The sequence below is a fragment of the Callithrix jacchus genome, chromosome X (assembly GCF_049354715.1).
Source record: "Callithrix jacchus isolate 240 chromosome X, calJac240_pri, whole genome shotgun sequence".
NCBI classification, from domain to species: domain Eukaryota; kingdom Metazoa; phylum Chordata; class Mammalia; order Primates; family Cebidae; genus Callithrix; species Callithrix jacchus.
The window spans coordinates 115,970,221-116,092,116 of NC_133524.1; the positions used below are offsets into that span (position 1 = coordinate 115,970,221).

The 121,896-nt window shown below is 42.2% G+C and overlaps 2 protein-coding genes, 1 long non-coding RNA gene and 1 pseudogene across 3 annotated transcripts; 3 read left to right on the forward strand and 1 right to left on the reverse strand.

Moving 5' to 3' along the window:
• The first annotated feature begins 54,959 nt into the window (after window positions 1-54,959).
• RHOXF1 (Rhox homeobox family member 1) lies at window positions 54,960-63,889 on the forward strand. Its single transcript, XM_078362139.1, has 3 exons — window positions 54,960-55,447; window positions 59,129-59,174; window positions 63,656-63,889. Exons 1-3 carry the CDS (start codon window positions 55,011-55,013, stop codon window positions 63,776-63,778), a joined length of 606 nt encoding a protein of 201 aa, XP_078218265.1. The 5' UTR covers window positions 54,960-55,010; the 3' UTR covers window positions 63,779-63,889.
• A 22,883-nt stretch (window positions 63,890-86,772) lies between these two features.
• LOC100414510 (transcriptional adapter 2-beta pseudogene) lies at window positions 86,773-88,039 on the forward strand (annotated as a pseudogene).
• An 18,735-nt stretch (window positions 88,040-106,774) lies between these two features.
• Window positions 106,775-112,536, forward strand: RHOXF2B (Rhox homeobox family member 2B). The gene is made up of 4 exons (XM_008989841.5): window positions 106,775-106,939; window positions 107,118-107,511; window positions 108,131-108,176; window positions 112,024-112,536. Exons 1-4 carry the CDS (start codon window positions 106,861-106,863, stop codon window positions 112,348-112,350), a joined length of 846 nt encoding a protein of 281 aa, XP_008988089.3. The 5' UTR covers window positions 106,775-106,860; the 3' UTR covers window positions 112,351-112,536.
• A 2,611-nt stretch (window positions 112,537-115,147) lies between these two features.
• LOC118150511 (uncharacterized) lies at window positions 115,148-119,816 on the reverse strand. Its single transcript, XR_004738610.3, has 2 exons — window positions 119,634-119,816; window positions 115,148-116,262 (listed from the first exon to the last, which is right to left on the reverse strand). It is a non-coding gene; the product is annotated as an uncharacterized LOC118150511 (long non-coding RNA).
• Window positions 119,817-121,896: the final 2,080 nt, after the last annotated feature.

Here is a 121,896-nt window from a genome sequence, read left to right on the forward strand (position 1 = left end):
TAATGAGACATTTCCATAAGCTGGGGTTTTCTTATCCCATTTTTCACCCCCTAAAATTCAGAACTCACTTTGCAAACATAGAAAAGGCAACGAAAACAGGCCAACTGGAGAATGTGTAGGACAAAGGTATTCAAGGACTGAAGCAGGTGTCAGAGTGGCTACTCTGATCAGTTGCTTTCATCAGGCTTACTGGCTTCCACTTTGGCTTCACTCACATCCATGCATATTGAAACTCCTTTCGGAGGCAGAAAACAACCAAAGGTCAGTTTCTGGAATTGCAGATAAAATAGAAGTCATCCTATGACATTTCGTGCCATTTGAAAATTTCTATCCTCCTAACTGCTCCAGCACATTTTTCTGTGATACCTAACCCCAGGCTTGCTTTAGCTCCTGGAGCTCATTCAACACCCAGGCCGAGGTCGCCAATATCTTCGTGTCCGGACCTGGGCTGGGAGCGTGGTAGATGAAGCTGTCGTCTCTGCGGAATCTGCGCTGGGGTCCTCTGGCTCCTGGTCCGAGTTCGGGCGGGTGGTCTTCGGGTCTGACGCCTGCAGGTGGCAGGGAGCTGGCTGCTGCTCTGGTCACCTCTGGTTGGGGTGTGTGTGTGAGTGTGTTGGAATTTGCTGGCACACCCTGGCAGGCGGGCCGTGGTCCTAAAGTCAGGGGAGCGCCCCTTGCCCTGGGGTGTGGAGGGGGTGGGCCTGTGTGGAAAATCCTTGCTTCATTTTGCAGCTTTGTTGAACACTTCGACTCCCATTGGGGTAACTGCTGGGAGAAAGCGCTGAGCTGCCTTATGCCTGCTGATTTGGGGCGAGGGGAAGGGCGGAGGAGCGATACCTAATGTAGCCCAGAGCCCTTGGGCCTGGTGGTGTGCACCTGTAATCCAAGCTACTCTGGGAGGCTGAGGCGGGAGGATCGCTTGACCCCAGGAGTTTCAGACCAGCCTAAGCAGCAAGATACCCATCACTAAAAAAAATAAAAATAGCTGGACCTCATGCCACATGTCTGTAGTCCAAGCTACTCAGGAGGCTGAAGAGGGAGGATCCCCGGAACCCAGGCGTTCCAGGCTGCAGTGAGCTATTGTTATACGAGAGGAAGTTCAGGCTCTTGGTGTTCTGAAAATTGGACAAAATGCATAAACAAATCAAGGAAAGAATGCAGCAACAAAAGCAGAGATTTAGGGAAAACTAAAGTACACTCCACAGGGTGGGAACTGCTGGAGCAGCTGCTCAAAGGCCCTGATACAGAATCTTCACGGGTCCTAATATTCCCTCAACGTTTTCCATTGGCAACTTGCTGTTCACCTTATGTAAATGAAGTGGTGGCCCACAATCAGGCTGAAGTGAAGTTATAATAATGGTCACACTCCTATGCAAACATCTCATTGGTTGCTGAAAGCAACCACTCAGAGGCTAAAGTGAAGTTGCAAAGTTGCACTTCTATGCAAAGGAAGACTTGGCCTGCAATCAGTCTGATTGGTTGCGTACAGCAAGCAATCAGAGGCTGGAGTGAAGTTAGCAAGTTACCCTCCTATGCAAACGTCTGATTTGTTGCAAAAAACAACCAATCAGAGGTACTTTCAGTTTCCCATCTGTCCCACGGAAGGGTGAGGGCTTGCAAAGGGAGTAGCCATTGGTCATTTTGTTACTTCTGCATAACAAATCTCCGATCTGAGTCCATTACGGCTTTCCTTTCAATTAGTTCCAGGAAGTCAGTGTGAAACGCCTTAGGTTCCTTGCCTCCAGGCCCTATTCTTCTGCCTCATTATGATCACACCACTGCACTCCAGCCTGAACCACAGACTGAAACCCTAGCTGTAAAACAAAACAAAAGAAAAAAATAAGAATTGTGCCTTCCAATGAGTTGGTTTCCTGAAGACTGATTATTTACCCAGTTTTTTACCTTCATAACCTCCATTGTCATCAGACCCATTCAATAAATTAAACCATTTTCATAAGATGTAAAAGCACCCTGAACCCCACTCACTTTGCCCACTCTGCCCAACAGGTAAGTCTCTCTTGTCTCCTGTTTCTGGAGGGTAAATAGGAAACCATCTACAGGATGGTTGGTTGGCCAATTCACTCTGAAAAAGCTGTCAAGATATTTCTCCTCCTCAGGCTGCTTATTGCAGGGTTCTGCAGACCTCACCCTTCTCGTGGCCAGACACCCTGTGATGAATTTTGGCCTGGAATCAGTTATTATGTGAGAGACCTACAATAGTTTTAATCACGGTGTGCATTAGCCCAGCTAGGACATCTGTCAGAATTGAAGACCTGTGGTGTCTCACAGCTGAGATTTCCATGACTAGCCTCAGTGCTTTCTAAGCTTCAGTAGTCATTTCTGTCCCCCTTTGGTGAGTGTCACCATGGTTAATGTCAGGGACAGGCTGTGGGTGTGAAATTCCTTGACAGCTTTTTCAGAGTGAATTGGTCAACTAACCATCCTGTAGCTGGTTTTCTGTCTACCCTCCAGGAGAGACTATCTGTCGGGTGTGTGTGTGTGTGTGTGTGTGTGATGTATGAAAGTATGAATGTGTCCGTGCGAGGTGGCTCACGCCTATAATTCCAGCACTTTGGGAGGCCGAGCTGGCAGATGACAAGGTCAGGAGTTCGAGACTAGCCTGACCAACATGGTGAACCCCCATCTGTACTAAAAATACAAAAATTAGCCAGGCGTGGTGGCGTGTGCCTGTAATCCAAGGTACTTGGAAGGTTGAGGCAGGAGAATCTCTTGAACCCGGGAGGTAGACGTCTCCTCCTCAGGTTGCTTATTGCAGGCTTCTGCAGACCTCACCCTTCTGGTGGCCAGACACCCTGTGATGAATTTTGGCCTGAGATCAGTTATTATGTGAGAGACCTACAATGGTTTTAATTAGGTGTGCATTAGCCCAGCTAGGACACCTGTCAGAATTGGAGTCGTATGGTGTCTCACAGCTGAGATTTCCATGACTTGCTTCAGTGCCTTCAAAGCTTCGGTAGTCATTTCTGTGTTCCTTTGGTGAGTGTTACCCATTGGGGTATCAGTCAAGGTAGTATTTACTTAAAAATTTTAGTTACATTGATTCACTTCTTGCAAATGTTAAGTACGTCATTGAGTGTCAGCCAGGTAAATATAGGCCCAAATGATGGGTTTGATGTCCTAGATTTATGAAGGCAGGGACCCTGGAGCCAGACTGCTGGCATCTGCATTATGGCATTGCTTGCCATATGCTAGCTAGCTAACCTGGTGAGTTGCTTTTTCTCCTATGCGTCAAATTTCTTATCTGTAAAATGGAGTAATAACAATACCTACCTCATGGAACTGCTGTGGAGATTAATTTAAATGATATTAATGTAGCTCACACTTATGTGATTCTTACTGTGTTCTAGGCAATGATGTAAGTGATTTGTTTATATTAACATATTTAATCCTCATAACAATGCTGTAGACATGGATGTGCTATTATTGTCATTTTACAGGTGGTGTTATTGAGTAACAGAGATATTAACTTGCTTGTCAAAGTCACTCACTTGGAAAATGTCCAGAGCTGGGATTTGAACCCATTCTCTGAGCACTGTCCCTGACATACAAGACATGCTCAGTAACCTTTGCTATTATGCTATAATTAGTGTTCTTTTGTAATTAGTAATCTAGACATAAACAGAAATAAATGTATCATTCAGCTACAAATTTTCCTCACTTGCTTGAATGCTGAATTAGTGCCATAGATATCTAGTGGTACCTCCATTGTTAGTAACCAAGGGATAAATAATGATACCTAGAATAGCAAGTTTAAACGAGAATGCTTAAAAAAGTGGTTGAATTCAGGAAGTTAACCATATAGTTAACTGCTTTAACAGAGGTACTAGTTAAATAGCAACAACTATAGCTACTAATTTCAAAAGAATATTATAGCATATAGCATGACAGCAAACATCCTCTGTGTCACAGATAGCACTCAGAATAGGTTCAAATCCCAGCTCTGGACTTTTCCCAAGTGGGTGACATTGAGCAGGTCACTTAACATCTCTGTGGCTCAATAACACCCACTTGTAAAAAGTCAATAATAAATAAAGCCAGAGAGTGAACACCTTCTTCCTATAACCAACTTCTTATTTCTTGTTAGCATAATGAGTTAGTTCTATATAACCAGGGATACATAGGTAACTACTGAACTGGCTATAACTAGAATAACTCAAAGAAGACTGGAACCTGGGAAGCAATCCTCGACAAGTCAAATTCTTATCTTTTCCCGTTATCTTTGTAGTATACATATCTAGTGGTACATAGGTCGTGAGTAAATTTGAATCATGTAGAAGTAATTAGAAAAAAGATTTGAAGGCATGATTCTGAAAGATCATGATTTACCACTCTAACTTCTGATTCCCTGTTGTAATAATGAGATAATACCATAGAGAGCTGGTGATACGTATTTAACTAGGTTACTACAGGTGACTAAAGATAATTAGAATTTTCGTTTGAAGCCAAAATTGAAATGCACAGTCTTAATTTTTTTCATTTTTGGAGATGAGGTTTCAGTATGTTGCCCAAGCAATTCTCCTGCCTCAGCCTCATGAATGCAAAGCTTATAGCTTGCAGTGAACCCTGAGAATGAAGTACTCAGACAATCCCAGCTGAACGAGGCTGGGGGTAGCTCTTCTGAGAGAGTCCGCCCCATCATCTGTCCACCAAGTATTTATTGCCAGAGACAGTGGCTCATGCCTGTAATCCCAGCACTTTGGGAGGCCAAGGCGGGTGGATCACGAGATCAGGCATTTGAGACCAGCCTGACCAACATGGTGACACCCCGTCTCTACTAAAAATACAAAAAATTAACCAGGTATGGTAGTGCCTGCCTGTAATCCCAGCTACCCGGGAGGCTGAGGCAGGAGACTTGCTTGAACCTGGGAGGCGGAGGTTGTGGTGAGCAGCTGAGATAAGCCATTGCACTCCAGCCTGGGCAACAAGAGCGAAACTCCGTCTCAAAAAAAAAAAAAAAAAGAAAAGAAAAGAAAGAAAGGGCTTGTTAAACCACAAACATCCACTAGTTGGCCATTTGAGGTCAGTCACTGAGGCACCTGTGACCTTGTGCAACAATCGAACCGCATTTTCAGGAGGCTGTTTTCAGCATTCCTTATCACACCACACACTCCACTCCCTGTTCCGTTCGTCAAGGAGTTTCATTCTCATGCACAAATAACATACAAACAGTGCCTCAGTATTTTTCCACGCCCCGACCTCAAATGCCTTGTACATAAGCTTGAATATGTTGCTGTGCACCCCCACATCTCCCCCTTCTTTAATTCTTACACCATGCTGGTCATCCAATGCAAGGTAAGTTTCTATCGTTCTTCCTTGGTCATAGATGCGTTGGGTGGCAGCACAGAACCATCTGCAGATGCCTAGCAAACAGATACAAAAAAGAATAAGTATAGTGTCCATCACCCAAATGCATATGTTTAACCCAGACAACCAAATATTTGGGTTAAACCATTGAAAGCCTTCTTGTAATTGCTGAAGGGTACTGGTTTGTAATTGCTGCGACCATTCTTCAACTTGTTTCTTTAATTTACACTCAAGAGTGGAAATTTGAGAAGACAAATGGCCATGATAAGCCCCTTGCAGATGTGTTTCTCTGACAAAATCTATTCACACAGCCTTGGTGGTGAATCACATGATATATAATGTAACCCAAGAATTTCAAGAACAGGTAAATAATGATAAAACTATTCTGTCTCACCTGGAGGCTCTTGAAGCTGCTGTTGAAGGGCTGGGGGATCAGCAGCAGGCATTCATTACCCGTTAAAATTTACATTGTGATTGGCAATATAATACTATCTGTATCACACCCATGCCATACGATAGCTCCCAATATGCTTGGGAGTGAAAGCACATCTGCAAGGTCAGGCGCTTGTGTAGCTTCATGAGCGACCTCACTAAGATTAGTGGTAACAGCAGAAATAAAGCTCAAATTTGCAAGCTTAGCATCCCTTTTGGGCTCATAGTAAAGATACTCCTGAGGAATGAGAGTAACACATTTATTATGTGCTGTGGTGGAAAAACAAAGAGGAGGATTACTAGACAATAAAGTCAAGGAGTCCTTAAGTTTAATTCATCCCAAATTTTCAGTTAAGAGGTAAGACAGGAGCATCTATTGACCTCCTGTCCGAGAAGTATCATTAGATGACAAAGGCAGGTCAGCATCCCACCATATAATGACATTAAGAACAGGGGACTCAGAACATGACTCCAATAAACATGTCCTTGAGCTGATCCCACTTGGCAAAGGACAAGAATTATCAGCCACCCTAACATCTATATCTGTCTTACTGTCTCTAACGTTTCCCCAATTACCGCTAGATACATAAGAAACCGATTCTCTGCAGTTTTGGGGGCTTCCACGGCTGCAAGCCGGATAGTTGCTTGTTGATCCAATTTCTTTAGCTGTCCTCAAGTAATGTCAGATGCCTTCTGAATCATCACTGTCATTGCTGGTCGATTCTCCAATGACAGGTCCTGTTCTCAAGGAAATAGCCCCATATTCCCCCTTTTTTGTTTATTAAGATATATTTTAAGAGTTTGTTGAGCTTGTTTACTAAGGGCCTAACTGGTTGAGTTACAAGGGATGCTAGTTTTATGTTGTATGTGCCAAAGTTGCAATGCATATGCAAATCGAGAACTAAGATAGCAAGGGCCATCATCAGTTTTTATAGTTTGTGGAAGGCCTAAAGTCATAATAGATTCAAACACATGAGCAATTGCATCTTTTTAGTTTTTTCCCCATCTGGGGAGTAACGTGTATCAGGCCCACATAAGTGTCCATGGTAACATGGAGATATTTAAAATGTTCAAAAGGTGGATACTGAATGACATTAGTTATTAGATTTACCCCCCGTGGGGTCCCTCATTAATGACACACATTGGACTAAAGTGCCAGGTAACAGTACATATCACTCCCTTATCCTCCCACTGTGTATAAGTTATAAAAATTCTAACCCTTACTGTGTACCTGCCCAAACACAATTATGGCTACATCATGGTAAAGGAAATGCCTTAGCAATCTTAGTTGTAGGTAGCCTCAAACCAGGCAATGCAATCAATGCCAGTTTCCCAAACATTCCTTCCTGTGCTTAAGAACAAAGCCAGAAAAGTAATGGATTCCACTTTAGCTGGGAAGTCCTGTCACAGGGACCAGACCCATAGCCTCCAGTTAGGCAATTATAATATCTTAGACTGGAGCCCCCACAGCCATTTACAGGGTGATCGTACTAATGTCCGCATCTACTGTGGCATCAATGACAGTTTCGTAGCCACAGCCCATTCTCCTAAAATTTGGGCCGATAGGGGGATGGGATAGTCCAGACCCCAAGTAGAATCCATGCCACCCCAAGACACTCTATGGCACCTGGGACATCTTAGCTCCCCCCTTAACACCTGGCATGGGACATACCATAATTCCAGTCACGATTATACTATGACCTTTTTTCATAATCACACTGATCAGTGCCTGATTTGCACTACCCATTCATATATTTTCCTTATGGGAACTGATATTTCTATTACACCCCAAAACTCCACGTTTGTGACCTGAGTGCAGGGACAGGCTTGGTTTGCCTCTTGTATCTCTAATTACAATATATCTAATTTAAATATTACTAGCATCATGGTATTGAAGAGACAATCTGAGGCTTTCCTACCAGTCAATTTAACACATGATTGGCAAGGTTCCTCTGCCCTTGCCACCTTAGAACGTGACCTGTCCCAGGTCAGACACAAAAGATTCATAGTTACACTTATAGACTTTATAGTCTCAGCCATAGTCATCCTAGCAACTGCTAGCATTGCTGTAGCATCTATTGCTGAATCAGTGCAAACAGCTCCTTTTGTAGATAATTTGGTCAGAAATGGTCTAATGAACTTCTCTTACAGCAGGGTGTGGATCAAAAAATTCTTGCACATCTGCAAGCCCTCAAGGCTGCTTTGGAATATTTAGAGGAACAACAAGATGCACTGGCATTCCAAAAGCAGTTAAACTGTGACTGGGAGCATAAGCATATTTGTATCATCTCTCTACCTTGGAATCAATCAATACATAGTTGGGATAAGGTGAAACAACACCTCTGGGGAACTTTCCATGATCATTTAACAACAGACGTAAAACAACTTAAAACTAAAATTCTAGAATCCTTAAATGCTGTAGATCTACATGCCCAACAAACAGCCTTATGGAAGGGTGTGCAAGAACATCTCTCCTGGATTGACCGCTACTCCTGGGGGTTGCTACTTGATTGGAAAAGGATGTTGCTGATTATACTTATGTTTGTCTTATGTTATTTACTAATTCTAAGATGCAAAGACAGAATACAAGCAGTGACCACCACGCCTAACAGACCTGTTGCTGCACACATCTGTGCTATTCAATCAACAAAACCTGATGCAGAAAACAGAAGGGCGAGATGTAGGAGGTCAGTCAGGGTGGTGGGAAAAATTATAAAATAGACAGAAATCTTGGAAGGCTGGAAGATTTTTGCAAAAGCCTCAGAATAGGATTTGGCTGAAGGCAGCCAGATTTTCTTATCTGGTGCCTGAAAGCTTAGATTAGGTACAAAGGAATGTAAGGGAGTTTATATAAAGAGCTTGTTTACTCATGTGGTCCTAAGACCGACCTTTGAACATCCACAGGTGCATGACTGCTCTCTACCCAGGGAGTCAACAATGTTATTACCCACAAATGGTGTTTGCTTTAGGCCTCAGAATCTGGCCTTTACATTATCCACAAGTGTGTTGATTCAAAGCCTCTGTCATTAAAACTATATTGAATCAATGCCTGGAGTGCCAGCTGGTCAGGGTTGTGGGTACTGACTTTTTATAGCACCCTCCTTGGTGTCTGTAAGCTGCCCGGACCCCCAGCCTACTGTTTTACTGGATATCTGTGTCTGAATGTATTTGTTCATCCGTCACTGGGTCAGGGTCTGCCAGTCTGACCTGGCAGCAAGCAAAGTGCTGGGATTACAGGAGTGAGCCACCATGCCCAGCCATGCCATGCTAAATTTTCAACTTGCTTGAGATAAGAAATCACTTTATGATGTTTCCATTCTCCTCACAAGGACTGCTAACCTTGGTTTCTGTAAACTGATAGATTATTTGCAGGATGCAAAGAGAGGTAAAGCTGCATACTTTCTCCTATCTGCCAGAATTGTTGGCCTTTGTTTCCCAGAGTAAGCACCCCCAGATAATTCCATCCTGGCGCCAAGCAACTGAAAATCTATGGATCCTACCCTTACCCAGACGATGTGTAAATGAATGCTAATCTTAGCATCTGTGAACCCCTTAAATAACAATCAGAATGTCAAATAGTCCCATGGCCCTCGAAATGTCCGGAACCCCCTCACCCTCTTCTCTGCCCAGAAGGTGATTTGAATCCACTGGCCCTCAGAATGTCTTAAGCCCCTCACCCTCGTCTTAGCCTGGGAGGTGATTGACAGTTTTCATTCCCATCTCCACCCCTCACCCCCAAGGTAATTTTACGGGTATAAAAGGTCTTGTCACCCTCTTTTACGGGGGCCACGGGTTGGAGAGACGTGAGTCCTCCGTGGTCGCCGGCAATAAACCCTGTAATTTGGCATACTTTTGTTCTGGTGTTGACTTTCTGTGTTGAGTTCGATATAACAGTTATGTGTTGGGAGAAAGTCTTGACGTGTGTATGAGGGAGTATATGTTGCTTGCTGAGAGGTGATGGCAAGGAACACTGAGCCATTCCCAGCAGAAAACTGCTAGAATACCAGTCATGCACTAGTTAAACCAGTTCCCAAAACACAGGATATTTGACCTTGTCCCGTTGCTGACTCACAAAGAGTGCTTTCTAGCTTATTTCTATTTTAGTAGTGAATAGGCACTATCTGCCTGTTTAGCCTATCTTTATTCTATGAAGAAACACTGAGCATCTGCTTATTAAAATTAAAAATAATTACTTGTTCACGAAAAATAAATACGTGGGTCAGAGTCTGCTCTGGGCTTTCAGCTGGGAAATGCTGTCAGTCCCCTGATGGTCCCACTCTGATCCCACTTTTGCACTCTATCTTTGTTTCTGTTTCTTAATTCCTTCAGCACTGCCTGGGTTGGGATCTCTATGACTGAGCTGGTCTCGGCAGTTATGTCTTGTAAAAGGAAAATAAATCTCATGACTCAAAAATCATTAAGCCAAAGGGCAAAGTCAAGCTGGGAACTGCATCAGGCAAACCTGCCTCCCGTTTTGTTCTTAACTAAGATAGCTACAAACAAAGCTACATGTATAATTTGCCCACTGGGACATTCATTTTGGGCCCCAAGATGTCTACCTTAAAATGGCTCTGTTGAATTTTATCCTGACAACGTAAATTGATAACTCATCTTCACAGGTTCTAGACAAAAAACGGAACTCAAAGTCATCCCTCTGCTCATCTGAGACAGATGTATATCTGATTGCTTTCTCTAATGTAAAAATGCAGCTTCACTGAGCTGACAAAGGCATAAGTTACTATTCCTCTACCCTTCTCTCGCATGTAAATTATGTATTCAGTGAAAGGTTTCTCAGTCAAAAGAATGCAACCATTTATCTGTTATCTACTCCCCACATCTTTAATAAATTTTTCCTTTCCCTCCAATATCTGCCCTTTTGACTTTAAATATTGAAGTACACAAAATCTTCTTTGGAGAAAGGTATAGACCTGCATTCTAGGTGCTTGTTCTTAACCTTGGTAAAATAAAATTTCCTCAAGTTAATTGAGAGCTGTCTCAGATCGTGTGGTTACAAATTGGTAACCACAAAGCAATTCTGAGTTGAGGTGTCCCTGAGCTTTGGCAAATCTTCTATTAGTGCTTGCTACCAGCTTGCGATATCTTTATTGCTCAAACCAATAGGACAATTTGCTGAGGCCTGGGAACTCCTCCCGTCCAGACAATCCCTGATCTCCCCAGATTTGGTTGATATTTAAGGCTTATTTTGCTGTACAGCTCCTTTTCTGGAGTTTTACTCATTTTCAACAAGGAAGGCGAGTTTTCCTGCTTCCATGATGATGGAGGGCAGGCAACTCCTTTCTGGAGTTTGAGCTCACTTCCAACAGGGAAGACAAGTTGGAGTTTTTTTTCCTGCTTCTAGGCTGGTAGAGGGCAGTGTTGAGCCTTGACTCCATTCCTAGGTAAGTACCTGAATTGGTGATTTATCTTGAACATTCTCCTTAATGACCTAAAGTTAAGAAAAAAACCCAGCTGCTCTTAATTTCTCCTTACCATTAGAGTGCTCAGGAATTGTATACATTGTATAATCATTGTTTTGCTAAACGTTTTTTTCATTTATTTGTTACTGTTTTTATTGTTTGGGTCTTTTTCCCATTGGATTTGACTAACTCCTCAACTGAAGGAAAGTTACAGATTGTGGGGAAGGAGGCCTCTGCATGAGCTAAATTCCTGCAGCTGTTGGGGAGTGAAGGGAAAAGAATAAACAGCCAGCAACAGGAAAACAGAAAGATTTTGACCACCTGAGGAACTCTTTTTACATAACAAGGCCATCTTTTGCTAGCCAAGCCAAACTGTGCCCCACACTGCAGTTCTGTAGCTAAGGTTTTGCCCTTCTTTTCACCACAACAGCTTGGGTTTGGTTTATAAATCAGGTCCTTTCTGGTTTGATATTTGTGCTATTTTTGAAATATCAGCAGTTTGTTCCAGCTAAAATAGGGTAATGAGATTTAATACAACTTTTTAAGAGCTCAATGGCTCAAAGTCAGCATAATTAAAAGTTAATATCCACGATATGTTTATGTATTTAAAATGCCTTTAAGTTTTTTAAATTTTGTTTTTTGGGGAATGGAGTTTCGCTCTTGTTGCCTAGGCTGGAATGCAATGGTGCGATCTTGGCTCACCACAACCTCTGCCTCCCGGGTTCAAGTTACTCTCCTGCCTCAGCCTCCCGAGTAGCTGGGATTACAGGGCATGTACAACCACGCCCGGCTAATTTTGTATTTTTAATAGAGACAAGGTTTCTCCATGTTGGTCAGGCTGGTCTCAAACTCCTGACCTCAGGTGGTCCACTCACCTCGGCCTGCCAAAGTGCTGGGATTACCAGCGTGAGCTACTGCGTCCAGCCTGTTGTTTTTTTTTTCTCTCCTAGGATCTTGTTTTTTGATAAAAAGTATTTTTTCCTTCTCAGTCAAATGAATTTTGTTTTCTCCATTTACTTCTGCCTGTCTCTCCTTTGTCTTGCTCCTCTCTGCTGCATGAGGGACCTAAAATAGTTTCTAATAGCTTGGAATTTCTTAAATAAAACAGAGAAGGCACCAGACTCCTTTTTGTGGAGAAACATCTATTTTTCTTTATGGAATCCCAAGATCTAAACAGAGAAGTTCTTCTCAGATCTTAAACTGCTTGCTTTTGTACTGTGTTACCTGATTTTTGGACTAAGTTATTACAACAGAGGCTACCTTTCGGGTGTTTAAGATAAGAAAGGGTGTAGTTTAGACACTTAGAGGAACATATTTGTAACAAAGTGCACTGCAAAAGCATCATATGGTCTAGAATCATGATAATTCTATCTTTTGGAGACCCAGGATTCAGCGTAGGCTCTGCCCAGAGCTTAAGATCCAGTTAAAAGCCAGAGACTAGGCCAGGCACAGTGGCTCATGCCTGTAATCCCAGCACTTTGGGAGGCTGAGGTGGGTGGATCACAAGATCAGGAGTTCAAGGCAAGCCTGGCCAACATGGTGAAACCCTATCTCTACTAAAAATATAAAAATTAGCTGGGTATGGTGGCATGTGCTGGTAATCCCAGCTACTGGGGAGGTTGAGGCAGGAGAGTTGCTTGAACTGGACCTGGGAAGCAGAGATTGCAGTGAGTCTAGATCGTACCACTGCACTCCAACCTGGGCTACAGAGTGAGATTCCATCTCAAAAAGAAAAAAAGCTAGAGACTTAGTTGAGAACTATCTATGTAAATAAAATTGGCCTTCTTTTATAATCCTATGATAGATTTCTATAATTTTATGTTTGATTTGGCATTCATTTTTAATCTCTATTTAGCACACCAGACTGTTTCTCTCTGTACTTTTAGATGTTAATTACTCTGATTTTTCACCTGAGAGTTATTTCTTTAATATGAAGATGAGGGCTCTCTATCTGATAACTGCTTAGGATAATAAAACAGGTTATCAAGAAATCAAAAGTCCAAGACAGGAAAAAAGAGGTCTTGTGAATCGAAAAGATCTACTCCCATCTGTGTGACTAATACATGTGCTTATTTGTGTGTCATTTATGAAATATTTCACTACTAAAAATATATATAAAAGAGATCTAATTAATTAGCTTAAAGGAAAAAAGCACTTAAATCAAATACTCTGTCAGAAAATGAGAGATTTGAAGCCAAATGCTTTTTTAAATTCATGTGACTTAAGTAAATCTTTTTTTTTTTTTTTTTTTAGACGGAGTTTCGCTCTTGTTACCCAGGCTGGAGTGCAATGGCGCGATCTCGGCTCACCGCAACCTCCGCCTCCTGGGTTCAGGCAATTCTCCTGCCTCAGCCTCCTGAGTAGCTGGGATTACAGGCGTGAGCCACCGCGCCCGGCCAAGTAAATCTTTAAGAAATAAGCTGATTATTAAATTATTGGTAAAATAAAATTAGAAATGGCTTCAGAATTGTCAACATACATTATTATGTAGATTTATTGGTCAAGTAGTTTTATATCTATCTCTGCTAGATGTTAGGTGTCAAAATTTGGCATAAGGGTTATAAAGTTATGGATACAGCCCAAAAGAGAATTATCTTCCTTTATATAGTTTTTTGATAAAGAAGACATTTCATATTGTTCATTTAATGAAAACAGCTAAATCCTGAGTTATTAGTCAAGAAAATCCCCATTTGTCAAACCTTAAGGTTCTTACTTAGGAAAACCTGAAATTCACAGGCTATAAAAATGGTTAATAGGGAAATAACATTAAATGATAACGATCACAGTTTGCATAAGTAACCTAGGTAAATTACTTTTAAAAATTAATTAATTAGGTAAATGTAATGGAATAAATGCTTGTAAATAAACTTGTTGGCCAGGTGCGTTGGTTCACGCCTGTAATCCTAGCACTTTGGGAGACTGAGGCAGATGCATCAGTTGAGGCCAGGAGTTTGAGATCACCCTGCCCAACATGCCAAGACCACATCTCTACTAAAAATACAAAAATTAGCCAGGCATGGTGGTGCATGCCTGTAGTTCCAGCTTCTTGGGAGGCTAAGGCACAAGAATCACTTGAATCCAGGAGGCGGAGGTTGCAGTGAGCCAAGATGGTGCCACTGCACTTTCGCCTGGGTGACAGAGTGAGACTCTGTCTCAAAAACAAAAACAAAATCCTTCTAATATAATTTAGAATCTAAAGTTATATAGTTAAATAATAGATATTCATTAAATGTCGGGTCATTTCCAATTTTAAAAAAATTATAGGAAAACATTTATCTAAAATGTGTTCTTATTTAAAGGAAAATGATTTTTGTCTAATTCAAAGGTTATTTAAATGCTGTCTAAGAAACAAGGTAAAAGGAACCAGTAAATAAGAGTGCTGTAAGTAAAGTTATAAATATAAATAGGTATTTTTGGTAAGAAAGGTTAAAAGGAAAATAATTTTATATGAGAAAGAATCTTGTATCATAAATATTTGTCCTAAAATAATATGACTGGTTATTTAAGAAAAAGGAATGTCTAGGATAAAACAGGAAGTGCAAACATGTTGGAAATGGTTCATATAAGTCATAATAAGGTTTGTGGCTGGGCATGGTGGCTCACACTTGTAATCCCAGCACTTTGGAAAGCTGAGGCAGGTGGATCACCTGAGGTCAGGAGTTTGAGACCAGCCAGACCAAAATGAGGAAACCCCATCACTACTAAAAATACAAAAAAAAATTAGCTGAGAGTGGTGGCACACACCTGTAATCCCAGCTACTCGGTAGGTTGAGGCAGGAGAATCACTTGAACCCAAGAGCGGAGGTTGCAATGAGCCAAGATTGCACCACTGCACTTCAGCCTGGGCAACAGAGCGAGACTCCATCTCAAAGAAAGAAAAATAAGGTTTGTAAAAAGAGAATTTATGAGGAAAAAACTAAAATAAGGTTTGTAAAAAGAGGATTTCTGAGAGAAAAATACAACTATAATTAAAAAGAAATTATGTGTAGTCTTTTTAGAGATTGGGTTTTGATATAAGAAACATTAATACACTAAATAATTGGTTAGAACAACAATTTTAAGGTATTCATTTACTCTTAGTAAAATTACAAGATATTTTAATTTTTTTATCGCAAAAGGTCAACTCTTACTGTGTTTTGCTGTTTCAGCTTTCTCTCCCCTTTGAGAAAGCCTGAGATAATATCCTTCTTCAACTTCCTCAGCTCCTGTAACTTTTTTCCTCAGGTTCTGTTGTTGTGGCCTGATGCTAAAACTGTTTTATCTTAATGGTGTAAAGGATATGTTTTCTTCCAACATTACATTCTGTGCTCTTGGCTTTAAACTGTTCTAGGAATCCAAACATTTTCACTTATGACCCAGGAAACGTTCTTCCTATGTCTAACTAACTCAGGTACCTTTTTCATTAGTTTTGACTTTCAGTTATCTAAATTGACTTCCTGTAGGGAAAAACAAAGCACACTTCAGAAGGTCTTTCTTTTCTTTTGCCTTTTTGTAATTGGCCTAACAAACAGATTTTACATTTTATTGAAATAATTCTTATGTCATTGTTATTAAGTTTTGATTTGCCTAGGAAAACTGAGCTTGAAAAATAAAACAATTAAGTTTATTACATCTATGTAACTTTCTGTATTGCTTTTAAAGACCTGTGCCATTAAGTTACAGTGCTTTGCCTCCTGGGTTTTAAAAGGACAGCAAGTCTTGCTAAATTCTTTTTTTTTTTTTTTTTTTTTTTTTAAGATGGAGTCTCAATCTGTCATCCAGGCTGGAGTTCAGTGGCATGATCTTGGCTCACTACAACCTCCACCTCTTGAGTTCAAGAGACTGTCGTGCCTCAGCCTCCCAAGTAGCTGGGATAACAGTCACATACCACCACACCCAGCTATTTTTTCATATTTTTAGTAGAGAGGGGCTTTCAACATGTTGTCCAGATGGTCTCAAACTCCTGGCCTCAAGTGATCTGCCTGCCTTGGCTTCTTAAAGTGCTAGGATTACAGGCGTGAGCCACCATGCCCGACCTTAATTCTGCTAAATCTTAAACACTGAAAGAAATTAAAACTTCATCTTCAGAACTGGTAGATGATGACAACCAAAATAAACTGCATTTGTGAGACACAGGGCCAGAAATTAAACCTATTCAACTCCTCTAGGACCAGGGACTATCTATCATAGAAGAGGTGGGCACATGATATTATAAAGGCCAATTTTGAGATAAAATTAGTTCGGTTTCTCTGTAAATTAAACATAAGTATTGAAGGCACACTGATTGAAGACTAGCATTTGGGCCCCTGTGTCAGATTAGCAAGATTTTAACCAACACTTTTAATGAATGAATGAATTTTATTTTTACGTGGATGACATCATTATTACCATTATCTCACTTTTTAATAAAACATTCTAAAATGTTACAAAAAAGTTTATGGAGATTATATCTCTTGGTCAAGATGCTTAAAATTTAATAGATTTGTTTATAAGATTTTGAGAGAGATTTAATTGGCCTCATGTTATCTTTATTAGGGCTTACTTGAGAAAGTAAATCTCCCTTAAAGAATAAAGATTTTTGCATTTTTTGAAATCTTTGAGTTATCACTGGCTAAATGAATGATTTATTTTACAATGAACTGTGATCCTATTTTATGATATCAAGGGTTTTAAAGTTTTTATATTTGACAAACTCAGTAAGTGAGCATGGTGTGTCCTTAACAAGCATGTAGGTAAATTAATGGGCATAAGGCATTGGTAGGTGCTGTCTATGTGTATGGATAATGCATAGTATTGGCTCAGAGGGCATTTATTTTTCTGATATTCTCCTGAATTGAAAAAAACTTTAATTGGATGGGAGGTAAAGGGACAAAGTATCCAAAGTATTTCGAAAACAACTGATGATGCACTTCTTTTACCATTGTAATGCTTAGCAAATAAAAATACAGTATGCTAAGTTAAATTTGGAATACAGAGAAACTACAAATATATTTTTGATACTTATTTCCCATGCAATATTTGAGATGTATTTATGAAAACATTATTTGTTGTTTCTCTATATGTCAAACTTATCTCAGCATCCTGCAAGGCTATTTTCTATTTCCCAAAATCAGCATAATAGATAAAATATGCTTTTTAAAAGTTTCTATTTCTGTCATTTGGTCCTTTTTGGTACTAAGTTATTGTACCCAAGCAATGTATAAATTGTTATATAAAAATTCAAGGAAGTCAGAAAATCCAAAGCAGAAAAAACAGATCTACTTACATGAGGAAGAAATAACCAAGGTTGACATTGGTGAGAGTTCTCCCAGATATCTGTATGCATAGAATGATGAAGGATCAATGGCTGCAGGAATATAGAGTGAGAATTTTTTTCTGTTTTTTAAGACAGTCTTGCTCTGTCGCCCAGACTAGAGTTCAGTGGTACAATCTCAGCCCACTGCAACCTCCCCCTCCTGGGTTCAAGTGATTCTCCTGCCTCAGCCTCCTGAGTAGCTGAGATTACAGGCACCTGCCACCACACCCAGCTAATATTTTTTCCATTTTTGGTAGAGACAGGGTTTCACCATGTTGTCAAGGCTGGTCTTGAACTCCCAACCTCAGGTAATCCATCCACCTTGGCCCCTCAAAGTGCTGGGATTACAGGCATGAGCCACTGCACCCAGCCTAGAGAGAGAATTTAGTAAGACTGGAATCATGACATATGCTTGTTTAAAGTAGAAAGCACTACATTTAAAATTTCTATTTAAGAGAAGAAAAAAAAACAGGCAATTGGAAGAACATCTGATGAACTTCAAAAAAAGTTCTTGTTTCTTGATTACAAAAAAAAAGTTTCATAAAATACCTTTATATTTCTATAGGATGTCCCAACCCTCCCAGCTTGTTAGTTTGCTTTCTTCATTTTTTTTAACAGCAGAGAAAAAAATTTAATCCTAAAGTAACTGAAGGAGGATGTGAGAGGTAATATGGTCTTTAAGGGTTCTGAAGTGAGTGGAAGTGTGAAAATCATTGATTGGTTGAAAAATGTGGGGTGAAGTCATGGGAGAAGAAGATGAAGAAGCTATATTTTCATGTTTATCCCATTCCTCTGTGGGGGTCTTCAAACTGGTTGTTGGAAATCAGGGTCTGAAAAACATCCTAAGCATTATTCTTAAGCAAAAGCATAATGATTCTAATGGCGGAGATCCTGTCTATATGAACACTGGGGATGCAAATCAATTCTTAAACAGTCTTAAGACCCTAATGTCAGACATCCTACCTATGGGAACAATGAGGATGCAAATGATCAGTACCTAGTGCGACACGACTTCTAGCAACAAGGAAGCAGGCCAAAATGCAGTCTGTTTAATGGTTAATTACAACTATATTTCTGTCCAGAATCCAGCATGCCATTCTTGTCAACCTAGTGGGGATGGCTTCAGATCCCCCTTATCTTGCCCATCTCTCAGTCCTGAGGCGTGATCAATAAGAAGGGAATCAGACCACTCTGGCTGCTTCCTGCTGACAAGAGGCTCAGATAAGGGGGCACGATCAGGATTTGAGGAATGAAACCGCTTTGCAGTAACCTGTAAATATTCTCGAGTGCCATGTCTTGGGTTCCAATTCTGCATGACAGAATGTTAGTGCTTTTGTTACTATTCCTTGTCTGTTGTGAATAGAAAGAAGAGCAATCAGCACCATAAGACAGAAAAATATAATAACAATAATAATATTGAAAGAAGAGCAAGACGAAAATAACTACAATAACAAGAGTTTGTAAGGGTGACTGAAACCAGTTTTCCATTCCTATAGGAAGTTAGCTAAAGAGTTCATTAAGAGGGTCCCTGGCACACACCTCTTGTAAGCATTTAGATTGCTTGGAAATCTTTACTATTTGCAACAAATGGTATTAGCTATTGCACAGGAGGAAATTTAATGCAATTCAATTATCCAGAACTACCTGGGCTGGGGAGGAAGCGTTTTTCTTAATGCATTCCCAAGCTACCTTCTTATTGTTAAGAACAGCAGCACAGTGTACCAGAAAGAAGTACTAGGTCAAGTGTGGCCTAAAGTTTGTTTTGTTACCACGAGGTCTCCTGTCTTGGTCACTCATGATGTGTTGGTATTCAATGGTTACGTTTCTGAAATCAGAACTAGATAAAAAGAGTAAAGGATAAAATTAGAGAAATTCATAGGCAAGAGTGGAGCATGAAGAACAAAGCATATATTGGATCAGAACTTATAATGAGGAAGAATAAGGCAGAATGATGGCATTCTGTGAGTGTCAGCATTGGAGGCACTTTCCATTACGTTCTACTGCGCCAGAGTAAAATTCTCAGAAACAAATTGTAAATTGGCATCTTCCAGCTGAACCTGGTTCACAGACCTGCTTTTTAGATGACCAGCGCACTTTTTGATAAACTATTAGAATTAGTTGACAACACTTAAATAATGGAAGGTTTCATTAAAATATTTTTATTTTTGGTCCATCTTGAAAAACTGGAGAATCTTTCAGCCCTAGCCCCACATTTCCACCCAGCAACATTGAGCTAGAGCTGACTGTTGGCCATCCCCTTCGGAGGAGGCATTTTTTTTCAGTTCACCACAGTCCCTACTTTGCTTGTTTCTCTCTTGTTACTGACTAGCCCTCCTAGCATTTGATTTTGCAATGCTTAACGATTTTTTGTGTTTTTAATTATGGAAAATGACAAACATACACATAAGCAGAGAGAATCTTGAGATGAACACACATGTGTTCATAGTCCAGTTTTAATAATTATCATTCATAGCCATTTAAGTTTAATCGGTACCCTAACCAAATCTCCAACACCCTGTACCTACCCATGGATTATTTTGAGGCAAGTCCATAAGTCACATCATTTCATCACTCAGTATTTCAGTGTATTATCTCTAAAATATAGATCCTTTTTAATACACTTAACCACAGTATCATTAGCACAACCAAAACAAGAACAATATTTTCTATTCATTTTATTGTATATATTTAAGCCATACAAAATGATGTTCTGATATATATTGAAGTTCCACCCTGCTAATTGTTTTAAAATTCCTTGTATGTCATTTCATTTCTCTCTGTGGGTAAGGACAAATGGGAAAAGTTGATCTGGGAAATTAGGGTAAGGAGTAGAAATATGAAGAAAACAATCTGATCTCTAGAAATAAAGCAGGAAATGATTCTTTATGTTTATGTAACACCTTTATTCTTTTATGATTTCTCTTTATTTGAACATGTTTGAATTTCTCTGACCTCTCAAATAGCTGTACGCTATCAATAGGACAACAGAAATACAGTAGTTAAGTGGCTTGTACTGTTACAGAGACAGGAATAGAGATAGTATGGAGATCCTATATAAAAAGAGTAAATTGTGATAGTTATGACTAAGCTCTGATTTTTTTATCTTGCCCAAATTCCAGTCTAAGGAGTTGGGGGTATCATGTTCTACAAACCATAAATTCTCATCAGATGAGTTTTATTTAACCCTACATATCATGACTTACTTTCCATCCTGACTCTGGCATAACATTATGAGACAAGGAGGAAAATAAAAATATTTTACCCCAAAACATGTTTCTTTGCCATATCTTGAAATGGCTTTGCAAAGCTCTCCTTTGTGGGGAAAAATCTGCACCTGTAAAGAACATAGCTCGAATCTTTTTCTTCCAGGCCTTCCCAATACTAAAGAGATTAGCTAAAATCTGAATAGGAAACATTTGTCATTTATTGTCTCTAAGGGCAGCCACTATAAGACTTCAAAAGAACCTTGGCCTCATGACTCTCAAGAATCTGCCCACCTGGTACTGACCAGCACAGTACTCAGAGTTTAGTGACTGTAGTGTTGGAGCACAAACCTCAGCTTGGAAAATGCCCTGAAGTATGACCATCTTCTCCCATTTCTGGGATCAGGCTGGTGCCTTTTAGTCTTGAAGCAACTTCACTTTGGCCACACTTGCTTAGAACCTACCAAGTCTAACCTCACCTCGAGTTTTGAGTCAGAAAGTATTTCATTGTCCCCTGCTTTGTCTTTCTACTTATCTTTTCACATGAACATGCTTTATCTTTCCAACTAAATTGTGAGTGCATTGAGGATGGAAACACTAACTTACTTGGCTTTTCTTCCCCACAGTGCCAGGCACCTAGGTACTTTAAAGGAATTGACAAGCTATCTGCTGGCTGACTGGGTTACTTGAGAAAAAGACAACATCAAAATTTCATCTGGGCTTCATTCCTGGAAGCCATCAGTATGCTAGACATAGACACAAAGAGGAAAAAGCAAGAAAAGGAAAGCGAGAAGAAGGGGAAGAAGGGAGTAAGGAAGGAAGATAACTAAGGGATGGTGGAATAGGGAAGGAAGAGAACAGAGGAGAGAGATTGAATTGTGTGACTTCAGAGCAAGTGTCCTTAAACATAGGCTATACTAGGAAAGACTATGCCACCTTAAAGTTTGGATGGAACCTATAAATCTGTATACTGATCAGCTACATTGGTCTTGCTTGATAACACTGGCAGCATATGTCACAAAGATTAGATACATAAATTGTAGAGATTGTTAAGACGGGAGCAGAAAATATTCCCATGGAAGATCTAGCCTAGTTGGGCAGCCTCGGGTAGGATCATTACCGGATGATTAGAATTTCACAGTATACATTTCAGAGCTAAAAGTTATTATGCATAACTTCAACTCTGTAATTTTATTAAAATTTATTTAAAAGAGTGCAGCTGTAAGTGGCCATAAACTGTTCTATTCTGCAATTATATGTAAAGATCACATCAATTTCCCAAAAACCATGAAAGGCCATTCTTGAGACAATGTGCTAAGACAATTTTTTAATTTCAAATCACAGAACTAAGAATTACACAACTGGTTAAAAGGGTAAAGAATAACTTGCATTCATTTATTTGCAATGATATATAGTTGTTTTCCTGAGGTAGTATGAGGAATACAAAGGCAGTAGATATTCATATTTCTGAGTTTATTTTTATGAAGTGAAATACTTTGAAACTTCCTCTTTAAACAACAGCAACAATAGCAAAAAAGCTAAAGAAATTTAAATGAAAATCTAGACAAGGTTTTTACCCACTTTTGGCTTCTGAGCTTTACTTTAAAAAAAAGAAACTGGTATTCCTGAAATATTTAATTTTATAAAACTAAATTTTTAATTATATCTTTTCCCTTTACATCATTCCCAGTATCATAAAGATGTAACCTGTATTATTGTATATGTTTATTTATGTCAATCGTACAAATTTGAACATGCAGTGGTGTATATGAATTAGTTGTCATTTTCAAAAAATTTATAAATTTTTCACTATATGAATTCTATAGTTGGCACAAGCCTCTGTGTTCCTTCTATAGATATTCAACTTTAGATATTGTTACTACTAATTACATTAACAGCATTGGCTACTTACTGAGCTCCTGCTCTATACCCGCCATGCCCAATATTAGACACCCTACGTGCATTGCCTCTTTCACTCATCACAGCAATGGTGTGAGCTAGATGCTGTTCTTCCACTCACCTTTATGGTGGGAATCTCTGCTATGGAGTAGCTGTGGAACCTGGGCAAGGTGCCTAATCTTTCTTCACACCAGTTTCCTCACCTGAGAAATAGAGATAATAACAATGTCTTCCTTTTAGGATTGCTGTGAAGATAATTGAGTTAGTATTTGTAAAGTACTGTGAAAGAAAAATGAAAACTTGGGAGCCCAATTCACTCAGCCAAAAGAAAAAGAAATAAAGCTCATAATGCAAGAAGCTGCCTTTCTTTTGTTCCTAAGCAGATAGCTACAGATAAAAAGTTAAATATCTCCACAGGTAGCCAGTCTGTGCTCACCTTTTACAGTGAACACAAGGTGAATACATAATTGACTGCTCTCCTACCTGATCTTTTTCTCTTGCAACATGTGAATTCAGTAATGTGATCATACCCTCCTTCTTTCCCCTCCAGCCCACCTTTCCCCTTTAAATACTGAAGCCCTCAAAATCATCTATGTAGAAGAGAACAGACTTGTTTCCTTGGCAAAATAGGCATATCCTTAGCCTTGGCAAATACACTTCTAAACAGATTGTTTTTTGTTTACAAATTGGCAACCCACATAAGGAACGCTGAGCGGAGGTGTCCCTGATCTTTGACAAATCTCCCATTGGTGCTTGATACCAGCCTGGGCTATCTTTATTGCTCAAACTGATAGGACAATTCGCCAAGTCCTGGGAGCTATCCCCTTCAGAGAATCTTTGATCTTCCAAAATTTGGTTGAGATTTAAGGTTTATTTTGTTGGACATTTCCTTTTCTGGAGTTTTACTTGCTTCCAACAAGGAAGATGAGTTTTCCTGCTTCCATGACAATGAAAAGCAAACAACTACTTTCTGAAGTTTCAGCTCACTTCCAACAAGGGAGGCAAGTTTCAGTATTTCCTGCTTGTAGGCTGGTAGAGAGCAGTCTTGAGCCTGGGGCCCATTCCTAGGTAAGTAGCTGAATTGGGGTTTTGTCTTGGAAATGATCCTTAATGACTAGAAGTTAAGATTAATAAGTAGGCTGCCCTTAATTTCCCCTTACATTTAGAGCACTCAGTAATTGTGTAAACCGTGTGATCATTTGTTTGTTTTCCTTAACTTTCATTTGTTTGTGTTTGTGATTGTTTTTGTTTTTTCGTTTTTTTTCCCCCCACTGGGTTTGACCAACTCTACCCAACTTGATCAAATCCAAAGGAAAGTTCCAAATTACAGGGATCAAGCCTTCTGCATTGACTAAATTCCCACAGCTGGAAAAAAAAGGAAAAAGAAAAAAATGGTCAGCAAAAGGAAAAAAAAGAAAGATTTTGACTACTTGAGGGGCTTTGTTTACATGAGATGGCCACTTTTTGCTCACGAAGACAAACTGAAAGAGCAATGGCCCTTGCCTCTGGCTGTAGTTCAGTAGCTAAGATTGTGCCTTCTTTTCACCATGACAGCTTGAGTTTGGTTTGTAAATCAAGTCTTTTCTGGCTTAATATTTGTGGTACTTTTGAAATACCAGCAGTTTGTCCCAGCTAAAATAGGGTAATGAGATTGAAAAGGATTTCTTTAAGAGCTCACTGGTTAAAAAATCAGATTAATTAAAAGTTAGTATCCAAGATATATACATATGTGTGTGTATGTGTGTGTTTGTTTGCTTATGTATTTAATTAAAAGGTCTTTATGCTTTCTTTCTCTCCTAGGATCTTCTTTTTTGAGGAAAAGGTTTTTTGTATCCTTCTCAGTCAACTGAATTCTGTTTTCTCCATTTACTTCTGCCTGTCTCTTCTTTCTCTGGCCACCCTCTGCTGCACAAGGGACCTAGAATAATTTCTAATAGCTTGGGATTCCTTAAAGAAAACAGAGAAAGTGCCAGACTCATTTTTGAGGAGAAACCTTTGTTTTACCTTATGATAAACTGTTGTGCCCTACATACCATACCAAACTCTGTTTTACCCAAGAGTGTAAACAGACAAGTTCGTCTCCAACCTTAAACAGCTTGCTTTTCTGTTATGTTACCTGACTTTTTTTTTTTTTTTTTTTTTTTTTTACTAAAATAGTTATTTCAAGAGGGGCTACTCTTGAATGTTGAAAATAAGAAAGGGCTTGGTTTAGACATTTAGAGACATGTCACATGTCTTTGTAACAAAGTACAGTGTAAAAGCATTACATGACCTAGTCCCATCATACTTCTCTCTTTTTGGAGACCCAAGATTCAGTGTGGGCACTTCCTAAAGCTCTTAGACCCAGTTAAAAGATAAAGACTAAATTCAAAACGACCTATCTAAATAATATTAGTCTCCTTATACAATCCTATGGTAGATTTTTATAATTTTCTGTTTGAATTGGCATCCAGTTTTAATCTCTCTCTAACACACACAGACTCCCCCCCCCCCCCCCCGCTCTGTACTTTAAAACATAAATTTCACTATCTGATTTTCACTTAAGAGTTGTTCCTTTACTATGTAAATTTAGGGCTATCTAGCCAACAATTGCCTAGGGTAGTGAAACAGGTTATCAAGAAATTAGAAGTCTAAAACAGGAGAAAAAAAGGAGTCTTATGAATCTATAAATAAGACCTACTTCTATCTGTGTGTTGTAAAGCATAACAAAATTCTAAAAGCCAAACCATCTGAATGGACATACTCCTAGGCTAGGTACTCTAAAATTTAACTCGAAAGACCGTTTCAGGCCATAGTGGGAAATGGGGGTCAGACATGCCTCGTTATACCTCTCTGACATGAGCATCAACATAGACCTTAGGAAACCTGCTACTAGGAGGCTTCACCTGCATGACAAAACTTTGGTCTCCACAACCTCTTGCAACTCAAAGATTTCGTTTCTATTGATCCTAGGTGTTTAGATAAACTCAACCAATTGTCAACCAGAAAATTTCTAAATCTACCTATAACCTGGAAGCCCCTGCTTCAAGTTGTTCTGCCTTTCTGGGTAGAACCAACGTATTTCTTAAATGTATTTGAAGTCTCATGTCTTCCTAAAATGTATAAAACCAAGTGGCACCCCTACCACCTCGGGCACATGTTCTCAGGATTTCCTGAGGGCTGTGTCATTGGCCATGGTCGTTCATATTTGAATCAAAATAAATCTCTTCAAATATTGTACAGAGTTTGACTATTTTCATCAACAATTATCTGGCATCCAATGCGGCATCCATTCTCTCTTCCAGAGAAGACTTGGGACCCTCAAGGAGTTGCCCAAACTTGGAGCTAAGGTACCAGCATGGGCCCACTGAAAGCCTCTCCAGCTTCAAGCTTCTCATATGGTGGAACTGGTAAGTATTCCAGAGCCCTGGACCTCACTTTGGTTGATGGTCCTTAAATTGTTTTGAGCTGGATTTTTTTTTCCTCCTAGGAAGTTGTTGTCTAGGATACTAATTCTAGTTTGGAGGTGTATTCTAAAGGATCTTCTCTATTGTTTTTTTCCTCCAAAATAAATCTCAATTTGGCTTGTCTGTGCATTCACATGAGGAATTGAACTGTCATTTTCACAGATAAATGAGAGACTGACTGTTCTCAGCTCTAAAGAGAAAGGACCTTTCGCTCCTCCCAGCAAAAAGGCACCCCTGGGTGACCAGGGACCAAGTGGGAGTGTCTAGGAGATTAAACTCCCATGACATGCAGTGGCCCTACAGGGAACTCCCAACAAAATAAGTTGAAGAATGCTCATCCATTAGGCCGGGCGCTGTGGCTTACAGCTATAATCCCAGCACTTTGGGAGGCCGAGGCGGGTGGATCACGAGGTCAAGAGATCAAGACCATCCTGGTCAACAAGGTGAAACCCTGTCTCTACTGAAAAAAAAAAAAAAAAAAAAGAAAGAAAGAAAGAAAGAAAAATGCTCATCCAAAAAAGTTCATATAGGAGCTGATGGCTCCATTCTTTGATCCCTCCCAGAGGTGCTTAGACCTCCAGAGAGAGAAACTAAGACATGGTAGAGGCCAGCAACATGTTAGAGGCCAGTGGCCTGCTAACACTTAAAAGGTGAGCATGAGCAGTGTGATAACTGGAGTTGTACCCATTCTCACCTGAGGTGTTCTTTCCTTTTCTGGTGGAATGCCCCTGGAAGGTCATACTCTTTCATTCTGTCCCTTAATGTGTATCCTCGAGCTCAATCACCAAACTTCTGAAAGCTGCGGATTACCAATTTCAGGTATTTTTATATACTGGGAATCTGCCTCTTGGTGCCAGCTGTGACCAATTATCATTTTTGGAGAGCCAGTGTGACTCTTTTCCCCTTTGCTTGTTTTGTTGGATCCAGCAGCACATCAAAAAGCTTATCTACTACAATCAAGTCAACTTCATCCCAGGGATGCAGGGCTACTTCAACATACACAAATCAATAAATGTAATTCATCACATAAACAGAACCCATGACGTAAACCACATGATTATCTCAATAGATGCCGAAAAGGCCTTTGATAAAATTCAACACCCCTTCATGCTAAAAACACTCAATAAATTAGGTATTGATGGAACATATCTCAAAATAATATGATCTATTTTTTTTGGGGGGGGGAGGAAGGCAGGAAGGAAGGGAAGAAGGACGGTAGGGAGGAAGGAAGGGATGAAGGAAGGGAGGAAGCGGGGAGGGAGGGAGGGAGGGAAGGGAAGAAAGGAAATCAAGCAATGAAAGAGACATTGCTGACCTGGATCTAGAGGTTTACAAGTTGATTTCTTTTTTTTTGAGAGAATGAAAGAAAAAAAAATAATAATAAGTAAAGGAGAGGAAGAAAGAGGAAGAGAAAGAGGGAGAGTAAATAGAAATATTGCTTTATTTTGAAAAAAATTGGGTATTAATAATGGCCAATCAATGTTTCATTTAAACTAATGGGTAGGTGTGATGTGGTATTGACAAGAATGTATATTTTGTGTATTTGAAGTGGAGAGCTCTATAAATATTTATTAAGTTTACTTGTTCTGGATCTGAGTTCAAATCCTTGATATCCTTATTAATTTTCTGTCTCATTGAATCTAAGTCTCCTATCTGGGTGTTAGGATCGTTAGCTCTTGTTGTTGCATTGATCCTTTTACCACTATATCTTTGTTGCTTTAAAATCTATTTTATCTGATACAAGAATTGCAACTCCTGCTTTTTATTTATTGTTTATTTTTGCTCTCCATTTGGTTGGTAAATCTTTCTCCATCCCTTTGTTTTGAGTCTTTGTGTATCCTTGCATGTGAAACAGGTCTGGATGTAACATGCTGTTGGGTTTTGGCTATGTCTTTTGATTGGGAATTTAGTCAATTTAAATTTAGGGTTACTGCCATTTGATGTTGACTGGCTGTTTTATCCATTTGTTGGTGTAAATTCTTCTTTATGTTGGTGCTCTTTACTTTTTGGTGTATTTTTAGAAAGGCTAATACTGGTTGTTTCTTTCTGTGTGTAATGCTTCTTTCAGAAGCTCTTGTAAAGCAGGCCTGGTGTTAATAAAATCTCTGAGTTCTTGCTTGTTCATAAAAGATTTTATTTTTCCTTCAATTGTGAAGCTTAGTTTGGCTGGATATGAAATTCTGGGCTGAAGGTTCTGTTCTTTGAGGATGTTGAATATTGGCCCCCACTCTCTTCTGGCCTGTAGAGTTTCTGCCGAGAGATCTGCTGTAAATCTGATAGGCTTGCCTTTGTGGGTAATCTGACCTTTCTCTCTGGCTGCCCTTAGTATCCTCTCCTTTGTTTCAACCCTGGTGAATCTAACGATTATGTGCCTTGGGGTTGCTCTTCTTGAGGAATATCTTTGTGGTGTTCTCTGTATTACCTGGGGTTGAATGTTGACCTGCTTTGCTAGTTTAGGAAAATTTTCCTGAATAATATCCTGAAGGGTATTTTCCAGCTTGGATTCATTCTCTCCATCGCATTCAGGTACACCTATCAAACGTAAATTTGGTCTTTTCACATAGTCCCACATTTCTTGGAGACTTTGCTCATTCCTTTTTATCCTTTTTTCTCTAATCTTTTCTTCACGTTTTATTTCATTAAGTTGGACTTTGACCTATGATATCCCTTCTTCTGCTTGAACAATTCGAGTGTTTAAACCTGTGCATACTTCTCGGAGTTCCTGTATTGTATTCTTCAGTTCCATTAATTCACTCATACTCCTCTCTAAGTTGTCTATTCTCAATAGGATTTCATCAAACCTTTTTTCAAAGTTCCTAGTTTCTTTACATTGGGCTACAACATGTTCTTTTAACTCACCGAAGTTTGTTATTATCCATTCCTTGAAGAGTGATTCTGTCATCAGGAGGCGCTCGTTCTCCATCAAGCCTTGTTGCATTGTTGATGTGGAACTGTGATCATCTTTAGAGGGAGAGGCGTTCTGACTTTGAGTATTCTCAGCTTTTTTACGCTGGTTTCTTCCCCTCATTGTAAATTTATCCTCCTGTCGTCTTTGAAATTACCAACTTTCAGATTAGGTCTCTTGAGTGGACGTCCAGGTTGTTAGTTCCCAGGGCCAGAGCAGCGGCGTTAAAACTGATGGTGCTTTTCTGCCCAGGATTCTGCCGTCGGGCTTCCTTCTTGTTTCCGTAGTAGGCGACCCTGCCTTCCCGGGGCTCCAAACCTCGGTCAGAAGGGGAACCGGTTCCGTTTACTCGGCGCCGAGCGCTGCTGCGGGGCCGGCGGAACCGCTGCGCCGACCACGAGAGTTGCGCTGGCGACTCGTGTGTTTCCACCACTGGGGGATCTTCTGCTCCGTGAGCGACCAGACTTTGTCTGAAAGTGTGGCGTCCTCTAGTTCTCTGCGCCTTCCCTGAGAGCTGCAATCCCAGGATGTTAGCGATCGGCCATCTTGGATCGTTCCCCCAATAATATGATCTATTTATGACAAACCCATAGCCAGTATCATGCTGAATGGGCAAAAGCTGGAAGCATTCCCTTTGAAAAGCAGTACAAGACAAGGATGCCCTCTCTCATGACTTCTATTCAATATAGTATTGGAAGTTCTGGCTAGGGCAATCAGGCAAGAGAAAGAAAGAAAGCGTATTCAAATAGAAAGAGAGGAACTCAAATTTTCTTTGTTTGCAGATGACATGATTGTATATTTAGAAAACCCCATCATCTCAGCCCAAAAACTCCTTAAGCTGACAAGCAACTTCAGCAAAGTCTCAGGATACAAAACCAATGTGCAAAAATCACAAGTATTCCTATATAACAATAATAGAGAGCCAAATCATGAGTGAACTCCCATTCACAATTGCTACCTAGGAATTAAAGAATTAAAATACCTAGGAATACAACTTACAAGGGACATGAAGGACCTCTTCAAGGAGAACTACAAACCACTGCTCAAGGAGATAAGAGAGGACACAAACAAATGGAAAAACATTCCATGCTCATGGATAGGAAGAATCAATATTGTAAAAATGGCCATACTGCCCAAAGTAATTTATAGATTCAATGTTATTTCCATCAAGCCATTGACTTTCTTCACAGAACTAGAAAAAAACTACTTTAAACTTCATATGGAACCAAAAGAGAGCCCATATAGCCAAGATAATCCTAAGCAAAATGAACAAAGCTGGAGGCATCACGCTTCCTGACTTGAAACTATACTACAAGGCTACAGTAACCAAAACAGAATGGTACTGGTACCGAAACAGATATATAGACCAATGGAACAGAACAGAGGCTGCAGAAATAACACCACATATCCACATATGAAATTTTTTAAAAGATTGTTTTACAGACCTTTCACAACTTATTCAAACCTTCAGATTTTTCCTATCTAACTTAGAACAATTCTTTAACCCTCTAAACTACTTAAGAAATCCACATTCCTATGAATAACAGTGACAGAATTGTAGAACGGCCCAGATGAATCCTACTAACTCCAAACAGCTCACCTTACATATCTGAACAACTGTGCCCAGAAAAATAAGAGCCTTGTCCAATCATCAGAGAGCTTGTTGGTAACAAGTCAGGCCTTCTGACTCTTAAAAAGCCTATATTCGGCCGGGCGCGGTGGCTCAAGCCTGTAATCCCAGCACTTTGGGAGGCCAAGGCAGGTGGATCATGAGGTTAAGAGATCGAGACCATCCTGGTCAACATGGTGAAATCCCGTCTCTACTAAAAATACAAAAAATTAGCTGGGCATGGTGGCACGTGCCTGTAATCCCAGCTACTCAGGAGGCTGAGGCAGGAGAATTGTCTGAACCAAGGAGGCGGAGGTTGCGGTGAGCCGAGATTGCGCCATTGCACTCCAGCCTGGGTAACAAGAGCGAAACTCCGTCTCAAAAAAAAAAAAAAAGCCTATATTCAACTCAGTACCTCAAAGAGCACTTTGAATACGTTAAGAATCAAAACCTCTTAGAGACAATAGACATGTTACAGAATCTGCTTCTCTGAATGCCTTTGGCTAAGCAAGCGAGACCTGTATTTCATAATCAAAAAAGTGCTCGAGGTAAATACAGTAAGGAACTCCAGGACTCCATGGCTCCACAAAAGCAACTGATGATCTGGCAAAAATCATCAGAATCAAGTTTTAAAGAACTCTGAGATCTAGTTAAAAACTTACAACAGCAGGACACAGTGGCTCATGCCTGTCATCCTAGCACTTTGAGAGGCTGAAATGGGCAGATGCTTGAGCCCAGGAGTTTGAGACCAGCCTGGCCAACATGGCAAAACTGTCTTTACAAAAAATACAAAAAATTAGGTGGGTGTGATGACATGCCTTTAGTCCCAGTTACTAAGGAGGCTGAGGTGAGAGGATCACCAGAGCCTGGGAGGTTGAGACTGCAGTGAACTGCGATGGTGTTGGGATTCACTCAAGGTGGCTGGCAAAATATTAAGGGTCATATTAGGGAAAGGTTATAAGATATAGTCTCTAACCTTTTGGAAGGCTGAAAAGTTTTTCTTAACTTATGGAATAGGCTGAAGGCAGCCAGTTTTTATGCTAGAACATTAAGTCATAGGGTGAAGATTAGGATAATGAAGGCTTCCCCAGTTAAGTCTGTTTACCCCACATTCCTTTGTCTCTGCTCTAACTCTTTACTCATGTAAATTTTGTGCTGGATGGTTCTCTCGGTGGGAGGTCGAAGGGGAATTACCCATTAATGGTGTTTATTCTGGGCCCCAGAACCAAACCTTTTATAATTACTAAAACCACTCTTTTGGTTTTTTTTGAGACGGAGTTTCGCTCTTGTTACCCAGGCTGGAGTGCAATGGCGCGATCTCGGCTCACCGCAACCTCCGCCTCCTGAGTTCAGGCACTTCTCCTGCCTCAGCCTCCTGAGTAGCTGGGATTACAGGCACACGCCACCATGCCCAGCTAATTTTTTGTATCTTTAGTAGAGACAGGGTTTCACCATGTTGACCAGGATGGTCTCGATCTCTTGACCTAGTGATCCACCCGCCTCGGCCTCCCAAAGTGCTGGGATTACAGGCTTGAGCCACTGCGCCCGGCCTAAAACCACTCTTTTAACCATGTTAGTTATCCACAAGCATGTTGACTTAGAACCTCTATTATTAAATCTATACTGAATAAATGTGAGGAGGAATAAGGAGTTGTGGTTGGTTAGCTGAAGTCACCCTCTAAGAGCAGTCGATGACCATCCCTAGCCCACTCAAATCAGTGTACTTGGTCTGTCAGTGCATTTATTCATCCGTTGCTGAGTTAGGTTCTGCAGGACAGACCTCCGCAGGTGGTTATCAATGTCTCAGGTGGTGACCCTGACATGATACCTGTCACAGCTGGCGTCTGAACAGGGACACTGACATGACCAACACCAAACAATGGCACCACTGCACTCCGCCTGGGTGACAGAGTGAGACCTTGTCTCAAAACAAAACAAAACAAAAAATGGATACTAAGCCTAATAACTGAGTGACAAAATAATCTGCAAAACAGACCCGTGACACACGTTTACCTATATAACAATGAACCCCAAATTTAAAGGTTTTGAAATTCAAACAAACAAAACAACAAAAACAACAATCAGGGAAACGCTTCGTGAAGAAAGGAGCTACAGGCCGGGTCGATCATGAGGTCAAGAGATCGAGACCATCCTGGTCAACAAGGTAAAACCCCGTCTCTACTAAAAATACAAAAATTAGCTGGGCATGGTGGTGCATGCCTGTAGTCCAAGCTACTTGGGAGGCTGAGGTAGGAGAATTGCTTGAACCCAGGAGGCGGAGGTTGTGATGAGCCGAGATTGCGCCATTGTACTCCAGCCTGGGTAACAAGAGCGAAACTCCATCTCAAAAAAAAAAAAAAAAGAAAGGAGTTACTGCTTTGAGATTAAAAAGTGCTGTTGCATTTTGAATTGCCTGCCTATATCCTTCAGTTCCCAGATCAGAAGCAATGGTAAGGACAGCAGCCCACACTCCTGATACAGGTTGCCAGTGCCAGAAGGAGCAGGACAGACATTAATCTCAAAGAATTGTGGTTATTCATTCAATCTGCATGACAGTCCCTGATGGAATGCCACAAGGGTTTGCCTTTGTTTTGCCTCACTTGGAGCATTCCCAGGGCTGGGGCAGTTTCCCAGGTGGCATTTGCTGAAAGCATATAGAGGCACAAATAATGGCTACAGTAGACAGGAGCATCATAGAATAATTATAGACAGACTGAAAGGGTGAAAAGTAAGAGGATGGAAAAGGAGATAACTGAAGGAATAAGTGTTTTTAAAACTTCCTGCATCTACCTTGTAATGAAGAATGTCATACACATGCCCAAGGCCAGATGCAGGCTCAGAAAAGGCCTGAGAAATGTCCAAGACTTCACCTGTGGATGATCTTCAGGTTCCACACAAGCAGGAAGTGAAGGCTACCACAAAGTTGTAAATGGTCTTGCTAAGCACTAGAGGAGAATACCAACACAACTGACTTGCAAAGAATGGGAAGCATATTTTAAAATTTCCTTTCTCTTTCCCTATGGCTACAGACATTTAAGGAAACTGCCAAAACACTAGCTGACAAATAGGATAAGTTATGCTAACATCACATAAAGGTGACTTGAAGATAAAAATTATTATAAGAGGCCGGGCGCGGTGGCTCAAGCCTGTAATCCCAGCACTTTGGGAGGCCGAGGCGGGTGGATCACGACGTCAAGAGATCGAGACCATCCTGGTCAAAATGGTGAAACCCCGTCTCTACTAAAAATACAAAAAATTAGCTGGGCATGGTGGCGTGTGCCTGTAGTCCCAGCTACTCATGAGGCTGAGGCAGGAGAATTGCCTGAACCCAGGAGACGGAGGTTGCGGTGAGCCAGGATCGCACCATTGCACTCCAGCCTGGGTAACAAGAGCGAAACTCCGTCTCAAAAAAAAAAAAATTATTATAAGAGATAAGAAAGAACATCATATATCGATAAAAATTGTGGTATCAGAAGGTATAACAATTACAAACACATACAACCTAACAAAAGAGCCAAAAAATACATGAAGCAACATTAATAGCAGTAAGGGAAGAAATGGACAGTTCTACAAAAATATTGGAGATTTCAATACCCCGGTTTCAATGAAGAATAGAACCACTAGGCAGAGATCAGTAAGGAAATAGAGTACTTGAATAGTACTATAATTCAACTAGATCTAATTAATGAATATACATATAAAACATTCTATGCAATAGCAGAATACACTTTTTTTCCTCAAGTTGAAATGGAAAATTCTCCAGGACATTCTAATTATCTTGCTACAAAACAAGGGTCAATATATTTTAATAGACAGAAGTAACATAAAGTATCTTCTCCAATCATCATGAAATGAAATTAGAGATCAATAGCGAAGGGAAACTGGAAAATTCACAAATATGTGGAAATACATAGTACACTGTTAACCAATGGATTGAAGAAGATATCACCAGGAAAAGTAGAAAATACTCAGATGCATTAAAATGAAGACACAAACTCCCAAAACCTATGAAATGCAGTAAAAACAATGCTCAAGAGGAAAATCTATACCTATAAACACCTACATTAAAAAAGAATAAATGTGAAAAATCAATAATCTAACTTAACACATTTAGAAACTAGTGAAGAAGAAACTAGCCCAAAGCTAGCAGAAGGAAGGAAAGAATAAAAAATGGAGACAAACAAAATAGAGAATAGAAAATCAATATAAAACATCAGCAAAACCAAAATGTGGTTCTCTGAAAGATCAATAAAACTGGCAAACATTTAGCTAGACTAAGAAAAACGGAGAAAATTAAAAATTAAATAAGAAATGAAAGAGGGGATAATACTGATACAAAAACAGACGCACAGCCCAATGGAACAGAATAGAGAGCCCAGAAATAAAGCTGCACACCTACAGCCATTTGGTCTCCCAAAAGCTTGACAAAAATAAGCAATGAGGAAAGGACTCCCTATGCAATAAATGGTGCTGAGATAGATAAATAGCTATATGCAGAAGAATGAAACTGGACCCCTACCTTTTATTATATACAAAAGTTAACTGAAGATGGATTAAAGATTTAAATGTAAGATGTCAAACTATAAGAACCCTAGAAAATCTAGGAAACACCGTTCTGGATATCAGCCTTGGGAAACAGTTTGTGAATAATTGCAAAAAACAAAAATTGACGAGTGGGACCCAAGTAAACTAAAGCACTTCTGCACAGCAAAAAAAGCTATAAACGGAATAAATAGACAACCCACAGAATGTGGGAAAATATTCACAAACTATGCATCCACCAAAGTCCTAGTATCCAGAATCTATAAGGAAACAATTCAAGAAATATAAACAAGTAACTCCATTAAAAAGTGGGCAAAAGACACATGAACAGATGCTTTTCAACAAAAGAAGACATACGAGTGGCCAACAAACATTGACAAGGTGCTCAATACCAGTAATCATCAGAGAAATCCAAATCAAAACCACAATGAGATGCCATCTCACACCCATCAAATTTGCTATTATTAAAAATTTGGAAAACAACTGCTGAGACCAGCTCTGTCATAGAGATCCCAACCCAGGCAGTACTGAAATAATTAAGAAACAGACACAAAGATAAAGAGTGCAAAAGTGGGAATCAGAGTGGGATAATCAGGGGATTGACAGCATTTCCCAGCTGAAAGCCCAAAGCAGATTCTGACCCACATATTTTTTGTGAACAAGTGAATATTTTTAATAAGCAGGTGTTCAGTGTTTCTTCATAGAATGAAGATAGACTAAACAGGCAGATAGTGCCTGTTCAGTACTAAAATAAAAATAAGCTAGAAAGCACTCTTTGCAAGTCAGCAATAAGGACAAGGTCATGTATCCTGTGTTTTGGGAACTGGTTTAACTAGTGCATGACCGGTACATATTGCCTACTATTCTAGCAGTTTTCTGCCTGGGGACGGCTCAGTGTTCCTTCCTGGTGTCCAGGCGCCGGCTGGGTTCCCCCTACACGCCACTGGGCATGGCATTTTTATTTAGGCGATGCTTAAAGAAACCTAGCCAAGCCTGGTGCATTAAGAGAGTGGCCCAAGACCCATTTTTTGGAGGAGGCAATGGCACAGGGAGGGGCCCAATGCGCACACATGGTCCCAGCGACCACCATGGCGGACCGGAGCACCACAGGCAGCAGGGGAGAGGGGGTGTGCTTTCCCCGGCCACGCACACAGCAGAGGCTGAGAACAGCTTCACCTATGTAAGCCATGCCTGGTTTTACAGACTCACAGTGGCAAGCAGTTTTTTTCCTTTCGGAACTACACCTCCTGTGTCCAGATTTCCGTAAGGCAGACTTCTACCCAGCAGCCCCTGGCACAGGAGTAGCCTGCTAGCACAGTGACTAGGGCATAAGTTTAGCAGCTTCAAGGTTGCTGGTTCAAATCCCTGGTGGGGTCAGGCTTGACTGGGGTTAAATGGAGGACCATTTGGGGAGTCCAGGAGCTGGAGGCTATAGGAATTTGTGTTTTTTGTCACCCACAAATTTCCCAATCGAACTGAATGGTACCCAAATCTAAAAATGTACAATTTGTCTTGCCTAGGATCGGCTCTCCATATGGCAGAACTTCTGCATCTAGAAGACCATAGTTAAACCAGGTCCAAGGCTCAAATAGTTATTTACAGGCCCTACAAACCTAGGGCATTTTCCTATAATGGAAAGTGGGGAGGGGGAGGAGGCCCGGGTCCTAAGAGCATTGTTTCTGCCTCAGCCATATGGCCATCCAGCCTTCTTTAGGATTGTTGTGCTCAGAGGTCCCCCCTCAAAGTTTACCCTCCTCCACTTTTATAATCCAGCCTATGTTAATTGAACTCTTGCTAGGGAATATTAACACCTATCACCCAAGCCTCACTGACCTAGTTCAGGGATGTGCTGGTATGAACCACCAATCCCGGCAGTCTCCACGTCCTTATGGTGGTCAATGGGGACATGTAGACAGTAAGCGTGTGTGCCATGGCGCTGGTAAGTGTAATTAAACCCAGGACATGGAAGGCTCTGAAAGATGATCATGCATCTTGGGCACGAGGAAATTACGAGGTGCTGTAACTGGAGGACTTCCCAGGGCTAGCACTATAACTGGGGGATGCCCCAGGCTTAGCATTTGCAGGGAATAACCAGGGATGTGGGCATTCCTGTGCTCAATTTCAGATGGGTGCTACTCTGCCCAAGATAAAGTCTCCCTTAAAATGCATCCTGGACAACTGAGACCAATTTGACAAATGATCTTTGAAGAAAAAGCTCATTTTTCTCTGCCAAACAGCATGGCCGAGACACCCTCTGCCGCGTAGAAAAACCTGGCCTCCTAAAAGAAGTACAGATTATGACACTATTCTACAATTAGACCTGTTTTGTAAGAGCAAAGGTAAATGGTTTGAGGTCCCCTATGTGCATGTTTTCTTTTCTCTAAGGAATAATCCTTAGCTATGTAAGGCCTATACCCCATACCCTACTAACCCCTCCTCAGGAATACCCCCACTTTTAGAACTCCCCGTGGCTCCTCCCCACAACAATGCTGACCAGGCCTCCTCAGCTCCAATAACCTAAAAGGAGTCAGAGAAGGCGGAGATGGCCAACACACCTCAGGCTACTAGGATGCCCCGATTCTGCCCCCTACAGGCAATAGGAGGAGAATTTCGCCCAACCAAGGTGCACACTCCATTTTCACTTTCTGACTTAAGGCAGACTTAGGAAATTTTTCAGATGACCTGGACAAGTACATAAAGGTTCTGCAGGGCCTGGGTCAGTCTTTTAAATTAGATTGGAAAGATATCATGTTATTGCTTAGTCAAACCCTAACCAGCAATGAGAGAGAGGCTGCTCTAGCGGCAGCTCAAGAGTTTGGGGACACATGGTACCTTAGTCAAGTGCATGACCAAATTATGCCAGAGGGAAAGAATAGATTTCCTACAGGCAGACAACCAGTCCCTAGCACGAACCCTCACCAAGATCCTGACTCAGAACGGGGGGAATGGAGTTGTAGGCACCTCTTGACCTGCATACTTGAAGGATTAAGGCAAACTAGGAAGAAGCCCATGAACTATGCAATGTTATCCACCATAACTCAGGGAAGGAAGAAAACCCAACAGCCTTCCTTGAGCAAACGCGGGAGGCCTTAAGAAAGTATACTCCCCTGTTGCCAGACTCCATAGAGGGTCAGTTAATACTAAAGGACAAGCTTATTACACAATCAGCAACTGACATTTGGAGCAAGCTCCAGAAACTGGCCCTGGGGCAGGAACAGAGTCCAGAATCATTACTAAATCTAGCAACCTTGGTGTTTTATAAAGGAGCAGTGAGTCACACCTGTAATCCCAGCACTTTGAGAAGCCAAGGCAGGTGGATCACAAGGTCAAGAGATCGAGACCATCTAGGCCAACATGGTGAAACCCTGACTCTACTAAAAAATACAAAAAATTAGCTGAGCATGGTGGTGGGTGCATATAGTTCTAGCTACTCAGGAGGCTGAGGTAGGAGAATTGCTTGGACCTGGGAGGCGGAGGTTGCAGTGAGCTGAGATCATGCCACTGCACTCCAGCCTGGCATCTGGTGACAGAGTGAGACTCTGTCTCAAAAAAACAAAACAAAACAAAACAAAATCCCGAGGTTTGGGCAATGGGTGGACAATTTGGGTGGGCAAAGAATGCATGCCCAATTCGAATAAGGCTAAAGGATCCCACCTCTTTTCCTTACCAAAGACAGTACCCCCTAAGACCGGAAGCCAAAAAGGCACTACAGGATATTGTAAAGAACTTAAAAGCTCAGGGTCTAGTAATTGTATTGAAGAACTCTGGTTTTTCAATACATGAATGACTTACTTTTAACTGCAAACTCAAAAACCCAATGTCAGCAAGCCACCCAGGACCTTCTAAACTTCCTTGCCATCTGTGGCTATAAGGTTTCCAAACCAAAAGCCCAACTTTGTAGGCAAGAGGTAAAATACCTAGGGCTTGTCTTGTCTAAGGGCACTTGGGCCCTTACAGTAAAGTCCTGTAACAGCCCTTGTCATACTCCAGTTTTAGGAGTACAAAAACCTAATGGACAATGGAGACTGGTGCAAGATCTCAGGCTTATTAATAAAGCTGTAATTCCTTTATACCCAGCCGTACCTACCCCTTACACCTTGCTCTCTCAAATACCAGGAGAGGCACAATGGTTTACAGTACTGGACCTTAAGGATGCCTTTTTCTGTGTACCATTACATCCTAACTCCCAGTTTCTGTTCACCTTTGAAGACCCTTTAGACCAAAATTCATATCTCACCTGGACAGACAGTGTTACCCCAGGGCTTTCAAGATAGCCCCCACCTCTTTAGCCAGGCTTTTAGTAATTTTTCATATTCAGGTAAACTGGTTCTTCAATATCTGGATGACTTACTTTTAACTGCGAACTCAAAAACCCAATGTCAGCAGGCCACCCAGGACCTCCTAAACCTCCTTGCCATCTGTGGATAAAAGGTTTCCAAACCAAAAGCCCCACTTTGTAGGCCACAGGTAAAATACCCAGGACTTGTCTAAGGACACTCAGGCCCTTAATAAGGAACGTCTCCAACCCATACTGGTCTTCCCCTATCCAAAGACCTTAAAACAGTTGCGGGGATTCTTAGGAATAGCTGGTTTCTGCCAATTCCCAGATATGGTGAAATAGCAAAACCTCTATACACTCTGATTAAGGAAACCCAAAAAGCTAAGACCCATCTAATACAATGGGATACTATAGCTGAGGCAGCCTTTCAGACCCTAAAACAGGCACTACTGCAGACGCCAGCTCTAAACCTTCCTACAGGGAACAGGCTCCAGCTCTAAACCTTCCTACAGGGAACGGCTTATCCCTATATGTTATGGAAAAGTCAGGAGTGGCACTGGGGGTTCTTACTCAGACTCGGGGAACCACACCACAGGTGGTGGCATATCTAAGTAAGGAAATTGATGCAGTAGCAAAAGGGTGGCCACACTGCTTGTGCGTCATAGCCGCGGTGGCTATACTGGTCTCAGAATCTGTTAAAATAGTGCAAGGGAAAGATCTAACTGTATGGACTGGAATTCTACTAAAGGAGGCTTATGGTTGTCTCACAATCGCTTACTCAAATCTCAGGCCTTAATGCTCGAAGGACCTGCACACATGTGCAGCCCTCAACCCAGCTTACTTTTCTTCCTGAGGAAGGAGCAGACCCAGAACATGACCGTCAGCAGATTATAGCTCAGAACTTCATGGCTGGAGAGGATCTCTTAGAAACTCCTCTAGCCAATCCTAACCTTAACCTATACACTGACAGAAGTTCCTTTACGGAAAATGGAGTTCAAAGGCAGGATACGCAGTAGTCAGTAATCAAACAGTGCTTAAAAGTAATTCCCTTCCTCCTGGAACTAGTGCCTAGCTGGCAGAACTAGTAGTCCTCATTCGAGCTCTAAAATTAGGTAAAGGAAAGAGAATAAACATATACACAGATTCCAGACATGCTTACCTGGTTCTACATGCTCATGCTGCCATATGGAAGGAAAGACAGTCCTTAACTTCAACAGGAGCTCCCATAAAATATCGTAAGAAAATTTTAGACTTATTACAAGCTGTCTAAGAGCCCAAAGAGGTGGCAGTCTCATACTGCCGAGGCCACCAGAAAAGAGACCCAAAGGAAACAGAAGGCAAACGCTGAGCTGACCTAGAGGCAAAAAGGACAGCTAGACAAGAATTATAGAAGAACCTTTAATATGGGAGAACCCTTTCCAAGGAACTAAACCTCAATACTCATCAGAAGAGGTAGAGTTGACAATCTTCCAGGAACATAATCTTCTTCCTCCAGGCTGGCTAGCTACTGAGGAAGGAAAAGTGCTCCTACCTGCTGCCAGCCAGTGGAAAGTACTTAAAACCCTGCATCAAACTTTCCATATGGGTATAGAGAATACACATCGAATGGCCGAATCTGTATTTACAGGAAAAGGTCTCTTCAAGGCTATCCAACAAATAATCAGAGGATGTGAAATATGTTAGAAAAATAATCCTTTGGCACATCACAAAGCTTCTCCTGGGGAATAGCAAGCTGGTCATTACCCAGGTGAGGACTGGCAAATGGACTTTACCCATATGCCTAAGTCTCGGGGACATCAGTATCTGTTGGTATGTGTAGATACCTACACAAACTGGGTTGAGGCTTTCCCCTATAGAATGGAAAAAGCCCAAGAGGTAATAAAAGTCCTGATTAATGAAATAATCCCTAGATTTGGACTCCCTCACTGTCTTCAAAGTGATAACGGCCCTGCCTTCAAAGCTGCAGTGACCCAAGGAATTTCCAGTGTGTTAGGAATACAGTATCATCTCCACTGTGCTTGGAGGCCTCAGTCCTCAGGGAAAGTAGAAAAAAAATTCTTAAGAGACACCTAAAGAAACTAGCACAGGAAACCCACCTCTTGTGGCCTTCCCTATTACTCATAGCACTCTTAAGGGCTCGAAACTCTCCTCAGAAAGTAGGACTGAGCCCCATGAGCTGCTTTATGGACAGCCCTTTCTTACTAAAGATCTTGTATTAAACAAGGAAATAGCAAATCTAATAAAAGATATAACCTCCTTGGCTAAGTACCAACAGGCTCTTAGAACCTTACCTGAAGGATACCCTAGGGAGAAAGGGAGAGTTGTTCTGCCCTGGAGAGTTGGTGCTTGCTAAGTCTCTCCCCTCAAACTCTCCCTCTCTAGGCCCATCTTGGGAAGTACTATTTTCAGTTATTCTGTCTATCTGAACGGCAGTTAAGGGTGAGAATTAACTCACGGATTCGTCACACTCAGCTGCAGCCTTGGACACCTCCTGAAGAAAATCATAGGCCCTCCACTCCACAGCCTGACGTTCCAGGAAATGACCCTTCGTACACCTGCAGGCCGTTAGAGGATATACGTTTGCTCTTTGACGAGACCCTCAGGAAAGTAATTGCTCATGAGTCTACTTTACATCCTGGCATTAACAGGACTATCACGCTTAACTTTGCTATCTGCAACCAGACTCTAAAACTAATTATTCCGTTCATAGTGTGGGGGGAGCTGGAATCATAGGAGCAGTTGGTACTGGCATTAAAAAAGTTACTATGTCACTCAGGTACTATAAGCCATCTCAGGAGTTAAATAACAACATTTTTTAAAAGGTTGCGAATTCTCTCTCCAGAGGCAGTTCACTCTGCAGAAACAGCTTAACTCTTTACTTGCCATAGCTCTTCAAAGTAAAAGGGCTCTAAATCTGCTAAAATCAAAGAGAAAAGGAACCTATCTCTTTTTAGGAAAAAAAAAAATGCTGCTACTTAAAAAAAAAAAAAATCAGGTATTGTCTTAAACAAAGTTAAAGAACTCAGGGACCAATCAAATACAGGGCTAAAGACTTTCAAGAAACAGTATCGTGGAGCTTGTTTAACAACTGGCGGTCCTGGCTCTACCCTCTTCTAGGCCCATTTATAACCATTCCATTATTGCTGTCCTTCAGGCCTCTCATCTTTAACCTTCTTGTCAAGTTTGTTTCTTCTAGAATTAAAGCCATAAAGCCACAAATGATCCTGCAAATGGAACCCCAGATGTCCTTGGCTCATGAGCTCTATCGTGGACCTCTGGATCAAACTGCACCCCTGGAAAACTCCCCTCTGGAGGAAACCTCAACTGCAGGGCCCCTTCTACACCCCAATTCAGCAGGAAGTAGCTAAAGAGCGATCAACACCTGTGTCCCAACAGCAGTTGGACTTTCCTGTTCAGAAGGGGGACTGAGGGACTCTGTTAACTTCCCTTCCCGGGTCCACAAAGGGTGTGGTTTCAAAGGCAAGAATTTTCCAGCGCCATGCCTCCATCCACCTCCCCATCTGGAAACCTAGACTTCTGTCTAACTTTCCCATGTGCAGGCTGGGTAGAAAGCCCAAGTGAGCTTCCTTTGTTTAGAAAGCCCACCAAGAGCTCTGAGCGAGGAGGCTTTAATTGCAGGCCAGGCAACCAATCCAATATAAGAGTCGAAGATCAATCACTCCAGAGGAAGTTTGGGAAAGCTCCTCTCACTGGATGAGAAGTTGAATGGGGCAGGAGTAACTCCAGGGTTAAATTACCTCTACTCCCTTATCTATACGAATTTCCCTCTCTGGGATCCCCTCCCACAACAGTGTGGGAGCTTTCTCTCTCTCTCTCTTTACCTGTGTGGACTCCATCTCTAAATCATCTCCCACAACAGCGTGGGAGTGCGCTCTCTCTCTTTCTCTGTCTCTCTCTCTTTCTCTATTTCTCTCTCTCTGCCTGATAAATCACTTTCCACAAAACTCTCTGGGCCCAATACTTACTTGAACAAGCAAGCTTACCGTACCACCAGGGCCCTCTCCCCATTCTTGAGTAAGTAAGGCCCGATGACCTGGGAAAACACATCCAATTAGGAAACAGTGAGCGTCTTTGGGATGCAGCCCTGCTCCTGTCACCCAGTTACACTTTGACTCCTGGATACATATATCTCATCTAAAGAAGACACTGACTCCTGCTAATATCTGACATCAGACTCAAGTTAACCACCTTCTCTTTAGACTCAGGTAAAGGTAACAATCAAAATAAACTGCATTCATGAGACACAGGGACAGGTATATCTTCAAACACATTAAGATTCATTTAATAATTTTGCATCTGTCTGGACTATTTTATACTTTATTCTGTGCCTTAATACTAAATGATTTAAATGTTTAGCTACCTATAAACTTTCTTTTCTCAAAACTAGACAGGGCTCATAACTTTTTTGTTTTAACACTGCTAATTCTTTATGTATTGCTTTGCCTCCGGCATGTAAAACTATTCAATAATTCCAGGCTCAGGGGCTATTGTGCAAGAGGTGGGCATATGAGATTATAAGGGCTAGTTTTGAGGGATAAAATCAATTCAGACCTTCCAAATTGAGGATGGGTACACAGATGCCTAAACCACTAAACAAAATGCTTGTGTTTTATATACCTAATTGCTACAAGCCAAAATTAGAATAGCTCAGTGCATAAAATGTATGCCCTTATTTTACTTAAAAGAGATTTTAAAGGTTAAATGGGTACCTGCTCACCTCCATTCCCATCTGGCCTAGAATGTTTAATTGCCTGTAAGTCTTTTGGCTCTAAGTCCCTTGGTCCTAGGGGTTCTACCAAGGGACATGATGGACCCAGCACAGGTAGCCACACCACCCTGACAATAATATGAGATAAAATTAAAGTTTAGTCACTGATGCTGCCTCTGGTATGTCTTAACCAAAAACAGTAGGGAATATAAACTAAACAAATTAAATCCCAAGCCCCCAACAACTAAATGGACTCCCTTCTTGCCCAAAGGGAATCCCAAAGAAACCCAGAAGAAAAAGTTTCAGGCCATAACAGATAACAGGGCGTCAGGCATGCCTCATTGTACCTTCCACACCCTTTTTAGAATGTAGGCAAAATTGACCAGGATTAACATTAAAGTATCAGCCTTATGACTCATTAGACAGAATCTTTGTAACAATAAGATACCAAACTATAAACAAGACCACTGACCAAGGGCTAATTCTGGCTGGTTTACAAAAACTACACATTTGCATGCCTTTATGTCCTAAAAAGACCTTTTGATGTATAGGGCCTAATTATAACACATTATATGTTAAGTCTCCACACAAAAATAAATGTAAGTCATATGTTACATACATATTTGTTCCATACACATGTGTCAAGACTGCCTTCATAAATATTTATAACACCTCCTGTATGTCTTAACCAAAAGATGAGGTAATATAACTTTAAAAAAAAGCAAAACCTGTTACATTTGTGTATTGAGCCCACCTGTCATCATATCCCCAAAGAACTCTGGATACAATTGACAGTGGGGACTCTGCATGATAATTAAGTAATTAATATTGAATGCTAAATATTATCCAGATAATTCAGAAAATTTCCTGTTAGCCCTGCAAGACATGAACCAACAAATCAAAACTATGTCTGACCCCACATTGTCGCTACCTCAATAGATAGCATCCTGGTTCAGGTCAGGACCATCCTAGTGGCAAAAACTGCTTATAACTTTGCCTGGTTGCAGGGATAGGCATATTTCTTTGCTGTGGGTTTTACTGCTGTTGCATCTTCTTTATGGAAATGCAAGACAGGCTTTTCCAGAGACTTTTCTGGACTCGCAGAATCATGATCCAGCAAACATTGTCTATGAACCCCAGTACTTGTGAATATTTCCAACTCAAATGTATCAGTTCTATTTTGATGCTCTGAAACTCCTCCCACTTTCAGCAGTAAGTAGCCAAAATAAAAACAATGCCAAATCCCATAAAAATGGAATGGAACTTGACAGTGGGGAGTCGTCACCAAGTACCTCATTTTCTTAAAAAGAATTATTTTTAACTTTTTTCTTTTTCCCTGGCCTCTTTGCTCTTTAGGAATGCAGTTATAAACTTTACCTTCTTTCCAACAGGCACTCTCTGTGAGGCTGGAGAACAGGGTCTGGAAGCAGGGAACCTAAAGCTATTTCACACTGACTTCCTAGAACTAAACTGAAATGAAAGCCCTAACTTTCCACACCTAAGTAACAAAAGGACCAGAGACTATTCCCTTTGCAACCTCCTCCCTCCACCTTTTCTTCCCTGCAGATGGGAAATTGAAATTGAAAGCCAATCACTTCAGCTTCTGATTGGCTGCTTTCCGCAACCATTCAGACTGATTGCGGGCCATCGCTTCCATTTACATGAAATGAGCACCAAGTGGCCAATGGAAAACCTCTAGCGGGTATTTGGACCCAAGAAGATTCTGTATCCAGGCCCTTCATCCACTGCTCTGGCCTGCTCCCACACTGTGGAGTGTACTTTCATTTTCAGTAAATCCCTACTTTTGTTACTTCATTCTTTCCTTGCTTTCTTTGTGCATTTTGTTTAATTATTTGTTCAAAATGCCAAGAACCTGGACACCCTCCACCGGTAACACCTAGACTGAAAGCTTATCTAAATATGTATTTGCTTAGAAGTATCAGGGGCCAAATCTCTCTGGAATTTCCCACCAGGAGATTGTCTCAAGACAACAATTAATTCACAATCCAATTCTATCCATGATGGTGCAGAACAGAACATCAGATGGCATCACTCAATATAAGTCATCCAAGAGAGTCACGTAGACCCCGCACCTCCTCGCCCCTCCTACATGCCATTCACACCAACTTTCCTTTTAAAGCCCTTGCTTTCTGCTCTGAAAGTTAAAGCGGTTCCCTTAAGGCAGGAGCCTGTTGTGTTTTCCCCACTGCTAAGTTCTGGAATAAACTTCACTTTCTTTTTACCACCCTCTTCTTTGTTATTCAATTTTGCAAGCATTGAGCAGCTGAGCATGCATTTGGTTACAGTTAGAGGAGGAAGGAGAAGAGAAACCAGTAGGAAGGAAGAAACTTAGAGTCACCAGTTCAGGGAGATCATAAGTTTCCCAAAAAGACCAATGAAGTTCCAAATTATCCTCAGCAAAATCATGTCAACAAGGAGGTGGACAGTGTTGGTGGAGCAAATAGTCAGTAGGGATTCAAGAATGATGTTTCAGTTGACTCAGAAGTCCCCAATGGAAAAACAGGATCAAATAGAACAGAGAGGCCTCACAAAAACCAAGGGAAAAAATTTCCAGCCTGGGCAACATACTGACACCCTGTCTCCACAAAAAAAATTTTTTTTAGTTAGCCAAGCGTAGTGGCATGTGCCTGTAGTCCCGGCTACAGGGGTGCTTAGGTGAAAGAATTGCTTGAGCCTGGGAGGTTGAGGCTGCCGTGAGCCATGATCATACCACTGCATTCCAGCCTGGGCAACAGAGGAAGACCCTGTCTCAAAAAAAAAATTCCAGCCCAAAGAGTCAAAGAATTCCCACTCAAAATAGCCAGAAAGAAAAGCTGCTAACCCAGGGGACCAGAGAATAATCCCCACTCAAGACAGAAAGCCAGGAAGAAGACCTTCCAGCCTAGGAGATACATTTCAAAAGAAGCCTAGGGCTCCCACGCTGCTTCAGAGAGTATACTCAGAATCTTAAGAATCAAATCAGTCCTTACCAGCTTTAACAGAAGTTTGCCTAGAACAATGGTTCAAAAGTCAAACTTAGCAGTGAATCCCAAATCAATCAGTCAAGAGTGAAGGAACGGGCTTAAAAGGTGCACATTTGAGGTTTGCAGTGGTAGGTCCAGCAGTCCAATGATGAATCTGATCCTATAAAAGTCACAGTACCATTACAGTTCAATTGTTTTTAAATGACACTAGTTAAAGATGAAGAGAAAGACAGTGTTCAATGGGGAAATATCAAGATAGGTGTAGGAACCATTGCAATGGCACCTTGTAATGGGGGAGACAGATTGAGATCAACTAAAATACAGTGTGGGCAAGGGAGAATTTAGAGCTAAGGAACAAGGTGGGAGTCAATGGATGGAAATTTATTAAGAGGAAACATCAGGCATAATGGAGGATTTGGGCTAAACCAACCTAACAGAATTCCTGCTAAAGACAGCCCAGGGTGATCAAACATCACATGGGAGATAGTGGAGGATGAGGAACCAGATTAGCTACTGAGAGTGGTTGGATATGGAGGATGGCTAAATAAACTTAGCAGGACTTAGCAATTTAATTTCCTTGCCGAAATTGGACAATGCAGAGACAAAGTCAGAAATCCAAAAATCCAGGCCTAGATGAAAAAGAGCTCAAGGGGGTCTGAGTAGAATTTGATCAATAAGAGAATGTTTGTCAGCACTAGAATTCTGGGATGAATAAAACAGAGGTCCTTCCTTCCAGGAGCTCAGTCTAGTGGGGAATAAAAACATGCTTTCTAATCCCAGCTGCTTGGCAGGCTGAGGTGAGAAGATCACTTGCGGCCAGGAGTTCCAGACCATTGCTTGGGCAATGTAGTGAGACCTCATCACTAAAAAAATTTTTTAATCACATGTAATATATAGAATTATATAATATATTTAATGATATATTGATATTAATAAATATTGAATAAATATTATTTTATATGAATATATTATACAATGTATATGACATACATTATATGTAACATATATATTACATATATAATTCTTTCTAATGATAAAATAAGACAAGGAAATTCCGGTGTGTTATGATGTGTTTGGCCATGTGTGCTCCAGCAAGAGGTGAAACGGAGAGGAAGGAGACCAGGGCAACTTATGAAGGGACGTGATGAAGAGTAAGAATGTAAGCGGGTAGGATGCATAAGGGATCCATCAGATGGATGGATCGAAGGGGTGAAAATGCAAGGCAGACAGGAAATGTGAATAGTCAGAAGTAATATGTCAGGGACTCTTCAGGCAGGTGAGCTCACTCACTTCTACCACAGGCTCTCCTCCCTCTTCTTGCTGAGGAGGCTAGGCCACAGCTTGTCATACTGGTAGGTGTGTGGGTAGCTGCCGTAATAGGTGGACCAGAAGGCAGAAGTTAAGGGGATACCATGTGTGGCAGAGGGCCACCCTAGAAAACACGACCGCTAGTGTGAGCAATAGGACTGTTTTCAACAGCCTTGGCGGAGGCCAGCCAGCTGATGGCTAAGGCCATTCCAGTCCCTAGGCCATGGGCAAGAGTGAAAGTAAAGGCAGCAGTCCTGCAGGGAGTAGGCACATTTGCTGGGCTCAGGGCTCTTTCACCAACTTTGACATTTCCCCTAGAGCCCGAGGTCTCCCAGATACCTCATTGCTGCTGTGGAATAAGGGGATAAAGAAAAAAGCTAGTTGGGCAACTGGGTCCCTGCCGCCTTCCAGTTCCACATGACATTCAAGTCTAACCTAAACAAGAGAGCTTGTCCTTTCTCTGCCTCATTCTGAAATAACTGAATGAAAGTGTTACCAAAACACCAAGGCTTCAGTATAAGTCCTGCGGCTCACTGCACAGAAAGGCAATCACTGAGACAATGAGTATTGCCAAGGAAGGCTATAATTGGATGCTCTAGCTGAGATGGAACCTCAGTCTCAAATCCATCTCCCTGACCAACTAAAACTAGGGATTTACATGGCAGGGAAGAAATGTAACAATGTGTAAGAAAACAGAAACTAGGGAGGGGCAAGGAAGCAATCATAATGAATGAGGGCTAGCACCTCACTGTGAGAATGTGGCAATCTGGTGAGTTTCAGTTCTTTGATCCCTTTTTTTGAGAGGCCTGAAGGTCGCTTCCAGAAGGAGGAACTCAAATAAAAACAAATGTAAGGTTCAAACTTTAACACCAGAAAGGTTCCATTTTTATGTTTACCAAAAAGAACAGTACATGGCAGGGATCCGCAACCCCTGGGCCACAGACCAATACTGGTCTGTGGCATGTATCTAAATGAGCTGCACAGCAGGAGGTGAGTGGCAGGTGAATGAGCAATACTGCCTGAGCTCTGTCTTCTGTTGGATTAGTGGTGGTATTTTATTCTCATAGGAGCACAAACTCTACTGTAAAATGCACACGCAAGAAATCTAGGTTGCACGCTCCTTATGAGAATTTAAGTAATGTCTGGTGATCTGAGGTGGAACAGTTTCATCCCCAAACCATTCCCCCTTCCCCCACCAAGTCCATGGAAAACTTGTCTTTCACAAAACCAGTCCCTGTTGCCAAAAAGGTTGGGGACCACTGGTCTATAGGACTGTTGGGTCAGTTTCAGAAGGACCACAGGCGTAAAGATATATTTCACTGAGCAGCTGTTTCAACAATACAGTCAGTTCAGTTTGTGTTTCATGTGTGTTTATATCAGGTGTTATATAGAGCACACCGTCATATATCTGTATACAGATAATATATATGAGTGTATATAATATATTCATGTGTATAATTATAAGGATGGCTCAAATCAAAGTACCTAATGTTTTTCTTAATCTCTCCTAAATTAAAAGAAAAATATAAATGGGATGAACGGATGGGGGGAAAAAAGGGCAAAGTACTCCAAGTATTTCCTTATGAAAATGACAATATGTTTATATGAGAGTTGCAATAAAAGATACAGAGAAGTCAAATTACTGATAAATAAGAAATAGTTTTGAATAACTGTGTCTCAGGCAATATTTGGGACATACTTATACAAAAATATTTGTTGTTTATTTGAAATTCAAATATAAGTGAGTGTCCTGCACTTTATCTGACAATGCAAGATTACTTCCTATTCTTCCAAATCAACAAGATTTGATTGCATTTAAAATTTTCTGTCCATTTGTTCTTCTATGTGATACTTTAGTTTAAAATAATTGGCATAAAAATTCAATCAATTCATAAAAGTCCAAAGCCAAAAGAACAAATCTACTGACGTCTCATGAGGAAGAAATGATCAGGATGGACAATAATGAACCCTCTCACAGAGACCACTATGCAAACACAAACAAAGAAGGATAGGTGAATGGATGCAGAGAGAATTTAATAAGACTGAAATGATGTCATACATACTTTTAAAAAATAAAAAGTATCAACTTTTAAATTTTACTTCTATTTAAGAGAAGAAAAAGAAAAAAAGGGAGATTGAAAGAACTGCTGAACTTCAGGAAAACATTTCTTGATCACAAATAGATAACAGTTTTATAAAATTCCCTTTTTCTTCTCAAAGTGTCCTGCCCTTCCCAGCCTGGTACCTTGGCCCTTCAGTTTCTGAAAACTGTCCAAAGGACCTGCATATTGTTAAGAAGAGCTACGAAATGTACCAGAGAGAAAGATCAGGTGAGCTGGTGCCTAATTCATTACTGTGAGGTCTCCTCTCTCGGACACTTGTGATGTCCTGGTCGTCAGTGCTGTGAACTGTGAGATCAGAACCAAGTAGAGAGAATGAAAGATCAAGTTAGAGATATTTCAAGCAAGGATAGAAGGCAGGGAGCAAAGCATATATGGGCTCGAGACTTATAATAAGGAACAGCAGGACAAGCACAGAGGCGTTCTTGGATTGTTGGCTTTAGAGGTCCTGTCAATTATATTCTACTGCTCCAGAGAATGAAAATTGCTTAAAATTGGCTTCTTAAGCAGAGTTTACAAACTGGCAGCTCCAGCTTGCGTCTGTTTTGCAGACCTGATTTAGATGGCCGGCATACTTTTCAATAAAACGTATTTCAGTTAGTTACCAACATTTAAAGAACTGAAGAACATTTCATATAAACATTTTGATTTGGAGCCAATCTTGAAAAACTGAATAATTCAGCAGTCTTGGCCCAAATTGCCAGCCAGCAACACTGAGCTGGAGCTGAATACTGGCTGCCCCTTTGGAAAAGACATATTGTTTCCCAGTTTGCCACAATCCCTACCCTGCTTGCTTCTCTCCTTTATGTTACCTGTCTGGCCTTGTCAACATTTGAATTTACAACTCTGATCATTACAATTTTTCTGTTATGCAAACTGTCAGACAAATATAAAAGCAAAGAGAATGGCCGGGCGCGATGGCTCACGCCTATAATCCCAGCAATTTGAGAGGCCGAGGCGGGTGGATCACGAGGTCAAGAGATCGAGACCATCCTGGTCAAGAAAGTGAAACCCCGTCTCTACTAAAAAATACAAAAATTAGCTGAGCGTGGTGCTGCACGCCTGTAGTCCCAGCTACTCGGGAGGCTGAGGCAGAATTGCTTGAACCCAGAAGGCGGAGGTTGCAGTGAGCTGAGATCGTGCCATTGCACTCCAGTCTGGGTAACAATAGCGAAACTCCGCTGCAAAAAAAAGCAGAGAATGGTAAAGATAAATCCTATTTGTACCCATTACCCAGTTTCAACAATTATTCATAGATAACCTTGTTTCATGAATATCCTAACCAATTCTCAAACACACTTGCATCTCCCCCGGATTTTTGTGATGCACATCTAGAAATCACATCATTTCCTCAATAAATATTTCAGTGTGTATCTCCAAAAGAACCAAAGGCGTGACTCCTAATCAGGCTGCTTCTGTTATGTCACATATGCCACATATATGTGGTGAGAGGATACATTACAGAGTAATAGTAACAAGTATTTCTGAGGTCTTACTCTGTGACTAGGTATTGTGCTAGGTACTTACATACGTTGTCATTTATTCCTTTCCTCCATACTATGGCATAGATAATGCCTTTATTTCCATCTTACAGATAGTCTTCACATAGATGGTCTCTCTAATATATATACACATGTGTATGTGTGTGTGTGTATATGTGTGTATATATACACATATATACAAATACATATACTGCATATTTATTTATATTTATATACAATATGACATATGTATATACTTCATGCTGATATTATTCACATATATATTTAATTGTATTAATATATAGGAACTAGAAAAAGTAGTTCAGTTCTATTTTCTTTGGTCTTTTTTGAAATCATGTATGCTCTAATAATGGAAATTTCCACAAGCCGGGGTTTTCTTATCCCATTTTCTATTCACAAAAAACTCAAAGTTTGAACTTATTTCCCAAACCTGGAAAAGGCAACAAAAACACACCAACTTCAGAATATTTAGGGCAAAGGTATCTAAGTCTTGAAGCAGATTTTAGAATGGCTGCCCTGCCAAATAGTGACCTGCACACTGGTTCCAGTCATGCTCAGTCATCTTACAAGTTCCTTTCTGAGGGGAAAACCACAGATGTTCAGTATTTAGAGTTGTGGATGAAACATACATGATGTTGATTTCAAGCTTGCTTTTAAATACTTTTCCCCCAACACCTCTCCCCAAGTACACTATTTTGTAATATCCAGATCGAGGCTTTCTTTAGGAATGATTTTCCGCCATACTAAATGTGAGGGTCCCAAAAAAATCCTCAGGATTCCAGAAAAATAACACTTTTTGTACTATCCTGAAAAATCGAAAATATTACGAGCAAATTATCAAATATTAAAATAAAGGCAGAATTTGGCCATCCACTTGCACGACCATGCCTTACTCTCTGTAGTTGCACCGATATGAAAGTGATGAGCCAGAGAAGCTGCTGACTGTCCTCAGGCTTTCTGAGTTTGTGGCCACTGCCACCATCGAGTTTCTCTTTGTCCATGGGGCCAAGGCCTGCCACACTACCGTGGCATTGTTGGTGCTGCTCGTGCAGCTGCTTCTTGTTTACATTCGGACAGTATTGTGCCATCCTCGTTTTCTCCTGATAAATCACTGAGATCACTGGAGGAATCGCACCTGGAAAGGCAGAAAGGCAGAGAGAGATCTGAACCTCATTGGAGGCCTGGGCTCCAGTAGGGCTGGAGGAAGTTAGGGGCGGCAAACTGAAAACTGCACAAAGACAATCGGCTGTCCCAGGAAAAGGTAGTTTCCTGGAGTTCACTGGAGCACCTGTCACCATCCAGGCACTGATCGTTAAGTTATTTCCAGTCCTCAATTCCCAGGGTGCGATAACAGTGCCATCTTGGCTTCTCCTGGGCGGAAGGTTCAGTCCCTGCTACCGATGAAACTGTGCACCTCTGCAGACTCTGGCCTGCGATAGGTAAAGTAATCCCCGGTCGGGACAAGAAGTGCAAAGCCTCTGAGAAAAGTCCAAATACTCCAAAATTTTACCAATGACCACCACGTCAGTCTCAGACTAACAGATTCAGCCTCGTGTTTATTCTGTTTACTTTCTTAAAGAGTGTGACTGATTTCTTAGAGAGTACATCTTACCACCCAGAACGGTCTGCATGCCCAGCTCCAAGATCCCAATCCCAGCACTGAAGGGAGCATGGCACCTCTGCTTTCAGTGCCCTTGCTGGAACTCTGAACAAGCAGCCCCCTAGTCAATCATATCAGCTTAATTATAGCCCGTGCCATGTGCAGCCTGCCAAATACAGAGGATCAGGCCATGAGACATTCTCCAAACTTTTACTCAAGGGGTCCTGTGGTCACTGTGAGATCTCACCTCCCCCCTAAACCCCCAAATCAGCTTTCTTTGGGTAATATGTAGGCCGGAGTGGGGAGTAGTCAGCTAAGCTGCAAGCTGGGGCCCCTATGTTGCATACATATATGCCTCCTATTGGCCCTTTTCTTCTCCACACTGCCCCTATGTTTTGGCCAACCGCATCCCATCCCCAACCCCCACCCCCACCAAGCCACACCCACACCCTCCATCCACACCCCCCCATCCCCACCCACTACACCCACCCCCACCACGCACCCCCACTCCCACCCTCACCCCCCCACCCTCACTGTGCACCCCTACCCACCATCCCCACCCAACACCCCTACTCTCATCATGCATCCCCCAACCCACATCTCCTCACCTCCCACCCACACCTTCAACCCCCACCTCCAAACCCAACCCTCACTGTGCATCCCCAACCCACATCCCCACCCTCAACTACACCCCACCCCCACTCACAACTCTCACCCTCACCGTGCACACTCCAGCTCCCACCCCTTTGCACCCACTACCTCCACCCCCACCGGCACCCTCCACTCCCCACCCGCAACCCCCACCCTCGCTGTGCACCCCCACCCAAAATCCCTACCCTCATCACACACTCTCCTCACCTCTCACCCACACCTCCAACCCCCACCTGCAACCCCACCCTCACTGTGCACCCCCCACCCATATCCTCATCCCCCAACCACACCCCCACTCATAACCCCCACCCTCACCGTGCACACCCCAACCCCCACCCCCACCACACACCCCCGCTTGCAACCCCCACCCTCACTGTGCACTCCCCCACCGGCAATCCCTACCCTCATCACACACCCCCTGACCCATACTTTCTCACCTCCCACCCACACCCCCACCCCCAACCAAACCCCCACCCCCACTCACAACCCTCACCCTCACTGTGCACACCCCCACCCACACCTCCACCCCCCACCTGCACCCCACACCCACAGTCACACCCCCCGACTCCAACCTGCAAACCCCGCGCCCCACCCCCACCTGCACCCCCCACCTTCCCATCCCCCCACTCCTCTCCACCCCCTTCCTTCCTTGTGCGCATAAACAAGCTTCACTTATTGCAACTGTAACCAATGTGAAGCGGGGAAAAAAGGGACTAGCTCCACCCTCTCGCCCCAGTTCAGCGCCAGACGCCACGGAGTTTGTGTAGGTGCACAGCGCTCCAGCCATGGCACGTTCACGAATCTACAACACCAAGTTCTACTGCCTCACTATATACGAGGTAGAAGAAAATCCCATACCTGAGCTAAGGGCGGAAGACCATGGTGGCCAAGGAGCTCCAGGCCTCTTGGGTAATATGAACCCCGAGGGCGGCGTGAACCCCGAGGACGACGTGAACCCCGAGGACGACTTGAATCCCGAGAGCGGTGTGAGCCATGATGGCGGCGTGAGCCATGATGGCGGCATGATTCACGAGGGCGGCGGTGGAAACCAAGAGCCTGTGGAGCCACAGCGGCCCTGGGAGGAGCAGGCCCAGGCGGCCATGGAGGATCCGCAGCCCGAGAACTTGGAGCCACCAATCCAGCGCAAGAAGTTCACGCGGCTGCAGGTACAGGAGCTGGAAAGCGTTTTTGAATTCACTCAATACCCTGATGTGTTAACAAGGTGAGTGGCTTGCTCCGGGAGTCGCGAGATCTCCATGTTTGTTTCGAGGCCTCTTTTTCTCTCACTTGCCCCACCCAATCATTAGGAAAAAGTCATTGCTTTTGTGCTGTGGTGGGGGTGGGAATATTAACTCGTGGGCATCAAGGTAATATTTTATTGCAATGTTTATGTGAAAGAAACCTGGAAATTAGTTCGTGCCTCCCTTTTTTAAAGTTGTGATAAAATACAAAGAAATATGAAATTTGCCATCTAAACCATTTTTTAAGTATAGAGTTCGGTTAAGTATGTTCACATTCTTGTGCAATAGCTCTTTAGAATTCTTCTAATCTTGCCAAGCTAAATCTCTATACCAATTAAGCAGCTCCCCTTTTCCTCCTTTCCCCAGCCCCTGGCAACCGCCATTTTACTATTTTACTTTATGTCTCTATGAGGTTCCTACCCTCATGCACCCCCCCAACCCGCACCTCCTCACCTCCCACCCGCACCTCCCCACCTCCCACCCACACCTCCAATCCCCACCCTCACCGTGCACGCCCCCACCCACATCCCCATCCCCACTCACAACACCCACCGCCCACCCCCACCATGCACCCCCACCTATATCCCTACCCCGTCACTGTGTGTCCCCACCCACAACCCCAACCCTCAACCCGTACTTCCTCATCTCCCACCCACACCTCCAACCCCCACCTGCAACCTCCACCCTCACCATGCACCCTCCACCCACATCCCCACCCCCAACCACATTGCCACCCCGACTCACAACCCCCACTCTCACCGTGCACGCCCCGCTCACACCCCCCAACTGCACCCCACACTCACAGTCACAAGCCCTGACTCCAACCTGCAATCCCCCACTCCCCACCCCCACCCGCACTCCCCACTACTCCTACCTTCCCATTCTCCCCCACTCCTCTCCACCCCCTCTCTTGCTTGTGAGCATAAGCAAGTCTCACCCACTGCAACTCTAACCAATACCAAGCAAGAGAACAGGGACTAGCTACACCCTCTGCCCCCCCAGGAGGTGTGGGTGGGGGATGCATTATATGAGGTACCTCTATGCTAAGTACCTGATATAAATAGAATCATATGGTATTTGTATTTTTGTCACTGACTGACTTCACTTAGCCTAAGGTCTTCAAGGTTCATCCATATCACAGCATATATTAGAATTTCCTTCCTTTTTAAGGCTAAATAGTATTCCAGTTAACAGATAAACACACACACACACACACCACATTTTATTCATCTGTGAAAGGGTATTTGGGTTGTTTTTATCTTTGGGCTATTGTAAATAATGCTGCTGTCAACATGAGTATACAAATATCTCTTCATGTTTTCAGTTCTTTTGGGTATATATATACCCAGATATGGAATGGCTGGATCATACAATAACTCTGTGTTTTATATTTTGAAGAACCACATACTCTTTTCCATAGGGGCTGCATCATTTTACATTCTCATCAATGGCATATGGGGGTTCCAGTTTCTCCACATCCTCACCAACACTTGTTATTTTCTGGGTTTTTTTACATAGCCATCCTAATGGTTGTGAGGTGATGCCTCATTGTAATTTCGATTTGCATTTCCCTAATGCTTAGTGATGTTGTGCATCCTTTCATGTGCTTAGTGGCCATTTGTGTATCTTTTTTGGAGAAATGTCTCTTTAACTCTTTTACCCATTTTGAAATCTGAGTGGTATTTTTTTTTCTTTTTTCTTTTTTTTGGTTATTGGGTTGTAGGAGCTCTTTATATATTCTGAATATCAACCCCTTATCAGATGCGATTTTCAAATATTTCCTTCCATTCTATGAGTTCTCTTTTTACTCTGTTGATTATATCTTTTGATATATATAAGTTTTTAATTTTGATACAGTCCAATTTATCTATTTTTTCTTTTATTACCTGTGATGATGGCCTGTTTTTGTTGTTGTAGTTGTTTTTGAGTGATGGGGAGGGTCTGTCACCAAAGCTGTAGTCCTGGCCTCAAGCAATCCTCCCACCTCAGCCTCCTGAGTTGCTAGGATTATGGGAGTGAGCCACCACACCTAGCTCTAGTCTGTTTTTATAAGTAAAATTTTATTGAAATTGGAGTAAGGAGAATGAGATACTGTCATGCAGCTGCAGTGCTAGATTCTTCCTTTATTTAAAATTTTTATAATCATAGGGTTTTTTTTTCGTTTGGTTGGCTGGTTGGTTTTTTGTTTTTTGATTGTTCGGTTTTTGAGGCAGAGCCTCTCTCTGTGGCCCAGGTTGGAGCTCAGTGGTACGATTTTAACTCTCTTCACTTCTGGTTTCAAGTCATCCTCCTGCCTCAGCCTCCCAAGTAGCTGGGACTGCAGGTGCAGGCCATCACACCTGGCTAATTTTTTTATTTTTTGTGTAGAGATGGGGTTTCACCACGTTGTCCAAACTGGTCTCACTGGGCTCAATCGATCTGCCCACCTAGGCCTCCCAAAGTGCTGCGATTACAGGCCTGAGCCACTGCGCCTCGTCCTCATCATAGATTTTTGCATTAATTGTTACTAAAATAGTGCATTAGGACCAGGCACGGTGACTCAGGCCAGTAATCCCAGCCCTTTTGGGAGGCCAAGGTGGGAACATTGCTTGAGCCCAGGAGTTTGAGAACAGCCTGGGCAACATGGAGAAATCCTGTCTCTACATAAAACTTTAAAAATTAGCCAAGCGGGTGTGGTGGTGTGTGCCTGTACTCCCAGCTACTTGGAAGAATGAGGAGGAAGGATCGCTTGAGCCCAGGACATGGAGACTGCAGGGAGTGGTGATTCTGCCACTGCACTCAAGCCTCGACGACAGTCTCAAAAAAGAAATGCATTGAAATTATTTATCTTGGCCAGCTGTGGTGGTTCATGCCCATAATCCCAGCACTTTGGGAGGCTGAGGTGGGCAGATCACCTGAGGTCAGGAGTTCAACACCAGCCTGGCCAACATGGCAAAACCCCATCTCTACTGAAAATGCAAAAATCAACTGGGTGTGGTATGTGCCTATAATCCCAGCTACTCAGGAGGGTAAGGTACAAGAACTGCTTGAACCCTGGAGGCAGAGGTTGCAGTGAGCTGAAGTTGTCATGCCACTGCATTCCAGCCTAGGAGACACAGAGCAAGACCTTATCTCAATATATATATATTTTAAAGTATTTCTCTGGCTGGGTGCGGTGGCTCATACCTGTAATCCCAGCACTTTGGGAAGCCAAGGCGGGCGGATCACCTGAGGTCGGGAGTTCAAGACCAGCCTGACCAACTTGGAGAAATCCGTCTCTACTAAAAATACAAAATTAGCCAGGCCTGGTGGCGGGTGCCTGTAAGCCCAGCTACTCAGGAGGCTGAAGCAGGAAAATCGCTTGAACCCGGGAGATGGAGGTTGCAGTGAGCAGAGATAGCACCATTGTACACCAGCCTGGGCAACGAGAGCAAAACTTTGTCTCAATAAAAGAAAAGAAGTATTTATCTTGATTACTGAATTGTTAAGGTCACCTTAAATTTTGTGATAATGGTAAACCATTTCTAAGGCAACCATGGAGCTGGGAATTAGAGAAAAGTATATACTTGCAGGAGGTGTGACGGGAGATTATAAATTGTAAAACAAGCATGAAGTATACATACTATGTATTTCATTTCATCCACAACTTTGAATACTAACCGTGTGTTATTTTCTCTCCACAGAAGGGAACTTGCTGATGCCATCGGACTGCCTGAAGACAAAGTGCGGGTCAGTAAACCTGTAAAGGCAATTTGAGAGGACAGCCATTCTAAAACCTGCTTCAGGGCACTGAAGGCTTTGTCCTGAACATTCTTAAGTTGTGTTTTTGTTATTGTCTTTTTTGTGTTGGCAAATATAGTATTGAAGTTTGGGTTCTTTGTTGGTAGAAAGGGGAGTAAGCTCCACCTTATGGTCCTTTCCTCTTTCCCGTTCCCACTAGGGAACATGATTTTCTAAAGGGAAAACAAAACAAAAAACTGCTTCTCCTAATCTGTATAGAAAATTAAACAAATACATACATAGGAAACACATATATGTATAAAATATATATAATACATATATATGTATATGTATGTATCTGATAAATAAAATTCAACTTCTTCTAACACTGGCATCTTTTAGGAGCAATTTCTGTGTAGAGTCATGGTGGGGCTCAGTCTTACCCTAGAAGTATTCAAGTAAATGCAGGGAGGGGCAGGGTTATAAGAGGATTCAAGTGTGCTGAATTATTTAAAGCCAGGCATAGGCACTTAGCTAAATGAGTGGATTTATAAATATTGGGATGAGGGAGTAATTCACCCACAGAACACATTACATGACTAAATAGTGTATATTTGGTTAAGCTGAGACTGATGGGGAGACAGCTTAAACGTCCAAGTGCCTGGTCCTTCTTTGGTTTTTAAGTTATTGATAAAGCAGTATAGAGAGTAGCAGCCCTAAGTTTTAATTTTCTAAAATATGTTGATGGGTCAACCTGAAAACATTGCTAAAATAGTCACATTATTGTTGGAATTGGGGAAGGTTTGTAAGCTTCGGAAATTTGTCTAAAGAATGAAACAAAATGAGTAGTATTGAATTAGTTTCAGTTGACCAAGAAGGGTGAAAAGGTTAGAGAAAAATGTGGTCAAAATAGGCTTTGCACATACTATACAAATTCACCATTATGAAACTACTAAACGTGTGAGTGACTGTTATCTTGAGGAATTTCAATCCATCTAAGGATTTGTATTTATTTCTGGTGGCACTTTTTTGAAGAGGTGGGTTTTCTGGAATTTGTTTGGAGAGGTGGTCCTCATTTTAGGGTAGATTCACACCCATGTTAATTTTAAATCTTTTTCATTCCTTTAAGCAGTGTTGACTAATTTGTAGGTCATAGGATTCAAATCATGATTACTTGAGACCAAAGAAACCCATAGGTAGTATCGGCCAAGCATGATGACTCATGCCTGTAATCTCAGCCCTTTGGGAGTCCAAGGCAGGTGGATCATGTGAGGTCTGGAGTTCGAGAGCAGCCTGACCAACATGGGGAAACCACATCTTCACGAAAAATACAAAATTAGCCAGGCATGGGGATGCATGCCTGTAATTGTAGCTACTCAGGAGGCTGAGGCAGGAGAATCTCTTGAACCCGGGAGGCAGAGGTTTTGGTGAGCCGAGCGAGATAGTGCCATTGCACTCCAGCCTGAGCACAACAAGAGCGAAACTCCACCTCAAAAAAAAAAAAAGTAAAGGAAACCATATGTAGTATCAAAGTGATGTTTTCAAAAAAAGAAAACAAAACTCAGGGTGACCTTATTGTTAGCTTTGCTGCAGAGTGCACCTGTGAGTGTAGTGAGGGAATTGCACTGCAGATCTGGTGGTGGGTTGTCCAGAAAAGCAGCCCAACAAAGCAGATTACTGAGTGCTGGCATCCTAATGCCAAAGGGTGGGCTCATAACTGTACCTGGTTCGGGTTGAAGAAGTTGCAAAGAGGTTGGGATTACTTTTCTCGGGCTGGTAAACTCAGAGGAAAAGAAAAACAAGGTTTGGTGAGTTGCTTTTCTCCTCCCTGAGTTTACATAATGTTCTCTCCATAGTGTTCTGAAAAATATATGAGCCACAAGATAATAAGGGAAGAGACAGGTTGTTCTCCTGTATCTTTAAATTACACAGCATAAATTTCCCCCAAGAAAGAAATACATAGTTTTTCCATAGCTTTTGCAGATGTAATGTAGCTGTTTTATGAAACCAGTATTGGGAACACAGACCTAATAATATCAGAGCTTACCAGTTAACCCACTTACACTTTGGTTATGTTTTTTTCTTTTCTTTTTTTTTTTTTTTTTGTATTTGGACTCTGGGGTACGTGTGCATGTCCTGCAGGATTGTTGGATAGGTACATACATGCCATGGTGGTTTGCTGTCTCCATCCCCCCGGCCCTGCTGTGTCACCTACATCAGGCATTTCTTCCCGAGTTATCTCTCCGCATCCTCCCCTCCCCCCCACCCGCTGTCCCCCAATTCCCTCCCCTCCACCCCTCCACCTAGCCCTGTGAGTGTTGTTCCCTTCCCTGTACTCAACTGTTCTCATTGTTTGTCACCCACCTATGAGTGAAAATGTGGTGTTTGGTTTTCTGTTCTTGTGTCAGTTTACTGAGAATGATGTTTCCAGATTCATCCATGTCTCTACAAAGGACACGGACGCATCGTTTTTTATGGCTGCATAGCATTCCATGGTGTATATGTGCCACATTTTCCTTGTCCAGTCTATCATCAGTGGACATTTGGGTTGGTTCCAGGTCTTTGCTATCATAAACAGTGCCGCAATGAATATACGTGTGCATACGTCTTTATGATGGAACGATTTATAATCCTTTGGGTCTATATCCAGTAATGGGATTGCTGGGTCAAATGGAATTTCTATTTCTAGATCCTTGAGGAATCGCCACACTGTCTTCCATAATGGCTGAACTAGTTTATACTCCCCAGTGGTACAATTGAGACCTCCCAAAAGGAGCCCTTTTAGACTTTTAGACACTGGCCTCAAGACTATATATTCATGCAGCAGAAAGACTGAAAATAATTAAATGAGACAGTGATAAAGATGTGTCAGTCAGAGAAAGAAGGCCTTCCGTGCCACTTAAATATTGGCAATTTGAGAACTTTCAAAAGTAATAAATACAATATAAACTCCATTAACTAGGATACTGAGAGGATAGTGACATCTAACTGACAGGTTCTTCTTGTTTGTTTGCTTTTTAATTGTTGGCAGATATTTAGGGAGGAGCCATATTTGTGACCGTTCCCCCACATTGATATTAACCATGTTCCTAAAATGCTGGTTCCACCTTTCTGCCTTAGAAGTATGGGGTGGGATTCAGATCTCCTGGTTGAGTAGCAGGGCCTAGGGGGCCGTGCCGTGCTAGACTATAGCACCTCGAGTGCAGAATCCTGGAAGTGTAGCTAAAACAGAGTGAGCTGACCTTGTCTTGAGCCGAGGAAGGTTTGAAGAGTGCAACAGGTTGGAGAACAAAGAATTAACACTGGTGATACTGGTATGCCTCTTTCCCCTAAACTATTGGGTGGGCAAAGATTTTTGAGAATTTCAGTTAATTTGGGTCGAGTTGGTTTCAACTTTCCTTAATGCTCCAGGCTAAAATATCAAGGAGTGTCCAGGCCTCTCTTGGCAGAGGACTAATAATCCCTTAGGCATCCTGGAAGGAAAACTGTCTAAAATTCCAATGTGCTCTTTCCTATTATTTACTACATACTAAAGATGGATTTTTTAAACAGTCCCCTGAAAACGACCTGAAATTAGGCCCACTTTTTACCGTGCTGAACCTCTCCCACAAATAAGTTGAAACTCTCCCTAGTGAGGAGGGAGTAGGAGGCAGCTGGATAGCTGATGGCTACTTGTCAGATGCAGACCTTTTGTTACCCTATTGCCAGGCATTGAATTAACAGCAAGAACCTGAAACAACTCATAAGCCAGAACTGCGTCCAATACCTGGAAGTAACCCTTAAAGAATATTAAAACTGGGGCTGGGCACAGTGGCTCATGCCTGTAATCCCAACACTTTGGGAGACCAAAGTGGGAAGATCACTTGAGGCCAGGAACTCGAGACCAGCCTGGGCAACATAGTGAGACCATCTCTACAGAAAAATAAAAACAGCTGGACATAGTGGCATGCACCTGTAGTCCCAGCTACATGGGAGGCTGAGGTGGGGGGATCTCTTGAGGCCAGGAGTTCAAGGTCACAGTGAGCTATGATTGCACCACTGGATCCCCAGCCCAGGCAAAACAGCAAGACCCTGTCTAGATAGATAGATAGATAGATAGATAGATAGATAGATAGATAGATAGATAGATAGATAGGAGCAAGACCCCATCTCAATAGATAGATAGATAGATAGATAGACCATGTCTAGATAGATAGGAGCAAGACCCCATCTCAATAGATGGATAGATAAATAAAATAAAATAGAGAAGAGACATACAAAGTAATAAGCTTATTCTGGGGCTTGGCACAAAGTTGGTGCTCACTAAGGATGAGCCGAAGGGCCAGGGGATGTGTTACTAACTTTCCTAAGGTATTTTAGCAATGAGGAAATAGCTTTACCTGATGTAGTTTAAAATCTCAATAGCATATAAAGTTGCATCCTGTGTTTTTCTATTATGACATTAACTGTTCAATATACTAAACCAATCTCTTTTTTCGCTCTGATTGTAGGTTTGGTTTAAGAATAAAAGGGCCAGGTGTAGACGACGACAGAGGGAATTAATGCTCGCCAATGAACCACCTCCTAAACCACCTTCCGATCCAGATGACAGTTTCTACATCTTCTTGGAGTAGCCCTAGAATGCCATCCTTCAGGAGCTAGTTTGGAGATGGGTTTTTCTTGCACCACTCATGTTGCCCTTATCTCCTCTAAAGTTATATCAATAAAGAGGCAAATTCTCAATATATTTGTTTCCGTGTGCCAATTGTGGTTAGTAGGGTATGGGTGCAAATTGTTTTTAAAAAGCCATTTAAGGCCGGGCACAGTGGCTCACACCTGTCATCCTAGCACTTTGGGAGGCTGAGGTGGGTGGGTCACAAGGTCAGGAGTTCAAGACCAGCCTGGCCAAGATAGTGAAACTTCATCTTTACTAAAAATACAAAAAAAAAAAAAAAAAATAGCTGGGCATGGTGGTGAGTTCCTGTAATCCCAGCTACATGGGATGCTGAGGCAGAGAATTGCTTGAACCTGGGAGGCGGAGGTTGTAGCGAGCCAAGATTGTGCCACTGCACTCCAGCCCGGGTGACAGAGTGAGACTCCATCTCAAAAAAAAAAGTCATTTAAACAAAATGACAAGGAGGGCTCCTTTTATGAAATGACATTCCTGAGTTGCCATCAGCAAAAGGCCCTACACATCACAGAAGTTTACTAAGTGTCACTGTGAGTTTGCACTGACCTATGCATTCTTCTCCACTCCACCTCCCTACCCCTGTCATCATGCCACAACAGTGTATTCCCAGGTAGAGGTGAGTTCCATTTATGCTGGCTAGTTATGTCCAAATTGTGGACTCTAAAGAGAAACTTCCTAGGCAGCTACTCACAGGATTTATAAGAAGGTGGCAGCTGAACATTGATCCACTATGCTCCAAATTTCTGTTCACTGCCCTCCTTTTTGCGGAGGACACGGGAATAAGAGCCATTCTGCCCCCAAAGGTCCTGCTTCAAAAGAAACACAAGCAAAAATTTCATTAAGGCCAAAAAGAGGTTCTTCTCCCTTTTCTCCCCTCCCCCCAGCCCAGGAAGTGTATTGTTATACCTACTTCAGCTCATAAGCAGATGAACAATCCTTCAAATGTATTTTGTCGACTTTAACATCCTTGAGAGAACCCCACGTCCTGCTGATTACAAGGTGAAAGGGGAACCTTTTCATTTAGTGCTGCTCAAAGAAGAGTAAGAAGATGATCCCCTGAGCAATGTTTCGGAATAACCACTCACTGGAACGAAGCAGTCGGACCTCTGCTTTGCTCATGCTATTGTAAACAAAAAATAAAATTTGAAGCCCCCCCCCCACCTATCTGAATGGATTCTTCCTGTCAGCCAAGAGCATTCCAAAGTTAACCTGAGAAAATAGTTCACGTCATGATAGGAAGCAGGGGTCAGACATGCCTTTTTATTTCCTGCTGCCTTTTGGAATTTATGTACAACTGACCAGTAATAACATTAGAACAGAACTTAAGACTAATAGACTCTGCAGCAATAAGACACCAATTTCCAGCCTGACTCTAGTATAGCATCACATGACAGCAGGCCCTGAAAGAAATCAAAAGTATTTTACCCTATATATTTCTTTGCCATATTTTGAAGTAGTCCTGCAAAGCTGTCTCTTGTGGGTGAGAATGTATATCCTGAAGAGAATCCCCTTTCTGTGCAGGCCTTTTTCCTGATCCAGGAGAGAATCAACTCTACTAAGAAACATTTACAAACTATTATCTCTGAAGCCAGCTACCTGGAGGCTTCCTCTGCATAATGAGAACCTTGGTCTCCACAACCCCTTATCCTAATGCAGACACTCTCTTGTACTGAGTTTAAGTCTTTAGACAGTAACATAACTCCTTCAACCAATGGCCAACCAGAAAATTTGAATCTACCTATTACCTAGAAGCTCCCACTTTGAGTTGACTCACCTTTCTGGACAGAACCAATGTGCATATTACATGTATTTATTGATGTCTTATGTCTCCCTAAAATGAGTAAAACCAAGCTGTAGCCCAACTACCCAGGACACACATTCCCAGGATCTCCTGAGAGCTTCCATGGGCCATTGGTCACTGATATTTGGCTCAGAATAAATCTTTTCAAATACTTTACAGAGCTTTACTCTTTTCATCGACACTATCTTCTTCGTGTGAAATTTCCAGGATAGAAGAAAACAAAAATAAAAATAAATGAGGAAAATGAAGAGGCCCAGACCATTTTTTAAAGCATAAAGTTCTCCTTTGTTTTTGAGTAATCTTCAGCAATATGAGTCTCCTTCAATGGAGTTTTACGTTAAAAGTGATTAATTGAGGACACCATGGTTATACTATAAAGTGATTGCAATGGCTACAGGTAAGGTACCAGAGTCACCCCACAATTTCCTCTCATGGGTCTTAATCAAAGACCAGTTTAGGCCGGGCACTGTGGCCCAAGCCTGTAATCCCAGCACTTTAGGAGGCTGAGGTGGGTGGATCACGAGGTCAAGAGATCGAGACCATCCTGGTTAACATAGTGAAACCCCGTCTCTACTAAAAATACAAAAAATTAGCTGGGCATGGTGGCATGTGCCTGTAATCCCAGCTACTCAGGAGGCTGAGGCAGGAGAATTGCCTGAACCCAGGAGGCGGAGGTTGCGGTGAGCCGAGATCGCGCCATTGCACTCCAGCCTGGGTAACAAGAGCGAAACTCCGTCTCAAAAAAAAAAAAAAAAAAGACCAGTTTAATAGTGCTCATATGTTCCCAGTGTAAAGGAAGGCTCTGTTTCCTTAGGAAACCATGCCATGGTGCCTGCTGATTTTAATTCCTTTCTTCTTCCTTTATTTCCACTTGCTATTGTCAAATGTCGGCAAAGTAGTACACATAATGCGTGGCTTCCACAGAGACAAGGTGGTTATTGCTGCACAGAAGCCCCAGGTCCTGTCGGGAGTGTGGAAAATCCAAGAAGAATGCACCTCTGTATAGCCATTCTCACAGGATTATGTTCAAACAAAAAATCATTTCCCAGTGTTAATCGCTTTCCTTCTAAAACAGTAAATTTCTCAGTGCTTTAAGCAGCCTCAGAACTAGTGGGTCTGTACAGATAAGCTCCACGACACCATTAAACCCAGGCCTGGCACCTTCTCTGCACTGGCCGTAGCCGAAAATGAAAGTCAGAGAGTGCTCAGCAGAAATCCTCAGTCAGCCCTCACATCCAGTCTGACACACACCGGCAGAGAATATTCTTTTTTCATGTTCATATTTCCTGGAAGAAGCAAAATAAAAGTGAATACATTTTCCAGAAGTGGATAGCATCTTCAAGAGTCATATACACCATTTTTAAATGTGTCTCTAATTCCAGGTGCCAGAAATTAAGGCAGGATAGTGGTATGAGGCAGAAAAGATAAGCAAAACATTTCTGTACGTGATAATTTACCTGCAGTCTAGGTTTTCAAAGAGAGAGATCCTCTAAAATTAATACCACAAAGAACACTTCTCCTTTTTTAATTTTTTTATTTAACTTTTATTTTAAGTTTGGGGGCACAAGTGCTGATTTGTTACATAGGTGAACTTGCGTTATGGGGGTTTGTTGTACAGATTGTTTCATCACCAAGGTATTAAGCCTAGTACCTATTAGTTATTTTTCATCATCCTCTCCCGCCTCCCACCTTTCAGTAGGCCCCAGTTGTGTTGTTCCCCTCCATGTCTCCATGCGTTCTCATCATTTAGCTCCCATTTATAAATGAGAATAGGCAGTATTTGGTTTTCTGTTGCTGCATTAGTTTGCTCAGGATACTGTTCCTTTTTTTTTTTTTTTTTTTTGAGACGGAGTTTCGCTCTTGTTACCCAGGCTGGAGTGCAATGGCGTGATCTCGGCTCACCGCAACCTCCGCCTTCTGAGTTCAAACAATTCTCCTGCCTCAGCCTCCCGAGTAGCTGGGACTACAGGCATGCGCCACCATGCCGAGCTAATTTTTTGTATTTTTAGTAGAGACGGGGTTTCACCATGTTGACCAGAATGGTCTTGATGTCTTGACCTTGTGATCCACCCCCCTCGGCCTCCCAAAGTGCTGGGATTACAGGCGTGAGCCACCGCGCCCAGCCCTACTGTTCCTTTTTATGGCTGCATAGTACTCCATGATGTATATGTACCACATTTTTTTAAATCCAGTCTATCACTGATGGGCATTTGGGTTGATTCCATGTCTTTGCTATTGTGAACAGTGCTGCAATGAAATAAGAGTGCATGTATCTTTATAATAAAATGATTTATGTTCCTCTGTGTAAATACCCAGTAATGGGATTGCTAGGTCAAATGGTATTTCTGGTTCTAGGTCTTAGAAGAATCACCACACTGTCTTTCCCAATGGTGAAGCTAATTTACATTCCCATCAACACTGAGAAAGCCTTCCTATTTCTCTGCAGCCTTGCCAGCCTCTGTCATTTCTGAATTTTTTAATAATTGCCCTTCTGACTGGCATGAGATGGCATCTCACTGTGGTTTTGATTTACATTTCTCTAATGATCAGTGATGTTAAGCTTTTTTTTTTTTATGTTTCTTGGCCATATAAATGTCTTCTTTTGAGAAGAGTCTGTTCATTTCATTTGCCCACCCACTAGAAATGTCGGGTGATGATTCAGGAATTATTACCTTGCCTCTCTAAAAATGATAATTCACTAGCACCAGGAAGAGGTCAGATGTCTTGGGGTTCCATAAGGAAAAACAGAGGTTTCTCCCGAAAATGGAGTCTGGCACCTTCTCTGTTTTCTTTAAGGAATCTCAGCCTGTTAGACATCATTTTAGGTCCCTCATGCAGCAGAGGGGAGGGCAAAAGGAAGAAGAGACAGGAAGAAAAATAGAGAAAACAGAATTCAGTCAACTGAGAAGAAAATGGCCTTTATGTTTTTTTCTTTCTAGGACTTTGTTGTTTTTGGAGAAAAGGTGTTTTTCTTCTCAGTTGACTGAATTCTAGAGGAACAGTCACTTATGCCTTAGTCTGGTTTGGTGAATTTGCATTTTTCCATAAACAATAGGGCAGAGGAAGCAATCAGGTATCAAGTTGTCTCAGGTTGTTAGCGCTGGAAGACATCTGAGTCACCCTGTGTTACTGGTGGTAAATCTGTACGGGTCTACAGTAACTTCAGTCCTTACCTCTTCAGAAGAAAGAATTCAACTGAGGGGCATAAAACAGAAAAAGAGACAAGCAAGTTTCAGAGCAGAAGTGGAAGTTTATTTAAAATGCTTTAGAACAGGAAAGAAAGGAAAATTTGCTTGAAAGAGACCCAAGCAGGCATCCGAAGGTACAAGAGAGAAAAGAGAGCAAAAGTGGATAGCAGAAAGGCCCTTTAACCTTGATCCTTGGACTTTATAGGCTTGCCTTTTTCCCATGATTCTTCCCTTAGGGTGGGCTTTCCATATGCTCAGTGCTTTCCTTACCCTATGGAATTGAGCATGCGCAATGTGTTTAGGGAATTATACATATGCTCATCTGAGGCTTTCTTTCCTTTTCCAGTGGAGTGTGCCCATGGAAGATCATACTTCACCATTTGTGTCTCTTAACACGCATGCCCAGGAAGTTGCTTCCCCCTGGAACCTGCATTCAGTTAACATTTTGATGATAACAGGTGTGGACCATCAGGAAACAACATCTTCTTGGTGCTGCTGAATTATCATTTTTAGAGAGGCAAGGCAATAATTGCTGAACCATCACCCGACATTTCCAGTGGGTTAGGGAGAGCCCTCTCCTGCCCTGCTCATGCCTCACTACCTATAATAAGGTGAGCAAAGGGATGACTTTGAGTTCTGTCCTTTGTCCAGCATCTGTGAAGATAAGCTATCAATTTACACTGCCAGGGTGAAATTCAACAGAATTGTTTTGGGGCAAAGATCTTGAGGCCTACAAGGAATTTCCTTGTGGGCAAATTGTGAGGGAGGCATGTAGTCTTTTAAAAAAATATTTGTAGCAGGCCAGGCGCGGTGGCTCAAGCCTGTAATCCCAGCACTTTGGAAGGCCAAGGCGGGCAGATCACGAGGTCAAGAGATCGAGACCATCCTGGTCAACATGGTGAAACCTCGTCTCTACTAAAAATACAAAAAATTAGCTGGGCATGGTGGCGCGTGCCTGTAATCCCAGCTACTCAGGAGGCTGAGGCAGGAGAATTGCCTGAACCCAGGAGGCGGAGGTTGCGGTGAGCCGAGATCGCGCCATTGCACTCCAGCCTGGGTAACGAGAGCGAAATTCCGTCTCAAAAAAAAAAAAAAAATATTTGTAGCAATGTTATCCAGGAATAAAATGAGAGGCAGGTTTGCCTGATGCAGTTCCCTGCTTGTCTCTTCCCTTTTGCTTAGTGATTTTGGTGGTCCTGCAATTTATTTTGCCTTCACAAGCCTTTCACTGGATTTCCTGATTAGTAAGTTCAATTTTGTTTGCTTTGATGTGGGCATGAAGTGGGATTCTCATACATTAAGTAGACACCCTGTGGAGTTGGTTGCTATGGTGATATAATGCTCATTACAGAGCCCTCATCCTAAGAATGCTGCATAACATCACTTTTACTTTAGAATTCATTTATGGGGAAAAGGAGGAGGCTGTGGACACCTGGAGGAGAAAGGAAGTCCATTTATTTCATATGTAAAGCAAAATAAAACACAAAAGGCCAAGGTTCCATATTTAGAATGTGTACTTTGCCCTTAAAGAAATAGCAAATGAGTAGCACATTTGTCTTTTAATATCAGCATCACATTGGTTGCACCCTAAATGCTGCATATAAAGAACATCAGTAAATTGGGCTTAAACAAGGCAAAGGCAGAGAACTATGTCTTACTTATCTTTATATCCACTACTCCTTCCCTTTTCTTGCCTTTCATACATGGATGTGAATTGACAGTTCAATTGCATTTAGAATCTGGCATAATGAGCCACTAGTTGTGCTGAGAGATTTGGGCTGTTGACCAAATTCTGAGGTTTCCTTGTTCTCAATCCCTCTCACATCCTGTTTCCCTAGGTGCTTGGTGGTCAGCAGAGGACTCAAATTCTCCTTCCAAACCATGAGCTTGTATGTTTGGCTGTTCCTTCTCTCTTTTGCAGACACACGTGCATGTGGGCATGCATGCACACACACAGGATCTTTAGCTAGAAAACACCCTGGAATGGTCACATCGCTCCATTTCACCCTGTGGTTTTTTTGGTCATCAGGATACCCCCCAACCCCACAGGCTACAACCACCTTTCTACGTGTTAGAAGACACAACTATCAAGCTGCTCTGAGTGAGATAAAACAAGAAGCAATTGTCTATTTATGAGAGGGTTTTACGATTTAAAATTCCGATTGGCTAATCCAGGAGTTTGGGAAATTTTCCATACATACAGTGGCCTAATATCAAACTCCCTCCTGTAAAAACAGGAACAATTCATCATCATAGAATAAAGCTTGTCAAGCCAGTTGTTAGGTGGACCCACAAAGCCAACTCTTCAGTTGGGTGTCAAATCTGTACAAATCTGTATTAACTAAAAATAATAACCAAATAGTTTATTCAGGAGAAAAATTAATTTTAGAAGTACATAATTCAGTTCCTTTCAAAAACACAGTGATTAAAAGCTTTTTTTTTAAGTTAAGTCTTGAAATCTCTTAAGTTATTGACATAATTGGGAGGGGCCTTCATGTAGAATCTACAGACTATAATACATTCCCACATACCCCCTACTCCCCATTAGCTCCCCGCTGGAGTCCTGTGTGGGTGCTCTAAGTGGCAGTCATGTGCCAGTTCACGCTGCATGGTCACAGACTGTAAAGAAGGGTAGTGAATGGAAGCTGGATATCCCTGAAGCTGTAACATAGGCCAGGCACAGTGGCTCACACCTGTAATCTCAGCACTTTGGGAGGCCAGGGTGTGTTGAGAAACATTAAGTTTACCCTGCCCCCATGGATTCCTTGTAGAGAATACCTTTTAGTTTGTAATTAGTGGTAAGTGGGTGGCAGCTGCCTACTTGGTATATTTTTGAGTTATGAGTAAATACAGAACACCTGTTTATTAATAATAACCTGTGCAAAGAGAATAAATACATGGATCAGAATCTGCTCAGGGCCTTCAGCCTGGAATGCTGTTAGCCCCTGGGGCTCTCAGCTCAGTAGGCTGCTGGCTCCCCGGATAGAGCCTCTCTGTGGTTCTATCTGGGTGTCTGCCTCTCATTGCCTTCAGTGCCGCCTGGGTGTGGGTCTCCCAACTGAGCTGGTACTCGGTAGGGGTGTGCAGATCACCTGAGGTCAGGAGTTGGAGACCAGCCTGGCCAACATGGTGAAACCCCATCTCCACTAAAAATATGACTGTAATCCCAGCTACTGGGGAGTCTGAGGCATGAGAATAGCTAGAACCCAGGAAGCAGAGGTTGCAGTTAGCCAAGATCACGCCACTGCACTCCAGCCTGGGTGACGAGTGAGACACCACCAAAAAAAACCAAAAAACAAAAAAAAAACCTATAACATAAAAACAACTTCATTATTGCAAAGAAAAGATCAGTATAGTGACGAGTGACTGAGTGACTCTGATCCCATTGCAGTGTCTAGAGTGGGCATGTGTTAGGGTGTGCTCTTTTAGTTTAGCCATCTGTAGGCAGCTTATGTTTATCAACTCAGTTAGACCCTCTACCTTATCACAAGGACAGAGCGTTTTCTATATCCCAGATTCTTACCTTGGTATATGAGAAAAATCAGATCACACGTGGGCTTGGAGGATGGGTACAAGGTTTTTTATTGAGTAGTGGTAGCTCTCAGCAAGGTGGATGGGGAGGCCAGAAAAGGAATACAGTGGGAAGGTGGTTTTCCCCTGAAGTCAGGCCATCCAGTGGCCAGGCGGTCTTCTGACCACCCTAGCCAAACTTGGTGTTGTTCAGCTGGTTAGCCTGCTGGCATCTACTGGTGTCTGCCGGTGTGCTCTTTCGGCAGTATGTTCTCGAGGGCCAGCCACTTGTGTCTTTGCCCATGGCCACTTGTGTCTCTGCCCGATATGGTTTCAGGGATTTTATAGACACAGGATGGGGGCATGTTAGGCCAGGGTGGTCCTGGGAAATGCAACATTTGGACATGAAAACAGAAATGCCTGTCCTCACCTCAGTCTGTGGGAACAGGACCGGGGGTGGAGCCCTTGCTAGGGACCCCACCTTCTCCCAGCAATTCCCTGCCTCCCTCCCCTATCACAGGTGTGCTCTGGCCTCCTCTCACTTCCCATTCAAGAAACACAGGCTGCTCCTGGAAATGGCAAGAACATCGTGCACCACTTGGAGGCGGGAGAGTTGGGAATAGGAGAGGTGGGGTTGTTCTCTCAGGACCTAAAGTCCCACCAATCAGGAGGCTGGCAAACAAACCACAATTGCAAAACTGCCTTTTATGTGAAACGGTGCATTCTGGTGCCACAAAAGTCAGGCAATTAAGATTGCCATTGAAAAGTTTCTTACTGGAAATTTCCCCAAATCACATAACTTCTCTGACTCAATTCAGCTCTTGGACCTAACTCAGTGAACGATTAGTTTCAGTATCCAATAGTGTGGTCCAGTTTTTCCATTTAACACTATTTCAGAAATGCTTTTCAGTATTTTACCATTTTCTTCATAGTTTTTATTTTAATGTCTGCATTCATATCTTGTGATTTGCTTAAGGTTGTTGCCTGGCACATAATGAGTGATCAACAGATATTGAATGAACGAACATCTTTGTACATACAGCTACTTTTAAATTTTATTTTGCTGCTTTTTTTGTTTTTTGTTTGTTTGTTTGAGATGGTGTCTTACTCTGTCGCCTTGGTTGGAGGGCAGTGGTGCAATCTAGGCTCACTGCAGCCACCGCCTCCCAGGTTCAAGCGATTCTCCTGTCTCAGCCTCCCAAGTAGCTGGGATTACAGGCATGTACCACCATGCCCGGCTAATTTTTTGTATTTTTTAGAGACAGGGTTTCACCATGTTGGCCAGGCTGGTCTCAAACTCCTTACCTCAAGTGATCTGCCCACCTCAGCCTCCCAAAATGCTGAGATTGCAGGCATGAGCTACCATGCCTGGCCTTGTTTTATTTTTGAGGCAGTGTTTCACTCTGTTACCCAGGCTGAAGTGTAGTGGTGCATTCATGGCTCACTGTAGCCTCAACCTTCTAGGTTCAAGTGATCCTCCCACTTCAGCCTGCTGAGTAGCTTGGACTATAGGCACATACCACCATGCCCAGCTAATTTGTCAAATTTTTTGTAGAGCCAGGGTTTTGCCATATTGCCCAGGCTGGTGTCAAACTCCTGGACTCAAGCAATCCTCTTGCCTCAGCCTCCCAAATTGCTGGGATTACAGGCATAAGCCTAAATTATTGTTTTTGGGCTAACATGCCAGGACTAAAACACCTAAGTAAAAGAGTTTGAATCTTTTCTTTTTTCTTGGATATTGCCACGAGAAGCAGTATCCAGTTTTGGTTAAAAACATGGTTTTTAGGCCAGGTGTGGTGGCACGCACCTGTGTTCTTAGCTACTCAAGAGGCTGAGTGAGGCAGGAGGATCCCTTGAGCCCAGGAGTTTGGCTGTAGTGAGCTATAATTGTGCCACTGCCCCTCAGCCTGGGCCACAGAGCAAGACCCTGCCTCTAAAAAATAATCAGCTCGGCACAGTGGCTCACACCTGTAATCCTAGAGATTTGGGAGGCGGGGTGGGAGGATCACTTCAGGCCAGGAAGTTGAGAACAGCCTGGGCAGCATAGTGAGATGTCATCTCTATTTTTTAAAAATTGCTTCTGCATGGTTTTATGTAAAAAAAAAAAAAAAAAGGAACGTAGAGTTTTTAACTTCAACAAAGCTCTATTAGGCTGGCTCTGCCCATACGTTATAGTTTGTATATTTGTCCCCTGCAAATCTCAAGTCAAAAGTTAACCCCCAGTGTTGGAGGTGGGACTTAGCAGGAAATGTTTGGATAATGGGGTTGAGTCCCTCATGAATGTCATGGTGCTGACCTCGCATAATAAGTGAGTTCCCACTCTATTGTTTCCCCTGAGATCTGCTTGTTAAAAAAGCCTGGAACCACCTTCCCTATCTTTCCTTCCTTCCTGTCACCATGTGATTGCCATATACTTGCTCCCCTTCCACCATGAGTGGAAGCTTCCTGAAGCCCTCACAAGAAGCAGATGCTGACATCATGTTTCTTGTACAGCCTGCAGAACCATAAGACAAATAAACCTCTTTTCTTCATAAATCACCCAATCTCAGGTGTTCCTTTATAGCAACACAAACATAAACTAAAACACAATAGCAACTGTGAGATGGGGGATTACTTACCCCTCCCCTCTGAGTCATGGTCATCTGATCTACAAATGGGGCGAACAGTAATTCCTCTGCACAGAAATGTTGGCACAAGAGAAAAGTGGGTACAATATTGGTTATTATTATTGCCATTTGCAATACATGTATTTCCCCACAGTCTCATGAATATTGTATTTTATCATTTTTAGCTTGTTTTTGTTTATTAATTAGGTATGAAATGACACTGTTATGGTTATACTAACTAGGTGGGGCATGGTGGCTCATGCCTGTAATCCCAACACTTTGAGAGGCCGAGGCGGGTGGATCACTTGAGGTCAGGAGTTCAAGACCAGCCTGGCCAACATGGTGAAACCCTGTCTCTACTAAAAATACAAAAATTAGCCGGGTGTGGTGGTGGGTGCCTAAAGCCCCAGCTCCTCTGGAGGCTGAGGCACAAGAATCGCTTGAACTCAGGAGACAGAGGTTGCAGTGAGCCAAGATCACACCACTGCCCTCCAGCCTGTGTGACAGAGTAAGATTCTGTTTCAAAAATAAAATAAAATATAAATGTAATTTGATTTAAAAATATATTTATACTTCGTTCTTGCATAGTGAAGTTAACACTTTTTTTAAGGTTCATCTATGTGCTTTTTTAAATCTGTGATTTGTTTTCTTCTTCATTGAATGTTTGGACATTTTGTGATATTCTTGCAAAGTTTAATAATTTAAAAAATGCATTTAAAATAACGAATGCTTAAATTGTTCACTACAAATATTTCCGCATTCTGTTGTTTTCCTATTTTTCTTAGTTTTGTGGTCCCTATTTTTCTTTCTGATTTTTTTTACTGCTTCATAACTTTAAAAGTTATCCTTCTGGCCAGGCACGTTGGCTCACGCCTATAATCCCAGCATTTTGGGAGGCCGAGGCGGGTGGATCACGAGGTCAAGAGACCGAGACCATCCTAGTCAACATGGTGAAACCCCGTCTCTACTAAAAATACAAAAATCAGCTGGGCATGGTGGCGTGCGCCTGTAATCCCAGCTACTCGGGAGAGTGAGGCAGGAGAATTGCTTGAACCCAGAAGGCGGAGGTTGCGTCGAGCCGAGATCGTGCCATTGCACTACAGCCTGGGTAACAACAGCGAAACTCCGTCTCAAAGAAAAAAAAAAGTTATCCTTCTTCCAGAGTTGACATTATGCTTTATCATATAATTGCACTGATGATTTTTAAATTCTATACTTCTACTTGATTTGATGTTACCTAAATGTAATTCCTTAAATCAGCTGAGATATATTGTGCTGCCTTAGGAGGAGATAGGTAGAAAGGTAAGGATAGGAATAACATCTATCTCACACCGTTGCTGTGACAAGCAAAAGAGGCAATGCTTGTAGGGTGTCTAACACTGGGCCTAGCAGTCAAAGAGCAGGGACTCATTAAGTGACGAAATCTGTTAATTTAATTCTTATCAGTATGTCAAGTTGGCTATCTATAGAAGGAACACTGAGAGGTTTGTCACATATCAGCTCTAGGAGTAATGTAGAGTTGTAAAAATTTTATAAATTAATTGAAAATGACAATTTTAAGTTTATATGTACAATTGCACATGAAAATACATACAATTATATACATAAATAAACATATACAATAATATGTTTACTTCTTTTTGATACTATGAGTGATGTGAAGGGAATTCACATTTCAAAGTTTAGTTTTATGAAAAATATTTCAAGAATATCAGTGAAAAAAAAAAAAACAAAAGTATCACTCTGAAGCTAAAAACGGGTAAAGACTTTGGCCAGAATTTCATTTAAGTTTCTTTAGATTTGTGGTCTTTGTTATTGTTTATTTTTTAATTTATTTATTAAGTTTAATTTTTTTATTTCCATAGGTTTTGGGGGGAACTGGTGGTATTTGGTTACATGAGCAAGTTGGTCAGTGGTGATTTACAGGATTTCAGGGCACCCATCACCCAAGCAGTATACGCTGAACCCAATTTGTAGTCTTTTGTTCCCCACCCCACTCCCACCCTTTCCTCCAAGTCCTCAAAGTCCATTGTATCATTCTTATGCCTTTGAATCCTCATAGCTTAACTCCCACTTATGAGTAAGAACATACAATGTTTGTTTTGTTATTGTTTAAACAGTGAGTTTCAAAAGTGGTTCACTTTATAAAATACACTCAGAAATATGAATATCTTTTGCCTTCTTATACCTCACACTACCTCAGGAAAGCAAATATGTTATTGCAAATATATTAATGTAAGTTATGCTTTACCCTTCTAACCAATTACATAATTCTTCATTCTGTGATTTGAAATAAGAAATTGTCTCAGCGCATGCTCTGAAGAAAAGCCTTGCACAGGCTTTAGGGAAATTGATCAGGGCTTTACATATAATTACAAACTAGCAACTAAGCCAGAGAACATTCTGTGGCCACTTACAGCTGCACTCTTAGAAAATTCAGGCGAATAAAATTAGAACTGAGGTTATGAATAACAAGTTTTAGCCCTGGAATGATGCCTACCATAACATTCTAGCATTTCAATTACAGTCCTACCTGAGGCTGCCAGCTGGGCTGGATCCTCCATTGGAATATTTTCTGCTCCCTTATTACAATCTCTACAATTTCTTTGTCTAATATTCGTGATACATGTGCCAATATTATCAAGGGAGACCAATTTAGCTGACAAGTGTATAGATTTTAGGTTCCATCCAAACCTTAAGGGGGCATAATCTTTCCTAATATAGCCTGCTTTTAAGGACACTTGATCTGAAGTCATACAGCTCAATTTTTCCCATCTCTTCTCTGCACTCTCTATTACACCATCCCTTAGCTATCTTCTTTCCTTATTCCCTCCTCTCCCTTGCCCATTCTCTTCATGCTTTGTCCTCCTCATGTCAGTGTCTAGCAAGCTGATGGCTCCCAGCAATGAAGTGCAGGTGAAGTTTTCACACTGCCTTCTCAAATAAGCCTGTCAGCCAACAGATAGCTTGTCAATACCTTTAAAGTACCTAGGTGCCTGGAACTATGGGGAAGAAAAGCTGAATAAACTAATGTTTCCATCCTCACTTACAATCTAGTTGGAAAGATAAAGCATGTTCATGTGGAAAGATAACTAGAAAGGCAAAGCAAGGGACAGCAAAACCCTTTCTAACTTAAAATATGATGCTGGGACTACAGGTGCACACCACCATGCCTGGCTAATTTCTTGTATTATTTTTTTTTTTGGTAGGGTTCTTCCCTTTGCTTCCCAGGCTGCTGTGGAACTCCTGAGCTCAAGCGATCCTCCCACCTCAGCCTTCCACACCTGGGGTGTTTATAATTTGGAATGTTGGGAACTTAGAGCAGTGCTTGGGATATGGTTATCATCGTCAGGGAGTTCCTTAAACTAGCATGAAGCTGACAAAAAAATGATGCAAAGTTAGATTTAGTAGGTTCTAAGCAACTATAGCCAAAGTGAAATCACTTCAAGATAAAGGGTGCCATCATGACATCAGAAATAAGAGTGTAACCAAGTATCCCCATTTTTCTAAGAGATAGTTTATTTTTTTTCTGTTCTTTTCTCCTTTCTCCTTTTCCCCTGCTTTCTATTTAGCCCTTTTTGAAATGCAAAATAACCTCTCCCCACCCCTCCATCACCAGACATTCCCTATAGCTCAAGTTTATCTGTGTGCCCCAAGATGGATCTCTCCTCTAGAATTGACAGTTGATGTGCAGAGCTAAGCATGTCCCCACAGAAATCCCACCTCCAGAGGGTCACCTGTGCTTTCTACTTAACCACTTTAACAACTTATTTCTGCCCAGTAAGGCACCAACTAGTCCGGGTAGATAAGAAACTAGGCTAGCAGGGAGACCCCCTGACTTTACTCACTTCTCTGGTCACCTTAGAAAAGATTTCCTTTTTTTGCTACAAAGATGAAGCAGTACATTTAAAACAAGACAATGATGCCCTTTCCCCAAGCTAGCTTTGAAAATAAATTCACTTTTCTTGTACAAGGCCTTGCTCTTGTTAATTGGACTCTAAATGTGGTGAGCAACTAACCCGCTTTTTGGTTATAAGAAGAGGTGGCCATAGCCCAGGGTGTTCACCAAGCTGAGATCCATCCTCCAACACTGAAGTCCATAAACCCTGAGTACTGTGCTGGTGGTCAGTCCCAGGTGGCCAGATCCTTGAGAGTCATGATATCTTAAGACCTCTCAGAACATTCCAGCCCCACTTGAACATGTGTGGTTGTCACACAGTTAACTGCCTCATTGAATAGTGCTTGTGCAGAACTAACATACTGTGGCAAAGCTGTTCCCCTAATGGCTGAATATCTGATGGTGATACTGGTGTTCTTCTCTTTTCCAGTCAGGTCCTAGGTCATATCTACAGTGGACCACTCTTACAGACTCAGCCTGAAAACTCTATGGTTACCGTATAGACCCGATTAAGCCCACTCCAAATACTGAGGTCTGTAAGGTAAAAGAAAAGAGTGGGTTTCCTTGACCTTGACTGTTTTTTGGCCTCGAAAAACAAAGTATATTAGCAATAAAAGGAAAATGTATATGCTAAACAAAACACTCCTCCATGTAACCATGTGGTATGTGGCACAAAAGAAGATGCACATAATATATTAATGAAACTGTTAAACATATGGGAAATCATATTGTTTTCTTGTATAAGTAATACTAGATGTTGTCAGTTTTCCCTATCTTTTACCTACTGCCTTTGGGAATGCAGTTTTTTGGGGTCATAGTAGAAATCACATACTTACTTTATTATATTATCTGACCACCCTGTAGATCAAGTATAATAATTGATCTCTCTGTATTTTCTGAAAGTAAAGATAGTATCTGCCAACATACAAAACAACTGATAAAATGTCTTCAAACTAAAAAAGCAACAGGTACATGGATTTCCACAGCTGATTATACAAGTAATATTGCCTGGCCATTTTCTCAGTATTTCCCCAAAAACAATTTGTTATTTCACCCTGATTCAAGATTTGTAGAAATCCCAATACTAGTCATGTGGCTTTTCCATGCAAAAGAGACTTTGATGATAGGCAAACTGTATTATAGCCAATGACAGAAGATACAAAAATGCCAAAGCAACCCTTAACAATGAAAGATTATGCCAACATAGCTTTGGGTTTATTCTACACAGAACTTACTTTTCTTTTGCTGTTTGCTGAAAAAGCACTAAAGTGTGAAAATTATAACAAAGTTTCAACCAGCTCAGTTCAGTTCAGTAATTCTCAACAGTATAGTCCACAAATATCTGTTCCTGTATCCTTTAGAAAGCAAAGGGAGAACATATCCCAAAAGAATATTCCAGTGCATTTACTCCTCAGATATTAAATATTTGACAACAGTAATGTGAATGAGGTGTAAGTGAGTTGATGGAGGTTGGGAGAGATTGCATAAGCACATCCAGACCTAAATCAATAAACTAAAAGCCATCCTTACTGGTTATCTAGAATCCACATCCACACACTTGGGAAAGAAAAGCAAAAAACCTGTAATTGTTCCACGGGTGGTTTCTCTCACAATACCACAGTGAAAGTATAATCAAGCTACTTAGCAGTCCAGTAGCTTAGCAGCCTAGCATCAAACTGCATTTTTTTTTTTTAGATGGAGTTTCACTCCGTCGCCCAGGCTGGAGTGCAGTGGCACAGTCTCATCTCACTGCAACCTCTGCCTCCCAGGATAAAGCAATTCTCCTGCCTTAGCCTCCCAAGTAGCTGGGATTACAGGTACCTGCCACCATGCCTGGTTAATTTTATATTTTTGGTAGAGACAGGGTTTTGCCATGTTGGCCAGGCTGGTCCTGAACTCCTCACCTCTGGTGATCCACCCCCCTCAGCCTCCCAAAGTGCTGGGATTACAGGAGTGACCCACAGCACCTGGCCTCAAACTGCATTTTCAAACATTTTTTTCTTCTTTTGCCTTTCTTCTTCCCCACCTCCCAGTCTCAAGATGTAATTTTGTGTCAAACTGCATATATGTTACCTTTCATTTTGAAATATAGCCTCAGAACGTGCTGTGAACCTCCACTCCCTTTCCTTTCCCATAATATGTCACCTGAAACCAAAGCAGAATTCACTGTTTTTTAATATGGCTGCTATCTGAAATGCATCCTGTGAGCATTCATCCTTCCTTTCAGTTATTTCAGGCTCCAAGCTGAGAAGGGAAGTAGGCTCCTGTCCAGTTTAACGATGCAGAGACTCATGTGAAACTGGAGGGAGGGAGGAAACCGGTTCCCCTACAGGGTTATTTACACCGATACACACAACCCCTACCCATAGTCCACCTGGCCCCGGGGGAAGGGCTTTGCTGACATACGTGGAACTGTCGCCAACATTTCCTCAGCTTTGGATTGTGTGAAACTGGGGTGGATCTTGGGAGCCCACGCATGGGGGAACTCCACAGACTCATAAGAGTACCTCCTATTACTGCCTTTGTAATGGCTGCTTTGTCCAGCCCAGGGGCTCTGAATAGAGCCCTTGCCCTCTGTCCAGGGACCGGAATACCCTCCAGTCCCTGGACAGAGGGCAAGGCCTCCATCCAAGCCAAGTTCTCTGTTTCTGTAGCTGGGGATGAGGGATGGGGGAGCGGGTCATCTGCTGGAGGAAAACAGACTTTTCCTGTGCTGCTCATCCCAGACTGGGGAGAGACTACAGGCAGGCATGCAACAATGTCTGCAGGGAGAGAACCTTGTACAACTGACCTTTCACAGCCCTTAAGCCATGTGAATATGCCCTACCTCCAAAATTGCAGGAAAGTCTGTATTTCAACACAAAACAGCCAAAGTTTTGGGTAAATCAGTGATTTGTGTAGGCTTTGGTGAATTAACTGTACAGCAACTTGATCCTTCAGAGAATGGCCTGCATTTTTACTTGGTCACTTGATGACCTGGCTGTTGGCAAGTTGGCTCTTGATGAGTTAATTGGAGCCAAGTCTGTTGCCTCCAACAGCAAGGAAGTGAGCCTGGATCATTATCCACAGAACAACCCACCTAAAGTGGGTTCTAAAAACCTCCCCATGGAGTCCTGGGCTCCAACAGATTGATAAGATGCTGGAAGTTTAACTTCGCTTCTGTGGAGACAAATCACCCCTGAGCATCCCTCCCACTGGCCTTTCCTAGTTCCTTGTCTCCCCTTACCTTCCCAATAAGAAGGCAGGCAAACAGAATGGGTGGAAGAGACTAGGCATGGTGGATTTGGAAGTGTGATAAATTGGGAGAACCATGAGATCCTTTATGTGGACTTACCCATCCCCAACAAACCCTGCTCACTGAGAGAGTGACCAGATCGTTGTTCTGAGGTTTCTGGGGAAACTTCAGAAGGAGTTTTTATCCAACTGTAATCTGAGAGAATATGACTTTTGTAAGGGCTACACCAATTTCAACTGCCACCCCCTCAAAAGAAGGCCGAAATATTCCTTCCTTTTGGTTCAGTTGAGGAAGGGAAGTAGCAGAGAGGGGAGGAGGACAGTCACTCACAGAAACTACCTGACCTTGGTAAAAGAAACAGCATGTTTTGGCCACATGCTGTGGTTTCACCTTAGCAGGAGGTGAGCATGTAGGGCTGTGCCAGAAGCAGTGATAAGTCCCTTGGCTGGTATGTACTGAGCCCCTTTCTATTTGCCAGTCACTGTGTTAAGTGCTTGGTATGTTACATTGTCTATTCCTCACAAAAGCCCTGTGAGGTAGGCATTGACGTTTTCCTATTACACTTGAGCAAACTGAGGGATTGGGAAGTGTTAAGTCATCTGCTCAGGCCTCCAGCAGAGAGCTGTCTGACTTCAATATCTGTGCTTTTTTACTTATTCTTTTCCAAGTTCTGAAGTCAGAGCCTCTTTTGTGTGCTTGATCATTTGTTTTGAAACATGTCTCTTACGAAACAAGGATGTGAGAGAGTCTGATGATATTATCACTAGAGACTAAGGAGCAATGAATATTTTTCCTTCTCAGTTCCGTGTACAAAATGAGGATAGTAATAATGCCTATTGAATAGGGTTATTGAATAGGGTTTTGCTGAAGATTGAATCAGATAATTCATATAAAGCCCTAGCACATGACACATCGAAGATGGTTCATCATAACATCTCTCTATAAGGTTTAACTATAATTTCTGGTAGGATTATGGTAGTGAATGGTGTCCTTTGAAATGGCCTTAATGGGGGAAATTGTTGGGACCCAGTTTTATTTTATTTTTATCAGTCCACAAAATTCCCAATTTGAGAAGCCCTGCTCTTAATCACACAGATATGGAAATTGTTCTCACCTGAAGACGATTGGTCTCAATCATAACAAAGAGAAGAAGGTGATTAACTATGTCCTGTTTCTCCAGGAGAAAGTGCTGTACTTGCTTCTGGAAGACCCCACAAACCTCAAGAACCTGGACACAGAAAGCATGTGGACATGGAGTAGCGAGGCAGGGGAATTCGGAGGTGGGGACAGAGAAGCGAAGGCAGGCAGAAAAGATTCAAATCCCAGCTCTACCACAGACTAGCCTTGTGACTTTAGGCAGGCTCTCTGGCATCTCTGAGGCTCATGTGTACAATGGGGATGGTAATGGCCACTTCCTAGGGTTGATAAGAAAATGAAATGGGTTGATACAGGATACGGAACTGTACTTCACAGAGAACAGGAGCTGGAAACACACAGCTTGAAGGTAGCTGAAATCCAAAGGGGAAGAGAGCTCTAGTTTCCTTCATCTTAAGCTTTTGGGGCAAAGGAAGCAAGATCTCCCTTAGGAATCCATGGAGCCCCTGGTGAGAGGTGCTAGGCTATGACTTCAAATGGGAGATGTGAAGGGGATTCTTGTTTGCCCAGAGGACAGAGTCATGAAAGCTGTTTAGCATAGACTACTGGCAGGCAAAAATATTTCAGGGAAGGGAGACTGCTACTTCCCAGAGGTTCAGAAAGTGGCTTCTGCAGCAGGAGTTTACAAATGTGTAAGTCAAAACTTACCTCCTCCCCCATTCAAGGCTGTGTTCACTTTAAAAAGCATGGTGCTCTGTACAGTAATGAATAGCCTACAACCTCGTCATCACCATTCCAGACCAAGCTTTGGGAATCCTCTGTCAATGAAGGCAAGTCTATCCAGGCTGAATGTGTGCATGCTCTCCAGGAGATATACATCCAGGGCTTTATGTGCCCTGCTTGCCTAGGTTTACCTGAGCTCTGTTGAGTGGGACAAACCTCCAGGGAAGGGAGAGGGCAGGCAGCTCACTGTGCCCTCCTGGGAGAACTGGGGAGGTGACATGTATCAAGGAGACAGTGCTTATTAGGGAGAATTCCTCAGGAGAAGCATGCATGTCTCTACTCTGTTAGTTTCTTCCTGAATTCAGGATAATCTGCCTGAGAGGCTCTAGGAAGTGATGGTCTACATAGTGTTGTGTGGGAAATGGAATGAGGGAAAGTGGGAGCCTCTCTTCTCAGGCCTCTGCATGCTCCCTCTGGAATTACATTTCTCTTATGTTTTACTCTTATTTTTTCCATCTCCTCTCTTTCCACCTTCCTGCCTACCCAAACATCCCTTCCCTTATCTTCCATCTTTATTTTCCACTTCTCCCCTGTTCTGACCTGATTGTTTCCTCCTTTCGCCTATGCCCAGCAAGGCTGATGGCTGCAAGTGCTAAAATCCTGTCTAAATCCTGACATTCCTTTTTTATCAAGTAAGCCTACTATATCAGCTAGTTTTACATATCAATCTGACTGGGCCACAGGGTGGCCAGCAATTTGGTCACACGTTACTCCTGCTGTGTCTGTGATTGAAGGAGAGATAAACATTGGAGCAGGTAGACTCTGTGAGGCCGACTGCCCTCCATATTGTCGGTGGGCCTCACCCACTCGGCTGAAGGCCTGAATGGAACAAGGCTGTTGTTAACTGTCTCTCTACAATAATAATTGGTTGCAGCCAGAGCCAGGGAAAGGCAGTCTCCCAATAAATGGAAACACATGACACTGATCAGCAGCTTCCCAATAGATCTCAGGAGTTTGGCCAGTGGGCTCAAGCATGTGCATTAAGAAACAAAATTTCAGGCTTTATCTGATATACTCTGGGGTCATTCAACTGGTGAGGGAAGAACACCTCAACTGAGCATGTATACAACTCTAGTAAACACACTGTGCATGCAACCTCTCCCTCTGTATCGATTGAGACTTCTCTCACATACTTTTTGGTTTATAAATTGGCAACAAACTGGAGGGACTCTGAGTGGAGGTGGCCCTGCCCTTGAACAAATTTCCTATGGGTGTTGGGTACCAGCATGGGCTATCTTTATTGCTTAAACCAAAAGGAAAATTTGCTGATACCTGGGAGCTCCCTCTGTTACTAGAAAGGTGTCCTGATCCAGACCCTAAGAGGTAGTTATAGAATCTTGCACAAGAAAGAATTTGGGGTGAGTCTACAGGGTTAAGTGAAAGCAAGTTCATTTATAGGAGAAAGGAATAAAAAAATGTCTACTCCATAGGCAGAGCAGCAGCATGGGCCACCGGTTACCTGTGTTTATGGTTATTTATTGATTTATGCTAAACAGGGGGTGGATTATTCAGGAAGGTGAAGGAGAGAGAGATATTATCTCAGGCTTTGTCAAAGGGGAGAGAAAGCTGGAAACACAGATATGCACTAGAAGTTGAACTTTTGGGTTTAAAAAATAAAAATCTGTCGTAAGTTTCCTAAATCAGTTAACTGAAGAAAATGTTGTTGTTCTAACCAATTCTTTAGTGTATTAGTGTTTTTTTTCATTCCAAAGCCCAAACTCTAGAAAGACTATTAAAAATAATTTCCTCTTAACTATAGCCAACTTGATAATGTAGGGTTATTTTTTTCTCATAAATTCTTTTTACAAACCTTATTACAAATTACACAAACTGTTTATGACATGCCTGGGCTTCCTGTTTTATCCTAAACATCCCTATTTTGTAAGCAACCAGTTATTTTATTTTAGCACAAGAATTTACAAGACAAGCCTGGGCATGGTGGCTCATGCCTATAATCCCAGAACTTTGGGAGTTCGAGGAAGGTGGATCACTTGAGGCTGGGAGTTTGAGACCAGCCAGAACAACATGGGAAAACTCCACCTCTACAAAAAATACAAAAATTATCCAGACATTTTGGCACGTGCCTGTAGTCCCAGTTACTCCAGAGGCTGAGGCACAAGAATTGCTTGAATCCAGACAGTGGAGGTTGCAATGAGCTGGGATCATGCCACTGCACCCAACCAGGGCAAACAAAGCAAGACTCTGTCTCAAAATAAATAATAAATAAATAAATTTATAAATAAATAATTTACCATAGAGGATTCTTTCTCATGTAAATTTTTTTTCCTTTTAACATCTCTTACCCCAAACACCTTTTATATGTATAAAATTCTTTATCTCTCCCTTATTGACTGGTTTCTTTTACCTTGTTTCATAAATAACCTTTAAATAATTTTTTGTTTTTTGAGGCGGAGTTTCGCTCTTGTTACCCAGGCTGGAGTGCAATGGCTGATCTCGGCTCACCGCAACCTCCGCCTCCTGGGTTCAGGCAATTGTCCTGCCTCAGCCTCCTGAGTAGCTGGGATTACAGGCACGCGCCACGATGCCCAGCTAATTTTTTGTATTTTTAGTAGAGACGGGGTTTCATCATGTTGACCAGAATGGTCTCGATCTCTTGACCTTGTGATCCACCCGCCTCGGCCTCCCAAAGTGCTGGGATTACAGGCTTGAGCCACCATGCCCGGCCTTCCAATAATTTGTTTAAAAAGTTGGGGGCCGCGGTGGCGGTGGCAGGTCCCGCGGGCGGTGGGGCGCTGACGACAAGGGGCGCGGCGGCGGCGGCAGAGGCAGCGGGCCCTGCGGTGGGCACAGAGCGGGGGAAGATGGCAGAACTGGGGAAGAAGTACTGTGTGTACTGCCTGGCTGAGGTGAGCCCGCTGCGCTTCTGCTGCACCGAGTGCCAGGACACCGAGCTGTGCTCTGAGTGCTTCTCGGCCGGCGCTGAGATTGGCCACCACCGCCGCTACCACGGCTATCAGCTGGTGGACAGCGGGTGCTTCACGCCTGGGGGCCTGAGGCCGAGGGTGGCTGGATCAGCCGCGAGGAGCAGCTGCTGCTGGACGCCATCAAGCAGTTCGGCTTCAGAAACTGGGAAGATATGGCTGCCCACGTTGGTGCTTCGAGGATTCCCCAAGAGGTGATGGAGCATTACGTGAGCATGTACATCTACGGGAACCTGGGGAAGGGAAGGCCGGCATCCCAGACACCATCCCAAACTGCTTGACAGATCACACCTGTCCCAGTGGGGGCCCTCTCTCACCCAGCCTCACCACCCCGCTGCCCCCACTGGACATCTCTGTGGCCGAGCAGCAGCAGCTGGGCTACATGCCCCTGCGGGACGACTACGACATTGACTATGACCAGGATGCTGAGACACTCATCAGTGGGCTCTCGGTCAACTATGACAACGACGATGTGGAGATCGAGCTGAAGCACGCACGCGTGGACATGTACGTGCGGAAGCTGAAAGAGAGACAGCGGCGGAAGAACATTGCTCGTGACTACAATCTGGTGCCAGCCTTCCTGGGGAAGGACAAGAAGGAGAAGGAAAAGGCACTGAAGTGCAAGATCACCAAGGAGGAGAAGGAGCAGCGCCTGAAGCTGAGGCCTCTGTACCAGTTCATGTCATGCAAGGAGTATGATGACCTTTTTGAAAACATGCACAAAGAAAAAATCCTCAGGGCCAAGATCCGAGAGCTGCAGCGGTACTGGCGAAATGGCATCACCAAGATGGAAGAGTTGGCAGAGTACGAGGCCGCGTGGCACAAACTGGAGAAGAGGAAGGAGAACAAGAACCTAGCGGGCTCCAGGCGGGGAAAGGAGGATGGCAAAGACAGCGAGTTCGCCGCCATCCAGAACCTTCCAGGCTTCGAGCTGCTGTCGGATCGTGAGAAGGTGCTGTGCAGCTCTTTAAACTTGAGTCCAGCCCGCTACGTGACTGTGAAGACTATTATAATTAAAGACCACCTCCAGAAGCGACAGGGAATCCCCTCCAAAAGCCGCCTTCCCAGGTACCTGGACAAAGTCCTAAAGAAAAGGATTTTGAATTTCCCCACAGAAAGAGGATGGATCTTCAGGGATGTATCTTGAAGCTGAGAGGCTTTGAAAGTCTGAGATGTCCAGACAGTGCACCAGCCAAAATGACTTGGGGGAGGGGAGCCACTTCCCCATTGTTGCTCCTTTTTAAACAAATTTAGTTCCTTTTTTAAGATATAAATTCTTTTCATGGTCCTCTGAAAGAAGCAATAGTAACAGTCTTATATCGGATCATGGGGGAAGCAAATGTGTCCATTTTAACTTAATCCTGCAAGTCACACACTGAGTGGATGCTCAGCCTTTACCTGTTCAGTTTGGAGCTTATTGTGAGATTGGAGAACTTCCTTTTATTTTGTGAGTGTTCTTCCCTTTCCGTACAAAAGCTATTGTAGGGTACGGGGGCAGTGTTTTCCTGCTGGACCGACAAGCCATAAGTGATTTCCTGGTAACACAAGCTCTTCTCAGGTGGGGCTGCCTGCAGGCTCCCCTTTTCTGAACCCATGAGGCCCACAGCTGACCCCAGTGCAGCCCCGGGCACCCAGCACTTTACATGGGGGCAGCTTGAGCCCAAACTCCTCTGCTGTATAGCAGATGAGGAACATCAGGCCAGAGGACAACAGGCTGGCGTTTCTTTGGAAACCGAAGAAGAATCTGTTGGTTGAACACAGCGACCGGATGACCTTCCACTTAACTGCTGGTGGCAGCAGTTTGAGCGTGCATTCCCAAATCTCAAAGCTGACCCTGCGCCTCATTTGAATGTGACCAGAACCTGCTGGTTCACTTTGGGTAGAGCCGTGGCCCTCAGGCAGGCTTCCATGGGAAAGCACGTTAGTGGGAGTACACAGGACACGTGGACCACCAGGACCTCTCAACCCGTTTTCAGGGCTGGTCGTTGCTGCTGTTAGACATGCAGCACATTTCACTTGGAAGAACCCATTGTAAAAAGTTCAAAGCTAAGAGTTCTGGATTCTGGCGTCAGCTTCCTCAGGATTTTCTTCAGTAGCAAGTACCTTTCCACTGAAAATATGAGCACGCCCTCCTGGCTAAGCATCTTTAAGAGTGTGGTCAGGCCCATGCCAGAGCCATCTGACTGGTTGGCTGGTGGCAGTTCTGGTGGAGCACGAGGGAACCCAGGGGGTTCCCCTGAGCCTTGAGCTGCTCTCTGTTCACTGTCTTGAATCACACTCAGAAATGGCTTCTTCCCCGCCCAGCCTACAAGGTTTTCTCTGGGGCCCTCTTTCAAGGATGTCCATGGTACCTTCCTCCTGAACCTTGAGGAAGTCTTTTGTCTTCCGGCTGCTCAGGGTTCTCCGGTCCAAGACCCTGCTTTAAATGTGGAGTGCTCAGATGCCAGCACTCTACTCTTCCAGGAGGTTGACTTGCCTCTCGGGCCCTGTAGGTACCAAGAGACTGTTTACCTCCCAGAATGTTTGGGCTTGAATTTAAATTAAAGTGAAGTTATTTGAAAGAAAAAAAAATTGAAAATGATGCAAACATATAATTAATGTTTAATATTTGATTAAGTATAACTTTAGACTTTAAATTACCTAAGTTTATTTACAAGCATGTATTCCATTATATTTACATACTTAACTAATTTTTAGTTTATGGAGATTACTTAGGAAAACTGTGGCAATCATTTAAAAGTATTGATATCTGTGTTTTTCAGGTGTTTAAGTAAGACACATAAGGCTAAATAAATGAGGTTTTTTTTGGCCAATAACTCAGGGTTTAGTCGTTTTTATTAAACCAACAATGTTAAATGCTTTATTTATGTAAAAAATTACAAAAACAAAGCTAATTCTCCTTTTGGTTGCAAGCTTCATAATGCTTTATAACACTCATGCAAATGTTGACACCTTTTAATATCTGCCAGAGGTACATAGTAAACTGCTTGAGAAATCTAAAGAATAATATATATTGACAATTCTGAAGACATTTCTAATTATATTTTACCAATAGTTTCAAAACCAGGTCATTTATTAAATATTTACTAAAGTCACATGAACTTGAAAAAGCATTTAGGCTTAACATTTCTATTCTTCAGATATAGTATTTAAGTGCTTATTTTTCTTTAGGCCAATTAATCAGAGCTCATTTATAAATTTTTGGTCATGAAACATTGTATAGGTGACCAATAATACATAAATGTATTAGACATGCGCATAGAAGTAGGTGTTATAGATTTGTAAGACCTCTTTTTTATTCCTCCTATTTCAGACGTCCAATTTCATGGTAAATTGTTTCATTACCCTAGGCATTTGTCAGCTAGATAGTACTAAATTTGCATACTAAAGGAACAACTCTCAGGGTCAATGGGTCAATGTACCTGTACTTTTTGTTAATATATTTAATAGATATTTGATGAGCTCTTGATGGGGTGCTATGCAAAATATGAATCTGGGCTCAAAGACACTCTGGCAAAAAGTGGCACAGAGACTATCCCTTTAGACAACGGAGAATACGAAGAAATGGACAATAACAAAAAAGAATGGGCCAAATTGGGCCTGGACAGGGGGAGGCATAGGTGGATGAAACAAGGGTGAAAGAGAAAAGAAAAAAGGAGGAAAAGGTGGCATGGGGAACACAGGCTGCCAGAATGGCTGTGGCTCCAGAACAAACCATCTTCCATACCACCCCTGGATAAGGATGGTATTATAGGGGATAAGCAATGGTACAATGACAAGCTGGCCCATGCGAATGGGGCATGACGTGTTTCTCAATCTTGATGCCCTCTGACGTCTCTTCCAGCAGGCTCTTCTATTCTCAAACCAAATCTTGAATCAGAGGAAAAAAGAAACAGGTTTAGTATACTGAACAATTCATATTATCATGGAAAAAACACAACAGGCATCTCTCTATGTCCTTAATGTTTTCAATTGCATCAAGACAAGCTACTTCTTCACTAATAAAATATTTAGAAAGGTGAACACCACACCTTTCCCCCAGTGAGCTCCAAGGGTGTGCTACCTATGCTCTGGCTTGGCTCATTTCTTTTTCTCTCTCCTCCTATCTGTAATACTACTTTTTTCACTCTTGGGTACGGGTGTAGCCGATGACTTGGTCCCCACTGCTATTGCTATGTGTGGTTCATCTGCTTCTGGACACCTGACCATCAGCTATCCAGCTGTCACCAACTCTTACTTACTAGGCCACTGTTACCCCGGTCGTGGGGGAAGCTGAGCTTGGAAAAAAAAAATGGGGGGTTCCTTTTAAAGTCATATCAAGGGGAACAGGCCCCATTTTTGAAAAGACCATCTTCAGTGTGAAGTAAAAAACAGATAGGAGTACATTGTATTTTAAAACAAGTTTTCTTTTCTTCAAGAAATTCTAAGGGATCATTCATCTCCAAAACTTCTTGAGAATTAAAAAGATGGTATTACAAAGCATGTCTGGTCACAGGGGGCCCAGGGAGCTTGTGGATTGTCTTGCTGGGAAACGGGGGTATCTGAAGCCCTGGACACCATCTTCATACTTCAGCTGGAAGTTTTGTGGAAGGAGGACACAAATGTTGTCCAAATTCACAAAAATTCTCGGAAAGCTTTGCTCAGTGGAGAGTTGGGGAAGGAAGCATTGCTAATTCTGCATGCTCCAACCCATCCCTCCCTCCAAACCTTCGCGGGCTCAGGACAAGGTCAGCTCACTTGGTTCTCCCTACAGTCCCGGGTTCTGGGACAGAGACCTGATTGCTCAGCTCTGCAGGATGCCTTCAGCTATCTAGCCCCGCTACTCAAGCAGAAGATCCCAATCTCATCAGCATTCCCAAAGTGGGAAAGTCCAAGTAGGCATCTCTGAAGATGTTCAGTAGTAATGTGGAGGAAGTATCAAAAAACACTACTCCTAAACACCTACCAACTGTTAAAAGAATAAAACCTGTCCATTAAACAACACTATCACTCCAGCTTCTATGTAATGATGTTTCCATTGTATTTTTATCATTCCAGAAGTTTCTAAACTGCAAATTTTACAGGACAAAGGTCCTCTTCCTGTTTGATGCCCCATTTCCTTCTCCCATCTTACTATTTGTAGTCCTTCTCCCTCATGAATACATAGTCTAAATTTTGAGCCTACCGTAATATTGCTTGTTTAGAAGTTATTCCAATGTACCAATGGTCAAAGTTCATAAACATAAGCAATAACAAAAGTGGGCTAAATGTGCTGTGGGCCAACATTAGATCCCTATTCCCAGTATTGGTTTTATGTAACAGCCCTTACTATCTTTACAAAACAGTGGGAGAAAATGTCTATTAAAAGCTTTTTGGAGATATTCATGCTGAAAGGTTTGAAAATAGATGAGAACATCATGCCTTTTTCCTGATTGATGAGTGAGAGTGGTCATTTTCCCTTTAGAACGGCACTGAGTGAATGCTAGGTAAACCCGGGGAGGGGAAAGGCAATTCACCAAAACGTCAATATTTCTTCTCCCCCGAATTTGCATTGCCTACCTGAGAAAGTGGAGGACAACAGGATGCCAACACTCAGTGCCCCACTTTGTCGGGCTGCTTTTCTACATGCCACCATTGACAAAACCTCAGCACAGTTCCCTCACTGCATTCACACACGTGTGCTCTGCAGAAAAGCTATTAAAGTCATCCAGATTTTTCCTTCTTTTTTTCCTTTTTTGCAAATACTCCTTTGGATCTATTGACCTACAAATTAATTATCACTGCCTGAGCAAATAAAAAGTTATTTCAAATTACCAAAGGTAAGAGTCTAGCCTGAACTGAGAGCCAACCCCCACTGTCAACATATTCCACAAAACACATCTCTTCCTAACAGTACAACAGACTGGAAGAAACAAAAAATCTCTTAAATGCTAGAAATTGCTCAAGAAAATATTCACTGATTTGATGCATTTGGTAGTTTCAAAAGTTGAATGTGGGCAATTTCCCCACGGGGCTGGTTAGGGGGTAGGGGGGCAAGGAGAGGGAGAGCATTAGGACAAATACCTAATGCATGTGGGGCTTAAAACCTAGATAACAGGTTGATGGGTGCAGCAAACCACCATGGCACATGTATACCTTTGTAACAAACCTGTACATTCTGCACACGTATCCGAGAACTTAAAGTATAATAATAATAAAGAAAGGTTGACTTTTGTCTAGCAATATGGAGTTAAGATTCCAAGGCCAGGAGCAGTGACACATGCCTATAATGTCAGCCCTTTGGGAAGCCGATGCAGGAGCACTGTTGGAGTTCAGGTTTTGAGGCCAGCCCAGGCAACATAGGGAGGCCTCTGACTCTACCAAAAAGAAAAAAAGCCAAAAACCAAATCAAAACAAAGCAAAATTAGCTGGGCGTGGTGGCCTGGGCCTGTGGTCAAAGCTACTCCAGATGCTGAGGTGGGAGGATCACTGAAGCCTGGGAGGTTGAGGTTGCAATGAGCTGTGATCATGCCACTGCACTCCAGCCTGGGCGACTGAACCAGTTTTCCACACAAAAACAAATAAAACAACAAAAAAACCCGGGAGATGCATTCAAGTTATTGCATAAACCAATACCTAATATCTGTTTTTCTTTCTCTCTTTTCTTTCTTCCTTCCTTTCTTTTTCTTTCTTTCCTTCTTTCCTCTTTTTCTCTTTCTGTCTCTCTCTCTTTTTTTTTTGAATAGGGTATTGCTCTATCACTCTGGTTGGAATGAAGGGGTGTGATCACAGCTTACAATTGAATAAATCCTCCCTCCCACCTCAGCCTCCTGCGTAGCTGGGACCACAGGCATGTGTCACCACGCCCTGCTAATTTTTGTATTTTTCTGAAGAGACAGAAAAATGTCGGGGCTGGTCTCAAACTCCTGAGCTCAAGAGATTTGTCTGCTTCAGCCTCTCAAACTGCTAGGATTACAGCTGTGAGCCACCGTGGCTGGCCTCTCTGTGTCTTTTCATGGCGTGATACCTTATTTGTTTTATTGCTGAATAATATTCCACTATATGAACGTATCACAGTTAAAAAAAAAAACACAAAAACTCATTCCCCTATTGAAGAGCCTCTTGATTGCTTCCCACTTTAGAAAATCATGAAGAAAGAAGTTATAAACATTAATGTGCATGGTTTTGTGTGCATGCAAATTTTCAACTCATTTGGGCAAATACCAAGGAGCATGATTGCTGGATCTTATGGTAAGAGTACACTTAGTTTTGTGTAAGAAACTGCCAAACTCTTTTCCAAAGTAGCTGTACCATTTTGCATTTCCATCAGCAATGAATGAGAATTCCTGTTGTCCTGCATCCCTGCCAGCAGTTAGATGTTGTCAGTATTTAAAAAAAAATTTTTACACACAAAACCTTGAAGATATGTCGTCAGTATTTTTTATTTTTGCCAGTCTAACATATGCGTAGTAGTATCTCATTGTTGTTTGAATTTGCAACTCCCTAATGCATATGATTTTGAGCATATTTTCATATGCTTATTTTTCATCTGGATCTATTCTTGGGTGAGGTGTCTGCTGAGATCTTTTGCCTGCTTTTTCATTGGGTTGTTTTATTATTGTTGAGTTCTTAGATTTCTTTGTATATTTTAATAACAGTCCTTTACCTGATATGTATTTTGCAAATATGTTCTCTTGGTCTATTGCTTCTGATTTTATTATCTGAAAAGTGTCTTTCAGAGAGCTGGTTTTTCATGTTAATGAAGTCCAACATCAATTTTTTTGTTCATGTATCATGCTTTGAGTGTTGTATGTAAAGTCATTGCCAAACCCAAAGTCACCTAGATTTTCTCCTATGTTAAATTCCAGGAGTTTTATAGTTTTCTGTTTTACATTTAGATTTATGATTTGTTTTGAGTTAATTTTTGTGAAAGGTATAATGCCTATGCATATATTCATTTCTTTTTTTGGCATGTGACTCTCCATTGTTTCTAGCATCACTTGTTGAAAAGGCTATCCTTTTTCTATGAAATGGCCTTTATTCCTTTGTTGAAGATCAATTGTCTATATTTGTGTTACTTTATTTCTGAGTTCGACATTCTGCTCCATTGATTGACTCGTCTATTCTTTTACTAATAACACAATGTCCTGATTATTATGGCTTTATAAGAAGGCTTGAGGGCAGGTAATCAATCCTCTGCTTTTGTTCTTCCACTTCATGATTATTCTGGGTCTTTTCCCTTTTCGTATAAGCTCAAAAAACAGTTTGTTGATCTCATAAAATCACTTGTGTGGCCCTTAAAAGGCTGTCACATTCACTAATAGACAGGGGCTGTCACTCCCTGTCCAGCATCTTCAATCACAGTGGAGGCCCTCATGTAGACTGACCCCACTCAGCCTTGATCCCTTAGGTCCAACATCAACTCATGGTGATTGAATGCTTGCCATGGCCTTTACCTCTATTGCTTTAGATTTTTTGCTAAGATGACCTGCTAAAGTCAGGCCTTTCCTGGACACAGTTGCAACCCTCCTCCTTTTGTTACTTTAATTTTTCTCTCAGCATTTATTATTATATAAGATACAAAATTTACTTATTTATCCTATTTCCCTTCTTCTGGAAGCCAGAATATGTGGTTGAAATGGGAAGAGACCTTGTTCACTGTTTAATTTCTGGTCCCTCTCAGTATCAGGTACACATTAGATGCTTAATAAATATTAGTTGAATGCATGAGCAGATTTGTTCTCTCTATAACATTATTTCTTCCTAAGTGAAAAGTCAGGTCAAAGTATTTGTCTCACCTTTTTGTAGGGCTGCTGGGAGGATAGGAATGGGTAACTGAAAAGCTTAAAGGCTATATAACTTATGACATAAAATCACCATGTTCCCAGTCACACTAATAAAGTAAGCCACAGAACATAAGGTCTACCATACAAATGCCAGGAATTTCAGATAGAGAGATTTCTCAAGCGTATTGCAGACTTACCAGAGTTCACCACAGTGTAGGAGTGGTAAATTCAAAGTCGCAATTTACTGAGCATTGTTATGTGCCAAGCACTGCTAAGCACTTCACATGAATGATGTCATTTAACCCTCACAACAATTCTGTGTGTAGGGACCTCAGTGTACCCATTTTACAGATGAGGAACCTGAGACTCAGATAGGTTCAGCTGTCTTTGAAAGTCTCTCCAGTTAAGGATAGTAAGGTTTTCTGGTGCTGTGTTGATGGAAATGAAAACTGGTGCAGCTGTTACAGAAAACGGTATGCAGTTTTCCCCAAAAAATAACTACTAATTAACCATATGATCCAGCAATCCTACATCTGGGTATATACCTGAAGCAAAGCAAATCAGCTTCTTGAAGAGATATCTGCACTCTCATGTTCATTGTACGGTTATTGACAATAACCAAGATATGGAATATTAGCCATAAAAGAGAAGGAAATTCTGTCATTTACAATGACATGGATGAATTTAGAGGATATTGTGCTAAGTACAATACACAGAAAAAGACAAATGCTGCACAATCTCACTTTATTTGGAATCTAAAAATGTTGAACTCATAGAAACAGAAAGGAGAATTGGCATTTCCTGGGGCAGAGGGATGAGGGAAATGGGGATATATTAGCCAAGGGGCACAGACTTTCAGTTGTAAGATCAATAAGCTCTGGGAAGACAATGCACAGCAGGGTGATTACAGTTAATGCTGTATTTTGTATTTGAAATTTACTAACAGACTAGATAAGAAATATCTTCACCACAAACATATGGTAACTATGTGAGGTGATAGATGTGTTAACTAACTTGATTGTGGTAACTATTCCTCAATATATACATATATTAAATCATTACATCATATACCTTAAATAGATACAATTTTAGTTGTCAGTTGTACATACTAAAACTGGTGCAAAATTGATGGTGAGGTTTTGATATCAGGTTTGTCTGATATATTTTTTTCCACCATAGTAAGAAATTTACTTTTTATGAGAAAACAATAAAATCTCATTGTCAACAAACACAGAACTAATAAATTAACACTGTGTTAATCCAGTTATTAATTCATTTTACAGATAAGTTAATAATGTATACACTAGGAAATACAATAAAGCATAGTCTTCATATCAATGAAAAATGCAAATTATGGTAATTTAAGGTATTGCAATGTTCCTACCCAGGAAACTGTGTTTTCGAGGGAGATGTTGGTACATTTATATGTTGTCAGTGGACACAATCATTGATTCGTTCCCCTTGGGAGCCTAGCATGACAACAAGATGACTATATGAAGTAGTGTTACTTAAAAATCACAACACACAAGGATAATGCAAACTCGGTAGGGTGATAAGAAACTCTGGGAAGTGCCTAAAAAAATGGCTTTATGAGTAAAGATTGATTTATTTACTCAATTCCTGGTTTCCTTTACTTTGGGGATTATATTTAGGTTAATCATACGTCCTCTTGATTATCTGACAAAAAGTGCACACACCGTTAAAATGAAATTTGAACTTATATTGAAGTTCAAAGGGACTCCCGATCACTCTGATAGCCAACTACAGCCCCGAAATCAGGAACCCTCAAGTCTGGACAGTGTATCTTATCCCAGTAACTGCAATGAACTGAAACAAGTGCCACTCTAGAGACTTTCTCCCTCGACTCTCCATCTTAAGGAACTACTTTCATTAAAGTCACCTCCTACCCAGAACTCTTATTTCATTTTTTCATGATACCAGATGCTGACATTCAGACTTCTTCCATGAGTTCCACTCCAAACTAACTTTCCAACCATATTTCCCATTTGCTACAGAGTTCTCTTTAGGCTCCGCCTCCATCCCTCTCTCATTAGACTTCACATGGATTCACTCTTCTGGCCATGCAGGCTGTGTTGCAGTTTTCTGTAGTAAATTTTAATTCAGTCTCTGCTGGGGTTGCTCATACTTTCTCCTTTAACTGGAAATCCCCTCACAGCCTGCTCAGTATCTGTCAAAATGTGACCTGTCCTGTGAGGTGCAAAGGACTTCCTTACTCACAAAACCCATACCTGCTTCTATCAGAGGCTGCAAAGAACAAAGTCTCTTCAAATATTGTATTCCAGGCCCACTCCCATCTGGCGGTGTGATGTTGGGAAAGTCACAGAATTTCTCTGAGCCTCCATTTCTTCAGTTTCTAAAGACAGTTTTTGCACCCTCCTCAGAGGATGGATGTAAGGATTGATTAGCAAGACTCTGCTGCACAGGGAGCACCTGTGTGATGTCGCCAGCATGAGCCAGCTCAATCCTGTGCCCCTCAACAAAACAACCACATCCACTCAAAAGCAGAAGCTGACACTACTGGTATGGCATCTTCAATCCCAGTACAAACCCATATACTCCCTATTTGATCTTGACCCCTTAACTCCAGCATCAGCTCAAGTGGACTGAGTCCTACCCATGGGCCTTGCCTGTATTAATTAATTTAAACTTCATGACAACACCATAGTGCAGGTACCGTCATGATCCTGGTTCCACAGATGCGGCAATGGAGGCACAGAGAGAACAGCTAATTTACTCCAGAGTCATGGAGGAAGTATGTAGTGCAGCTGGTGACTTTTCCTCCAAAATTTGAGGCTTCTCTAATGTGGGACAATCTCCTTAACCAGACTGTAAGAACCTACAGCACAATGGTCAGGCGTTGGTCAGACAGTGTGGCAATCACCACACTTCCTGGTACAGGGCCCTGTAAACACAACAGCCAACAAAGGTTTACTGAGTGAAGTATATATAGGTACAAAAAGACTTATAGAACCATCATTTTCGCAACAAAACGTTCTGCCCCTGTTGCCAGAATAACCACCATCTCTCTTCTTTCAAGGACACTTGTGAATAAACACAAACAAACTGACAGAAGCAGGAAATGTGAGGCAGCTTGCTTAATCATCTCCATCCATTCAACAACCCCATGAGATAGTTATCATTGTTATTCCCAGCCTACAGGTGAGAAAACTAATACAAATGGAGAGTGATCAAGTCAGATTAGCCAGCTAGCAACAGGTGAGCAAAGAAAACTTTCAGATTTCAGTCATTTACTCCAGAAGGAGTCAGCCAGCCTGAGGAGGAGACATCTTAGTTAAAGTCAGAAAGAGGCTGTCAGATTGTCATCCCTTCCTATCTCTTCACAAGTGAATTGACCAAATATTTTCTAGCTGTTTTCTTGCCTATCCTCCGGGAACACGAGGTATGAGGGGTGCTCATCCATTAGGAACAGTCAGTGAGGTGATTAGAACCCACAGTACATTAAGGGGCCCACAAAATGGTTTAATTTCTTATATAAAATGGGGTTGATGAAAAGGGTCACTGTGCAAGCAAAAATAGAATGAGTCACCAACATGATGAAGGATAGGTTCTATGGTTAAAATCTATTCTCTATATTCAGGACATTCGTAAGTCCTGCAGTATCTAGAAAACACTTCTTAAAGGAACAATCTCAGAACACTCAATCTGTCCTGGTTGTCTTTATTAGACAATACATAAAATGTATTTATGCCTAAGCAAGAGCTCAGAAAGATACTTGTAGAAAATGAGAGGGGTAGCAGAATAGAGGGCTATGCAGCAGCAGGAAAGAAGGGAAATCATTGCAGGTCCACAGTACTAGCTCAGCACAGAAGATAAGTGTGCTTTTGTAATGGGTCTGTAGCCAGAGACATAGCAGATGTTGCACTATCCAGTCACAACCAGAGGCAAAGAAGGGGCACCCCTTGCAGTTTACGAAATCTTGGACGCAGCTGGGAATGGTGGCTCACACCTGTAATCCCAGCACTTTGGGAGGCTGAGGTGGGCAGATCATTTGAGAGCAGCAGTTTGAGACCAGACTGGCCAACATGGTGAAACTTCATCTCTATTCAAAATAGAATAATTAGCAGGGTGTGCTGGCACACGCCTGTAATTCCAGCTACTCAGGAGGCTGAGGCACGAGAATTGCTTGAATCTGGAAAATGGAAGTTGTAATCAGCCTAGATCGTGCCACTGCACTCCAGACTGGATGATAGAGTGAGACTCTGTCTCAAAAAAAAGAAAAAGAAAAGAAAAGCAATCTTGGATGCTCTAAGCATTGTGCATGTTTCTACTCATGCTATCATTTATCATGATTCATTACTAAAAATTAATAGTGCACTTTCTCAAGGAGTGTGCTGCATTTTTACAATGCACTTGCATGGCCCACATGCTTTGCAAGTTCAGGCCCAAGCTCCTGTTCCTGGAGACCTAGGAAGCATGGAGCTAGTGTGAAATCTCTCTTATCGCCATAAAATGTGCTTGCACAATTCGGCACAGCAGCTTCCTCTGGTAAGGCCCTCCACAAAGACCAGAGGAGGCAACTGAGATGAAACTTAAAGACCCAAGTTCCACACTTATGCATGCCTATCTACAGCACAACACATGCAAGCACTCACCACATCCTGCTCCCTGCCCTGACACGTGCTCTCCCTGACCCAGGGCAAGTCCAAGCCCTGACCCATGGACACCTCAGCAGTTCCAACCCACAGCAAATAATGGGTAGGAAAAAGACAAGAGAGGATGCCTCTAAGTGGATACACTGTTCCTGAGTCTAGACGCCAGAAGATACTTCCAGACTGCAAGTCACAGTTCTAGCCCTGCGGAGGAGATCGTGGTGGCCCCAGCTCCGAATCTGCAGAAACGCATAGTTCCATCCACAGTATTCAGGGCATGGAACCTCTGGACTGGTCTAGTCAGGATATCAACAGCTTGCTTAGCCCTGGATTCGAAGATGAGGAAGAACTACAGGGTCAGTGCCTAGATGGGACATGTGCTTTAGTGATCTCAGGAAACTGAGGTTCCCTGGGAGAGGCAAGAGACTGGACGGTGGTACGCCTGTACTCAAAACTCATGGAGTCATTCAGGATGTAAAGATCCCACCTCAGCCTATCCTTGAACAAAGCACATCTATTACCTTACAGTGTCTTCGTACTTTCTCTAATAAATCTGCCTCTATTTACCTATGACCGTCTTGGTAAATTCCCTTACTGCCTATGACACCAGTCCCAGCCAGTCACACCCATGGCATGAAGGAAATTCAGGTGGAGTAGGCTTATCAGGCAACTGACCGTATGCAGCACAGTGACTTACTTGGCAAGCCTGCCAGAAGCTGAACGGAGTCATGGGTCTATCTAGTTATTTATCAGGGTGATTCCTGACAAGCACAGGTCCTCCTTACTGGCAATGATGACAAATGCAAAAATAATTCAAAAGGTCATAGTTTTCCTGGCTGTAATGAAACTCATGAAAGACAAAGTCAGAGTCAAGTGTTGCCTGTTACTTCTACAAACAATACCCCACCTGGCCTAACTAAAAATTCCCAACAGCAAGGTCACTTCACCATCTTAGGCCAAACACACCACTTACAGGTAGGTTCCTGCTTAAATGTGAATCTTGAGATTAACAAGAAGTTATATTGGATTTTAAGAGATGAGTGAGTCTCAAAATGGATGATCTCTGATAATGGGGGAGCAATTATGATACTAGGATTAGACTACAGTCCGCAGCAGGCTTCCCCTTTGGAAATAGCGCTAACTTCCACATCTGCCTTGATCCACAAAATAAACAACACTGGCTGACTCTGTCGGACTTATGTGATGAAGTCTCTTCAATCTCAGGAAGCACTCATTCTTTACAGGAATCCCTCTCCTGGACGTGTCCAGCTTGTGAAGATGGTTAATTAAAGGAGTCATTACCCATTTAACTATTAAAATTGGGCCAGTTTTGCCAAAATGCTTCTGTCCTGGATGTTCCCCCTACGAATACTCTTTTTTTCTCATTATTAGAATGGACCCACTCAGTTAGCAGGTAACTTCGTGGAACAGGCCTAAAGCTTTCATACTTTTCTTGGGTGCTAGCTGCAAAAAGCCAGTTAACCTTTCCCCTACAAGTGCAGGCGGTAAATACACCACAGTACCAGCTAAGGCAAGGCACTGAAGTGTTATAGCCTGACAGAGCTGACTTAGTTTAAAATGGGGTACTGATTCCTGTCATCTCCCTGTTCAATTCTGTGGTATGGCCTATGCTTAAAGCCATTACTAATATGAAAGCTAACTATAGACTACAAACAGTTAAATCAGACTATTCTATTCATTAGAGCACCTCTACCAGATATCATCCCCTTTATGACTGACATACAAAATAAGAGTAAATGATTTGGTGTAACACTTGGCTAAGTTGTTCTATCCCATAAAAATTCCATATGAGAGTCAGCCACACTTCACCTTTGAGGGTCAACAGTACACCTTTTCTGGTTTCCTATGGGGTATTTAAATAGCCCTGTGATTGCACACAGGCTTTGCTGACAGCACCTAGATACCTGCCTCACATTCCCATTAGAAACTTGGCTTTGGCATTATATTGATGATGTTCTCCTCAGTGGACCTGACCAAGACTCCGTCTTAAAGACCATCACAACTGTGAGTAAACATATCACTGAGAGGGGATCGGAAATTGCCCCATATAATACAGGGACCCTCCCAGTCTGTTAGATTTTTGAGCTGTTTGGAACGCAGAAGAGTGAATTATTCCAAATCACCCTAGAAGATAAAAACAAACTTGTAGGGCTCAACCTCCTACACTGGTAAAGGAGGCCCAAGATTTACTAGGAATGTTTACATTCTGATACCAACACATTCCTCACCTCCAATACTTGATGGCCTACAACAACCCTGTCATTTGTAAGTACTCGACTTTTCAGTGGAATTTGAGCAACAACAGGCTCTAGATAAACTAAAGGAGGCTATCATGTCAACTCTCCCATGAGTGCCCAGAGAGCAGGACTCACAATTAGAGGTTTCAGCTACCCCAAAATTTGCTACCTGCAACCTCTGGACCAAATGAACAGGTAAAGGATTAAGCATTGGCTTTTGGTGTAAGCAGCTTTCAGACTCAGCCCTAAAGTACTTTCCACTAGAGAGGAATCTCCTGAAGGCATAGTGGGAATATATCAAAACTGAAGCCCTTACTGGGGGAGAGCCAGTTACCCTGTGAACTAAGATTCCTATTATGCCCTGGGTAATGGAAAAAGATCCTGGTAGAATTGGGCTATAACAGAGGCCTCTTTGTTAAATGGAAACAATATCTAGAGGATCAAGTTAAACCTGGGTCAACTGGAGTATCACAACTCCATGAGGAAATAGCCATATACTCTGCTACTGAGGTTAACTCATCAAACCCTGCCACTCTAGCTCAATAGGGACTATAGAGAGGTTAGGCCACACTCTCAAAACAAAAAAGCAATGGTTTTTCTTGATTGATGGAGCAAGTATGCAGTACAAGGGAACCAAATGATGAACAGCTATATCCTGTCACCCCTATTCAAATAGTTCAATTTCCATTTGGGGAATAGACCAAAGTGTCCAATGGACTGTGCTGCATCCAATACTCCTAGCAATAGACAAACATACTCCTAAGGTTCATATTTTTTACCTACTACAGGTTGGTGGGTAATAAGCCACCTACTTGGTCAGGAATTTGGTAAAATCAAGGCTGGAAAATACAAGGTTGATATATTTAGGATAAAGAAACGTGGCAAAAAATTGCCACAGTGGCTCCCACTGGCCATCGTGGTGCATCATTCCTTGGCTCATACCAAACAAAAATAGAGGAGGCATGATGCAACACCAAGGATGACAAACAAAGCAAGTCACCAAAACAGATAGGTCTTTTGAAGGAAGGAGCATCACCAGAACTTGGGGATGAGTCGCTCTACTCCTTCTATCAGTGTAACATGAGAAGTCAGGGTTTTGGACATCATAGGGTTATGAAAATGAATTGTTAATAGAGGAGTCAACTCAGTAGAGAGATATTTACAGAAACCCATTAGGGACGGTACCACGTCAGAAATCTAGAAACTGGGTCTACTGCATGAGAGGAAAAATGCACAGAGGAGAAAAAGCCCACATTGTAACCGGACAATTCATTTCATTTGGTCTTTTCCTGCAGTGGCAGGAGCCATTAAATATGTCTTAACAATGGTAATAAACAGGCTTTTGTTGCCTTATTTATGCAATGCACTAACCTGTGGTAATGTCATTGCGGGGGTCAACAAAGGTGCTTTTTCAGCCATTGTGAGTACCATAAGTTACACACTCAGATCAAAGCTCTTATTTTGCCACAAAGCAAAGCAACAATGGGCATCACAAAAGAACACTGATTCCGGTTTCCACCTACCTTTTCTTCCTAAAGCATCGGGTAACTTAGAAACTCTGAGTACACCCTGGAAATCTGAGATGTGAAAAGACACACCTCCTCCGATGTCACAGATGTCCTAGCTAGGCTATTGCACACCATGGTTAAAATTCTTGTAGATATTTCATGTAATAACTGATCCTAGGCCAAAATTGTGCATGGAGTATCTAGCCAAGAGACAGGGAGGAGTACAGAACCCAGCAAGCGCCAACCTGAGGAGGAAATGTCTTCGTTAAAGTCAAACAGAGGCTGTCAGCTTGCATTGTAAGCAAAAGTTCTCTAAAATGGAATGCAGAGGAAAAAGACTTTATTCCAGTGAACAACTTGCAGACTGAAAACGCAGCCTTTAGTGTAAAAGGAAGGTGCATTCCAGAGAACATAGGGAAGGTTTCGCTTTTCTTTTCTTTTCTTTTCTTTTTTTTTTGAGACGGAGTTTCGCTCTTGTTACCCAGGCTGGAGTGCAATGGCGGGCGCGATCTCCGCTCACCGCAACCTCCGCCTCCTGGGTTCAGGCAATTCTCCTGCCTCAGCCTCCTGAGTAGCTGGGATTACAGGTACGCGCCACCATGCCCACCTAACTTTTTGCATCTTTAGTAGAGACGGGGTTTCACCATTTTGACCAGGATGGTCTCGATCTCTTGACCTCGTGATCCACCCGCCTCCGCTTCCCAAAGTGCTGGGATTACAGGCGTGAGCCACCGTGCCCGGCCAGGTTTCGCTTTTCTAGAGATGATTCTGTTCCGGTACCCAGTCAGGTTCGTGTATGCAACTTGCTCAGCACAGATGAGTCAACACAGCTGAGTTCTGATTGGTCAATATAGCTGAGCCCTGATTGCCTGAAGCAGCTGAACCTTGATTGGTTGGTTTAGGTGAGCTCTGAAAGTCCTGACTTTAAACAGAGTTGTGGGTTTTAGAGGTGTAGGTGTGTGACTGCTGGTCAGCAAATGGCCACTTGCCCATTTGGCTATACTTTAAATTTTTACATATTTGGCTATATTTTAAATTTAGGCCCAGTTAGTCACCTGGGATCCACCTGGAAGAGTTGCTTCTTTCAGGTTCACATTTGTTCCCACCATCTCTTATCATGTTTTTGAAAATAAATTGGTCAACCAACAATTTTTGAGCTATTTTCTTACCTAGCCTCTGGGAACATGAGGCAAGGGGGACTTAATCCTTAGACAGTAGGTGAGGTGACTAAGACCCATGATACATTTAGAGGACTAGACAAATAACTTAATTTCTAATATACAATGGAATTCATGACAATGGTGGCTGTGCAGGTAAAAAGATTTGTCAAGTACATTGTAAGGCAAACGTTCATCGTTAGAAGGTATTTTCAATATTTAGGAAATTCACAACTTGTAGAGTATCTATAAAATGTTTCTTGAAACAAAAAACAGAGCCCTCAGTGTGGCCTGGTTCTCTTTAACTGGACAATAAATACAGTTTATCCCTCAGAAAGGGCTTAGAAAAATATTTTCTTTTTCTTTTTCTTTTTTTTTTGAGACAGAGTTTCGCTCTTGTTACCCAGGCTGGGGTGCAATTGCTCGATCTCGGCTCACCGCAACCTCCGCCTCCTGGGTTCAGTCAATTCTCCTGCCTCAGGCTCCTGAGTAGCTGGGATTACAGGCACGCGCCACCACGCCTGGCTAATTTTTTGTATTTTTAGTCGAGACGGGGTTTCACCATGTTGACCAGGATGGTCTCTATCTGTTGACCTCGTGATCCACCCGCCTCGGCCTCCCAAAGTGCTGGGATTACAGGCTTGAGCCACCGCGCCCGGCCAAAAAATATTTTCAGAAAAAGCCAGGAGGAGCGAGAAGGGGGCAAGGCAGCAGCAAGAAAGGGGGGATTCATCCAGGTCGACACGGGCCCAACACAAGGAACATGTGCCCTTTCGTAGAGGGTATTCAACTAGAGACACAGAAGCTGACACAAAGACATTGCAACACCAACAGTTGCAAACGTAATTTTTAAAAACAGAGAGAAAGGCTGTGCAGTGTAAGGGTTATTCAATGCAGTAAGCACTGTGAAGTTTTCTATACTTGTACCCTAACACGGATTCATTTCTAAAAGCCAATAGGCAATAAACTTTCTCAAGGGGCACACTGTTACTTTTTTAATTGTGTTTCTGGTTTTTTTTTGCTTACTTTTTGCAGAGTGCATCTAAGCAGCTGGCACATTCTGCAAATCCAGTCCCAAGCTCCAGTTCCTGGAGGCCTGAGAAGCATGGCAGGCTCCTAAGTTAATTTCTTGTATGTTAGCTTAATTTCTAACCCCTGTCAAGTACCAACTACTGGATTTGGAGGGCTGGGAGAAGAGGAAACATTTCTACAAGGCCTCTGGAACTGTCATGAGGTCGGCCTGTTGCACCTGGCAAATCCGCTTGCCCAATTTTGCACAGCAGCTTCCTCTGGGAAGACTCTCCACCAAGACCAGAGCATGCAGCTAAGATGCAACTTGGAGACCCAAGTTCGACACCCACGCATGCCCATCTACAGCACAATGCATGCAAGCGTCCTCCCACCCTGCTCCCCAACACCCCGTGGGGCGAGGCCAAGCCCCTGACGCATGCGCACCTCAGTAGCCCCAGCCCACACAATGACTGATAGGCAGAAGAAACCCAAGAGAGGAGGTCTCTAAATGGATACACTGTAAGCAACCGAGTCTACCCGCCAAAAAAAGAAGACCCTCCCAGACTTTGAGTCACAGTTCTAGTCCCGCCGAGGAGATAGTAGGAGCTCCTAGCTCAGAGTCTGCAGAAGCGTACAGCTCCATCCACAGCACTGACGGCATGGAGCCACTGGACAGGTCCAGCCAGGGAACTACCAGCTTGCTCAGTCCTGAAGTCGACGAGGAAGACGTACTACAGGGTCGGTACCTGGACACGTGCTTTAGCAATCTCAGGAAACTGAGGTTCCCTGTGAGAGGCTAGTGGACTGGACGGTGGCCTGGCACCACCACTGCTCTGAGTGCAGCCCTTCAGAGCCTCCTTCCCACAGCCTCCGCTCCAATGCCTTGATATTTCTCTTTCGGTTTCTACTTTTCCAGGTGTGGAGGCTGCGGTGCTGTCTCTTATTGAAGAGTCCGACAAGGAGGAAGAGGAGGCACAGCCCAAACCTGAGCAAGGCACAGCGGCAACAGCACAAAAGTCGGCAGGAGCCAACGGCGGAGAAGAAAAAGTAGGTGGCGGCGTTGGTACAGGAGCTCCTGGCCCCGTAGAAGACGAAAACCACGAGGGCATCAGCAGCAGCAATGGCAACGATGAGCACAGCAAGGACAACAACCAGGAACCCGGACAGCAGGAGCCGCCCCGCCAGGGTGCCAGCTCGGGACCAGAGCCTGATAACATGGAGCGGCCTTTCGTCCACCCCTTCACGCCATCCCAGCGGCGGGAGCTGGAAGGCATTTTCCGACGCACACAGTTCCCCAGCGAGTTCCTAAGGTAAGCCGGTTGCTCTAGTTGGCGGCTGTTTGCAGGGAGCACGTGCTGCTCCAGGGCAACATTTGGCTCTCCCCCAGTCCCTCTCCACCTAAATCCCCTCCTGAACCAAAAACCACCTAGGGCCTGGAGTCGCTGCCGTCTCCTCCCCGCCGACCCCTGGCACCTGGTGTGTTCTGGAGTGGGGCTATGCCTACTGGGCATCATGCAGAATTTAAATGAACCAAGTTGGGCAACTCTGGCCTGAGGTCTGTTATGATAAATAACTCGTAACTCAACCAAGGCAGAAATAAAGGTGAGAAGCCTAAGGCGTAGTAAGCAAGTGCAGGGTCGCATACTGCCTTTATTTAAAATTCTGAGAAGTCTGTCGTTTGTCATGGGTTTCTTTGGCATTAATTTTTCTAAGTTTCAAATATTATATTACAATATTATTTATCTTGATTTTTTTTTTGGCATCTCCTTAATTTGGGGCCTGAGAGAAAAGTTCCTAATGTGAGGCTCAGCTGGATGTTACAGAACAGCCTACTGGGTGTAGGGGAGTTAGTGGAATAAAAGATTAAATACAAGAATGAAATGATACCCACAAATCCAAATGCTGAACATATGTGGTTTCTTTCCGCAGAAGGGCGCTTGCAAGACGCATGAATGTGACTGAAGTCGTAGTGCAGGTCAGTAAATGGGAAAAAGCAATCGGGCAGGGCAGCCATTCTAAAACCTGCTTCAGGGCTTAGACACAACTTGGACCTAGACATTACCATGTTGGTGTTTTTGTTGCCTTTTTCATGTATGGAAAATGAGGTGTGAACTTTGGGATCCTTGTGGCTGGAAAATGGGGTGAGAAAAGCTGGCTTGTGGAAATTTCTCATTACCAGAGGGAACATGACTATCCACGGGAAAAAAAAATTAGTACTGAATTCTTTCCTGTATTCCTGTGTCTAAAATATGTTATATATTTAGATAAATTATATATGTATATATGTTCTAAATTACAAATATATATGTATATATTAATAAGAGTATAACTTAAATGTAGCATAGTATATGATAAGGTTCCACTCTTAGCACTGGTATACTCTAAGTAGCATTTTCTTTCTTTCTTTTTTTTTTTTCTTTTTGCAAATCAGTTTGAGCTTATGAGGTTGCTCAGGTTAGCCTTGAACTGATGACCTCGCCTTCGTGAGCGCCACGACCTCCGGCGGGAGCCACTTTGGGCCGCTCTAAGTAGCATTTTCATATGGAGGCATACTAGGGTGTCTGACATGGAAATTATCCAAAGAGCTCCATTAAACTAAATTATTCAATATATTTAAAACCAAACATAAACTCTTTGGTTAAGAATTTATAAATGTTAGGCCGGGCGCAGTGGCTCACGCCTATAATCCCAGCACTTTGGGAGACCGAGGCGGGTGGATCACGAGGTTAAGAGATTGAGACCATCCTGGTCAACATGGTGAAACCCCGTCTCTACTAAAAATAGAAAAAATTAGCTGGGCATGGTGGCGCATGCCTGTAATCCCAGCTACTTAGGAGGCTGAGGCAGGAGAATTGCCTGAACCCAGGAGGCGGAGGTTGCGGTGAGCCGAGATCGCGCCATTGCACTCCAGCCTGGGTAACAAGAGTAAAACTCTGTCTCAAAGAAAAAAAAAAAAAAAAAAAAGAATTTATAAATGTTTAGGCATAAATGCTTGGTTTAAGAATTTACAAATGTTTAGGCATTGGGGTAAAGGAATAATTCACAACCAGAATATGTTTCCTTAAGCTGAGACTCATAGGCAAGGGATAGCATAAAGTTTAATTGCCTGGCTTTCCTATTGTTGTTTTTAAGTATTTGGTAAAGCCTTGTAGAGAGTGGCAGCTCTAACTTTTAATTTTCTGAAATACTTTGATATGCCAGCCTGAAAATACTGCTGACCTAGTTGGTTGTGCATTATGGTAGAGACAGGGAAAAGGTTTGCAACCTTTGGAAATTTGTCTAGAAACCAAAACAAACTAAAAAATCAATTTTGAACAAATTTCCAGCAACCTAAAAAGGATAGAAGTCTCAGGCAAAAGTTGTATACAATCACACTTATGTTTTGGGGAAACTGCATGCATTCGACTTTTAAAAAAATTTTATTGAGATGGAGTCTTGCTCTGTAGCCCAGGCTCAACTGCAGTGGCACAATCTCAGCTCACTACAAACTCCACCTCTTGGGTTCAAGTGATTCTCCTGCCTCAGCCACCCAAGTAGCTTGGATTACAGGCATAAACCACCATGCACAGCAAATTTTTGTATTTTTAGTAGAGACGGGATATCACCATATTGGCCAGGCTGATCTCAAACTGCTGACATCAAGTGATCTGCCTGTCTCGGCCTTCCAAAGTGATGAGATTACAGGTGTGAGCCACCATGCCCGGCCCTGCATTCAACTTTTGAAACTACCAAATTCATCAGAGAATGTTTTCTTGAGCAATTTCTAACATTTAAGAAATTTTTTTTTCTTTGAGTTTGTGGTGCTATTAGCAAGAGATGTGTTTTCTGAAATGTGTTGATAGTGGGGGATGGCTCTCAGTTCAGGCTAGACTCTTACCTTTGGTAATTTGAAATACCTTCTTATATGCTCAATAATAATTAATTTATAGGTGAACGGATGCAAAGGAATATTTTCAAAACAGGAAAACAAGAAAGAAAAATCTGGAAGACCTTAATAGCTTTTCTGCAGAGCGCATGTGTGTGAACGCAGTGAGGGAACTGTACTGAGGTTCTGTCAATGGTGGCATGTAGAAAAGCAGCCTGACAAAGTAGGACACTGAGTGGAAATAGGAGGGCATCCTATTGCCCTCCACTTTCTCAGGCAGACAGTGCAAATTCAGGGGATAAGAAATATTGACGTTTTGGTGAATTGCCTTTCCCCTCCCGGGGTTTACCTAGCATTCACTCAATGCAGTTCTAAAGGGAAAATGACCACTCTCACTCAGCAAATAAGGAAAAAGGCATGATGTTCTTATCTATTGCCAAACATTTCAGGATGAATATCTCAAAAAAACTTTCAATAGATGTTTCATCCTTCTATTTTGTAAAGATAGTAAGGGCTGTTTAATAAAACCAACACTGAGAATAGGGACCTAATATTGTCCCACAGCACAGTTAGCCCACTTTTGGCATTGCTTTTGATTATGAACCTTTGACCACTGGTACATTTGAGTTGCCTCTTTATAAGCACTATTACAATAGACTTTAAATTTAGACTATATATTCATGAGGGAGAAGGACTCCAAATAGTAAGATGGGAGAAGGAAATGGGGCATCAAACAGGAAGAGGAGGACCTTTGTCCCATAAAGTGTGCAGTTTGGGAACTTCCAGAAGGATAAAAATAAAATGGAAATGTCATTACATAGAAGCTGGGGTGATAGTGTTGTTTAATGGACAGGTTTTATTCTTTTAACAGTTGGCAGGTGTTTAGGAGTAGTGTTTTTTGATACTTCCTCCACATTACTACTGAACATCTTCAGAGATGCCTACTTGGACTTTCCCACTTTGGGAATGCTGATGAGATTGGGATCTTCTGCTTGAGTAGCGGGACTAGATAGCTGAAGGCATCCTGCAGAGCTGAGCAATCAGGTCTCTGTCCCAGAACCTGGGACTGTAGGGAGAACCAAGTGAGCTGCCCTTGTCCTGAGCCCGCGAAGGTTTGGAGGGAGGGATGGTCAGAGCATGCAGAATTAGCAATGCTTCCTTTCCCCCAAACTCTCCACTGCTCAAAGCTTTCTGAGAATTTTTGTGAATTTGGACAACATTTGTGTCCTCCTTCCACAAAACTTCCAGCTGAAGTATGAAGACAGTGTCCAGGGCTTCAGATACCCCCGTTTCCCAGCAAGACAATCCACAAGCTCCCTGGGTCTCCTGTGACCAGACATGCCTTGCAATACCATCTTTTTAATTCTCAAGAAGTTTTGGAATATGAATGACCCCTTAGAGGTTCTTGAAGGAAAGAAAACTTGTTTTAAAATACAGTGTGCTCCTATTGATTTTTTACTTTATGCTGAGGATGGGCTTTTCAAAAATGGGGGCCGTTCCCTTGGTATGACTTTAAGGTGTACACCCCCTTGTTTTCCAAGCTCTGCTTCCCCCATGACCAAGGTAACAGTGACCTAGTAAGTAAGAGTTGGTGACAGCTGGATAGCTGATGGTCAGGTGTCCAGAAGCAGATGAACCACACATAGCAATAGCAGTGGGGACCAAGTCCCATTCATCAGCTACACTCGTACCCAAGAGTGAAAAAAGTAGTATTACAGATAGGAGGAGAGAGAAAAAGAAATGAGCCAAGCCAGAGCATAAGTAGCACACCCTTGGAGCTCACTGGGGGAAAGGTGTGGTGTTCACCTTTCTAAAATATTTTATTAGTGAGGAAAGTAGCTTGTCTTGATGCAATTGAAAACATTAAGGACATAGAGAGATGCCTGTTGTGTTTTTTTCCTTAATAATATGAATTGTTCAGTATACTAAACCTGTTTCTTTTTTCCTCTGATTCAAGATTTGGTTTGAGAATAGAAGAGCCCGCTGGAGGAGACATCAGAGGGCATTAAATATGAGAAACGCATCGCACCCCATTCGCATGGGCCAGCTTGTCATTGTACCGTTGCTTATCCCCTATAATACCATCCTTATCCAGGGGTGGTATGGAAGATGGTTTGTTCTGGAGCCACAGCCAGTCTGGCAGCCTCTGCCCATGGCAGTTTTTCCTCCTCTTTTCTTTTCTCCTTCACCCTTGTTTTATCCACCTATGCCTCCCCCTGTCCAGGCCCAATTTGGCCCATTCTTTTTTGTTATTGTCCATTTCTTCACATTCTCCGTTGTCTAAGGTATAGTCTCTGTGCCACTTTTTGCCAGAGTGTGTTTGACCCAGATTCATGTTTTGCATAGCACCCCATCACATGTCTATTAAATGTTTTAAAGAAAAGTACAACATCATGGAACCATTTTTAGGGCACTTTTAAAAATGTTTCAATAAATATGTGCAGAGTATGTACATTTGTTTTGTGTGTCACATGGGGTTCTGGATGAAAACTGCTAAGAAATCCCATTCAAACCAAATGTCATGGACCCTCCTCTCATGCAGTAATCTCCTTGAGTCAGCATCAGGGGGCTGTGCATATCACAGAAGTTTCCCGTGTGCCCAGGACAGGCTTATCCTGACCTACACATCCTCTTCCACCCCTCCCCCAACACCCCATACTCATCTCCTCTCTGCCCCATTGATACCAGGTACATGTGCAAGATGGGTTGGTGTGAGTCCCTAATGAGAGAACAGTGTGTTTCAAGGTACTGTCGTGATGGAATACAACAAAACCAAAATGGTATCGGTAAGGAAGCCACACCCACTCTTAAAAATTCATTAAGTTTTTTTCTTGCTATGCAAGACTTCTTTAAAGTAATTTTCTGTTAAAAGTATAAATGTAAATAATGCCATGAAATTATACACTTATTTAATGGCTAGAATGGCAAGGGTTTTTTTTTTTTTTTTTAATAATTGTACTATAGGTTCTGGCATACATGTGCAGATCATGCAGGATTGGTGCATAGGTACATAATAGCAATGTGGTTTTCTGCCTCCATCCCCCATCACCTATATCTGGCATTTCTCCCCATGTTATCCCTCCCCAACCTCCCCACTCCCTGACGTCCCTCCCCTAGCCCCCACCAACAGATCCCAGTGTGTGATGCTCCCCTCCCTGTGTCCATGGGTTCTCATTGTTTAACACTCGTCTATGAGTGAGAACATGCGGTGTTTGATTTTCTGTTCTTGTATCAGTTTGCTGAGAATGATGGTTTTCAGATTCACCATGTCCCTACAAAGGACATGAACTCATCCCTTTTTATGGCTGCATAGTATTCCATGGTGTATATGTGCCACATTTTCTTTGTCCAGTCTATCACCAATGGGCATTTGGGTTGGTTCCACGTCTTTGCTATTGTAAACAGTGGAATGGCAAAGTTTTTACATGGCCTACCACAGCAAAAGAAAAGAAAAAATATACCAAAAAAAATTTTTTTAAGTGATTAATTGTGAAAATTATGGTCATCCGGTGAAGTGATTGCAATGCCTGCAGATAAAGAGTCATGGTTACAATATTTTCTCCGAAAATTATTTGATAGCCAGTTTCACAATGCTGTTTTCAGCCTGAAGGAAAATTCTGTTTTCTTGGGTGAGCATGAACTTTCTGTCAGGCTGCCTGCTGCTTTTCATTCTTCACTTTCGTCTTCACAATTGTGGGTGTCAAGCTTCGGCCAAGCAATTGCATTTGGTTTTGCAAGGAGGAGGAGGCTTATTTATAGCCCTGAAGCCACATGCCTTGGTGGGAATAGGGAAAGTCCATGAATTCATTATGCATTTATGCATGCCCCTTGGCCAAGTGGACTCTTTTTTCTTCTCCATTTGAGATTTTCCTCTCTTTTTTTTGCTATTGTTCTCATTGTATTGTGCTTTGTATAATTATTTACAGTAAGTCCCACGTGTCAGTGTACATTCAGTCTGGAAATTGTTTCTATTTGGTGCCAGTTGGTCTATTCTTGCTCATTATTTTGTTTTTTTCTACATTCACATTGAAACATTTGGTAGCCTAGAGATTTTCAGAAATAGGCAAAGAAAGGTAAAAGGAAAGAACTGCCTTATGAAAAAAAAGAATCATTTCATGCCTTGTTTTCTAGAGTGTGGAGAGTACCATTTATGTTTATATGCTCGACTCTGCTTTCCCAGATCAACAATTCCTGTTTGTTCTTTCTTGACAGAGAAAAGGAATCCAATTAAGTGAATAATATGAAGAGAAATTTTTTAAAGTGAGCAGAATGGATATTTGGTGATAGTAAAGGCTTTTCCATGTTTTGGCTATGATAATGATACTGTGGCTGTCTATATAAAAAGGGTATATCATTTAAACATGCCCTGAAATAGTTAATGATGACATTTGTGATGTCTTGATGTGTTTCCAAATAATCCCAGGTTGGGTGCAGGGATGTTGGAGAAATCAGCAAGGCTACTGATGAAACGAGACTGGATATTAATAATTGTTGAATGTAGGTAGTGGCTATATGAGTGTTCATCTTAAGATTCTCTCTTTCTATATATTTTTGACATTTCCTATAATTTTTTTTAAAAAAACAGTAAGGGTGGAAAATCTAGATGCTAACAGGGCCAGGAAGGTAACATAAAGGAGGAAAACAAGCAGAGTGGGGACTGGTAAAATGGGAAAGGATATTTCTGCCCCAAAGGGAATGGCCATTACTCTGCTTCAGCTTAATATTTCTGGTCAGGACTGTGGGGCCCAGATCTGGCAGATTTTCCAGTTTGTAAAAATTAGCCAGAAATAAGTGTTTACATGAAACCTTCTGGTCTTTAAATCTGAGCAATCAATTCAAATATGTTTTATTTAAAAGTACACTGGTCATACAAAACAGATCTGCAAACCAGATATAGGATGCATCTTCCAATCTGCTACCTCTGCTTGAGAAGGTAATTTAGGCAAATTCAAAACTCTGGAGCAATAGAATATAATTGAAAACACCTCTAAAACCGGTAATCCTAGAATGCCATCATTCTAATTTATCTTTCCTCATTATAAGTCCTGTTCTTATTCGATGAAAGAAAAACTTCAGCCAAATTAAATTTAAAGGAGTTTAATTGAGCGATGGACGATTCGCAAATTGGTCAGCCCCTAAAATGACAGCAGATTCACAGAGATTCCAGTGCAGCCACATGGAAAATTTTAGACAAAAACAGGAAATGACATACAGAAGTTGGAAGTGAGATACAGAACGGCTGGATTGGTTACAGCTTGACATTTGCCCTATTTGACATTTCCATTTTACCAATAATTTTAAAAACCGTCTTTATTTCCCAAAGATTACTTAAGTCACATGAACTAAAAGGCATTACACTTTTTACTTTTCTGACAAAATATGTGATTTAAGCTTTTATTATTTTAAAACCAATTATTCAAAGCTCTTTTATATATAAACATCACACACATAATACATATAAATACATAGAAGTTAAAGGACTCATTTTCCAAGCCAAAAATTGAACCCTGAACCCAGGCCGCCATTGTGAAAAGAGAAAGCATGGCCACATGGTTACAAGCTCAAGCTCCCAAGGACATGCGAGTCAAGAGGGAAACCTTATCTAGTTTTTTTTTTCAAGGACCTGCAGCAAAGTTTATAACTGATCAGTCTGCTGGTATGTCTTGAGCACTGGGCTTACAGGTATCCTAAGACTGTGTTCTATCTTAGGGTACCCCTCATTATGACAGAAAATACAGAAAGACACACAAAGCACACCAAATTTGCTATAGCTTAAGACTAGCCTTACAAGTCCTTTCTCTGATTAATTAAAACTTTACAAGAGATAAACAGTGATTTTTTACTATTCATTCAACCAGTTTGCAGAGAGAGAGAGAGGCCAGAAGTCTGACTGGTAAGAAATTCTTACCCTTTTGCCAGCATGCCAGGCTTTTGGGTTCCCTTTCCCTAAGTGGCCCTAGTAACCCAGCTCACTGTACCATAGCCTCAGGGTCTGGCCACAACACAAAGGAAGATTATCTTTTTCTGTTCTGGCCAGAGTAAAATATGTGTGACAAGACATAGACATTAACTACTCTGCTTAGCACTTAATATTAAACTGGCAAGGCTTACATTTGTCTTTAGATGGATCCTGTCATCTTTAATCCAACTTCTGACTAGGAGTTTCCACACATGGTCTCTGGGCAAGATGGTCACCCTGAGTAATGGAAAATATATGTAAGGGAAAGGAGAGAGAGAAAAGCATTGCTTGTGGCAAGGTGGGGAAGGTGAAGAGCTCATGGAGGCCAGAGAACCCACCCATTCATTGCAGTGACACTAAAAATGAAAAGTTCAGGTGACCACTTGTCAGTAGTGAAGGGATATTTTTCAGAAGTTTCATTCAGCTGTCAAATTTCCCCTTTTGGGGAGGAAAAAGCTCCCCATGTCCCATGGTCTTGCACATGCTGAATCCTGTCACTCATAGCCATCAGCAAAAAGTGTAAGACAGATTAATCCAAAGAGAATAGCACTTAACATTCCATAGTGTCAAACCCATCCTTAGTGGAAAGGGATTTTACCGAGAGCCCTCATTTTAAAATGTACTTCAATGTATTGATGTTAATTTGGAACATTCCATTGTAAGTTATCTTTAGTAAGATTTTGCCATTTTTGTAAGACTTTACTGTCTCCCAGGCCTAATGCATAAGCCCGAAGGAACTCAGTTTTCCAGAAATTAAGGATTCCATTTTTACCTAAAATATTGGCTTTACTCTCAGGTTCTCTTGGTTAACTTAGCAAAGGATTTTTTTTCTACTAGGAGCACAAGAAAAATGAAACAAAGGGGTAGAGCACAAAAATCCCGATGAATTTTCGAAAACCAAATTTTATAACCCCTGCAATATTACTGCTTACTCCCAGTCCTTTCTTGATCCAGTCAGATGTAAGAGGCCTCTAACTGGATCCAAGCCAGTTAATTACCCTATCAAATCTATTCCTGGACCCAGGCCAGTTTCTGTCACGACTTCCAAATCTGGTTTGGATCAGAAATTTGCTCAAAGAAACTCATAGAATTCAAAACACAAATCCGTGGAGCTCTGAAATCCAAGAGGAAGCTTAGCCACTATCCCCAGCTGCTCTGAGAAATCAATGGACACAAGTCAGTTCTCTCGACTGACTTTTAGCCAGTTTTACTATGATGTAATCTGTTTGTGGATTCTTTACGTATATCCTTCTTATAATTCACTGAGCTTCCTTATAAACAATAACCTATACCCAGTTATCATTTAAAAAAAAATTTGGGAAATTTTCTGCCATTATTTCTTTGACTATTTTTTCTGCCCCTCTCTATCTCTTCTTCTGGTAGATTCCACTTAGGTTGGTGTGGCTGATGGTGTCCTACATTTCTCTGAAGCTCTATTTAGTTTTCTTCATTCTTTCTTCTCTCTAGTCTTCGTCTTGCATAATCTCTATTGATCTTGTTTCAAATCTGCTAATTCTTCTGCCAGTTTAAATGTGCTGTTGAGCCCTGTTAGCGAATTTTTCATGTCAGTTATTGTACTTTCAGCTTCAGAATTTCCATTTGGTCCTTTTAAAATAATGTCTATCTCTTTAATGATATTTTCTACTGAATGCAACATTGCTATCATACCTTTATTTTCTGAATCATGCTTTCTTTTAATAAACATATTTTTTTTATTTTTTAAAACATTTATCATATTATTTTTTCTCTTTTAAAACATTTTTTTTTTTCTCTGTAGAGATGGAGGTCTTGCTATGTTGACCAGGATGGTCTCAAACTCCTGGCCTCAAGCAATCCTCCCACTTCAGCTTTCCAAAGTGCTGTAATTACAGGTATGAGCCACCACACCTGGCCTGCAAACATATTTATAATGGCTATTTTTATGTCTTTTTCTGTTAAATCCATCATGTGGCAGTTGGTGTTGCCTGCTTGTCTCTGATATATGGGGCATACTTTCCTGTTTCTTTGCAGGCCTGTATTTGTTCTCATATTGTTATAAGGAAATACCTGAGAGTGGGTAATTTATAAAGGAAAGGGGTTTAATTGACTCACAGTTCAGCATGGCTGGGGAGGAAACATACAATCATGGCAGAAGGTGAAGGGGAAGGAAGACACCTTTTTCACAAGGCAGCAGGAAGGAGAAGTGCAAGCAGGAGAAATGCCAAATGCTTATAAAACTATCAGATCACATGGGACTCACTGATTACCACAAGGACAGCATGGTGGAAACCACACCATGATCCAATTACTTCTACCTTGTCCCACCCTTGACACATGGGGATTATGGGGTTTATGGGGATTACAGTTCAAGATGAGGTTTTGGGTGGAGACACAGCCAAAGCATATCACATGCTACATAAATTTTTTTTGCTGGAAATTGAAATTGAAATTTTTTTTGAAACAGGGTTCCACTCTGTCACCCAGGCTGGAGTGCAGTGGTGCAGTCACAGCTCACTGCAGCCTCAACCTTCCAGGTTCAAGTGATCATTCTACCTCAACCTCCTGAGTAGCTGGGACTATCAGCATGCACCATCACACCTGGCTAAATTTTTACAATTATTTTTGTAGAGATGGGTGTTTCTCTATATTGCCGGGGCTGGTCTTGATCTCCTGGGCTCAAGTGATCCTTCCACCTTGGCCTCTCAAAATGCTGGGATTACAGGTGTGAGCCATTATTACTGGCCAGAAAATTTTTGATAATATGTTGTAGCAACTGCCCCCAACCCTAGCCTCTCGGACTTGTTATTTGCTGGTATATTTTTTAGTGATTGGCTGGATTCTTTTAATGAAGCTTATTCCTTCTCCTCATAGTCTTAAGCCTCTGATGTTGCTCTTCAGGAAGACATACTTTGGGTGTGTACACAGTCACTCTAGAATGGCAGTGGTGTTAGTAGGGCTCTCTATCTTTCCCTTACTATGCCCAACTATTAAACTCTACTAATTGCCTGCTGATTACTCTGTTGTTTTCAGCAATGTCCTAGGGCATAAATGGTTCTACAAACTAATCCAATTAAATTGTGGTTTCTTTGAAGAAATAGTTTTTGAGGTCCATGTCTGATATTTGTTCTGATACCAGGAGGGCTCTTACCAGACATCTTATTTCCTGGTTTTCTCCTGAAAACTATCCAGCTTATAGGTCATGCTTTATCTTCATTAGATCCACAAATCTCAACTGCCTTGTATCACAACCTCCCCTGTTCTTGAGAACACTTTTAGGTTTGAACTTCACGCTCTGTTGTAAATGAAGTCAATTCCTTTGGGAAGAGATAAGGAGCTATCTGTTTTGTAGGCTGTTTCTTCGCTAAGGCAAAATCTTCCAGTAAGAGCTCTAGAGACAGTGTGGGGACAGTGGCAAGCTTCTGTCTGAATGGCAACCCCTTTCTATGGGCTGAGGCCTTGGTGGAGTGGGGTGCAGCAGCCTAAGGTGCTCTTGGTTTGTCTCTTTCCAGACAACGAAAACTCGAGCCCCAGTTTTCTCAGTGTGTTGCATCTAAGGTAGAGCCTGCATTAAATAAGCTAGGGACAAAGTAGGCAGAGTAAGTGAGCCAACATCTCTCATCTGTACTCACCTGATACTTAGCCTCAGAAAAAAAGTAGCTGGTGTCAGTATGAATGATGCTGAAGTGCTGTCTCTCCTGGGAAGAAAGTCTTCTGGCTGGAAGCCAGAGGGGAGAGGGAGCCCTATGTTCTTGGCTGCAGCAGTCTGAAGTAGAATCTCTGCCTTACGGATCTGGGAGGGGGAAAGAAAGAAGCTGTAGTGGTTCAAATACCACAGACTTGTTTCTCTTACTGAATTTTTATAGCTTCTCTTAGACAGATGTTTCTTCATTTGCTGTTTTCCCTTAGGATCATTTCCAAGGGCTTTAAGTTGTTGTTTAAAAAATAATATTTACCAGTTTCACTTGGGAGTGCATCAGCAGAGTTCCTTACACTGTCATGCTGGAAGTTGAACTCCATGTTTGGTACTTTTTTCATTTGCACAGTGATCTTGTATTTTCTATGCCTAGACAAAGTTACGAAGTGGTATTTTTTTTCTCATTTCATCAAGATCACAGAGTGACTATGTAGACTGTTTATGTTCAAGAGGAAAACATCAAGACCTAGTTGTGAGTACCAGGCCAGTGCTGGCTGTCAGGGACTGTGATATGGTTTGGATTTGTGTCTCTATCTAAATCTCATGTTGAATTGGAGGAGGGGCCTGTTGGGAGGTGACTGTATCATGGGGGAGGATTTCCCCATTGCTGTTCTCATGATAGTGAGTTCTCAAGAGATCTGATGGTTTAAAAGTGTGTGGCAGTTTCCCCCTCACTCTCTCGCTCTCCTGTTACCATGGAAAGACATGCCTTGCTTCCCTTTCACTATTTTCCATGATTGTAAGTTTCCTGAAGCTTCCCAGTAATGCTTCCTGTTAAGCCGGTGGAACTGTGAGTGAATTGAACCTTTTTTCTTCATAAATTACCTAGCCTCAGTTCTTCATAGCAGTGTGAGAATGGACTAGTACAGACTGCTTATCACCTTCTCACAGTGTAGAACAATCACTTCAGAATTATCCTATTTAAGGGGCAAGGAAGCTTGGGCATTCATCCACCAAGTCCCAATAATCATTGTTGAGGGCTGCTCCGGGGGCATTTATTCCCCAGCCTTCCCTGTTCAGGCAGAGGTGCTTCAGACCCCAGAGGAAGCATCAAGCAGTTCGTAGTTGGGCCAAATACATATGGCTGAGATCTAGTAGGACACAGACAACATAAGCTATAGATGACCTGCAAAAGATCTGGAAGGGCCAGGATTTGAGCTCAGTATTATCTAATGACCATGTCTTAGCCACCACTTGATTTGGTGAATGGAGAGGTTTGAAAAGAACAGCAGATGTTTGCTAGAGGGGTTGTCAAGATTACTTGCCTGAACTGTTTCTCATTTATGTATTACATAGACTGTTAGAGATACCTGCTCTGTTCCAAGCTCCTAGCTAGATTCTGGGGTTGCAAAGATGAACCAGGCATGTGTTCTGCCCTTATGTTACAATCTGTCTGTTGAAGGTAGGATATATGAAAGGACAAGCCCACACTTTGTCTCCAGTCCTACCTGTGTTGGCTAGCGTGTCTTTCCTGGAGGATGTGTTCACTAAGCAATGGAGAGTATTTAGGGGACATCCAGCCTACTCTTTTTACTTTACAGATGAAGGAACACAGGCCCACAGCCAGGGAATGGTCCACAAAAGAGAACATACAGACTGTACCCTGGAGAAGGGAGAAGCACCTCTTGCTTCTGCCTCCCAAAGTGCTGAGATTACAGGTGTGTGCTACTGCAACCAGCCGAAGATTTTTTTTAAGGTAAAAACAAAATATGTTTTTATCTATTTCCAAGCTTGATAGCATGAATTTCCTAAGAAACTTTTTAGCAGATCCTCTCCTCCCTTTTGCAAATATACTAAAACTATTTTATGAAAACAGTATTGGGAATATGGACCCAAGAATGACCCAAAACACAAGTTATCTTGTTGTGGAGATTTGGCTGGTGGTACATTTGAAGTCCCCTAAAATAAGCTCTGTTACACTGACCTACATTTGACTATATCCTTTTTATAGCACTGTAGAGGGCTTTCTGCAGGCCCAGAGCAATGGAGTGGCCTGCATAAGAGAACACACAGAACTCGTCTTAGAGGAGGCCAGCCTCTGGATGGCCATGACCTCCCCTGGGCCTGGGATCATTCAGTTAAGAGAAACACACACCAGCCCAAGTTCAGCTCTTCAGCACCTACCACACCATCCAGCCCAGAACTATTTCACTTAAAGGGTTGAAGATTCAAGTCCCTTCCCCAACCATGGCACTGGA

Coding starts and splice junctions, on each gene's coding strand:
- RHOXF1 (XM_078362139.1), top strand. CDS start 55,011: ATGGCACGTTCACGAATCTACAACACCAAGTTCTACTGCCTCACTATA. Junction 55,448..59,128: donor TACCCTGATGTGTTAACAAG/GTGAGTGGCTTG, acceptor TTCTCTCCACAG/AAGGGAACTTGCTGATGCCA. Junction 59,175..63,655: donor TGCCTGAAGACAAAGTGCGG/GTCAGTAAACCT, acceptor CTCTGATTGTAG/GTTTGGTTTAAGAATAAAAG.
- RHOXF2B (XM_008989841.5), top strand. CDS start 106,861: ATGGAGCCACTGGACAGGTCCAGCCAGGGAACTACCAGCTTGCTCAGT. Junction 106,940..107,117: donor CGAGGAAGACGTACTACAGG/GTCGGTACCTGG, acceptor CTACTTTTCCAG/GTGTGGAGGCTGCGGTGCTG. Junction 108,177..112,023: donor TGACTGAAGTCGTAGTGCAG/GTCAGTAAATGG, acceptor CTCTGATTCAAG/ATTTGGTTTGAGAATAGAAG.